The sequence below is a fragment of the Culex quinquefasciatus genome, chromosome 3, assembly GCF_015732765.1.
Source record: "Culex quinquefasciatus strain JHB chromosome 3, VPISU_Cqui_1.0_pri_paternal, whole genome shotgun sequence".
NCBI lineage: Eukaryota > Metazoa > Arthropoda > Insecta > Diptera > Culicidae > Culex > Culex quinquefasciatus.
This window is the reverse complement of record NC_051863.1, coordinates 145,128,160-145,272,338: the sequence shown is the minus strand read 5'-3', so window position 1 is coordinate 145,272,338 and position 144,179 is coordinate 145,128,160. Positions and strand designations below refer to the sequence as shown.

Sequence of the window (144,179 nt, the reverse complement as noted above, 5' to 3'; positions counted from 1 at the left end):
TTGGAATAGTTGCTTTATTTTAGTTATCAAAATAAGCAGAATTTTAGAGTATTTATTTCCAATTTGTTGTATTATGAAAATATGCAGGTTGAATGAAAAATGAAACTCTTTAATATTTTTTTCTCGAAAATTGACAAATGGTTAAATGGACATATTTTACCCTCTATTTCCTTTTAATTAAATCTCATTTGTTTTTGTTAAAAATGTTTTTTGAGAAAAAAATGTGATCTCATACATGTTTTTGTTTTACATTTGTTTCGGAAAAAATAAGTATTTTTTTCTAAAATTTCAAACTAGAGGTGGGCAAAAAAGAGTGATCTGCTCAAAGAGCCGATTTACACAAAAGAGCAAACAATCCATGGCTCACAAAAAAGAGCCGCGGTTCTTTTCAAAACTACAAAATTTGTGAATATTTTAAAAATTATGTCTTTAATGTGTTCAAAAATCTAATTCTTTGAATTTACAACAAATTATAGCAATAAAAATATTTGTTTAGGATTGAAAATTAAAGTTTATTGTTTCAATGCTTATAAATTAATGCCAAATTTGTCGAAATTGTCCAAAATGCTCTAACCCGAATAAACTATGGGTCATTCCAGGTCAACTCGGTACACTTTTGGACTCGACCTTCACCGATTTGGACCAAACTTGAAGGGAACGTTCATCTATCTATAGTTAACAGAAATCCCGAGTTTGGTGCTGATTGGACCATCCCTCTATTTTTGGCACCGCCCTCTTTTTTGAGGATTTTCTAAACATTTTTTTTTTCTTTTAATCATAATTTTGCAACTTTTTGAGCAAAAGACTTTCTAGAGGTTGCATTTAATAGAATTCGATAAAAATGAAATTTTAATCCAATGAAATGCAAAAATACTGTAGTGAATAAAATACTTCAATTATATTCTTTTTAGCGTAGAACAGTTTTAATTTAAAAAATAAGAAAAAAGAAAAAAAAAAACTTTATTCTAAACTAACAGTGAGCTGTTTAAAATTAAGCTCAAAGGGTTCAGTAAAACATACTTCAGCAGGTTTCTATATATCAACAATTTCAAAACTATAATCTATACAATCATTACCTTATAAAAACTATTTGAGTTGAAATGGTCTAGATTATATTTTCTATTTTAATTTTTTTTAATTATTTATTTATTAAATTTAATTATTTTGCCATTTTTTTTATTAATGTAATGTAATGTAAAAAATGTTATACTAGATTAAGAGTTTAGAAGAATAATTTTACATTGTTAAAACTCACTACTCACAAAATACTCAACTTGTAAGAAACAATACAAATGTTAGTAATATTTACTGGCAAAATAAAGTTGATGTCATTAAAATACATTTGATTACCACTCAACAATGTGTATAATGGCACGCCATTAGGTACCTGCAACCGGCCTCGACATCAAAAACTTTCAAAATTATACCCACGTTCTGCATTTGCGGCATGTCCGTCCCATGCCCATGACCATTTAAAATTTATCATTTTCTCCCGGAACGGTACTTGAAAATTACCTCCAAAATGAAGAAGCAAGCAAAAAAAAATCCTGTTTCAAAGTCAGGTTGTCAGGCCGCGTGGCAGCATCCAGGCTCTTATCAAGAAACGGCCTCTGTCAGAGTAGCGGCAAACTTTTGGACCGCTACCGCCCGAAGTAATTTGATGCGAACTTGAAACAACGATGGGGAGAAAAACAAAACCGGTACCGAAATGTCCCAAAATATGATCGAGCCACGCGACCGCATCTTCCACTTTGAACCAACTTTCAGAGGACATTTCACGGTTCTGAATTCCGCGGTCGTAATTACCTACCTGCGTCAGGTATAGATATTCTTATCGAAGCCAAAGGAAAACGGGTTCTCCGAAGGGACGCGGCTTCCAATTTCCGAGATATAATGGTAACTTTGGTCAACCAACACAGAGACTGGTGGCTTTCTTGCTCATAATTCCTCCACCACACATAGTCATTACGAAAAAAGGGTTTCCCATAAAAAGTATACACATTGATCTACGGGGTGCTTTCTCGGAACGGTCCTTAACCAGCCAGCCTGCAGCAGCCCCAACATCTGTCACCCCGGTCAAGTCAAGTCTTTCCCTCTTGATTGGGTGCTTCATCTTTTTTTCTGAGGGGTCAAAAAGTAGAAAAAAAAAATTTGGGGCTTTTTTGTTTGCTTCCAGTTTTTATTTTGCGGTTGCGCACACACCTTTTGCACGCTGAATAGAAATTAAGAAAAAAATAATGGACGAGAATATTTTAACCAAACCAATGAAGTGGAATCATTAAAAAGAGAATTTTTCACCGTTGGCAATTGAAGGTTTAACCCTCACGAAACAGTGGCAACATCGCCAAACAGACATATGGAGCAAGTCACGCGAGTTTGCAACATTATAAATCGCACGAATAAATGTGCCACCATACGGTGGCAGCCGGCCGGGCAAAAAATACGCATTTTTAATGATGATTGTATGCAGTTTTTGGCTCGAAAATGTTATGCTGACCGTTTTGATGGCTTCTTTTTTGTGTGTGCGGGCATTTCCCCTACATTCGTAACGATTGGCCACACTGTTTAGCGTAGGGGTTCTCAACCGTAGTGAATTATATTAATATATTTGGAATACATAATAAGTATACTTTTTTAAGATACATAAAACTGTTCTTGTTGTTAAACGATTTTGCCTTTTTGAAATAAAATTAGTTTTTTTCTTATTATGTAAAATAATCTTAATAAAAATATTGATAGTAAAAATAAATATTGATTTCGATAAATTTATAAAGTTGTTTTAAGTTCATTGTACCAACTCTCTACGAAATCGGATGATTTCGACCATTTTTATTTTTTGTATTTTTTTATTTGGCTCAAACTTTGTGGGGGCCTTCCCTATGACTAAAGAAGCTATTTTGTGTCATTGGTTCACCCATACAAGTCTCCATACAATTTTGGCTGCTGTCCATACAAAAGCGGTATGTAAATATTCAAACAGTTGCAACTTTTGAATGAATTTTCTGATCAATTGTAGGTATTGTTGAGATCTATTGAGAAAAAAATAGGTACACGGAAAAAAATTGCTGAATTTTTAATCATTTTTTTTTACTAAAACTCAAATTCCCAAAATACTTATTTTTAATTTTTGAGATTTTTTTGATATGTCTTAGGGGACACAAACCCGCAACTTTTGAGCCATAGAGAAACATGGTCAAAAAATCTGCCGCCAAGATATGAACTTTTGAAAAATTAGTGATTTTAGGAAAAATCGAAATTTCATGCAAAAACTAATTAGATATTATTTTTTAATGCAAAATTGAATTTACAATTAAAGATTTTTCGATAAAGGGCTCCGATTTCAAGATATAGCCACCAAAAGTTTGATTTTAGCGAAATATTTGCAGTTTTTCGATTTTTAAAAATAGTGACCATGATTGACCATTTCTAAAAATATGTTTTCTGAAAGGTTCAGAAAATTTGCTATAAAATTGTTGAGGAGACATTGAAGATTAGGCGTAATATTCAATGTTTAGCCCTTTAAATTGTTAGTCTTGATTTAACAATTTTCAAAATATATTTTTCGAAAAATCGGAAAATTTCACGAATGTTTTATGTTTTAACATTGAAAATCGGACCATTAGCTGCTGAGATATCGACATTAGAAAATGGTGGGTTGTTTTGGTGAGACTCAGAAAACTTCAATTTTCGTGTTTCTTTTTCTTAAAGCGGCTCTATCTCAGCAACCCGAGGTCCAATCTTCAATGTCTCTGAGACAATTTTATAGCAAAATTTTTTAAACTTAAAAAAAATGTTTTTAGAAATGGTCACTCATGGTCACTATTTTTAAAAACCGAAAAACTGCAAATATTTCGCTAAAATCAAACTTTCGATGGCTATATCTTGAAAACGGAGCCCTTTATCAAAAAATCTGTGAAGTGGTTTTTGATTGCAACTTCAATTTTGCATTGAAAAATAACGTCAAATTTGTTTTTGCATGAAAATTCGATTTTTTTCCAAAAATCACTATTTTTTCAAAAGTTCATATCTCGGTGGCAGATTTTTTGACCATGTTGAGGGGTTTTGTCCCCTGAAACAAATCAAAAAATCTCGAAAATCAAAAAAAGGGGGGAAATTGAGTTTAAGTGAAAAAAGTTGATTCAAAAATCTGATTTTTTTCCGTGTACCTATTTTTTCTCAATATTCCTCAACAATACCTACAACATTGCCGAAGACACCAAATTGATCAGAAAATTCATTCAAAAGTTACAACTGTTTGAATACTTACACACCATTTTTGTATGAACAGCAACCAAATTTGTATGGAGACTTGTATGGGTGAACCAATGACACAAAATAGCTTCTTTAGTCATAGGGAAGGCCCCCACAAAGTTTGAGCCAAATTAAAAAAAAAAAAAACAAATAAAATCCATTTCCGGGTTTGGTAGAGAATTGCTCAATATCAAAACGTTGTGCTAAGGAAATAAACCATATTCTCCTCAAGTTTCGCCCAGTAAATGCAAAACTGTATAATTATTTTTATGAAAAAAAAAAAAAAAACAAATGAGGCAACTGGATCAAAAATCAACGTTGAGTGATATAAAACACTATCATTTGATGATTTCTGCACTTATAGCTTTCGAAATCTCTTCTAACAGTATGTAAAAATAAGTTTGTACATCCCTTGGGCATTTTGTGATGAAACATGTAAATTACAAATAGGGAGAGTGGGTAATGTGAACCCCTAAGGGAATACTGTGATTTCTCAACCATTACAGCATTACTGTGGAAGAATTATGTATTCGTATTCCTTTCTGCTCGATGTTCTAAAACAACTATTATTCTACGTCATCCATGTGAAAAAAGTCTTTAAAAACCTCAACATTGTTCTAAAATAAAACTGTATCTAAAAAAAATTTAGATTCATTTCAAACAACCATGTGGGGCAATAGAGAATTTGCAGCAAAGTTAAAAGACACATGACGCCACCTATGAACAAATAGCGTAAACCTATGATTTTTGAAAAAATGTGTTTTTTCCTTCATAATCAAGATTTTTATAAAACTTATGCCGGATTCGGATGAGAAAAATTATTTCCAACAATTTGGTGTACAACTTTCCAATAATTGTTGAATATACGTTAACACATCTGTTAACAACTAAATAACTGTTTATTACATTGATATATACGGGGAAACTCATTTTTTCGTGTTCCAAAACATGTTTTTTGAAGAAAAAGTTCATAATTTTTTTCGCGCCCAAAAAATGATGTTCATTATTTTAAAGCAAAAAAATTTTCTCGTCTTTTGCAACCAGTTTCATTAAGATTGATGCAGGGAATTAGGAGAAATAAGCGATTTTGTTCTTCAATCCAGCAGACAGGAATACGATTTTTGGCAAGTAACCTCATTTTGGCGCCACCTACATTTGAAGCACAGTCGCGCTGCAAAACCTCAATATGCATCACAGCATTGGGGCAAAAAGCCTTACAACAACGGGGCCAAATGCACCACAACAATGGGGCAAAATGCACCGGGTTAAAGCCGTTTTTCACTAGTCACCACTAGATGTCACCGCTGTTTTTTTACAAAGGGGTTTCACAGCAGTGCATTTGACCTCAACCACGCTTTTTGCAGAAAATTCAATTAAAAATGCATTTTTGATGTTTTTGGACTCATCTATCTACAGAATAATGAAGATTATGTATAAAACTATAAACTTCAACACTTACAATATCAATAAAGGCTTTTTTATTGACCAAAAATTATAATGAAAGTTCAATAAACATTAGATGGAAACACAACATTTTAAAGTTTTGCAAATAACTTAAGCTGTTTTTATTCTAACGATGCTCAAAATTTTCCAGCTTGGTTTAGCAATTTTAAGCCTACAATTTCTATGATTTTTTCCCGGAAAATTCTTTTAATACCGAGAAAAGCAGGAGGTGCATTTTGCCCCGTGGTTGCATATTACCCCCTCTCCCCCTTCAATTACAAAAATCAATAAAGGTGCAAAAGAAGTTTGTTTATCTTTCAAAAATTCATTTAAATACAGTTGTTTGTTGATAAATCACCATCAATCCAGTGTCACAACTTCAAATAGCAATCCTTGATTGATAAAAAAGTAATTTGGATTGAATATAAAGTTAAATACCTCATTTCTGATTTTTTTTTTGTTCTGGTATTCAAAAACGTGGGTGTTATAGAAAACCTTTGCTCGCGGCGCATCGAAAAGCACGGATTTTATTTTCAAAAAATCGTATGTCGAATTATTGAAACCACCATTCTTTGATATGTTATGTACAATTTTTCGAGGAATCCAATAACAATATTTTTAGACATAGGCTCTTTGGTCCCAAGACCTTCAAAACAGCACATTAAATTTTCATTCGACCTTTTCAAGTGTTAGGCTAGATATTTGAAACTTCTAACTATTTTTTCTTAAAAGCCTATCTAATACCCTTTCGTTTGCGTACAACCCTAACACGACGTAGGTCAACCTAATGGCCAAACAAAAAATACGGGTCTTATTGTTTTCTCCAAGGATCCCCTAGAAAAATGTTGAGTCCGATCGGACAACTTTTTTTTTCGAATCACGCTGTTCTCGTGGGGAATTGCTGTGTATAAAATTTAATACTAAGTAATTAGTAACTTTATATTCAATCCAAATAATTATTTTAATCAGGGATGCCTATTTGGAGTTGTGACACTGGATTGATGGTGATTTGTCCACAAATAACTGTATTTATGTAAATTTTTGAAAGGTGTACACATTTTTTTACCCTTTTTTGGTTTTTGTAATAGAATTTGTTATATTACTTTTTATAGAAATCATCTTTTCATGAGCTTTTTGTATCAAAATGTTTGGCATGTGTATCTGAACACAACGTAGTACTAGGTTTTTGTCAAATTTCAAATTGTTTACATGTTTCATCACAAAATGTGCAAAGTGCCCGAGGGGTGTAAATACTTTTTTTACATACTGTATTAGCATAATTGTCTGCATGAGCATTCTCCTCTTTCTATCACTCCTTCTCTTGTCCTTGTTCACTCACACTCGTTGAAGATTCTTTTGTTTTCTCAGCAAACCGCCAAGAGCGAGAGGTCCTGTTAAACTGTCACAAGGAATTGTGTAAACACTCGATAGAGACCAGTTTGGTGAAAGTTGGGAGAAGAAATTTTTGGCAAGATTTTTGTAGTTCCTGAGAGCTGAATATTTATTTTTAATATTTTGACATTTTTAATGAATTAAAACTTTAAATACATAAAAAAAAAAAACCAGGATGATTCAGAAAATCCTAATAAATATGTAAATTTTGTTGATTTATTTTTATGTACTGATTTAACATTAACAGGGTCTATTTTCCAAAAAATAACAAAATTTTAGAAAGAAAAGCCATTGTACTGCAGTGTTATATCCCAAGCAGAACCCCTGCCCCAATAACACCCGGCTCATCAGTCGCTTTTGATTTTGTTTATTGTGGTTCATCTGTTTTTTTTTTGTCTCTTTTCATGTCCTTTTTTGTTCATTGGCCGGCCAAAAAAGGAAGATTAAAAATTTAAATGCGTTCCGCGAGTGCTGTTTGAAGAATCGGTCAAATCAGTTGCACCGGGCCTCCACCACACTGGGGCGGCAGATGGCTTTCCGGACCAATCGGCCTCATCATTGCCATCGCAACCATTAGTGATAATTAGGCGGCGATTCGATTCGGGGATTCGAGAATCATTTTTCAGAGCAACAGCAGCTGAAACGAGACTGGAATATCGAATTGGCGATGAGGTGCTCGAGTTTTTTGTTATGATCGTCGTATATTATTCGAGCGGGGAGAGCCTAAAGTCTTTTTACTCGTATAATGGGCGAGCGTGTTTAAAGGTCTATAAATTACTTTCTCCTGTCATGCAAGTGGGTAAAAGGACTGATAAGAACCTGTTTTTTGTTGTTGCTTGAACGCCTTTTGTTTTTAAAATTCACTCGACTGTTACGTACCAAGAGTAGAAGAATGTTTATGGGAATATTACAACTTGTATGTTGTTTTTAACTGAAATGGGTACTTTTTTTTCATAAATTCTACCTGATTTTTCATTTATGCACATTTTGAATATTCAAGGTTATTTTGATAGTTATTGTTTTGAATATATTTGCAATATAACTCACAGTAAAAAATGTGTGAATTTTGATGATTTGAAAAAACAAACACAATTATTTTCCAGGAACTGGTTAATTTTGAATTTCGATATTTAGTTTATAACTAATAATTAATTCTTCAACATTTGTTTTCTGTCATTTTTTCATTTGACAAAACGTCTAATGGGTGAAACGACCGTCGGCTAAACGTCACTTTCGGCAAAACAAGTTTAGGCGAAATGTCCTGCGCCCGTTTTATGGGGCTATGATAAGGTTTTAAATAATTATTTTGCAGGGGTTAATGGCTGAGTTTTTTTTAATGATATTGCATTATTTGTTTTCAAAAACTTATCCAAACAAAAGTAAAGTAGAACAAAAGTTTCTCAAAATGACCTCTCTATTGTGGGAAAAATCTAATTAACTTTTTAGGAAGCAAATGTTGTGTTTACTGGAACCTTCAGATATTGTCTTACAAAATAAATTCTGTAGAATGGATTTAAAAAAATATTATACAATAATAAAAAAGCGGTTTTGTTCAAAATTTTGAAAAAAGTGGTTTTGATGTACTAAACGCAATGAAGGAGTTAAATATATGTGGAAAATCATAAAATTTCATATTACAGAAAATAATTGAATCCACTAAAAAGATGATGTTTAATCACTCCTGGAGGTTTCATGAAGATATTACACGATTAAACTGAGTTAGAGACTATTTTAAGCTTAACATTTTGCCGTGCGCAAACCGGACAGTCAAACTTTCTGAGCGTTTTTTCTGAAAACACCGAGTTGATTTACGGGTGCCACGATATCTCGAGATAGGATGGACCAAATTTGCTAAAATTTGGGGTGAAGACTCTCAAAACATATCCCGTGCGCGTGACGAAGCACGATTTTGAAATTTTGCTTTTTAAAAAAATACAAATATACGAAAAACACAACAATATTTTTATCTTTTTTTAACAATAAGTTTTTCTTTGAAAATCGGCCTTCGTCATGCACACAGGACCGGTGTAACGAGTCTTCACCCACATTTTTAGCCGCTTTGGTCAAGGCAGTGTTAAAATATCATGGCATCCGTTTTTTGAAACTGCTAACTTCAAATAGCTATATTTCGGCATAATAAAACCAAATGTCTTCATATTTGTTTTGATAATAGATGAAAATGTATATTTTAATGCCCAGAAAACAGATTATAAATAAAATTAAGCGCGTGCTCACATCAACCTCTGACTTTTTTTTGTAATCCCTTAATTTAACCCTTTCAGGCGTGAATGTTCAGAAAATACAAGAAAAAACTAGGCTAATTTTTGGCTTATTTGATTTTTTTTTATTGCTGATTAAGCAATAAGGTTTGAATGGTTAAAATGCTTTTCTTTGTTATGGCGCTTACGTCAAATCAAAATCAAATCAAACCATCCACATTAACGACCCCCGGGTCTTTTGTGGTCTCTATTGCAATTTTCTGCTCGAACCTAGGAGTCCGAAGGCTTGAATGGGGAGAGCACCCAAACCTCTTTTTACTCCAAGGAACCTTCCACCCCAGTGTTTGAACTGACGACCTTCGGATTGTGAGACCAACCGCCGCCAGCGATTCCACCGGAGTAGGCTTGGTTTGGTGTGTTGTTTGTACTTATGGCATGGAGACGACTCCTACACCTGGAATGACTTAACGACCTAACAACCAAGGCCGGGACCGACATTTTACTTCCTCATCCGATGGAAGGATGGCGCTTACGTCACATAGTCAAAACAATGAAAACTATTGATTTTGCTTGTGAATTGATGTTATAAAACAATGCCAAAGGTTTGAAAACATAAAAATGCTGGCAGCAGCGATGGAATAATCATCATGAAAAGAAAATCATTGCACGTTTATAAAGAGAAAAATTCATCTCCTCTCTCGCACACGAAATATCGGTAAAAGAAATCTAAAAAAAATCATCATCTTGATTATTCGGCGGAACATCTCTTTCACTATTACACATACAAGTGTAACATCGCACGTCGAAAAATGACCTGTCACATTTTGTAGATGGGCAATGTGTAAAAAAAACAAAAAAAGATTTAAGTGGTGCTGACAAGGAAATTCACAAAAATCATCAGCAGATTGATTTTCTTGGAGAATTTCGGGATCGATTTTCTTTTGCGTGATTTGATGCATCTCTCTTTCGCGGGTGAAGAAATTTCGCTAGTGAAAATGATTTTTTGCGATTATTCCATCCTTGGCCGGCAGTAGCTGAAACAGTGACGTATGCGATAAAATTGAGTAAGGGGTATTCGAAAACACCCAAATAGCAAAAAAAGTTTATTGGACCATTAAAAAATTACAAATTTGATGTTTTGATTAAACGTATTTTTATGAGCTATATTGTAGAGCTTTTTTGTGGAAGTAAAATGGCTGTCTTGGCAAAGAGAAATTTATGGAAATAGTTTTGTTGAAAAAATATAAGGCTGTTACAAACATGTTTTTAAGTTTCTGTCACTCGTCCCTTCTAAATCCACTCAAAAAGTCAGGAGGCAAGGAAATATTTTGCTGAAAAAACATCCAAACTTTTATTTTTCAAGATAGTTTAAAGCTTAACTGGAAATAAACGTCTAACCAACTGAAAACAATTTGAAATGCATTTTCCTGTGTTTTAAATCATATTTAGCTTGTCTAGGATCGATCAAAATTATTTTGAAATTTTGTGAAATTCCGTTAAACAGTACTGCAAAAAGTTTTTTTTTTTGCGAAAAAAAAAGTTTCGTCAATACTTAGATATTTTTAAAACATATGATTGCAAAACAACTGGGCAGGATCAAAATGCATTTTTGAACACTTTTTTTTATTCAAATGTTAATACCACGGATTGTAATTTAAATTTTCATATTTTTTAATTGATTTCATTCTCTTCTTTCCTCCCCCTTGAAAACAAATGTTTTGCAGTGTCATCCATCTTTCTACTTACTTTGTTGATTGATTGATAGTGAAAAAGTCTAATTTCTAGCTTCGAACATTCTTATGAAATTTCCTCACGAAACTCTGCATACTGAGTCAACCATGCAGCAGTAACCGATCAAGACAACGACGCGGTGATATCGTCGTAGTCGTCTCTTTGCACCATCATCATCATTTCCCAAGATGGGGGTCGATTTGGCACTTTGACCTGGCGAAGGCTTCAACTTCGCTACCCTCGTCGTTCAACCCACTCTGGTGGCATCGCTGGAGCATTCAATTCTGCCAAAGGGACCACCGCATCGTGCATTCATATGGGAAATTGTACACGAGAAACTGCCAACTATACTGTATTTTTTTTTCTTCTGCTGATGATTCCTTCCCTTAAGTTTTGCATTTGTTCAGTTCGGGTTTTCTGCTGTGCGGCTGCCGCGTATTATTTTTTTGTTGTGCTGTTTTTCGATGAAGTTCTGGTGTGGCAATAAATTGAACCGATGGCAATAGAATTATGTACAACATCTGCACTGCATATTGCATCACCTCCATCACGATCAACGTCATATCCCCACCGAGAAATTATTGATAAAAAAATAAAAGCAAATTAAAACGAAACTGCAGAACTCAGAAAAGCAAAAAAAAAAAAAAAAACGCGCGTAGGGATAAGAAAATAAGCAGCTTGGAAACGTCTCCCTCTGACACCGAGGTCCAACCGCGACAGCTGCTTTACAGGCTGGAGAGCTTCCAGAACTGCTGGCTGCTGCTGCTGCTGTTGCTTGGGGTTGGCCGAGGAGAATGTTTTGACTGCTGGTGGTGGCCGACAAACTGCTGCTGCCTGCGCCATTGATAATGTCGGTGAGGCGAGGTTCACGTTTTTTCTTTTATTTGCGTCTTATGTTGCGAAAAGCTTCTCTAACTTTCTTATTGTGAAAATTGAATGAGCTTGAAATTTTGGACGCCGACATGTGGCGTTTTGGAGTCGTGGTTCGTGGAAGAAAGGAAATTGGATTTTCGTTCTTTGAACAAAGAAAGTTTCGGCGGAAATTTAAAGAAATGTTAATTGGCAGAGGAAAATTGCATTGTTCGACCGCAAACTATTGGAAATTTTTTATCAAGCAAGCAAGCAAGTTTTTTTTTTACAAAATTTGACACTTTACTTAGATAAAAACATAGAATAAATCAAATTTATTGTGAACGTAGTTTTGTTCCGTTTTTTATAATTTAATTTTTTGGACAATTTTTCACTATAGTTGTGGTCCGTACAGCGTGATACAGACCCATAGCATAGAATTATGCTGATTTTGCACTAAGAACAGTTCAAATTTAATTCGAGGTTACAAGGTTGAAGTGTTATTGAAACAGAATTTTAAGATATCTTCATAATCATAGGCTTTTTGAGTAGAACAATTAGTTTGGGAAATTTAGAAAAAATGCTAAAAAAATGGTTTTGGCGGCAACTATTTGTTTCATGAAGAAAGGCAATTTGTTACAAACTTTAATTAAGCTATGAACTTGTATCTACACAACAACAAATTTGTAAAAAAAGTTAGATAACTTATTTAAGCAATTATTTCATTGTGTGTTTATAAGAAACATTGAAAAGATTCTCACCAATTCACTATGGCCAAATCGCAAAATTTAGTAAATACTAAATGATTCTCAAAAAAAAATAAAGTTTTGGAGCTTTGCTGACTTTAGGAGACTGGTTACAAATGGGAAGGGGTAACTTTCAGTTTGGTTAAAAGTCAGAATGAATCACAATTAGATAGTCTTAGAAAATCTATGTTTCCAGGGACATTTTTTTATATTTATTCTCTTGTAGAAAAATGTTGGGCATGCTTATCCAATAGGGTGCCCAAAAAAAATGACCCCCTGATCCACAAGCTGAAAACAGTTTTTCGGGTTATTTTAAGCATCTGTGTAAATTTTGAGTGAAATTGGTTGAGATAAACCCATTGATACCTGAGCCCGAAGTTGGCGAAAAAAATGTTTTCTGATCAATGTGTCTTCGGCAAAATTGGATTTTTTGATATGTTTTGGGGACAAAAAAACCGAAACTTTTGAGCCATAGAGAAACATGGTCAAAAAATCTGCACCGAGTTTGATGTTTTGAAAAAAATAGTGATCTTTGGAAAAAATTGAAATTTTATGCAAAAACAAATTGGACGTAATTTTTGCCTTCCTCACCTTACTGAGGAAAGGCTATAAAACCACTCGAAAACTGAACTTCTCAATCAGACCCACCTTCATGTATACCTATCGACTCAGAATCAAATTCTGAGCAAATGTCTGTGTGTGTGGTGGGATGTTGATCAAAAAATTGTCACTCGATTATCTTGACATTGGCTGAACCGATTTTGTCCGTTTTTATAAAGTTTAGTTAAGTACTTCAAAAGTTATGCTAAAAAAAGATTTTAACAAAAGTCCGGAATTGTAAAAAGGGTGGTTTTTGTAAGAAAACCCGGCATGTTATACATTTTTTTAAAAGATCTTTCCAACGCGACCAATAAATTGAAGATCTGACAACCCTATCAAAAGTTATTAGCACTGTGTTATTTTTGTACTTTTTGGAAGCCGGATCTCAGATATCTTGATGAAAACGTTGTCCCGATATATCATGCGAGCTATCTTTGGATAGGTAATTAAAAGACCTTCCTAACGAGCGTGACTATTTTGGATAGCATCAACTTCTAAATGTGAGGAAGGCACCAACTACCTAAGGGTGGATAAAGTAACGTTTTTAATGTAAAATTGAATTTTCAATCGAAAAGAACTTCACAGATTTTTTGCTAAAGGGCTCTGTTATCAAGAAGTATCCACCGAAAGTTTGATTTTAGCTAAATGTTTGCAGTTTGAACCCTTAATAAAAAAATCTGTAAAGTTCTTTTCAATTGGAAATTCAATTTTACATTAAAAAATTACATCTAATTTGTTTGAAAATTTGAATTTTTCCAAGGATCATTAGTTTTTCAAAAAATCATAACTCGTGGGCAGATTTTTTAACCATACTTCTCTATGGCTCAGAAGTTGCGGTTTTTTGTTCCCTAAAACATTTTAAAATATCTCGTAAATCTAAAAATACATATTTTGGGAAATTGAGTTTTTGTGAAATAAATAGTTGATAAAAAAAACTTGTAAATTTTTCCCCCGTTACCTATTTTTCTCATTAGTCCTCAATAATATCTACAACTTTCTCGAAGACACCAAATTGATCAGAAAATTCACTCAAAAGTTACAGCTGTTTGAATATTTTCGTACCATTTATGTGTCGACAGCAGTCAAAAATTGTATGGAGACTTGTATGGGTGAACCAATGCCACAAAACTGCTTGTTTGGTCATAGGGAAGGCCCCCACAAAGTTTGAGCCAAATAAAAAAATACAAATAAATTTCCGGTGTTGGTAGAGAATTGCTCACAAGTTTAGTTTCCAAACAGACAATTTTCTTAAAATTTAATAGTTGAAAAATTATTTTTTGACGAATTTTTAGTTCGGGTCTGGGTTGTAGAGGGTTAACTATATTGTTTCAAATAATAGGGCACGTTGGCCTTCAAAAATTATTTTGGGAGAACAGATCTGAAAAAAGTGTCGAAAATACTTCCATAAATTCTTAGGCATTTTGTTATTTTTGTCAGAAGCATATTTAAACTATAGCGCCTGGAGCATTTTGGGGTTGTTTCTGTTATTTTTTTTCAAAAATTGTCCTTTTTATATGTTACCGTTGTCAGAATTTCTGTAGGGTCCTAAAGCCATATGAAATTTTGTATGTCCAACGGTAAAAAAAAACACGATCAAAAACAATTTCTGAGGTTCACTTTTTTCATTTTAATGCAACAAAAAATTGACAACACAATATTTTTTCGATGAATCAACTATGAATCACTTTGCCAGGACCTTTTTTGCCAAGAAGAGCCACGAAGTTAAAAAAAATGATCTTCAAATCCATTTTAAATCCTTTGCAGTCTTACAAAGGGTCATTGTACTCAGAAAAATAAACTTTATCGTTGTGAACAATAATATCAGAAATTCAGGTTCAATTTTAGGACAACATTGCCACATAAAAAAATTAGAAACACTTTTTTGTCAGTGTTTCAATAGAAATCTTTTAAGTTGACTTCGGATAATGAAATTATAATATTTTTAATTTGGTGTCTTGTTTTCAGTTGCTGAGCTCAAATATGGCCCCAAAATGCTTTAAACTGCATATATCATTTGTAATCTAAAATGGCAATAGTGGAATATTGGCTGAGCTCAAGTTGAATGTTCAAGAAAAAGATTTTAATTGGGTACTAAAGCCATATGTCAATTTTTATGTACAACGGTAAAAAAACACGATCAAAAACCATTTCTGATCACTTTTTTCACTTTAAGGTGAAGCCGTTGATCATTTTCGAAGAAAATTGATCATCACTATAAAATATTCTGTATTAAATTCAATTAAACGAATTTCCGCACCAAAAGGAATCAGCGTGTGCTGTTTGTTGCCTTCTTGAAGTCACTGAAAGAATTTTTGATCTAAATCAATTGTGCTTCAAAATTTATATAATTTTGTGGCACAGTCATTGACGTCCTAGTTGGCAATCATTAATCAATGCACAGTGTTCGGAATGGCAAAATTAAGTGGAATAAATTGATAACTCCTTAATTTGACGTCCTAGCCAAATGGTGTCTTCGGAAGAGTTGTTGTACTTGATAAGGGCTATTTTTTGAAGTTATTGACATATAAGGTGACGACCTTCCAGGGTGTCAACCAAAATCTAACTTTATTGGATGACGTTGTAGGGCTTTAATTTCTTCTGCAAAGTTGTAGAGGAGAAGATTTCATGAAAGTTTGTCGAAGACGCCAAATTTGTAGCTCTTAATCTACTCGAGATATATGCTATTTTTGCAAAAATGGTCCAAAAAAGCACTTTTTTGGTGATAACTCAAAATGTTAGCATTTTAGCGGACTACTATGTTCTGAAGAGTTGTTTATGACATAAAAATACACATCTTTGCCCAAGACATAAAAATGTTTTGAGCCTTTATTGAGAAGTTATAACAATTTTTAAGTGTTTTTGAGCCTATTTTCAAGTTGATATGTTTTCAAAATGGCGCATTTTGGCGCAAAACCAAACAATGCACCTGAAAGTACACACTTTCAACTACATTTCCTGAAAATATCTCCATGTCTATTGGTGTCTATTTTTAGATATCTTAATTTGAATTGGACGGTTTTTCATCAATTTATTTATAGTTTTTACGCGGAATCTAATTAAAAACGTGGTAATAATCGGTAAATTGAAGGGTAAATTGATCTATTTTTATTGAAAATACATTGCCTATGAAAAAATACGACAATCTTTCTAAAGTGACCAAATTCAAAAGGGAATACCTAATTTTAAATACGAAAAATTACATTATTACATTACATTATTTTTGGGTCAAACATGTTTTTATTCATTATTTTAGAATGTGTGTCATAATTTTAAGCATAAACAACATATTTTCCATAAAAATCGATCAATTTACCCTTCAATTTACCGATTATTACCACGTTTTTAATTAGATTCCGCGTAAAAACTATAAATAAATTGATGAAAAACCGTCAAATTCAAATTAAGATATCTAAAAATAGACACCGATAGACATGGAGATATTTTCAGGAAATGTAGTTGAAAGTGTGTACTTTCAGGTGCATTGTTCGGTTTTGCGCCAAAATGCGCCATTTTGAAAACATGTCAACTTGAAAATGGGCTCAAAATCACTTAAAAATTGTTATAACTTCTCAATAAAGGCCCTACAACGTCATCCAACAAAGTTAGATTTTGGTTGACACCCTGGAAGTTCGTCACCCTGTATGTCAATAACTTCAAAAGATAGCCCTTATCAAGTACAACAACTCTTCCGAAGACACCATTTGGGTAGGACGTCAAATTAAGGAGTTATCAATTTATTCCACTTAATTTTGCCATTCCGAACACTGTGCAATGACGATTTCCATAACTTCACAAGGAATGGGATAATCGTTACCAAAAGGAATCAGCATGTGTAGGGCACTATTCTAAACAACTTGTTGAAGGAATTTTGTCAAAATATTGAAAGCGACGCAAAATTTATATCTTTGAACGAAAAATCATGACAATGATGGAAGTCTTCACGTTAATGCAAAAAAAAATAATGTCAAGACAACATTTTTTCGATGGATCAACTATGGTCCCCTTGGAACGAGCTGTCAAGTAGGAACTTTTCTGTCAAGAAGGACCGCGAGGTTAATTTTTCAAAATTGATTTAAAAAACAATTTTAGTTTTATGAAGACTTTTTAGATTACCAAATTTTGGATATTTTAAAACTCAAATTGGCACATTTAAAATAAATTCTAAAAATTGCTCGGTACACTCATCCGTGTTCAAATCATCTTCAGGTTAATGTCTCAAGTAACGCTATACACCTGAGAGCAAGTTGTTCCTGTGTAGCAGCACAATATCCCACAATATTTCCTGCCCTGATAATCTCAACCAGCACGTCTGCCGGAAAGGGGGCGAAATGTGTTACTTCATTTCCGACTCCATTCTCCGAGCCCAACCTGCAGCAGCCAACGAGATTGAAAGTTGCAGATTGGCCGATTTTCGAGGCTTGGCTGCGGAAACTGGAACGCTCGCGTCGTTGCTCCGATTTTCTTGGGTGGTGCGTTCGTTTGAGGAGCATTAGCTATGTGCGGTTCGATGACAAATAAGTTCAAAGTCATCATTTTTTAACAATTTTTTAATAATTAAATGGTCATAACTTAAAATCAAAAATTACAAATTATTCAAAACCAGTCTTCAAACGAATGCACCAAGAGTGTGTGAACTCCATTGTTGTTGCCTTTTTTCCCAAGGATAAGCTCCCGCCAACCAAAAATGGAAGGAAAATGAAGCGAAAAAGTTGCACAAAAAAATCGCGCGAAAGGAGAGAACTGAATAATGCATTACCCTTAGCTACTTGCTCCTTGTGACGTCGTCGTCGTAGTCTTTGCAGCGGGAAAGGGTGTGTTTGTGATAAGGGAGGTCAGGCCAACCGTCGCGAGTCCGGGATGTTATGCTGGCAGCAGACTTGGTAGGAGTGAGCGTGGTGTTGCACGTGTAACACCTGCGCTGAATTGGCAAAAGTTTCGTTATTCTGGAGCTTTCCTCGGCGAACCCGCGCGCAAACAGGTAAACCCTTAGTGTTACCAGGTTAACTCTACTGATTAATTTATTTTCAGTTTTTTAAGAGGAGAAAATTGTGTTGTATAAAGAACTTCACATCGTTTCTTAGTTTTAGCTGTTTTTGAATAAAATTATCGCATTTAATAAAATCAAATTGGGGTCTTGTTTCACCTTTATGCTCATGAAGCCAATTTTTAAACTCTAGACTTTATTCAACATCTGGTCACCTGTTTTATAGTTAATGTATCCCATATCTTGCTCGCAACATTTTTTGCCTTCATCTTTACTCACTGATAGCAAACCGCGATTACCCAATCTAAAATGGGGTGGGGAGGATGGTTTCTCTCTTTCGAAAAGCGTGATAAAGTCATTGCGGGAACGTGAATAATGCACGTCCGTTCACGGGTCCGGCAGACACGACCTGCTAGAGCTGGGCCAACATCAACCAACGCGTCTCACCCTGACCCGGAGCAACACCCTTGTCGTCGTTCCGTTCCGTGAACTCTGACCATATTGCCTTAAAGACGGTCGACGCGGGTTGGTGGTTGCAAGATCTTAGATATTGTTTCAACGCTTTCTGGTGAGCTGGGCAGCACATCGGGATGCATAAAATAGCCACCCTCTTCGACTAGACCTTCTGCCCCCCCTTTAAATAGCCCCGTGTGTTTACAGTTGCAGGAATAATTATGCCAGGTGAAATTGGTGTGGTCCAACGGCCATTGGTTTATGGTAAAACACAATCTTCAACCTGCCCCCCTTTGTCTTTGCGCTAGAGTAAGCTCCTAGCGTATATGGATAGTATGGCGGGAAATGTAGAAAGGTAAAGTGTAAAGTTGTGGCTGATTTTAATCGCACCTCTCCATGTTACCGTGAAGCGTGGCCGTGCTTTTTTTTCGCGAGGCGATATGAATATATCACATTCGCAACACATTTTTTGAGCATTTCATTACATTTCTAAGTTGCCTTTGTGTGGTATATTAGTTAAAAATAAAAAAACCCGATTTAATATCACCAGAGGTGAAATAGAGCCTTTCTTACAAAATGATGAAACTCCGAGAAATATATTGGTGCAATTATTTTTTCAGAAACATAATGATACCATCCAGTGAGAACTTTACCTAAAGCTTCGAATCTTTTTAGGCTAAACCTCAAATGCCATTTTTTTTAAATTTAAGAAGTACATTACTTGTCGCAAGATATTTCACCGTAAACTGGGGTCAATCGGGACACATGGGGCGAATTGGGACAGCAGTTTTAACCATGTTGAAGCACATTATTTTGATTTTTCTGGTTGGTTTCGGTTAGAACAGACTCAGGCCAACAAAATGTGTACATCCATTTCCAAATTTAAAAGCTGCTGCTCTAAAAACTGCTGTCCCTATTCAGACTGTAGTCCCGATTCACCCCAGATTACGGCATTTCATTTTATTAGGTTGCTTTAACAATTACATTGGTGCAGTTGTTATCCTGAGCTGAGAGATATGGACTACCTTTCAACCAGGGATGCCAGATACACAGATTTGTCTGTGTTTCACAGACATTTGAGCTTGGTTCAGACATTTTTTGAGGTGCACAGACTTTTTAAAAACTTCATTTAATTGATATTTTGTAAAAATATAAATCGAAACTTATTTCGTTAATCTTCTAATGCTTAAAAACACAATTTTTGATGGATTTCTACGACTAAAAATTGATATATTTGAATTTTAAACAAATGCACAGACATACACAGACTTTTTTACAGACATTTTAAAAAATCATGTGGCATCCCAGCTTTCAACAGCTGATTTGTTCAAAATGGGGAGAGAGTTTACTGGTACTAAGGAAAACGAATTAGACAGAGAAGGAAAAAAAAATGCAAAAATAACCTTCGAAATGCTCGCAAGATATAATCTAATCTAATCTAATCTAACACAAACGCAGCCAGTCCGATGAAAGCATGCTGGAAAGTCTTGTGATTAGATCACGCCCCAAGCACTTTTCTTGTCAATATTAATAATTGCAATACATCCGAGATCACCCGAAAATGTAATACAAAAATTAAAGCGGCCAGCCCTACTGCGTTGTGTTTACCGCAGAGAGGATTCTGTGAACGGATCACATTCCACAGAATCTACAGGGGAGGAAGGATGCGTGGACATACCGTACCAAACGCTCCGGATCAGTTAGGTGTGGTGTGTTAGTGTAAATTTGGCAGATAATTATATTTTTAGGGGGAAGTGGAATTGGGAAAAAGAGGATTAAGGAATGGGAAAGTGAGAAAGGGGTAGGAGGGCTATTGAATTTATAGTATAATAATATAAGGGAATATAATCATCTAGCATCATCTAGCTTAAGCTCTTACCAAGAATCAGCAAAAAAAAAAAAAAAAAAATCTTCGAAAGACACAGCCACATTGTGTCCCAACCTGCAGCTCCTAAGTTCTTAGAAGCCGCCAATCCGGCCGCATCAAATCAGCCAAGATTTCCTTGTCATCAGCGCGATTGAGGCTCTATCCCAGGTCAGCGACGTCTTCCCGGACATGCAGCAATGCAACGCGAATCTCGGATATCTCCACCATCTCCACCTTGTCCACTGCCACTCACAAGTTCGTCTAGAACTAACCGATAAGAACTTGACGGAAATCCTCAGAGGATGAAAAAATGCGGAGCGAAAAATCAAACAAACCGGACGCGACCATAGCTTACTGCGATCCCTTCGAAATGCTCGCAAGATATTTAAATTTAATTAAGAAAAAAATATTGGATTGACATTATTAGAAAAAAAAATGAAGGGTACTCAGTCTTTATTGTTAGTCTATGATTAACTTAAAAAAATATGTATCGCTATTGCACTTTACATTATAAGAAAAACGAACGAAAAACACTAAAATCACTATATCTCTGGAAATACATTTTGGAAATGCTTCAAAATTTTTGCCCAAGCAGTTTATGGCGCATGTTTTCGAATGACTTTTTGTTTGAAACTGAATTCTTTTAATTTGATAGTGTTATCTGTGAAATAGTCCAAAAAATACCTCTAAAAATGGCTTTGATCACATTTACTGGTCGAAAATTGTGAATCGAAAAATAAAATGTTCGTCTTTGACCCCATGGCTACAGATCTGACTTTTAAAAATGGTGGGTTTTACGAGCGGTTTTCCAGTGATGGAAGACACAAATTTTTAAGAGCGGATACAGACATCGCTCATGTATTTCAGAAAAAGAGCTCTCAAAAATCAGACTTTGAGTACCGGGTTTCGGGCCAAAATTCAATCGAAAGAGCGCATCTAAACCTTCAATTGAGTAATAGGATTTTTTCCTGGGACGAATCCTCGCCGTGCACGATTTTTTTTAGATTTCTGAAAAAAGCGTTTTCCCAAAAGCAAACCTTAAACCTTTCTTTTGTAATAAAGGCAAAAATGATATTTTAAAATTGTATCTTATTTTCAAACAACTTATCTTCCACACTTTTTACTGTGACTGATTTTTTTAAAACTAATGGTTACTTTTATCGTTTGCCATTGTTTGTATTTTTGTGGTAAATACACCATATTTTTTAAGTCGTGTCTTGTTGGAAGATTCTCGATTCGCGCATGTTTTTCAAGTCATGACATAATATGATAATAACCATGACTTAAAAAATAGTTTAATTGAGAATTGCGACTTAATTTAAGAATTATTCTTAGATTTCATAATTTTTGAAAGTTTTCAGAATAGATCAATTGTAGGAGTTTCAAGACTTTTTTGCAACGGATCCTTTCTAGTCGGTTTCAGTGATTGTTAAGCTGTATAACATGGTTGAAAAAAATAAAGGGATGTTCTGGGTCATCTCATCTTCTTGGGTTAGGGCCGGCGCACTAAAAAAGTTGAATTTTGGAAGGTTGGAAATTTGTAGGTTGACCTCTTTTTTAATTTATTACATACAAAATGTGTAAAAATTTAGCAAATTCTGATGAAAATTCTCTAATTCTCTACCAACTCACACGAAATCGGGAAAAGTTGCCCCGACCCCTCTTCGATTTGCGTGAAACTTTGTCCAAATGGGTAACTTTTGACCCTGATCACGAATCCGAGGTTCGTTTTTTGATATCTCGTGACGGAGGGGCGGTACAACCCCTTCCATTTTTGAACATGCGAAAAAAGAGGTGTTTACAATAATTTGCAGCCTGAAACGGTGATGAGATAGAAATTTGGTGTCAAAGGGACTTTTATGTAAAATTAGACGCCCGATTTGATGGCGCACTCAGAATTCCGAAAAAAACGTATTTTTCATCGAAAAAACACTAAAAAAGATTTAAAAATTCTCCCATTTTCCGTTACTTGACTGTAACATTTTTTGGAACATGGAAATTTAATGTACTTTCGAACTGACCCAGAAGGGTCATTTTTTCATTTAGAACAAAATTTTTCATTTTAAAATTTCGTGTTTTTTCTAACTTTGCAGGGTTATTTTTAGAGTGTAACAATGTTCTACTAAGTTGTAGAACAGACAACTACAAATAATTTGATGTACAAACATAAGGGATTTGCTTAGAAACGTCACGAGTTATCGCGATTTTACGATTTTTTTTTGAAAATGTTGGTCGTCGTTGATCATGGTCCAATAAGTAATTATAATAAGTAGTAGGTGTTTTATTTTGTCTGGTTTTTGACATTTTTTACTGGAAAATTTTCGCGTTTCGATCGGTTAGAAGAGATTTTTTCTTTTTTTTACGGGTGACGAAGAACTTCGGCGAGAGTGTCATTCTGCGATGTCGCAGATAAATTCCCTTGATGATTTTGGTATCCTGCAGCTCTTCTTGGTCCAGCGAAAGCACATCACTAATTCTAGCGAACTGATCCAACAAACTGAGAAGTTTTTCACCAAACCAGGATTTCTAACGGAATCAATTAATAAACACAGCTTCTGGATGGATACAACCGCATAGACTCCAAAAATTCGATCTCGCCTTCAACTATCTTAAGGTTTCTTGACTTCAACCCCAGGTTCTCACAAGCCACACATTTTTCATTCTTGCAATAAAAAATGAACAATTTTAATGACCGGTCACAATACTCTCTATTTTTAGCAAATAGCAAATTGGTTCCACTTTGACAGTTCAAAATTGAGGCCGTTTTGCGAACCACTATTCATCACCCAGCTTAAAAGAATTACAAAAATGTTTTTTTTTGTTATTTGTGGTGCTTTGGGATTTTAATTAACTACAATGTTTAAATCCAGTGTGGTTTAAATTTGATATTAAGTGTCTCATAAATATTTTTAAATATTTATGTATTTTATGACATGACCAGAAAAGCTTAAAAAATTCTTTGAAAACGTCTAAAAAAACAGGAAGCGACAACAAATTTAATGAAACCAGTCAGTGTAAAATTTTAGATAAGTTTTGAATTTCTTGATTTACATAAAACATATTTTACAAATTGTGTTTAATGAAAAATAATTTAGTATGATATTTTTATCAAATTTAAAATCATTTGGGAGGTCCAAATCTGGGCTTTCTCGGGGCTACCCAATGAAATCAACGATTGACCCATCACTAGGATAAATTCCAAATTTGAGCTCATTCTGACAACGGGAACCCCTCTCTCTAATTGCTTGAAGATTGTATGGAAAAAAATCAAGGAAAAATCGTCAAAATAGATGGAGAAAAGCAACTGTTTAAGTTTTTTACCTATGGAGGACACCTTCATTAAATTTAAAACAACTTTCCTGAAGAAAAGTAGATAGCTTCTGAAAAGGGCCATTTGTGCACGGCCGGTTCAAAGGGGCAACATAACAGGCACACTTCCAGCACGCAAGTGCATTTATAAATTATTGTTTCTAGGTAGCCCCTTAGAGACGTCTGTACAGAAGCTTATGACTTTTCAGAAAAAAAATCTTAAAAATATGGTGTCTTGGGGAAAGTTGTTCGCACTAGTGAAATCGACCCACACAAAAATGCAAAAATTTGTATGACCGAATCTCACCCCCAGATAGCTTATGACGGTACGTCATTTGTCGTTGCACCGTCTTAAAAGTAAATGGATAGGGGAACAGCATTTAATTCCAGCGTGCCTCTTGGCAGGTCAGAACTTTAACATTCAATTAAAGCTAATTAAAACCGTTTTCAACTGAAATCGAGTGATAAATAGCTCAATAAGAACTGAGCAAGCAAGTTTTTATCAAAAGTTTTGCAAAATTAGTTGTTTAAATAGGGAAAATCAGCAAATTGGATGGAGTTAGAAGCGAGTGCTTAACCTGCCAAACATACGAGAATTTCCCCTACTAAATATTTCGAAAATTTAGAAAATTATATACCTACTGCGAAATGAAAACGAGTTCTTCGGTGATCAATAAGTATTTATCCTTGTATAGTTAAAAACGTTCAGGACACCACGCTGCGCCGAACATGTGTAGCTCTCAATTTCTGGCACCGGCAACATATCAATCGTGCATCCACCACAGCAGCACGCACGCAGCATAAAACCAAAACAACATGACTCATTCAAAATCTCTCTCGCTCTCTGCATCCGAGCATGTTTCTCAATCTCAAAAAATTAAACCTGCAAGAGAACAAGAGCGCCGACACCATGTGCCCTATACTGCCCCTGATCGCATAAATGTCCCATATGCATTTTCATCGATTTCGAGTTATTGATGCAGTTTGGTTCAAAATCGTGTGCACTTTCAAAAGAGCCTATAACATCCAGTTCATTGTTCTAGAAATCAGGAGGAAATCCAGCGAAAATTTAACACGTAGCCTTATGTATCGGACAAACTTCAAATGCGTTTTTCTCATCTTTCTGTTTTTGAATGTGAGACATTTATGCGAACATGGGCAGTATACCAGTAAAAACATCGCACGCCACACCGTTTCCTGACGCAATGTTTTGCTTTTCCTCTTTACGACAATTTTCCTCTCATCAAACTTTGAGCAACATTGAGAGAGAGTGCGCTTTTCCGCGAGAGCGCGCGAGCAAAACATCGCACCCGTATAAAAAGCTATCGGCAAGGACTCGCCAACGGTTAGTTCAGATCGGGACGTCGTGGCGCAAGGATCGCAAGCTAGTAGTTGGGTTGTCCCACCACCGTGAGGAGTTTTATTTTGGACCAAACTTTTCCAGTGAGTGCGTGCGTGAAACGACGCGAAACGCGGAAAGGTGGCAGTGCGTGAAATTCACGGATTTAACGGAAGGGGAGGCGGTCGAGGACGTTTAGACACGGTCAAGCAATTGGGACACGAACTGTCCAACGGGAGTGATGTGTTGTCCCGCTATAGGTGGTGCCGACGAGTATTTTTTGTAGAGTGGTGCGCTATTGATTTTTCGTTGAGCAGTGGGAGCCAAAGCAGCAGCAGCAGCAGCAGAGTGTGAATTAAATATTTATGAATGGAGTAACGTTATCTAACGGCACACCGCTAGAGTGAATTGAGGCCGTTGAAAAAAAGGACTCTTTGAAGAGGAGCAAAGTGAATGAGTGTGTGCGGGATTCCGCGAAAGCACAAATAAAGTTTCGGTTTGGTGTGAGTTTTGTGTGTGGGAGTGCACGGTGGAAAGGATTCGAATAATCAACTTGTGGATTTGTGCAGCACGTGTGATTCTGGGGAATGAATAGTGCACTCGCTGGCCATTTGAGCTAATCACTTATTCAAAGCGTGCCGGGAACATCCCGACTCTATCCACCCAACAGGAATATTGGATTAGAGAGCTGGTGTGATTCGACCCTTTTTGCGACAATTACGAAAGCAAATATATTGGATTGCTTGTCAGTTCGGAAAACGCACATTTTCCGGCATTCCACGTGTGTGTGTGTGTCCTTCTTGTTGGGTTCCCACTCCCCCGGGGGGAGATTCGGAATTCCGGTGCGGTAGAATCGATTATTTACTTATTTATCCCGGTCGGAAGCCACGGCAGAGCAGCAGCAGCACCGGATGCGGATATTTATTGGAATAATTGCGGCAACTTGACGTGAATTGTTATTGGTGAAAACGAAACACAGTGAGGAGGAGGAGAAAAAATCACGCGCGCAAAAATAACACAGAGCTTAAGGGGGAAAACGTGACACGCCAAGGGTACGCGTGTGTTGAAAGCACAAATCAGCGTAGGACCGCGCAGTATTTATGAACCAGAGGCGAATTTTTGGTTATAATTGAAAATTTATTGGGCTCCAGGACTCCCCTCAAACCATAAGTTACCGTTCTGCGGCCGACACGAAATCCGGAAGAGTTACGCGCGAGTTTGCTGGTTTCCCAACCAGAAAATTTCGGTTTTTCAAGAAAACAGCAAATCGATAAATCACCCAAAATGGTGTACTTATTGCCGGGGGTCGCGATTATCCTCGGATTAACATCGCTGGTGAGCTGTAGCGCCCTCGGGGTGCCACCTTCCACGGTGAACCAGCCAGTCGGTGGTGGTGAGCTGGAGGAAGCCCCGACCCCGGTCCTTTCGCTCGAGGATCAGGTGCGGCTGTTGACGAAGCAGTTGAACGCCCTCACCAACCAGCGCCGCGAGGATTACAAGAGCCTCGAGAACAACCTCAAAAAGTACGTGCGCAAGAACTCGGCCCAGCTGACGGGCGCGGAGATACGCGAGGAGCTGGACGCGCTGAGGTGAGTTTGGGGTTGGGTGAAGTGTGGGGGGTGTAGAAAGATTAACATTTGGACTTGGGGGACTAATCTGGGCCTAATTTGATTGAATCGGATCAACGGATTCGTGAAATTTGTTGGTACTGATATCATACACTAATCATTAAAGTAGGCGAATACAACCTGTACGATTCACCGGGGTTACATTGGTAGATTAAGATGGAAGTTTTTTTTTGTACATAAATCGAAAAATACGAATTAAACGGATGATATGGAATCATACTAAGCTGGTCAAAGTACATCGAAAAAAAAATTCAATATTTTTTACACATTTTTCAAAGGTTATGAATTATGATAAGGCTGGTACACATATTTTTTAAAGTTTTCGTCAACCCTTCCTCTTCTAAATCGGCTCGAAAAATCAGGGAGCAAAAAAATATTAATTGTAAATTTAATTGCAATCAACTGAATTCAAGTTAGAATGCATTCCCCTGCGTTTAGAATAATTTTTAGCAAGTTTTTGTTTTTCGTCAACTCTTACGATTTTTTGAAAACTAATGATTGCAAAACATCTAAACTAGTGTGAAATGTTTTTTAAAACACTTTCATTTTTTTGTCCCCCTCCCCTCAGTCTCGGACAGAGATTTTGAAAAGTATTTCAATCGGACTTATGGAAACATTTACAAATAAGATTATTTTAATACCCACAATGTGTCATCAATTTTTGAACAAATATTCGAATCGAAAACGAACTGAGTTGTTAGATTGTTTGAACAATTTTACACTAAGGGATCGTGCATAAGACCACGTGGGGTCTTTGAAATTAAAATTTAAATTTGACAAACAACAATATATTCAGGAATCGCAAAACAATCAATTTGGCTTGCGAACTTTCTTTACCCGCGAAAGAGAGAGGAAGCGAATCACGCAAAAGAAAATCACTCCCGAAATTCTCCAAAAAAAAAACAATCTGCTGATGATTTTTGTGAAATTCCTTGTCAGCACCACCTAATAATATTTATTTCACTTTGTTTACACACATTGCCTATCTACAAAATGTGACAGGTAATTTTTCGACGTGTGACGATACACTTGCAAGTGTTGTAGTAAAAAAGATATTCCACCGGATATTCTCGATTTCATTGGTAGGTTTTCAAACGAGCACTTGCAATGAACTCAAATTGATGAGCGATGAACTCAAATGCATGTAAAATGACACAAACAGGAATCAGGGAGTAGGAAGTAGGACGCGAATGTCAAGAAAATGAAGGAATTCGATGATAAATGGGAGAGAATTGAGCGAAAAGAGACCGGAAATGGTAATTTTTCTCTCAATTCTCTCTCGTTTTGCATAAAAGATGAACGTTTTGATCGAACGATGAATGTTTTGACCGAACGATGATCATTTTGCTTCGTACATGTTTGAAAAGATCTGAGTGAAAAGGATAATAATCAAGATGATGATTTTTTTAGATTCCTTTCACCGATCTTCCGTGCGCGAGAGAGGAGAGCATGCTCCCTTCGGATTTTTTTTTCTCTTGATGAACATCCAATGATTTTCTTTCCATGATGATTATTCCATCGCTGAATATATTTATGACTTAATCTGGTGCTTATGAGTTTTGAGCAAATCGTTTTTTTTTTAATTTCTATACTTATTATTTAAAGGTTATAAACATAGTTGTGCAAACATTGCATTGTATTTTTTTTTCTAATTACACATTTGACATAATCAATCCGATGTTCAACCTTTTAAACTGAAATTATCAAGATACTTCAAATAATTAAATACGAACTTTCAACAAAGCAATTTACAGAATGATGTAAAATTAGAATTTATTATTAATTGTTTTTAGAGTAAAATTTAGAAAAAAAATATCGTTTCTTAAAAGATCTTTTGAAAATAATTATCAATCTTCAGATCTTCAATAATTAAAAAAGCATAGATACTTTTTTCAAGGTTACTTAAGATAGCGAGAGACATAATTTTGGTAAAACAAATGCTTGCTTAAAAATCCATTTTGTTTTTGGTTTCGAATTCCCTGGGACTCAAATTAGAACAGTGTAACTGAATAACAGTTGCAATACATTTTTTGTCATTATTATTGTTATATTATCATACAAACTATCGGCTAAGATTCACAAATAATACAAATCGTTGGAAAACATGTCAGTTATAACACATTTTCCTTCAAATAAAGCAAGATGCTTGATGCTTTGCTGAAAAAAAATAACTCGGGGATTTTCATATCACATAAAAATTGAATCTATCAGATAGATCCAAATAAAAAAAATAAAAAAGATGAAATTGATTTTTATAATATTGACCCAAATTGAAAGTTTTTTATGATTTTTTCCAGCACTTGCTAACCCTATTATCATTGAAATTAAAAGAAATCATTTTATTTTTGTATAAAGCCCTAGATGAAAGGATCTCCGTTAAACTACATTTCTGGACTTTTTTTAATTAGGTCCTTATGTCAATGTACATTGGAGTAAGTGGGAAACACTCAAAATGATATGAAATGAAATTGTATGAAACACGCATTTTTTATGAGTTTTGACCTATTTGTTATACAAATTTGGGATTTTAGGTAAATCTTGGACTACTTTTAAGTATATTACCTAAACCAAAAATGATCGTTTTTCTAGCAAAAAATATAAATAAAAAGCTAATGAAGGTTGCAGATAAGACCTTAAAAAGAAAAATAATAATTATCTTATTTGAGCTCGTATTGAATTTTGTGCAAAACTTATCCCAGAAATGATGAAAGAAAAGCATTGAAGGCTGTAGGTAAGGTTTGAAAAGTTTGAAAACTTTTATTTTGCATTAGATTTTCGAAAGATTCTTCAAGCGAAACAGCTAAATTTCAATGGGATAAAAAATCTATTTTGACAGCTGTCAATTTTCTCTCCCATTCCCCAGAATTCCAATCCTCAGAATGGCCCATTCCCCAGAATGACATACCCCCCAGAATGACCCATTCCTCAGAACCTTGAAAACAACAATGATATTTTCCCATTTGGCATGATGCTAATAAGTATTAAGTTTTCCCTTCTTTGAAAAAGGACACATTTAAGGGAAAATTCACACATTAAAACTGATCCCGACGGTTCCTTCAGTATAGCGCGAAAGGTCTTTACTCTCGCCATATAGTCCTTTTCTCTCGTTTCTTTTCGAAAGGACTACCCGCATGTATTTTAACTTTGGGTGTAGCTTTTTTACCTTTTTATGGACATCTCTTTAAATTAATTTGAAATATGAATGTTTTATAACATGTATTCTCAGTTGGCCTAATGCTACTCCCTCTTAGGTGTCGCAATGTGTCAATTTTCTTTAGCTTTAAATTATATGTAGATAATTAAAAAAAAATACCAAACCCTTTAAGTGTTTCCTCTTTTCTAATCTATAAATAGAACCACTTATTCCGATAGCAATACTAATTTCCACTTGAACTACTTATCATTCTCCCCAACTTAGCAAATCACTTTCCCAAGCTACGAGCAAAGTTGTCACAGTCATCAGCGAAAAAAAAAATCCCCTCAAAAGCACTCCACTGACGTGGAATCAATTAGTGGGTTCTGCTGTCACCCTGGCCAAACAAACTCCACCACACAGTGCTGTCCACTTTCTGGTGAGGCAAAAGTCGAGCAATTTGTTCATTTGCCAAAAACAACCCTCGAAACTGTGTATGTTGGCCTAGGGGCACTATTATTGGCCAACCCACCACCCCACTTTCGCAGAGTTTCACCCCCCTAAAAAACACAATTCAAAAGCACGCTCAATTTGCAATTGTCACACACACACACTCGTTGAACCTTTCACATGGCAGAGCTTTTCCATTAATTGGCGAACAGAGGATCCCTGGCCTTCCTCAACCTCTTCCGGAACATGGACCCACTTTTTTCTGAACTTTGCTTTGGTGGCGTGACGCCGTCCTTTGTGTCCCCTCCGACTCCAACTCCGATGTTCCGATCGATAATCACCGAGACCGCAGAAAAGCGATCCGAAAATGAGCAGCAGAAGCAGCAGTTTATTTTGTTTCGGATTGTGTCCGAGCTTTTTTCCTGTACCCCAACGTTTGCTTCATTTGTTTGCCAAGGACCACCGCCGACCGCGCTGGGCTCGTTGTTGGCATTGTGTCCCTTTTTTCCGGGAAGCGGGAAAAACTGTTTATTGTGCCGAGTGGGGGAGGGGTGGTACGGGAAATTGGTAAAAATTAACAATGAAATGGCCCAGTATCGAAAAACGAACAAAACCGGTTTTTAAACTGTTTTTCCGTCGAACAATGAGCGGACACAAACGTACAAACACCAACCGCACCGCAACACAAATACACAACCGGGGTACGACAACTGTTGATTTAATTTTTTGGTTCACAAGAATCGAAAGGCTGGGTGATGTGCTGATGAAAAGCGGATTGGCGGAGGTGGGCCGGAAATGGGGGGAAAACATTTGTCCGGAACATGCACTACATCCTGCTCCGACAGCAGCTGTTGACGCAGTCATTTATTTTTATCGCCCGACCGGGAATAGTGTCTGCACTCCTGGAGCTGATCAGTAGATTTAATTTAATAAATCGAAGCGTTCCGCATTCTGTGTCTGTATATCACTGGGGCGCGCGAAAGCTTAATTGAACTCAATAAATTCATAATTTAATTTCGCTATTTGGCAGGTGATTATTGTTGCATGGCAGTTTCGAAATTTATGTGTACAATTGTCAGAGAAAAAAAAAAATAAATTTAAATGATGAAAAATCTCGGGATAGATTCTATTATGCCCTATCAGTCCTATCAGAACCTCCTTGAATTATTTCTGTGAATTGTGAAATAGATACATGGGAAGATAAGCCGTTTGATATAACACGCCGGATTATGGCAGTGTGGGAAATCAACAAGACAGAAATGCTAAGCTCATTGGTTTTAACTTGGGTAAAGATGGATGTTTAACATCGAATCATACTGCGAGGAATGAGGAATGTTGAAAGTATCTTAAGAAGTATTCCTATGAAAAATATTTTTTTAATTGGTTGCATTTAAAAACGGGCAAATTTACGCACAATATTTCAGAATTGGCTTATTTACCCAAAGGTACTTACCACAAATTGCTTGTATCTCCAGAACCAGGCAATTGTTCTGAAAAAAAAGTGCGTAGCTTTGCCCCGTATTTGGGCAAAGGTTTTCGCTTATTTTATGTGTTAAATTTATTTTTTCATCTAGTTTTTAATAGGTGTCGTTTTGTACCCTAAATAAAGATACTTTTATGATACACTGAGTTACTTGAACAAAGTAGTATCACTCTAAACAAGGCAAGAAAATGCATTTTAATATTTTTTTCATTTTTTGAATTATCGATGGCACTTCTATTTTTAGTTTTGCTTTAAAAATTAAACCGCACAAAATAGTAGTTTATGCAACAAATTGCAAAAAAGAAGATTTATTCAGCAAGAGTCGACGAGTGCTGACAAAATTAAGTATTGCAACGAGTTGCTTTCAATTTTTTAGCAATCCTGAAGTACGATTTTGAATGGATTTTATAAATATAGATCTATGTGTTCAGTTAATTCACCGTTCAAATCAAAGAAATTGAAAAAAGAAAAAACGTCAAACAGTTGTAACTTCACGAAAGAATGTGACTAATGTATTCCACAAAGGATGCAAGAAAAAAAATACTTCACAGGCCTGCCTAACTAGGGAGCCTGGAGAATAGGGTAAACAGAATATTAAAAAAAGTTTCAAAACTTTGCTCTATTTAAGTCCATTGGTTCAAATTTGAGCAACATCTGTGCACGTTACGTAATTGATACTCAAATGTAAATGAATGTTTCGAGTGAAAAATAAAAAAATGTACGTGACAACTTAGTTTTTTCCAACGATTTTCTATCCGGTACTTTGTTCTCATTTCTAAAAACGTTACTTAATCCACCTTTAGGTGGTTGGTGCCTTTATAATGTCAATACATTCAGTCAAAATAGCATCATTCCCCCTTAACATGTTTAACAAATCAACTTTATTACTAATTTCTTTTGATACGGGTTTCAGACCTCAAATCTTTCTAGCTCATCGGCAAGGTCTGATAAAAAGCCTATCCAACGATAGTTCGCATGGAAGATTCGGACACTATTTATATCACAATATCTGAGATCCGGCCTCCAAAAAGTTTTTAAATAACACTTAACTGCTAATATCATTGTTTTAGACTGGTTGGGAAGGTTTTTCATATAACTTTCTAAAAATGTTTCGTTTGTTAGCATAACTTTTGAAATACCGTAAAACGGGGTGGGACTTAAATAGGTTTGATATTTTTCCGCAAAATGAAGAGTACACATTAAATACGTACGGGATGGTTTGGAATCATACTAACCATGGTAGAAAAGTGTAAATAAAATTAAAATTTTGAAAAGATTCAAAAGTTAGTAAACTATAATAACGAAAATGATGATGAAAGGCATTATTTCAAACTTCTCGAAGCGTCATGATTTTATCAATGAACATGATATTGAATCCAAAAACGGAATGCATTTTCGGATTCTTTGTACAAATTTTCCCTGGGAGAAGGTAAAATGAGTTTGTAAATAAGAAATAATATGTGTATTTGAAACACAATTCTAAAATATCTTCAAATTTATAGACAATTTCAGCTGAACAAATTTCATGTAAAATGCGAAAACTTATGGTTCATGCTTTGAATTCAGTTTAGAATGCAATATAAATCGATAGTTTTATAAACAAAACTAGTTTTAACGAATTTAAGGAAAAATTCTGACTTTTAAACATTGTTACATAAAATTTGATTGTATTATGTTGAAAATCTTATAAACATAGTTAACTTAATAAAAACATTGAATTTTTTTTCTTAAAAATTATATCAGCAAACTTAGTGATGATACATTTGACGTAAACATTAAGTTTGAACGCCTTAAATCTGATTTTAACAAGAAAAACGTTTCTTAATCCACCATTAGGTGGGTGATGCCTTCCTCACATTTACAAAGTAATAATGAAAATAAGTTTATGAAAAAATTTATACCTGATGCAGACTTTTTCCAGAAAACATGCAGACTCTCATTTGAAGCAATATGGCAACAGGGCGTTTCGCATCTGGCGCGACTCTCGCACGTAAACAAAAAGACCCGGCCTTTTGAGGTTATGCAAAAAATCACCCTTTTTGTATCTCCAAAAATCTTTTTCTTGGCATAACATTTTAAATACTTTACTAAACAAAACGAAATTTAATAGGGTCTTAGGGGACCGCAAAACGAACAGAATAAAACGGATCCGGCCAAAACCGGTTCAGTCAGTTCTGAGATAATCGTGTGGAAAAAAAATCGAGTCTACACACATCCCCACAGACATTTGTTCAGAATTTGATTCTGAGTCGATAGGTATACGTGAAGGTATATCTAGGAGGTGTATTTAAGAAGTTCATTTTTCGAGTGATTTTATAGCCTTGCCTCAGTGAGGTGAGGAAGGCAAAACTATGACTATCAAAGGAACCCCGGAATTTAAACTAAGATTTTTTAACGTAACTTTTTTACTAATAAAAATAGTGCATGGACCAGTTGGAAAATATTCATAAAATAAATTGATATCCTACCAAAGTCACTCCGGTTTACGGTACTTAACCAAACATCATGATTTATAGATAGTGACTTAGGGGACCTCAAGACGGATCGAATGAGGCCACAACGGTAAAATTTTGTTCAGCCAGTCCGGAGATAATCGAGTGACAATTTTGCGATCAACATCCCTACATACGCACAGACATTTGCTCAAATTTGATTTTAAGTCGATATGTATACGTGAAGGTGGGTCTAGATTGGCAAATTAAGAAGTTCATTTTTCGAGTGATTTTATAGCTATTTCTCAGTAAGGTGAGGAAGGCAAAACGAAGTTCTTTTGGAAAATCTTTATTTTAGAAATATTGTTTTGATTCGATGAATTTTGAAGGGGCCACAAATATATATAAAAAAAATAAAAATAGAGATAACAAGCCGTAGTCTCAACATTTGAAAGCAAAAAGTGTTTTAAAATGCATTTTACACTAGTTCAGTTGTTTTGCAATCATTTATCTTAAAAAAATGTAAGTTTTGACGAAAACAAAAATTTCAACGAAAGAAAAACTTTTTGCTTTTGATCGAAAATTTTCAACAATTCCAAAGATTTAATCAAATTAAACATGCTAAACAAGATTCTTAATGCAAGGGAATGCATTTCAAATTTATTTCAGTTGATTGCACTTAAATTTCTATAGAAATTTTGATGTCTTAAAAAAAAAGCCTCCTGATTTTCGGCTCAACTTTGAAGGAAGGGGGGGGGGGTTTAACTTTTGACCTTCACAGATCCCCAAAATTCGATTTCAATCCTGAGATATTCAACGAAATCCAGAAAAATTCCGTCACTTTACATATGAAAGTAGTTTCAATCTTGTCACTCCCTGAAAATTGATGTAAGCTTGTTCAAGGCTTAATTTATTTCAATTACTAAAAAAATGCGGTATCACAAATCTAAAAATGTTTTCATTGAGATTGGTAATAATCATAGTTTTCCCTTGTTAATTATTGTATTGTATTGTTTCCATAAATATATACATATGATTCGATAATCCGATACATTTTGTTCGACGGGAAACGTTTGAGTTATTGCGGCAAATATTTCCCATCCAGCAAAGTGTATCGAAATGATGAATTGATATGAATATATATAATGTGACAATTCAGACATATATTTCTCTCAACGTTCGGTTCGAAAATTTTCCGCAATCAATCACAACCAGAACAGAAGATGGCTCCGATTCCCACGCCGCCACGATAACCGGAATGTCTATGCAAATAAATCAATCCAAAGAATCATGCCGGTGGAGCCCACCCTTGGTAAACAAACACACAGTAAATCTCATCAATTGCAAATGATTCAATTGGGCTCGGGTTCGGTTGATTTCGAATGTTCGTTTTCCCAAGCCTCGCCCGGAGGTGGAAGGAAAATTGAATCTGCTGTACAATTCCATTCGGCGCATGTTTCATTTATTGAATTTATTCTCCAAACAAACACACCCCCTCACACACACACACCGACATTGTGCCCAGCGAGCGCCATTGGACAATTATTCGACCACCATTCGACTCGCAAAAGTTCACCATTAGAAGCTGGATTAAGATCCTAAAATAACACGTTCCGATACGCGGTCACAACCTACCAGACCGAAAATGTTTCGCAAAAGTTCAACTCAAGGCGGTCGGTGGCTTTAAATTCCCGGCACGTACCACCCCGAGAGAGACAGAGACAGAACGAAACAAGTCTGTGTGGCCTGTACTTCCAGTGAAACCCAATATCACCGGTTCTGCTTCTGCTGGGTTGAACTCGATACCCAGCCCCGGCGGTAATGTTTCGCCGAGAAGGCGGAATTAAAAATTTCGCCAACTTTTGTCGACAAACTCCCCCGCACACAGTCAGCCCAGCAGGGGCATCTTGGGGCCCCCGGCCGGTGCCAAATTTGCCGCACCGGGCGGGAACACTTAGCTAATACACCTCGGACCGAAAACGGTTCATTTAACATCGATTTCCCGGGATGTGCACGGCGGGGGTCGTCCTGCTTTTGTGGGTGGACCGAAACATGAATGGGGTTGGAACAAAAAATGCTGCACTGTTGAAAAATTGCTCGATTTGATTTTGCAGAATCCTTAAACAGTGAAAACATTGCTCATAGCAACGCAGCACCCAACCGGGAGGAAATAGTGCACGGACTGAGAGAAAAAAGTTCATCCATTATTAAAAGTCGAGGTCAGGAATCGATCCCGTGATCTTTGTCTAATTGACTCTGTACCCTTACATAAGCCACCAAATGTTATGAACAGTTTCAAAGTATAAATAAATATCTGAGAGAACAATTCTCTTAGAATAAGTATTATTCATTTCTGGTTGACGGTTGATCAGTTCGTATTGAAGCGAAGCGAATCAGGATCCTCGCTTTATTTTTTTATTTTGTTCTTTGATGTGGAAAGAACATTCGAAATCTCACAATTCTTCGAACGGTGCCTCACGAGTCACGAAAACACCAGCTCAGGGGTTAACTTGGCAAGAGACTTAAAAACCGTGGGGGTGGTGACAAAGACAACTCTCCTAATGGTGACGAGAACGACCGGGACGACAACGACGTGACACGTGAACTTTGCCGTTGTTAGAAAGCACATGGCCCCGGTGGTTCCAGGTTGTGAGTGAGGGTGGTATTGAATGTGTGTTCGTTGAAAAACGATACCTTTTTTCCCTGTTGGAGAGAACAATGTCTTCGCAACAAAAAGGGACTCTGGACTAAATTGGTTATTTTTTCTATGTGCTTAAAAATGTTTGATTTAAAATATCGTTTGAAATGGTACCAAAGATCAAAATTTTGATATTTTTCACATAAATAAAACTTTAACTTCCACAGTGATTCGTACCCATTGTTCCGCAACTTTTCCCACTATCCATCACCCGCTTTTCCACGGTTTTCCACGTATGTCAAACACGACGACACAATGCTCTCTGCCATTCTGTCTGAAGAAACGGCCGTTGTCTTGGCAGCAAAGCGCCTTAATGTATTTATCGCGTCGAAAAAGTTAGTAACAGTCGAGCAGCAACAGGAACTGAACTAGGGGGAGGGAGTGCCACACAGGAAAAGATAAATGGAAAACTTATGACTCGTCACCTTTGCTCGTATCTGGCCCCAATAATGTTCTTTTGCCACCACCACCACCACCAGCTTGACTGACTAAGTGACTGACTGAGCTGGTGACAGGGGGCAGTGGTGTGAACATTTTTAGCTTGGGAATTTTGTTCTTCTTGAAACTTAGCAGTCGTGCCAACGTTGTTTGACACGAAATTCTGGCAACCCTGTTTCAAGTCAAGACCTCTTAAGTGATATTTATTTACTCTTTTTGAAGCAGGATCTCACTTATCTGCATAGAAACTATGTCTTGATCCATCATCCGACTTATCGTTAAGTAGGTAAGCACAACACCTTCCAAACGAGTGTAATGTTTGAAGATCTGGCAACCCTGTATCATGTTATGATCACTTGAATTGTAAATATTTGTTGAAATCAGATCTTAGTTAGACTCGCTAAAATGGTTCCATACCAAAACCCAAGAATTCTGTGCAGCTGGTTTTATTATTTTTTGTAAGTAGAGATTAAGTCATCAACCAAAGAGGTTAGACTATAACTCCTTGAAGTCATCATTAAAAAAGTTAAAATTAAGAAAATTATTCTAAAGTTTTACCCCAAATCTTCCCATCACTGTTGACAGGTACGTGGTGGGCTGACTATATGTGTGTAAAACCCGGCGGCGGCAGTGGTTGTGCAAGGTAGAAACAAGAACGAAAATGAGTTAGACACGGCACGTGAGCCTGGAACTCCGCATGGGCCGCCGATCCCATTTTCGGTAACTAAACCTGATGTCAGCCAAGGACACACACACACACACCCACACCTACCACATCAAGCGAACCTTATCGGTTCGGTGAATTTATCAAACACACACACACCCACCTTAACAGAGTTTTTCCTTTGTTTTTTCCTCCCTGCGTTTCTATTACGTATAACTTTTCCCGAGGCCTTAGCTTTTCGGATGTATGCTAAAGCCCTCGACTAAAAGCTTTCCATTGCGTGCCCGGGAGCTCTTCCCACTCCTCGCTTTAGGGAAAGGTGATGTGGAAGGTGAAAATTCATATCGATGCCACCCACCACCCCCGTCAGCCCAACATCCTCCCACTTTTTTTGCGCAATCTATCATCTTACGGCGCTAAATACGCCCCTGTCAGAGAGTGGCACACATTTCTTTTATTTTATTTTTTCGCAATTTTTGCACCTTCCCCGAAGATTGCGTGTGTATCCGCCCCCACCCCACCGGGAAATGAGGAAAAGTTTGGTGTTTGTTTAGTTCAAATTGCTCAAATTCATGGCTTAAACGTGGCGAGGAAATGTTTTTTTCGCTGTCCTCCTTCCTGGTTCCGGGGGCGATTATCACGTTTTTGGGAGTTTTGAGGATGGAAAAATTATATCGCACTTTTGGGGGCCGCACTTTGTGCGTTTTATTTCAATTTGAAACGTGGGACATAAACAAACGAAAGTGAGTTGCTGTCAAAATTTTGAATTAAAGTAATCTTCTAGTAATCTTAAGTGGGAAGTTCTGATTGATGCATTAAGCTTCTTCAACTAATTATTTTATGAAAAAACTATGGGTTGTCTTGAAGGACTTTTGCCTTACTTTTAGCAATTGTTCATTGTTAAATTTATGAAATGATTTGCAGTAGTTTAAACACTTAACACGATACTGAAACCATCAACCAGGAAAGTTGTTTCTATCTTCGTCATAATTTTTTACGCTCTCGGTCCTTATCTTGAAATAATTTGATTGATATAAACAGTCAAACATAGTTTTCATTACGTAGTTTTATTGATTCTTGCCTAGATCCTTGCACTGTAATGGCCTATCTACAATCACTTAGCTTAGAACATCTAAGTAAAGTAGTTACTTAGGAAAGTCTGCAACTTACGTTCGTCATCCACAATCAACTTAGAAAACTTGCTGGGCTGATATACGTTGCTATGCAGTTGTTTGTTTACCTTTGATATGGAAACGTCAACTTACCGTAGATTTTGAAATTTTCCAAACCAAACGTCAGTTTCTAATTTGATTACTTTTCCATTGTAGAAACTCAGATTCATTTCCATTGATTCAAATTCCTAAGCTAAGTGAAATTTTCTAAGCTAAGTGATTGTAGATAGGCCATAACTTGGATTTTGCCCGCACTTTTGACAGCAAAAATTCAAGAATCTAGGCAACCATCCGTTGTTTATTTACATTTCCAGTCGCAGTTTCCACCAAACTGAACTTTCGCACTTCAAAATTGCGAATGACAGCTGAAAACAAGCGATAAACCTCGGCTCTCTTTGATCATTTTTGAGAAAATTTTAAATTTTCCGAGCCAGTTTGACAAGTCGGAATAGTGCGATCAATAGCAATCATTTTGTGCGAAGTGCAAGTGCGCAATAAAGACACCAGAATATTTTTTTGCAAAAATCCCAGTAGACTCTGGTCAACTTTAATCAAAATCAAAGCATGCAAGAAATCTTTGGAACAAAATCGAGATATTTGCTTCAAGTCGTGAAGATGGTCAAATATATTTTTCTGAAACAGACATTTTACTAAACATTGTTTAGTTTTGTCAGACGGTCTATTGACAAAGATTGAACACAAACTCGTAAATTTTTGCGAGTGCCTCAAAACGTGACTTTTAACAAGTTTGACAAACTTATGGTTCGAAAAGTTCGTTATTGAAACATTATTTGGATTATTTGGAAAATTTTATGTAAAGAACGATTAAAATTAGTTACTAAAATACAAGTTTCAAGTATTCTTGAAAAAGATTCTAACTCAATCTTCAGATGTATAGGCATTATCAGTAGGATTAAATTCAAAATATTTTGAAAAAAAAAAGAATTCATGAGCAACTCTCTACGAAATCGGCCGATTTCGACCATTTTTATTTTTTTGTATTTTTTGATTTGACTCAAACTTTGTGGGGGCCTTCCCTATGACCAAATAAGCTATTTTGCGTCATTGGTTCACCCATAAAAGTCTCCATACAATTTTGGCTGCTGTCCATACAAAAATGGTATGTAAATATTCAAACAGCTGTAACTTTTGAGTGAATTTTCTGACCAATTTGGTGTCTTCGGCAAAGTTGTAGGTATTGTTGAGAACTTTTGAGAAAAAAACAGGTACACGGAAAAAATTTTTTGCAGATTTTTTTATCAACTTTTTTTTCACTAAAACTCAATTTCCCAAAATACGTATTTTTTGATTTTCGAGATTTTTTGATATGTTTTAGGGGACAAAAATCTGCAACTTTTGAGCCATAGAGAAACATGGTCAAAAAATCTGCCGCCGAGTTATGATTTTTTGAAAAAATAGTGATTTTGAAAAAATCTAAGTTTCATGCAAAAACAAGTTTGACATTATTTTTTAATGCAAAATTGAATTTGCAATCGAAAAGTACTTTACAGATTTTTTGATTAAGGGCTCCGTTTTCAAGATATAGCCACCGAAAGTTTGATTTTAGCGAAATATTTGCAGTTTTTCAATTTTTAAAAATAGTGACCATGAGTGACCATTTCTAAAAATATTTTTTTTGAAAAGTTCCAATCTTCAATGTCTCTTAGACAATTTTATAGCAAATTTTATGAACTTTTCAAAAACAATATTTTTAGAAATGGTCACTCATGGTCACTATTTTTAAAAATTGAAAAACTGCAAATATTTCGCTAAAATCAAACTTTCGGTGGCTATATCTTGAAAACGGAGCCCTTAATCAAAAAATCTGTAAAGTACTTTTCGATTGCAAATTCAATTTTGCATTAAAAAAATGTCAAACTTGTTTTTGCATGAAACTTCGATTTTTCAAAATCACTATTTTTCAAAATTCATAACTCGGCGGCAGATTTTTTGACCATGTTTCTCTATGGCTCAAAAGTTGCGAATTTTTGTCCCCTAAAACATATCAAAAAATCTCGAAAATCAAAAAATACGTATTTTGGAAAATTGAGTTTTAGTGAAAAAAAAATTGATAATTTTTTTTTTCCGTGTACCTATTTTTTTTCTTAAAAGTCCTCAACAATACCTACAACTTTGCCGAAGACACCAAATTGATCAGAAAATTCACTCAAAAGTTACAGCTGTTTGAATATTTACATACCATTTTTGTATGGACAGCTGCCAAAATTGTATGGAGACTTGTATGGGTGAACCAATGACACAAAATAGCATATTTGGTCATAGGGAAGGCCCCCACAAAGTTTGAGCCAAATCAAAAAATACAAATAAAATCCATTTCCGGTTTTGGTAGAGAATTGCTCTTCATGCTTAAATTTTTTTCTGTTTAAATATGTTCAACTTTAAATGGATTTGGCAAACAACTTCGAATCTTTTAATTAGTCACCTTTAAATTTTTGTGCCTTTCAATCATAGTTGATAATCTTAGTTATACAAACAATTTATTTTGAATATATATTTTTTATAAAATAAAGGGATTTTTTTTTTAAATTTAATATGTTTTATTGAATCTTTTTTAGAATAATTACATTTCGTCGCCATCGTGCTAACTTGTCGTACGTGCATTTTGGGCCAAATTGAGTTAAGAACGCCATTTTGTGCAGCTCACAATGCCTCACCTTTTGACCTTCACAGATCCCCAAAATTCGATTTCAATCCTGAGATATTCAACAAAAACCGAAAAAACTCCGAGCATTTTTGTCACTTTACATATGAGCAATTCTCTACGAAATCGGTCTTTTTTCTTCAATTTTAATTTTTGTATTTTTTAATCCGGCTGAATTTTTTTTGGTGCCTTCGGTATGCCCAAAGAAGCCATTTTGCATCATTAGTTTGTCCATATAATTTTCCATACAAATTCGGCAGCTGTCCATACAAAAATGATGTATGAAAATTCAAAAATCTGTATCTTTTGAAGGAATTTTTGATCGATTTGGTGTCTTCGGCAAAGTTGTAGGTATGGATACGGACTACACTGGAAAAAATAATACACGGTAAAAAAATTTGGTGATTTTTTATTTAACTTTTATCACTAAAACTTGATTTACAAAAAACACTATTTTTAATTTTTTTATTTTTGATATGTTTTAGAAGACATAAAATGCCAACTTTTCAGAAATTTCCAGGTTGTGCAAAAAATCACTGACCGAGTTATGAATTTTTTAATCAATACTGATTTTTTCAAAAAATCGAAATTTTGGTCGTAAAAATTTTTCAACTTCATTTTTCGATGTAAAATCAAATTTGCAATCAAAAAGTACTTTACTAAAATTTTGATAAAGTGCACCGTTTTCAAGTTATAGCCATATTTAAGTGACTTTTTTGAAAATAGTCGCAGTTTTTCATTTTTTTAGATTAGTGCACATGTTTGCCCAGTTTTGAAAAAAATATTTTTGAAAAGCTGAGAAAATTCTCTATATTTTGCTTATTCGGACTATGTTGATACGACCTTTAGTTGCTGAGATATTGCAATGCAAAGGTTTAAAAACAGGAAAATTGATGTTTTCTAAGTTTCACCCAAACAACCCACCATTTTCTATCGTCAATATCTCAGCAACTAATGGTCCGATTTTCAATGTTAATATATGAAACAATTGTGAAATTTTCCGATCTTTTCGAAAAAAATATTTTTGGAATTTTCAAATCAAGACAAACATTTTAAAAGGGCGTAATATTGAATGTTTGGCCTTTGTTTGGCGCACGTACAAGCTAGACTACCGTAAACATTTGTAATTATTACTCGGGACTCCAGCAACCAACTTCAACCAAACTTTGGGACAATGCACAGAATGGTGAGCCAAACAAAACGTGTTTGTTATTGTTTACATTGCGTGCTCTCGTTTTTGAATATTCAAGGTCAAACATTAAAACGCGTTTTTCTCGGAACGTTAAAATGTGCGACAAGATAGCACGACGACGTCGATTTGATTTACATAATAAGTGGTCAGCTGTGGCTTTTCAGCTTTATTTTGCTTTTTTTGTGATTTAAACACTGTCCATTTTCATAACTTTAAAAGTGTATGATTTATCATTTTTGTAACACTAGCTAAAATGAAGAAAAAAAAATGTTAAGAAAACATATTTAAAATAAAGGGTACCCGCTGACTTATGGAATAATTGACAGTGACTTCGTTGAAAAAAATCGTTATCAAGGATATCCCCTGGCTCGATTCTTTAGGTAAAAATAACTCTGCAAATTTTGAGACCAATCGGTTAAGGGGTTACATACATGTAGAAAATCACAAAATTTCATTATACAGAATTATATGAAATATACTAAAAAGATGATTTTCAATCACTCCTGAATGTTTCATGAAGATACTTCATGATTAAACTGAGTAAGAAACGATTTACCAACCTTTAAATTTTTTGCTGATTTACATGTATGTAACCCCTTAAGGTTTAAGGTTCAAGGGTCGCTATACTAACCATGATCGCAAAAATGTCCCATATGCATTTTCAACCTTTTTGAGTTATTGAAACATTTTGGTTCAAAATCGTGTGCTCTTTCAGAAAAGCCTACAATATCCAGTACTTTGTTCTAGAAATCAAGAGGAAATCCACTTTTTTCGCTAAAACTTAACACGTATTCTTATGTGTGGGACAAACTTCAAATGCGTTTTTCTTAACTTGCTGTTTTTGCATATGGGACATTTATGCGAACATGGGCAGTATAGACCTTAAAAGTTGGTAAAAAACATACAAAAACGTCTTCTTTAAATCGTAAATAACTTGTCAGAGTTAACTCGGATCGTCTTGAGTCAAACGCGTTCTGACCTGGAATTCCTTTGCCCTTTTGTCGCACTTCATCAATTTTCAAGGTGTGTCAAGATAGCACGACAAGACTGAAACTTCTTTCATATGAATAGTGACAACAATGCTCCGAGAGTTTTTTCAGTATTTGTTGAATATCTCAGGATTGAAATAGAATTTTGGGGATCTGTGAAGGTGAGGCATTGTGAGCAGCACAAAATGACATTCTTAACTCCATTTGGCACAAATTTTACTTGTTCGCACGACTGCGTCGAAATTATAATTGAAAAAAATATGTTTAAATCCTGTTTAGAAATGAAGTTTAGTGTAACAGTGCGCCCTTTACCCTAATAAGCTATTTTATAGCAAAATGAATTCTGAGAGGGAAAGTAGAGAGAAGAGAGCCGTACGGGAGAGCCCGACGGCGCTAGATAGGTTGATGTACGATCGAGAATGTAAATAAACTAAGTCTTCAGCCAACACCCAACTGGCTCGGTTCATCTGAACCCCCGCGTGATTTGTACTCCGCCCGATCTTCGCGAATAAACGTTCTGTGCGCGTAACAAGCCGTGTTCTTTTTCGATCCGTGACTTGAAGAACTGAGGCCATTGACCTCCCCAAGTGTGCTCTGGACGAGCAGTGAAACCCCCCAAATACAGTCCACTAATTTTGAAGGGCTCGATCCGGAACATTGGTCCTTCGAACCGGATAGAAGTGACCCGGCCCGAAGTGGAAGGACTTTTTGTGCGCGCGCGTGTGAAGTGGTCTGTTCGCGGAACAGTGGCCATCGCGATCGGACTGTGCGAGTCCGCGGCAGTTGGCGCCATCGCGCAGTTATTTGCGGCTTTGTGCTGCGTTTTTTATGCTGTTCTGCGCGTGGTGCTGACTGGAAGAAGCAGCTGGAGCGATCGTGGTCTGCTGGGAGCTGTTCAACGGCGGCTGGCGGACGGAAGCTGCTGCTGTGTGTTCGAGAGTGATCGTGTGTGTGTGCGCTGGACGTTGCCCATCTACCGGAGGTTCCAGGAGGGCCAAGCAGCGTTCCAGAGGAAGTATTGGGTTTGCATGTGGTGCATGAGGTGTGTGTGCGTTTGTGAGGTGTGTGCCATTTTGGGTTGAGTGATTGAGGATTGTCTTGAGCGTTTTTGAATAAAGAAGTTGGATTTATTTTACGCAAGAGCGTTTATTTTTGGGATTGTGGTTTGGGTTATTTTCTGCGCAAGCCCTGAATTGGTCTGTTCTCTGTCGGTCTGTCCGCTGCTGGTACTCCACCTTGGCTGTCTCTCCCCACTGTCAATCGGGTCGCGTAGAACGTGGAGTCGATCGTTTCGGTGTTCGCGGTTGCAGTGTTCCAGATTTTTGGCGGTCAACGGTGAGTGAAGGCGGTGAAGGATGGACGAGTTGAAGGATTTGCTGAAGCAGGAGCGGCAGCTGATCCTGACCATCAATGGTGTAGGAGAATTCGTGGAGGCGTACAAGAAGGCTGAGCATGAGAACCAGATCTCGATTCGGCTGGACACCCTGGAGGAGGCAATGAGGAAGTTCTTCAAGGTGCGCCGCAAGATCGAAGCCATGATCGATGACGAGGATGAGGATCAAGTTGTTGGAGAGTCGAAGGAGGCTCGGAAGAAGCGGTTGGCTGATCTGGTGGTTCAGCGTGAGATGGAGTATAACAAGGCTCTTCGTGACGTCGAAGAGAGGTACTTCGTTGTGAAGGCGAAGCTGGTCGCGCTGCGCCCGGTCAAGGTTGAGCCCACTCCTGCCGCTGACCTAAACGAATCCTGCTTCGATCGGTCGACCTCTCGCATTAAGTTGCCGGACATCAAGCTGCCCAACTTCAGCGGCGAGCTTAAGGATTGGATCCCGTTTCGCGACACCTACAAGAGCCTCATCCACTCCAACATGCAGCTGCCGGACATCGACAAATTCACATACTTGAGGTCCGCTCTGCAAGGTGAGGCACAGCTGGAGATCCTGTCGGTTGATTTCTCTGCAGAAGGCTACGACGTTGCTTGGAAAGCACTGGAGAAAAAGTACGACAACCACAAGCTCATCGTGAAGGCGTACCTGGACGCGCTCTTCGACATCGAGTCGCTGCGGAAGGAGAGCTGTGACGGTCTGTCTCACCTGATCAGTGAGTTCGAGACGAACCTGCAGATGTTGAAGAAGCTCGGTGAAGGAACGGAAGCCTGGTCGACGATCCTGGTCCACATGCTCTGCGCGCGTTTGGATCATACCACGCTGCGACTGTGGGAGTCGCACCACAACTCGAAAGCTGTACCGAAGTACGACGTGTTGATCGAGTTTCTGCGTAGTCAGTGTACGGTGCTGCAATCTATCAAGGCCAACCGGTCCAGCGAAGGAGACGGTCGGCAGAACCGCTCGAGAGTCTCGACAGCTCACACGTCCTCACAGTCACAACGGCGCTGTTTGTTTTGTGAAGAGGCATTTCACATGCCGTTCAGTTGCAGCAAGCTGAGGAACATGTCTGTGTCCCAACGAGTGGAGGAAGTGAATCGACGGCGACTGTGCCGAAATTGTTTGCATGCTGGTCATTACGCTGACGGATGTTCTCGTGGTTCCTGTTCCCGCTGCGGCGGAAGACATCACACGCTCCTGCACTACGACACGCCGGCCCCTGCTGGCGCTCGACAAGAAAGATCCTCCGTTCCTAATACGCAAGGTCAATCCCACGAAGCTGGACAACAACAACAACCCACGAGACAGCAAGACCAGACACAGAACATTTCCACCCAACCAACCACAAGTTTCTACTCCGTGATCCAATCCACTTCTCGAAACACTCACCCACCACCACCCACAGACTTTCGTAATACCACCACCCTCAATGCGGCATCCCTCCCCGCACAAAATGCACCCACACTTTTCCGCCGAGTCCTCATGTCCACGGCTGTAGTTCGCGTCGAAGACCAGTTCGGAAACTTCTCGCTCGCTCGAACACTGTTAGATTCGTGTTCCGAGTTCTGCTACATGTCTAGCAACTTTTCGAAGAAGCTGAAGTTCCGGACATCACCAGATGTACTGAGGGTACAGGGCATCGGAAACGGCTCAGCGTTGTCGCTGGAGGCCGTATGCGCGAAGGTCCAGCCACGGCTGGCTACGATCTCGATGTTCTCGAAGGAAATGCAGTTTCACGTACTAGAAAAGATCGCCAGCGATCTGCCCGTCACACCGGTTGACGTCAGCCAGATGATGCTCCCCTGTGACATCATTCTCGCTGATCCGCACTTTGGGAAACCTGGTCCCATTGACATGATCATCGGTGCTGAGTTCTTTTTCGATTTGCTGGCGGCTGGTCGTCGTAAGATCGTCGAGGACGGTCCGACGCTGCAGGAGACTTTGTTTGGATGGATAGTATCGGGGAAAGTTCCAGTGTCATCACCCTGCGTCCCATGCACGGCAACTTTCTTCAGCTCAGCAGTTGACCTGGATTCGAGTCACGTCAACAGCGCCCACTCTGTGGAGGAGTCCACCCGCAAAGAACCTTTCAAGAAGACGGAAAGAGCAGACACGCTGAACGTCCGGCACGCGAAGAAAGTCCGGCAGTTCACCGATTCAGCTGGTGTAACGGGGAAGAAGTGGGTCTCCAACTGCCCAGAGCTGCTGAAGCAGCTCCCGAAGCACCTGAAGGACGAGCGCAGCACGCTCAACACGCTGCACAGCGTCGTACACGCTGGTGCCTTTCGTCAACAGCTGTGGAGAGTCAAAAGCGATCGGGATCAACCGTCGGACGAATCGTTGCAGCAGCTGTGGAGAATTAGGATGAGTTTGACGGCGGTCGCGACGAGTAAGGTGCCGCGCTGGATTGGGTTCAGCAACGATTGCGTCGAACGCAAGATCTACGGGTCAGAGCGAGCGTACGGTGCGGATCTCTACCTCCGCTGCACTGCCGTCACGTTTCGACAGCTCATGGTCGAGGCCAAGGTGGCTCCGCTCGAGAATCAAAAGCGCAAGAAGAAGAAGGTCAACATCCCACGCTTGGCAGATCGCACAGCGTTTCACCCAGCAGTTGTAGAAGAAGAGGGAGCGAAAGGCAACGTGCGCGTTGTGTCCGTTTGCACGGCAAACGGACGCTTCGATCAACCGATCTCGAAGATCTGTTCGCTTCCCATCCGAGAAAAACTAAAATTAGCTAAAACCTCGTTTTAAGCACTCGCTGAGTGTGTCTCGACGCTGCGGCGTCACCCATTCTTGAAGTTTAAGTTGGTGTTTGTAGTCTGTATGTGTGCATGTTTGTTGTTGAAGAAAGCTCGCTGGACGCTGTCCAGTTTCGCTATTCGGTAGACACCTGTCTGTCCGAGCTCAGCGCACAAGGCGCTCACCTGGTTATGGGATTGCATGTCAAGTTATGTAGCTAATCACACCCTATCATCGGTAGCACACCCACCCACGCTACCACATCTCACTGGAGGAAGCCTAGGTTCCTGCCAGTCGGTCTCGGCTGCTCGTTCGACAGTGGGCTTGGCCAGCTCACACGCCGATCGACATCCCGACCACGAAGTTTGAAGTCACCACGCAGTACGAAGTTTGAAGTCATCCCTAACCAGCGAAGAAGAACAACGCCCCCAGGAATTCACCCATGATCTGCGGATCGAGCGCCAGAATTCACCTGGTGGGGTAAGTTGTTCCAGTTTACGCACGCTACATACACCTACTACATCAAGTTTTGTTCGAGGCACACCACCAACTCAACCACTTACACCAACGTCCGAAATCCACCTGCACGAAGCGCATCCACGTCCGCATCGACGCACACCGACGAGCAGTACACCGGCGAACGACACACCCCCAGCGTAACACCTTTATGGCCTGCGGGCCCAGCATCATCGTTACCTGGCTGGGTAAGTTGTTCCGGTTTTACATTTTTCTCCACTGCATACTACATCGCATCTCTCCCGAGGAAACCTGCAACAAAAACAACGTCAACAAGATGACATCCACAACGAAGAAGAAGAAGGAAGGCATCAACCGATGCACCTGCACCCCAACCGTGTGCACTCTGTGGTCGACAGTTTGTCCCACCCGAAGCAGAGCGTGTTCTATTGGAGCATGCGACCCACCCACACCTAAGAAGCGCAGCGCGAGGCTGCACCAGAAGTTATGCACGTTTCGCGATCGTGGCACACGGCCAGCGGTCTGGCGAACGCTGACGATCGAAGTCGAGGCTGCAACAGCAGCAACCACACCACCACGACCGCTACTCGGCGGCGACCCGCACGCGAAGGCAGCACCGAAGCAGCAGATGCCGTTCCAGGGAGCAGAGATGAAGAGTTGCAGCAGAGAATGCACCAAATGCGTCGTCGTCGTCCACGATGCACCCTACGAAGTCAGCATCAACCTGAGCAGTTTGTTTACACCAGTAGAAGTAGAATGATTGATGCTATTGAAATACTGTGAAGCGATGTTAGCCCTAAGAGAATTCGGTTTGAAATTAGTATTAGTGATAAGAAGTAGATAGTTAAGTTTTTGAAATGGTTGAAACCACTGGTTTCAAGGCGGGCGGCATGTTTAGAAATGAAGTTTAGTGTAACAGTGCGCCCTTTACCCTAATAAGCTATTTTATAGCAAAATGAATTCTGAGAGGGAAAGTAGAGAGAAGAGAGCCGTACGGGAGAGCCCGACGGCGCTAGATAGGTTGATGTACGATCGAGAATGTAAATAAACTAAGTCTTCAGCCAACACCCAACTGGCTCGGTTCATCTGAACCCCCGCGTGATTTGTACTCCGCCCGATCTTCGCGAATAAACGTTCTGTGCGCGTAACAAGCCGTGTTCTTTTTCGATCCGTGACTTGAAGAACTGAGGCCATTGACCTCCCCAAGTGTGCTCTGGACGAGCAGTGAAACCCCCCAAATACAGTCCACTAATTTTGAAGGGCTCGATCCGGAACAAATCCCATTAAACTCAAATTGGTCACGATCAATTTTCAAATATGGGTTGCATGGCCAGCTCAATGGATGAAATAATCATATGACAATGAATATATTTTAAAGAAGTCAGTTAATTTTGATGAGTTATTTTTCGATCTAATATTGACAATTATTAAACTGAACAGCTGATGGTTTTGTTAATTTCTTAAAGAAATTTTGAATTTATTGAATTCATCATGCAACACGTTACAAATGCGTTATAAATATTTTCAAGGTTTCAACAAGGATAATCTATCAAAAAAAAATTATGCCATTTCCAGTCCTTTTAACTTATTATACTTTTTTCAAACACTCTAGTAAAAGGATAAGCCTTAACAGTTCTTCCCAAAATCCAATCAATTCGAAGATTAGTAACTAGTTGTGGCACAAGTGTCATTAGCCAGAATCAGCAACACTCTCGTAGCGAATCATCCAGCACAGAAGCATATTTCCATCGCGCAGCTCTTCGCCAAATCTCGAATTGATTATCCCGGCCAATCACGATTCAGATTAGATCATTCCCAATTTGGCCACCCACTCTCTGCTTGACATTGTTATCCGAGCATTCGTTGGTGAAGGTTGTCTGAATCAACATGACTCGTCGCGTCCCGGCGCAAAACGCCGGCAATATTGCCCTACCTGCGGCTCAAGCAGGCAAAAAAGTGGGAATTTCCAAAAGGAAGGTTGAGGCCTCAACTGATGGCCAAAAACCGGGAATTTCCAAAAGGAAGGTGCTTTTGGAAGTGACATCGAACAGCAAAAAGACGAAAAAGAGCGACGGTACTGTACCGATGGATGAGGAGGAGGAGAACTCTTCATCGCACGAGGAGCAGCTTTTGAAGAACAACAAGTTTGCTGGACTGCCTGACGAGGACCAGGTAGCGGAAGCAAAGGAGAATGAAGTGAAACAGCGAAAGGAGAAACTGCCTCCTTTTTATGTGCGGCAATCAGCAGCAACGATCGACTTTCGAGCGGGGCTGGTTGAACTCATCAAGTCTGGGAAAGTCCTAGGCAACATTCGTCTGTGTCAGGACGGATTTAAGGTGCTGGTGCAATCCAGGCAGCACTATCAACTGGTCAAGGATTACTTGACCGAAAACGAGGCGGAGTACTTTACCCATGATGTCGTCATGGATAAGCCGTACAAAATCGTCGTCAGAGGTCTGTACGACATGCCAGTGGAGGAATTAGCTGCCGAGCTAAAAGTTTTGAAACTGGATGTGTTGGCCGTGCACAAAATGAGCCGACGCAACAAAGACATCAAGTACCGTGACCAGCTCTACCTGCTGCATTTGGCTAAGGGATCGACGACGCTTCCTGAGCTGAAGGCAATCCGAGCGGTTTTCAACATTATCGTGTCGTGGGAGCGATACCGACCAGTGCATCGTGACGTCACACAATGCTTCAACTGCCTGGGCTTCGGGCACGGAGGTAAGAACTGCCACCTGAAGCGTCGTTGCGCCAAATGTGGTACCGATGCGCACATCACGTCCCAGTGCATCCAAGATTCGCTGGTGAAGTGCCTCAACTGCAACGGTGAGCACTCGTCAACCGACCGAAAGTGCCCCAAGAGAGCTGAGTTCGTGAAAATTCGGCAGCAAGCATCGACGAAGAATCAGCCTCAGCGTCGTAGAACTCCTCCAGCCCTGGTGGAGCAAAATTTTCCACCTCTTCAACCGCGACGCCAGGTCCCAAACTTGGCACCGTTGCCGTTGGATCCCAGGAAGAGAGCTGAGATGAATCATCCACGGCCGGGTTCCAGCCAGGAGCCGAGACCGCCACCACCGGGCTTCAGCCAGGAGCCAAGACCAACCCAAGAACCAGCAGTTGAGGAAAATGGTAATGATCTTTACACCTCAACCGAACTCCTCAATATTTTCAAACAGATGTCCGCTGCACTGCGTGGATGCAAAACCAAGACCCAGCAGATTGAAGTGCTGACCTCGTTCGTCATCCAGTATGGATCGTAGGTCCCTCAAGCTGCTGAATTGGAACGCTTGCTCCATTAGGAGGAAGAACTTAGAGCTGGTGGATTTTCTTCGCGAGAAGGAGATCGACGTAGCTGCCATCACGGAAACTCATCTGAAGCCCGGTGAAAAAGTTTATCTGCAAAACTACAAGATCGCGACGCAGCTCGACAGGACCACCTCTGGAGGAGGAGGTGTGCTTGTCGCTGTTCATCGTGATCTCAAGCCACGCCGGCTGCCACACTTTAAGCTGGACATCATCGAGGCCGTTGGAGTGGAAATTCCCACTTCGGTTGGCCCAGTACTCTTCATTGCTGCATACTGCCCACGTCAGGTGAATGCCAGAGATGGTTCAGCAGCAAAACTGAAGGGCGATATCCAGAAGCTGACACGGCGGAGCGCAAAGTACATCATCGCTGGTGACCTCAACGCGAAGCATGAAGTTTGGGGCAACAGCAGGAGGAATCGGAACGGAGTGATTCTGCACAACGATCTGCAAAACGGATACTACAACGTTGTGAGTCCGGATCGTCCAACGAGGGTGGCTCGGTCTGGGAATCACTCAATCATCGACTTCTTCATTACCAATATGGCTGAGAACGTGGCTCATCCTGAGGTGTTTGAAGAGTTGAGTTCTGATCACTATCCGGTGGTTGTGGAGGTTGGAGCTTCCGTTACTCCGCAGCGGCAACCAACCCGGAAAGATTACCACAACGTTGACTGGCAGCAGTTTCAGCAAGTGGTAGACAGCAACATCGACTATGATCAACACCCGGAAACTTCTGCTGATATTGATCGTTCGCTGGAGGTGATCCAGCAGGCTATCAACCAAGCAGAGGCTGCCAACGTTCGGGAGGTTCCTGTTAATTTTAAGGTAACTGATATTGACGTAGATACTAAACACTTGATTAGACTTAGGAATGTTTATAGGAGACAATATCAACGGACTGGGGACTATGACAAAAGATTTCAGTTAACAATTTGAACAAAATCATACAAGACCGACTTGACAATATCAGAAATCAAGAATTTTCAAAACATGTAAGCCAGCTTGGGAATTATTCAAAACCATTTTGGAAACTTTCAAAAGTTCTTAAAAACAAACCAAAGCCTATTCCTCCTCTTATTGTTGAGGATTCTCCTTTGATTACATCCGAGGAAAAGGCAAATGCACTTGGGCTTCATTTTGTTAGTTCTCATAATCTTGGCGCTTCCATGACCAGCCGTAAAGAAACATCAGTTGCCAATAGTATTTCAACAATTAATGACTCTACCTTTGAATTTCCTGCAGATTCCCATGTTTCTGGTGAGGAAGTCAAAGTTGCAGTAAACAAATGAAAAATATGAAAGCTCCTGGCTTTGATAACATTTTAATCTGGTGTTGAAAAAACAGAGTGATCAGTTCTTTCAACATCTAGCCAATATTTTCAATAAATGTTTGCAACTTGGTTACTTCCCCACCAATTGGAAGCTGGGCAAAGTCATACCAATTTTGAAGCCTCAAAAGATCCAACATCGCCAACAAGTTATCGTCCCATTAGTCTTTTGAGTAGTCTGTCCAAACTCTTTGAGAAGGTCATCTATTCAAGGCTTTTGGATTTTACCAACGATAATAATATAATTTTGAATGAGCAGTTTGGCTTCCGAAAGGGGCATAATACTGCTCATCAGCTTACGAGAGTAACTAAAATCATCAAGCAGAACAAGCTTGAGTCTAAATCAACTGCTATGGCTTTGTTGGATGTTGAGAAGGCTTTTGACAATGTTTGGCATGATGGTTTGATACATAAACTGTATTTATACGGTTTTCCAATGTATCTTATCAAAATTATCCAGCACTATCTTTCGGAGAGATCGTTCAGGTTTTTCTGAATGGGATTGCTTCTGGATTATTCAACATTGATGCTGGGGTTCCCCAAGGAAGTATTCTTGGCCCACTTCTGTACAATATTTTTACATCTGATTTGCCTACTCTTCCTGGTAATGGTGTGTTGTCACTTTTGCTGATGACACTGCCGTTATTTATAAGGGTAAAATAACCAGATATTTAGTTGGCCGTCTTCAGAAGGGTCTTGACGTTCTTTCCGAATACTTTGGCGACTGGAAAATTCGCATAAATGCAGCCAAAACTCAAACCATCATTTTTCCACTTTCCAAATCGGCCCGATTTGTCCCAAAGGATGATGTTTTGATTAAAATGAATGATGTTTCAATACCCTGGTCAAAGGAAGTTGTATATTTAGGTCTCATACTTGACTCGAAACTATTGTTTCGACAGCATGTAGATAAAATATTGAACAAGTGCAGCATTCTCATCAGGTGTTTGTATCCTTTAATTAACAGAAAATCAAAGTTATCTTTGAAAAATAAGCTAGCAGTTTACAAACAAATAATTTACCCCGTTATTGAGTATGCAGTACCTGTTTGGGAGTGTTGCGCTAGAACTCATAAATTGAAGCTCCAGCGTGTCCAAAACAAGGTACTCAAAATGGTTTTGAATGTTCCTGGCTGGACTAGATCAAGTGAGGTTCATGAATTAGCAGAAGTAAAAATGTTGGATCAGAAGATTCAAGAAAAATGTTTGAAATTCAGGGAAAAATGTGCTATATCTGAATACCCCTTGATTCAAGGATTGGTTTAGTTTATGGTAAGATTAAGTTAGTTTTAGGTTAGGTTATGTTTTCTTAATTTTTTTCTTCATTGTACCTAGTGTTACAAAAATGATAAATCATATACTTTTAAAGTTATGAATATGAACAGTGTTTAAATCACGAAAAGCAAACTAAAGCTGAAGAGCCACAGCTGACCACTTATTATGTAAACCAAATGTAATTATTATAAGAAAGATTCAATAAAGTATATTTAATTCAAAAAAAAAAAAAATTCTCTGCTTGACGTCCGACTATGCACACACGCACTTGCCTTGATGGCCGGCCAGAACTTCATTGCCGATATGTCTATTAGCCATCCCATGTATTACGTGTCCGATGAGTGTTCCTCATGTATCCGGCCGGCGCGCGTTGACGAGGACGAGAAAATCGTTTTCATACTTTTCTCCACCCACGCACACACACACACACACATCGTTCCTTTCAACACGATGATATGGCTACATTAGCCGACGACGACGACCCTGAAAGGCGGAACGAGGCTCGAAGATCAACGTGGACCTGCTCGGCTAAAGCCTCACCGGAAAAGCCTTCTCAGTCTCACAGTTATTCAGTGGGGTGGCGGTGCTTGCTACTGTTGCTAAATGAAGTTGTCTGTTTGGCCAGCAAAGGAAAACAGAGAGTTTGTGTGTAGACACACGTACACGAGGTGCGCTCGCACACACATACACACACTTACGAGGGATGGATGGGTTTGACAGGAAGAACGCTAATTACGCACCTGGACCCGGACTTGGGACCTGACATTTACGTAGGTTAGGATCAGGCTAGGGAGCTGCATGTTCACACAAGATTATGGTTTGTTAAAGGATGCTTGTATGCTAGTTAAAACCGGCTGGTGTGGTGATGTAAAAAGGTTCAGGATGGAAACAGGTTTTCCAAGAATACTTCCGGATTTTTCAAGTAGAAAGATGCTTTACATGTTACATCAATTTTGTGTAAATCAACGTGGGTTATTCTCTGTTGCCTCACACAAAATCAAAAAAAATGTCTCAAACCCTCTCCGATTTCGGTAAAACTCTGTCTAAAACGGTATTTTTTCTGAACTTTATCTCAGACATTTTTATCATTATTCAAAATTCAGCAAACAAGATGTGTTTTATTTTTAAATGTTTTAAATTTCGAAGCCTACAAAGTTTAATGCTTCTTAAGTATAAAATACGAGATTTTTTTTAATTCATCGTACTTATAAAATCCACAATAACCCTGTTAAGAACTGAGGATATTACTCAGAAAAAAATATAAATCAGATCTCATAAACATAGTCTAAACGTATTGACTCAGAAACGAATTCTGAGCCAATTTCTTTATTCGATCACACAACTCAACATTTTTGAAGTTAATGTCAATAATGCTTCATTTTCGTCAAGGTTTGGTAGATTTGGATTCCCTGAACACTCTCCAACCGTTAGAATTTAAATTTTTATAGAAAATTACCTAAATTTAATACCTCATTTAACATACTTTTTTTTGTTTTACTTCAAGCATAATAAACATCTTACATAAATTAATTTCCACAAATTGCAGCAAATTTTATTCTAAATTATACCTCATAAACTTTGCGTGAACATATTGACTCAGAAACTCGATTACCCAACACGATTTTTTGAAGTTGATAAGCGCTTCAATTTCGTCAAGGTCTGGTATATTCCCTGAACACACTCCAACCAACCGAATTGAAATTTCAGCGGAAAATTAACCAAAATTAATGAGTTTTTTACATTCTTTATATTGATTCACTTTAAGCATGACAAACAACTCATACCTATCAATTCTAAACTTTTCCACAAATTGCAGCAAACTTGTATGGACATTGGACAATGGACATGGAATCTCAAAATAACTAATTGCATAGCGAGTGTTCACCACAACTCGTTTGCACTCTGGTTTAATTTCCTCTCATATGAAATAGTTACCTTGTTTCAAAATAAAGTCATTTGCTAGCCACAACTCTCAGCACCAACGAGCAATATGTTCTGACGACAAAGCAACGGGGAAGAGTCAAATTCTTCATTCAATCAGGCCCCACTTCATCTTCTCTGAAACACCACCAAAAAAAAGTTTGTCAGATTGTCGACGTTATATTCACCACAAAACGCCTACACTCGCTTTTTCCGGTTGCCAAAGAAAAAAAACCCACAAAAGTAGGAGGATTTTACGTATTCAGCTGACGTTTTTCACGCGCCAAACCACGGGAATGCTCGATTTGACACCTTATCGTTGTAGAATTTGGAGAATTTCTCACCGGTGCACCACGGTGGTGGTTTGGAAAAAAAATATTTTAAGGCTTTCAGCATCCAATCACCTGGATCACCTATAGGGATTCAATGACTTTTGTCTCATCTTTACCGTGATTTTGTAGATATTTGGATGCACAAATTTCATCTGAACTTAAAGAACTGAGTTTGTTCACTTGAGTCAGATTTAACGTTTTTCAAACCGAAATTCTATGGTAAATCAACAGTTACTGCCATAAATTTTCACATCGCACTGATCATACATTTTCATACATTCCGAGAAGTGTCAGAGGGTTGAAACGTGACGAAGACTACATTATTTCACCTGACAGAATCTGCTCTGTGGTGTGATTTTCCGCGAAGTGATAAATTTCAAGGACGATTACCGGTGATGCCTCGAAGGCCGTACTTAGCACACCACCGGAGTGAGATTTCCGAGGGAGGAATGTTTTGGGTTTGGTCATGGAAAGTTTATCCTCGAATCTGTGGCGTATTTCCAGCAAAGGCTAAATTTGGACTTCTTGGTATGAAACTCGAATGTCGAAATTACCTCGAACTGAAATGTTACAAGTGGAAGCAAAAAAAAAATCGATAAATCTTTTTTACACCACCCCAAAAAGAGTACTGACGAAAGGGAAGTTCCAACGAGCTTCACCGTTTCCATTCCAAAGTTCCTTTTTTCCAACACAAACCCCTCTTGAAATCGTGGCACCAAACACACGCGTCCGCTGTCCATAAAAGTCTTCCGGAGTAACGCCCTCACGACCCTTAAAATTACGCAGAAGTTTTATCTTCTTTTGCTTTCACTTTATCCATTTTCCACCCACTCGGAAACCGAACCTCTTTGGTGGGTGGTAAGAGTCGGGTGAAATTGTGCGCCTCAATGTTTCAATATTGAATTTACCTCGAGATAACGATGAGGTTACTTCCCTGGTGGTGGTGGTGGTGGTGGTGTTTCTACTTATTATTAAGTTTCCCTTTTCCTTAACCATGTCGAGTACCTTGGTATGGTGGAAATTGTTTCCAAGACCCTATGACTTAATTTTTCTTGGAAATGTGTCTCATTAGTTGGGGCTGGTTGTAAAGAAATGTAAATGAGGTTCTTTATTTTTCTTGGAATTTTGTTCGAAAACATCAATTATTTCATGATTTTGTTCTAAATTATTCGTAGAGATAATTATTAACTTTAAAAGCTTGACCGAAAAAGAAACTCAAGGTGAATTGAATATCGAAATAAAACATCGTCAGAATATCGTATAAAAAAATTACAGATGTTGAAACAATAGAAAAAAAACAAGTGGGCACTACTTCAACGATCCGACTTCTATCCAAATATTTCATCATGTTAACAATGACTTCTTTAGAGATTTATCGATACAATTATTGAATTTTAATGCATCATTTTCGAAAAAAAAACTTTTGGCAAAGGAAGCCATAGCAGACAGCATTAGAAAAGCTTTAGAATTCAATGAGACAATATTTCAGCTGTAACCGGTCCCGCAGTCAGAGGTGTCGACTGAACAAAAGTGAAGTGTGACCACTGGAAAATTAGACAATATCGTAGAACATTCCGCCATTTGCTTTTAGTGATCCGATGATATATTCAGAAACTATAAATTGACATGCCTCATTTTTCGATATGTTACGTGAAAATATCCTAAATATCCGAAAAAATACAAAAAACGGTCGAAATCGGCCGATTTAGTAGAGAATTACTTGGTATATTACAATACTTGTATCATTAAATAATAATTGTTGACAGTGTTTACGTCAGTGTTGAAAATGAGTGATACAAAAATCTATCATTTGATAATATTTGCATCAAAATATCAGAAGATATAGCGACCGTTACAATAGCTTGTGAGCTCTCTTCTTTAATCTATGGATTGTCTCTTTTCCTCATAACGAACACTCGCCAAAGATTCTTTAGTTTTCTCCAAAACCACATTAAAAGGGCGCGAGAGGGGTATCGGGAACAGGTATGCCAGATGGTTTTCTAAAAATGTCTGTGATAAAGTCTTTGTAAGTCTGTGTAATTGTCTAAAATTCAAATATCCCAAATTACAGTCATATAAATTTATCAGATATTGCGTTTTTGAGCATTTGAAGACAAGCGAAATAAGTATCGGTTGATATTTTTGCAAAACCATAACTTAATGAAGTTTTTTAAAAGTCTGAGCATCTCAAAAAATGTCTGACACAAGCTCAAATGTCTGTGAAACACAGACAAATCTGTGTATCTAGCATCCTTGATCGGGAACTGAGTCCCGATAATTTGAGAAGGAAAATGATGATGGTTTGTGACGGTTTTATGGTTGCATTCTGTTGAGAACAAATGATTATGAATGCGGGAATGAGAGGGGAAAAGGATATATCCCACGAGATTGTGTAAACATGAAGTAGATTTGAGATGAGATTTGGGGCGTGATAATTGTAGTCTCTTGTAGTCACCTAGGATTTTTGTGTTGTCTAATCAAGCGGACGCCAACATTTTGCAAATTTAATGTCCGAGTCTCATAGCCTAGTGGTAACGCTTCCACCTCGTAAGCGGTAGATCGGGGTTCAAATCCCGGCTCGGACCAATTATTGGACCTTATCCATACACTTTACGGCTAGCGACCTATGGATTTTTAACACTAAGTTGAGAAATTGGCACTGAATCCGCTTTCTAAATGTGGCCCCGATACTCTTCATGAATGCATGGGGCATGGGAAAACATCACTTTACTTTTACGTCAAATTTAAATGTACGACTCGTGTTGGAAAATCTGTATGCAACAAGTAGCAAAAAGAAGATTTTCTCAGCACGACTATTATTTTTAGCGTTAAAAGGAAGTCGTTTCTTCATTCAAGAATGACTGAAAGAGTAAGAAGTTTTATAACGAAATTGCAAAACTACTTTTTTGATCTTCTTACTTGTTAAACCAGCAGTGTTTTAAAATGGTTATCTTATCATTAAAACATATTAATTCGAATATCAGAATGCATTTACCCAACTCTCATCATAAATGTATCCACTCTGACTGTATACCCGAGCAGGGGTAAATAACTTGGGAATACCAAATTTTGGTATTACTTGGGCAAATAACAGCGACCAAAATGTGCCCTTGGTTGCCCAGTAATAGATGGTAAAATACCATGAAATCATACCAAAGTCTTGTATGTGGAAGGGCACAACAATACCAAACCATGTTATTCCAAGGGTAAAATAATACCTCAAAATAAAACCATTTCAATACCAAGTTGAGGTCTTCTGGATTTTGAACATTGCTTGAATACCAAAACTTGGTATTGCCATGGTTTTATTTTGAGGTATTCCGCGCCCTTGGAAAAGCATATTTTGGTATTTCTGTGGTCTTTCACATACATGATTTTGGTATGATTTCATGGTATTTTACCATCTATTACTGGGCAACCAAGAGCACATTATGGTCGCTGGTATTTGAACAAGTAATTCCAAAATTTGGTATTTTCATACCATTTTAGTGCAGCAGTTGCAGTTAGTGAAAAACGGAAATTATTCATATGCAACAGCAAAATCTACTCACCTGATGATTCCATGTTGTTATTAGTGATATTCTTCACCACACCGAATGCATTTGTCATTGATGAACGGCCTGTGCTTGAAGTTCTTGAAGCTTCTGAAAAATAACAAGATTGAAAAATAAGTATTATTAAAATGAAACTGAATTGAAATTCACCAAAATTCATTAATCTGTCGATTGACTCGTTTTTCAAAGTATTTGGTTATCCCGACTTAGAGATATTCAACGTTTTTGAAAAATATATTAGTGGGTATATCACACTAATTTTTAAAATCATCTTTAACATTTTTGGGTTTCAAGTCATTTTAGCGCAAAATTAATTAACTCGTAAATTTTTTTAACAAATTTCCCATAGTTTCAGAGAAAATTGATGAAACCTTTCAATATTCAAATAATATGAAAATGTGCCATCCTGACTTAAAATTTTTTCCACAATTTCAAGTCATTTCTGTAGGGGGTATATCAAAAATGTTTAAAATCAAGTTTGAAATTTCCGGTTTTGAATGAAAGCATTCGCTTTGAGACATGATTTTAGCGCAAAATTAATTATTTTGTCAAAATTGGTCAAAATTTTCCCATAGTTTCAGAGGAAATTAATAAAACACCTTAATACAAAAATAAAACCAAAATGTGCCATCCTGACTTAGAAAATTATCCACAATTTCAAGTCATTTCCATAGGGGGTATATCAAAAACGTTTAAAATCAAGTTTGAAATTTCCGGTTTTGAATGAAAGCATTCGCTTTGATACATCATTTTAGCGCAAAATTAATTGTTTTGTCAAAATTGGTCAAAATTTTCCCATAGTTTCAGAGGAAATTGATAAAAACACCTTAATACCAAAATAATACCAAAATGTGCCATCCTGACTTAGAAAATTTTCCACAATTTCAAGTCATTTCTATAGGGGGTATATCAAAAACGTTTAAAATCAAGTTTGAAATTTCCGGTTTTGAATGAAAGCATTCGCTTTGAGACATCATTATAGCGCAAAATTAATTATTTTGTCAAAATTGGTCAAAATTTTCCCATAGTTGCAGAGGAATTTGATAAAATACTGTAATACCAAAAGAATACCAAAATGTGGTGTTCGATCATTGACAAATTATGCAATTTTGCAATATCAAAACAATACCTTAAATTGGTATGATACCACATTTTGCTCTTGCATAATCCTTAAGACAAATTTTAAAGGGTCCAGGAATACCAAAATTTGGTATTGATACCAGAGAAAGGTATTATTACGCATTTCCCTTGTTATTTACCCATGCTCGGGTAGCTTCAGATGATTTCTCATTATTTTTCCTGCCTTTCACAATAAGTTTTAATTAAAAAATCATCCTGTTGACTATAGAAATGGAATGGAATTGATTATGGAAAAAAGTTGTTCGTTCGCAATGAAATTGTCGACGACAGCAGGGAGCGGGGATAGAAAAAAAATGTTCTGTCTTGTCCAATGGAAAAATAATATGCTTTTCCTCTGTCTGTCTATTTTCCTCCCCCCTCAGAGCCGATATCAAAGTGCTGCGCGAGGGCAGCTCGCCGAACAAGGACCGGCTGACGGTGCAGTGGCTGTCGCAGTCGATATCGGAAATCCGGTCCGAGCTGGCCGAGCTGCAGGAGTCGTCCAGCAACGTGTCCAAGGACGCCCAGCTGCGGAACCAACTGACGGAGGACATCACCGGGCTGCGGGCGGACTTTGCCACGCTCCGGCTGGAGCTGGAGTCGCTGCGCTCGCGGCAGGACAAAACCGAGGTGCTGGTGCGGGAACTGCGCGAGGAGGCCGTCCAGAGCGCCCAGGACATCCGCCGCAGCTGGAACCGGCTGCACGAGAAGGTAGGGGTGGGGAAAGAGGGGGGGATTGCTTTTTTAATGAGCGAACTTTGCTACACTCCTTTGGTGGGCGATACCATCGTCGGTGGAGCCCAGCAACGCTTTTCACCGAGTTCAACTCGCGGGAAATGATATCAGTTTGTCAAGATCACACCAGTGGGGGCCTTCCTGGGAAAATGTTTGTTGGATTGGAATTAAATTGAAATAGTCACTGCTGTGTCGCCGCGATGGGATGCAGGTGGTATCGCTCGGAGCTTTTTTTATCGTTGTACTCGACTTTCATAAGGAAGTGAGAACCAGAAGCTATCAGATGAACTTGGATTAAATTTGTGCTTTAAAATGTAGCTGGTGTAATACCAAAATTCAAAACAAATGAATGCACATTTTTTTAATTATTGGGGAATCATAAACTAACAAAGTCGAATGATTTTGGTAGGATTTGTACCTTTTACTTTAAAAATGTTTTACTCCAATTGCATTACCAAATTTGTTCTTTATTCCTACATCGTTTGATGATTTTATTTTTCTAGAGAAGAAACAACAAATACCAAATATTTTATAAATCTGAATCTTTAGATGTGATAAAAAAAAGTTGAAGATTGCAGGCGGGTGATTAAAAAATTTAACTCCAAATTAATATCTGGAGCTGTTTTCATCCCAAAACCCAGAATTAAATTACCTCACCCTGTAGAACATCAACCGGAGTAAACCTCTAGCATTTTTTCTCACTGTCCCATTGCAATTTCAATTGACAGAACGTTTGCATCCTCTTGAAAACTTCCTCCGGGCACAAACAGACCTCCTCGTCGCCGTCTCTCCACGATGGCAAATTTTTCAGAGGAAGAGAGTCACCAAGAGTGTGTCCCTTCGGGGCCACCAGGAAGCTTGAAGAGCAAAAAAAAAAATCTCCCTGAAAATTGAAGGAAATAAACAACTTGGGTTGGTCGGTTGGGAGAAAAAAGCGAGTTTTTTTTTCCTTTCTCTCTGGTCTGTTTTGGCCTGCTCTAATTGACTTCGGGAAAGATTTTTGAACGCTTCCTGTGTCACCCGCTCGGCTGTGTGGCCAAAGGCCTGCGGGCTCAACTTCTTCAAACTGTCTGCTCGGCGAAAAGTTTTGCCAAGATCTAGGGATGTGCCGCAGCAACTCATCACTGTCAGTTACATTGACAAGCTCTGGCTCAACTCCATGCCAGCAAGCTTGTGTACTATGACCTTAATCCTTGCGCCAGGTATTTGCCCAGCTAGGGCAACAAAGACCTGCAAATTTTTTCACAGTAAAGCATCCAAACGCGATGCACAAAGTGCATCCCTAGGCACTGTTTGGATGAGTTCTTTTGATCTTCGCTTCCAGCACCTGAGGGCAGCTCACAAAGATGTCGGATCCTTGGGATCCCCTCAGCCTCCGTTTTTGCACGTGCTCGTGTTCCTTTCGTCATCATCGTCACAGTCTGCAGCACGGACGCCTTCAGCAGTGTGTCTTCTGTCAAACGTTCTGACGACGACACGGTGACGGTGTTCTGAGGCTACGGAATTGTTCAATTTGCTGCTAGGCGGCCGGGAGGAGAGCGGACGTGGCAATTTGTGACGACGACGTCGGCGGCTGCTGCAGAACGGAAACGCACAACGGAAAAAGGCCCAGAGCGATGATCGTCATCGAACCGGGACAGGACGCCACAACTGCGCAAAACTGTCCGGAGTTAGGAACCGTTAGGTTGAGATGTTTTGGAATTACACTTATATCGTTTGTGCAAAATTATGGGAAGTAATGTTAGATTTTTGTTTTGTGTTAAATAGCCATAATTAAGGCAACCAACTCTTGCTCAGCAAAAATCTGTACACTTAGCCGATATGCATGGTTTAACAAAAAACTGTCATTTAGATAAATTTGGAATTTGTGCATTAAAATATAAAACTGTGTCGTTTTTGCAGCTAACTAATTTCACTTTGCTATCAGACTTGCACGTTTAAAAATATTCCCAAAATAAACCGTAATTGGCTGAATCAAATCATTTTCTTCAATTTGTTTTGCTAAACGTTTAAAATTTTACGAAATGTCATATTTGCTTTTAGAAACATATCGTTCTCAGTGTTTTCACAAAAACATCTTCAGAGTTTGTTTTTATTTTTGAAAAGGTCCTATAAACATGCGATACATAGCTTAAAGGATCTTTTCAAAAATAACTCTAGATTTGTTGATTCAAATTATCATAGGTTTTCACTAGCTTTAGAAAGCCTTTGGATCTTCTATTAGATAAATATGTTTTGTAAAGAACATGAAAAGAACAATTATTAATAATCAACTTTGAACTGAAGCAAACCCGGAAAACTTAGAGACCTAAATAGGTAATTAGGGTCCCTAGGAAAACTATCCAAGTCATCTCTTTAAAATCAAACAGACAGTTAAATCAAAATGTCCTACTAGCATCTAGCAATACAAAATAAATGGACCAATGTGAGTTTATAAACAAGAATTATATCCTGAATTGCAAGGTTGTTAGCGATTAAATTATCGAGGCTCGATAACGACTACAATAGTTCAATCGTTATCGTAGGTACGATAACGATAAGCTATCGTTATCGTTATTCCGATAGTTCTATCGGCGATAATCTTATCGCTGATAATGTTCGATAACTTATTTAAAAAATCTGTCTAAAGTCGACTTTTTTCAACCATATTATGTTAAATTTTCAATGCATTCATGAAGATTTTTTTTTTTAAATGTAGAAAGTTTCAAAGTTTAAATTCTCAAAATTGTTCAAAAAATATCGTATTTTTCTAAAATACTACAATTTTCAATGTTTGCAAAATGGGTACAAACAAAGCGAAATTTTTGCATGCATTTCACTTCATCAAAAAAATTTTTGAAACATTTGTAAACCGTATTTTTCGAAAATACTAAATTTTCATTAAACTCAGTATGGGTATCAAACGAAGCGAAATTTCGTATGCGTTTTTATTTTATTAGAGTTTTTTATTTGCTGAAATTTTCACAAAACATCGCATATTTTGAAAATACTAAAATTTTCATAATTTGTCATATGAGTACAAACGAAGCGAAATTGGGCATGCATTTTCACTTTATGAAAGTTTTTTTTAAATACACATATTTTTACAAAATTCCGTATTTTCCGTTAATAAATACGGAATTTTGTGATTTTTTTTTATTTATTAACAAAAAAATATTATGAAGTGGAAATGCATACAAAATTTCGCTTCATTAGATACCCATAATGCATATGAGCAATTCTCTGAGATTTCGGTCATTCGATTTTTTTTTGTATTTTTTAATCCGGCTGAAACTTTTTTGGTGCCTTCGGTATGCCCAAAGAATCGGGCCAAAAATTCAATATTACACCCATTTGAAATGTTAGTCTTGATTTAAATTTCTTGAAAATATTTTTTTCGAAAAGACCGGAAAATTTTACGAATGTTTCATGTTTTAACATTGTAAATCGGACCTATAGTTGCTGAGATATCGACATTAGAAAATGGTGGGTTGTTTGGTTGAGACTTAGAAAACATCAATTTTCCTGTTTTTTAACCTTTGCATGGTAATATCTCAGCAACTAAGGGTCGTATCAACAAAGTCCGAAAAAGCAAAATATAGAGAATTTTCTCAGCTTTTCAAAAATATTTTTTTCAATGGTGGGCAAACATTGGCACTATTTATAAAAAATGAAAAACTGCGACTATTTTCAAAAAAATTACCTAAAACTGGTTATGACTTTTTGATTGCAAATTCGATTTTACATCGAAAAATGAAGTTGAAAAATTTTTGCGACCAATATTTCGATTTTTTTTTTTAATCTGTATTGATTCAAAAAATCATAACTCGGTCAAAGATTTTTTGCCCATTCTGGAAATTTCTGAAAAGTTAGCATTTGATGTCCTCTAAAACATATCAAAAAACAAAAAAAAAAAATAAAAATAGTGTTTTTTGCAAATCAATTTTTAGTGACAAAAAGTTAAATTAAAAATCACCAAATTTTATTTTACCGTGTATCATTTTGTTTCAGTGTAGTCCATATCCATACCTACAACTTTGCCAAAGACACCAAATCGATCAAAAAAATCCTTCAAAAGATACAGATTTTTGAATTTTCACATATCATTTTTGTATGGACAGCTGCCAAATTTGTATAGAAAATTATATGGACAAACCAATGATGCAAAATGGCTTTTTTGGGCATACCGAAGGCACCAAAAAAGTTTCAGCCGGATTAAAAAATACAAAAATTAAAATTAATGAAAAAAGACCGATTCCGTAGAGAACTGCTAAAGTAATAAAAATTTGAGTATTTTCGAAAAATACAGTTTTTTTTAAACAATTTTAAGTATTTCAACTTGAAACTTACTACAATTTCTGAAAATATATTCTTAGTGAAATTTTCATTGATAATTTAACATGATATTTATGAATTATCGTCCATTATCGGCGATAAGATTATCACCGATAGAATTATCGGAATAACGACAACGTTAGATTCTCGTTATTGTCCCGAAGATAACAATAACCATTATCGTTATCGTTAGACGATAATGTTATCGACGGTAAATTAATCGATTACCATCCTTGAAAATAGCTTTATGCTCTTTTGAAATGTTAATTTTAAATTTGCAATTTTCAAAGAGATCACACAATTATATGAGTGATTTAATTTTTTTTTCATTGTTACTTGGTTTTTTCTTTGAATTTTGAACATTTAGTGCTGTTTGGGCGACAATCTTTAATTTTAATGTAGCTATATATTTTGAAGTGGCTGTATCTTAGAAATACTTAAAAATGTTTTTTTCCGTTTCTCGAAAACGATGCACTTTTCTAAAATTTATATTAGTTACTTTTTAATTACAAATCGATTTTACATAAAAAAAGGCTAAGAAAAATTGTTTGGTATAATTTTCATATTTTGTTTCCAAAATAACTGTTTGTTGTTGTACTTCTCTGCGTTTTTACCGGTCCATTTATAAAAAAATCATATTTCAAACATATTGATTTTGGAAATTCAGATTTTAGTGAAATCAATGAGTTATTTTTAAAGGTGCATCAAAGAATCAGTCAATTCTTTCTTAAGGTTAGAATTGAATTTTCGTTTGAATCAATTTTTGTGTGGACTGATGTCAGAATTGTTTGATGTTTGTATGAACGAACAATTGACCCAAGATGCATTCTTCGGTCATAGGCAATTTGACGGTACTTTATAATCTGTTAAACGTATTATTTAAAAATGAGTTCTAAAATATCCTTGCAATTTTTGTACAACTGCTTCAAAAATGCATAGTAGCAAAACTGTGATAAATAATACATTTAATATTGGTTAAAGCCACACCATTCACCAGTACAATTCAATGTTCCCTTTTGGTGGTGACTCGCCATCATTCACAGCCACGAACAAAAAGAAAAAAAAAACTGCCGAAAAAAAAGCACACCCGGCAGCGATGCGAAGGAGAAAATTTGAAAAGAAAAACCACCGGATGCCGCATAGAAAAGGGCACTTTTCTCTGCTTTTGGCAGTTGGTGATGGCTATTTTTCTCTCATGCTCTTTCGATCCAAACAAGTACGTAAGGACTCGCTTGGTGGCGGAGCACGTCTCGGCCCGGTGATGTCTCTTTTGGGACTCATATTGCTCTGGATGGTGATGCCATCACGCAAGATGTTCTTTTGACCGGCAGCAGTTGGTCGTGGCAGCCAAGTGACTAGTCGATCTTACCGAATTCAATGGATGGAAAGGGATTCCTACGCACGTAAGGATTCAGGAATGTTGTCGATGGTTTTTTTTTTATTGAATTGGCTAGTCGGAATGTATCCAGTTATACATTACTGCTTGGTTTTATTGATATTCATTCAGTGATACTGAAAATACTTAGCTATTAACTCAATTGAAAAGATAATGCGTTGAAACAATTTGTAAAATGAAACAATATTTGTGAAACCGTTTCAATAAATATGTGTAAGCTGATTAATTTTAATGAGATTCCATTTATGATAAAAGAGACATTATTGAAAAAAAAAATCAATGTATGAAAACGTCAGACTACACGTTTTCAGGGCCTTTTTGTCGCAGCATAATTTCCACTTCTCGGCTGTTGTAACTCATTTTTTGCTCCATCTCGTTTAATCAAAAAGCCGTGAATAATATGGGGAAAATGCTCTCGTTTCCGGAATTAAACCGACAAAAAAATCATTTTAATAATTTTAGTCACCCGTTATGGCACCACTGCCCCCTCCCTCCAAGTGCTCCCAGCCAGCCAGTCTCCCATAAGCCACAAAATCGGTTCATTTTCGCTCGAAAAGCTCCCGAAAGTGCTTCCTTTTTTATCGCATTCAAGCATGATAAAAATTTAATGTCCACACGACGACGGCGGCAACCCCATTATAAGCTCTCCTAAAAATTAACGATTTCACAGGACTAGTTCGAGTTTAATTAGTCATCGCTGGCCTGGCCTGCCTCTTTGTGTGCAGAGTGGGTCCGTCATTATGACCTGGCCCGTTTTGCGTCTTTCGATGACCTACCCACCCCAAAAAGAAGCCATTATTGTCCCCGGGGAAAAGCCGTCCCGGCGAGGGTCACTGGGGGTCGCAGAGAGAAAAAAAGTTCGTTTCATCCTAGAAGAAAAAAGTACAAAAAATAAAAAAGTTCCGAATAACGACCGGCGGAAGTTCTGCATGACGTGCCACGAACTGCCTTGCCCTCACCCAGCAACTCCATACGGGTACTTCCTCGTGGCAGTGCCAGCGGGAACGTTTGGTTCCTGTCCACTGGACAAGGACTGTAATTAACGTCGGGTTTGCCTCACGGAAACCGTTGAAGGGCTCTCGCTCGCTCACACTCGAACGTAAAAAAAATACATTCATCAGCCAGCAACGGTCACTCTCTTTTCTGTATTTTTGATGCAAAAACTCGCGCACCCCTTTTTTAACTTTTTAAAAATTCAGCTGAACAGGTGTTCACAGCTGCGTAAGCTTGCCCTGTTTGCCAGTGCACGTGGGACTGCCACTCTTCCCGAGCGTCGTTCACCGAGCTGGAACTGCAAGTACCTGGCTGGCATTTGCATTATTGGCAAAAGTCGTTACAGGAATGTGACGAATACCTACCAGCGTAATTGATGGTGTATCGCGTAATGATTTAATGTCGTGTTTTGGCGGGCCAACTTAATTGTTAAATGGGCAAGACCAGTAATTATAAGCTGTGTATATTGTAATCTGGGAAATTGATCAAATGAGTGAATTTCAGGAATTTAAACTTGTGCTGCCCATAAATCGTCGTTCTTGAGCTATCTTTTCACACGTGCATTTTCTGCCAAATTGCATTTCAAACGCCTTTTTGTTCAGCTCAGCGTCAGCTTTTGAGTTTCACAGATCCACAAAATTCTTTTTTGCAATTCCGTCGTGAAACTACTTACTTTTCCTGTCATTCTTGAACGACGAAATAGCCTACTTTTCTGTACCAAAAATAACAGAATCGAATAGCAACACTTTTCAAAATAAATGCTGAAAAGTTCTACTTTTCAGAACTGAAATGGGTGCTGAAAAGTTGAACTTTTCAGCACTTGTTTCGAAAAGTAACACTTTTCAACATTTTTTTTATTTAAACGATTTATTGACAAAATACATAAACATTTGACTTAAAATGTCACTCAATGGGTGTTTTTCGGATTTGCAAAAAATGTTGTATGGAACTCGTTGCAAAACTTGATTTTTTCAGCACTCTTCGTATTTATCCAACTCGGTGAACCTCGTTGGATAAATGTACGACTCGTGCTGAAAAAATCCTCTTTTTGCAACTTGTAAACTACTAGGGGAGTTTGGGGTAATATGGACAGTGGGGGTAATTTGGACACCCCTTTAAAAATCACGTTTTCTTCGGATATAAAGTGAAAACGACAATTTAAGTGATAAGGCTAGTACTAGTAATGGCCTAGGAGTATGAATAAACCAAAAAAGTTGGAATAGGTTAAGTAGATTTGGTATAATATGTAAAAGATTCCAAAGGCCGGTTGGTCCCGCCTTAAGTTCTAATATTTGAGGGTTGGGAAATAAGCTTTTGCAGGGGTTATATGGCAAAAAAGAAGTCAATTTTTGTTTAAGGGGGTTGCTTGGACGATGCCTTAGATATGTACATATAAAAATTGTGCATTTTATCCATTTTTATCATCAAAAATCGCAATTTATGATAGAATATGCTATGGGGGTAATTTGGACATGGCTTGTGGGGTAATTTGGACATACCTGAAAGTCTACCTTTCAGGCAACAAAAAAAGTAACTTTCATGGTTGGATGAGTTTTTAAAGGGATTTAGGTAAATTTAGAGGGATTTAATATGTCAAAACAATCAAAAATGAATGTGAGCAATGAGAACTTTCACAAAACCCCTATTTTTTAATTTTGATAAATTTATTCCAATATTCGAATTAATGAAAATCTGATTACTGTTCATTTGGCGTTCAACAAGACTCTAATGTTGATTGCTTTTATTTAATTTCTTTGACATTTCTAATTTCTATGCTGGTTTACAATAATATTTAAATTTGAAGGGCTACAGAATGTAAAATAAAAAAAAATGATATTTTCAGGCTAATAAATTCTATATAAAGATTGATTTATATAAACATAAACGATACCTTAATCACTAAAAACAAGTATAGTGTGCCTGATCCAGAATCAATGTTTAAATCATTTCAGTATTAATGATTAAATTATGTATACTACACTGAACTATTTGTTATCTTCCTATTGAATTATAGTTCTATCACAAAATCATTATTTAAACCTTTGATGAAATATTGTGAGCAACACTTCAAAATATAAAGCAATTACAAAACCAGGTTGAAGGATAAAAAACATGCTCAAAAAATCAAATGTTAAACTTATTCTTCAACATGTGTCCAAATTACCCCACAAAAGGTGTTCATATTACCCCACAAGGCATGTCCAAATTACCCCACAAGGCATGTCCAAATTACCCCATAGGGGTGTTCATATTACCCCCACACAAAAATGTGGGGGTAATTTGGACACCTTTTAACTTTTGCGATAAAAATGGGTTTTTCATTAAAATTTATCGAAATGAATGAAATTTTTCCATCAAATATGGTCTCTATCATCCTCTGGTGTCATCCACATTCCTTTAAAATATTCATACAGCCCGTAACAGAGCAATTTCCTTAGGGTGTCCAAATTACCCCACACTCCCCTACAGTCGACTCTCTGGCTGTCGATCTTCTCGATATCAATAATTCTCCATCTATCGATGAATTCTTCAGTCCCTTCAATCTGCATACTTCAATTATCTTCATTCCTCGATATTTTCCCTTGCTTGAAGGATCTCTTCCTCGACGGTCCCTTGGATTCTGTTTGCTTTAAAAATTTCTTCCGGTTGTCAATAATTTCACTTTCTCATGGCTTGCATAGACATTTTTCTTGGCGAAACGAAGCTTTGAAGGGTGTTTGACTTTAGTTTGTTTTTGTTTGATGGACGTTGCCATGATTCTCTCCCATAGCTGGGTATCAAGAAAAAAATATTTTCAATCGAGTCTTCATTTTGCATCGTTCTGTAAACTGATGATTCTCTTCCTCGACGGTCCCTTGGATATTGACAACCAGAGAGTCGACTGTATTTCAATCCTGAGATATTAAACAATAATCGAACCAACTCCGTGCATTGTTGACACTCTCGATATGAAATAAGTTTCAATTTTGTCATCTTGACACACAATGAAAATTGCTGCAAGTGCGACAGCTGGTCAAAAGGGTTTTAGGTCAGAACGCGTTTGACACACGTACATGTTCGAGAACTGGAAACTTTTGTAATTAAATCTCGGGACTCCGGCAACCAACATCAACCAAACTTCAGGACAATGCACAGAATGGACAGCCAAAACAAAACGCGTTTGTTATTGTTTACATTGCGTGCTCTCTTTTTTGTTAATTCAATGTCACACAATAGGACGCGTTTTTCTCGGAACGTCAAAAAGTGACATGCGACAAGATTTCACGACAACGTCGATTTGGAACATCTGAAAATTTCTTTTCAAACCCAAAAGGATTCCCAACGAGTCTCACGCAGCAAAATTGTAGTACTTTGTTTGACTTTAAACTAGACAAATTTTGATACTCATACACCCATCTAAGATTAGTTTCTGATCAAAGTCCTTTATCCGTATTTCCGTCTTGTTTCATCTTTATCCAGTAGCCAACTGTTTCCTCTCTAAAAGGAGACCAATTTCAACCAGGTTGAAGATCTTGACAATAGTTCCGTTCCCGGCAGGTACAAAGCAAAAACTGGTACATGCTGAAAAACGGGACCGTCGAACAGCTGCCACCACATTCGGCGTTAGACAGAGAACCTTTGGACAAAAGCCTTCTCCGAAGCAGCATCCAAAAAAAGAAAGGGATATTGGTAAGAAACGGAAAAAATACATCTCTTCTGTTGGCTGAGTCTGAGGTATTCCGTTGAACCGTCCTCCTTTTTTTTTTGCTTTCGGGAAGGCAGGTGATCCTTGAATAATAGAAAGCCTCGAGCCTTAATTTACTCAAAGCCGTCTCGGCCCCTCGGTCGGAGTGTCCCTTCGTGGGTGAGGCAAATTTCGAAATGGGACAGCAAATGAAGGCAGCGCCGAACAAGGAAAAAAACGAACCTTATTTTTCATCTTTCTGGTCGGGGTCCCTGCCTACAACCTGGCACACGAACTCGAACGAACCGCCTGGCAGGTGAGGTGCGGCACATGACAGCAGCTGCCGGATAGAAAAATGATGATTTTTATTAGATACAAAACACAACATTGTGACGGGACTGGGGGCCCGGCAGATGGCAGCAGCAGGTAGCGACGCTCTGATCAACCTTGAGCGACTTGTATGGATGGGTGGGCCCGGTGAACGGACGGTGCGCGACGTTTTATGTTGTGCTCATGTTAATTTCTCCTGGGTGACCTGCCTCCCTTTTTTTCTGTTAGATATTTGGAGCAAAAACGCGAGCGGATGTTTTGACATTGGACACCGGCAGATGCTTCGTTTTCAACGTTGGTTTTCGCTGGGTGACTAATTGATGCTGGAGCGAATTGTGAACTAAACTTACTCGTGAACAATTTGCTTTTGAAAATTTTAATCGGTTTGCTGGATACAGAGTACAGACGCTCTTTTGATTCTAGAACAATTGTGTTTGAAATTTTATATAAAATATTGTTCGGGATAGAAAAAGAACATTGTTTGGAGATATGTGGGAAGGAGATATATTTAACTTTAGCTTTTCAAACGAATCTGTTTAATCTTTAATATTAATCTGTGATAACAATAAAAAAATGTTTGTTTTTTGGTTTGTTAAGAGTGGCATGCAAAGCTTAAAAAACTAGCTGTTTGTAATAGTAGTTTATGCAAAAAGAGGATTTTTTCAGCACGAGTAGAACAGGTGAACCTCGTTGGATAAATACGACAAGTGCTGAAAAAATCAAGTTTTGCAACGTTTTCCATACAAATTTTTTTGCAATTTCGAAAAACAACCATTGAGTGAAATTTAAAATCGAATTTTCATGTATTTTGTCAATAAATCGTTTAAATCAAAAAAATGTTGAAAAGTGTTACTTTTCGAAACAAGTGCTGAAAAGTAGAACTTTTCAGCATTTATTTTGAAAAGTGTTGCTATTCGATTCTGTTATTTTTGGTACAGAAAAGTAGGCTATTTCGTCGTTCAAGAATGACAGGAAAAGTAAGTAGTTTCACGACGGAATTGCAAAAAGGGTATTTTCCACTAAAATTCTTTATTAAAACTTTAAAACTAAAGATGGTTATTTTGAAGACTTATAACGTCATGCATTCACTTGACTCGTTATGAAATGCAAATTTGGGTTACACGGTGTTATCTTTAATTATACTCGTTTCAAACAAACTTATATCAAATCATTTAATTAATCCATTTATTTGGTCATGTTGATTAGTAAAGCTGATTAGCAACAACAGGAAACACCAAAAAACTACCTAAAGAAAAATGTTCTGTAAATCATGAACCTATGCATCTTTCGTTAAAATATTTGTAAAAAATTAAATAATTTTGTATGATTTATTTTCTTCTTATAGGCAGTTATTTTTTCTAGCTTATGTTGGACTTTTATTTTTGATGTTGGGAGAAGAATGAAAATGATAAATTAACTGTCTTTTAATTCAAATTATTAGCAATAAAACCATTTCAACATTTTCAATAGAATTCAAAATTCATCATTCACGTTGTTGTTTATAATCAATATATTTGGACCTAATAAAAAAAATTTAAAATCTAAATGTGCTTTATTAACTTCCTTAAAGAACAGTTTTGAAGTGGTAGCCATTTAAAAGTCAATATCAATAAAAAATCATATTCTCCAGAAATGGATAAACAATCTTGAAATATATTTTTTAGAGAGCTAGGATGATTTTAAAAAGTTTGTTGCTCAGATACTTGTTGAAATCCACTATTCTTTTAGATTTATTTTTTATGTTGAAGAGCTTTATCATAACGTTACTTATGTAAGGTACAGGGAAATAACCTCGATTTTTTTATTAGACTTTTATCACTAAAAGTTGAATACCCAAAATATCAGATATCAAAGATATGATTTTTTGAAGATTTTTTTAAATGCAATTTAAATATTGAAGTGATAAACAATTAGAGACAACCAGACTGACAAGTAAATAAAAGTAATTCTGGAAACCCTTACATAATTATTTGTAAGTAACAGTGTTGCCAGTCAATCATACAAGGCTCCATGCATTTTTGGCAACTGTCAATACAAATGTGTACATGAAAAATCAAAAATATGTATCTTTTGAAGGATTTATTTAATCCTAGTGGTATTTTCGTCAAAGTTATAGATATGATGAAGGCTTTCAGAAAAAAAATTGGAGCAGGGAAAAAAATTTGCCGTTTTTTTAACAAATTGAAAAAAAAAAACAATTTCATAAATGCTATATTTAAGAATATTTGACAAAATGTTAGGGGACAAAAAACCGCAACTTTTGAGTTCAGGAAAAAAAGTATTGGTTTTGTTTCAATTTCACTTAATATTGTAACCTCAAGATTCATTTTAATTATTTTTAGTATAAAATTGCTTAAAGGTTCCGAAAAAACAGTTCATCTACTGATTTGAACTAATTTTTATTGAGATAGACGGGTCTTAATTCATGCAATAACAAATACTGTTAAAATAAAAGAAAGTGTTATGGATTCTTCTTGAAAAATCCATTTTTGGATAAGAGTTGAATAACAGTTTATGTTAACAACTGTTGTTGGTTTGTTTTTAGTCTGATATTGATTGAAAGCCAATACAACTTTGGAATAACATTTTTTGATATGGAATGATAACTCCGACTGTTATTAGGATGATCGGATTATTTGTCAAAGTAACAAAAAAATAAAAAAAAAAACAAGATTTGTTCGCAGAATAACCTTAAAATGTTTTTAGTCTGTTATAACAATAACAATCCAATAACAGAAAAAATATAACGGCGAATAACAAAACTTATTGTAAATAACATAAAATGTTATTGGCCTAGTATGTTTCAATATCAAATAATGTTATTCCCAAGTTATTTCCGTCCGCTCGGGTATTAATTTGCAAAATAATTTGCCTCCTGTCAGCATACGATACCATTCCAATGATTTGGGTATAATTTTCATAAAATAATTTAGATCTGGTATCAACTATAAATGAATTGAACTTAAGTCCATCCTGTATTAGGAACAAACAGACACTACACGTTTGGCTTTGCTTCTACATTGGTTATCTAGACACACTCTTTTGACACATTTTGTAATACACTGGGAACTCTAATGCCTAGTTCTAGATTTTAAAAAGGGCTGGCGAAGTTGAGTAAGAGTGGGATACAGCAAATTAGAAAACCTGGAGTCAGTGGCGGCTTTTTTTTATTAGATTTCCTTTATTTTAGTTGTTCTATCAGAATAAATAATTTAAACTTTGGAATACCCCTCAATTTTTTAAAGTTATAAACCATTTTAAATCCTGCCATGCCTAAGTTTAATACTACACCATGGCTTTGTGATGTAAAAATATTATTTCTTGAAAAAGAAACAACTTTGAAAGAAACACCAACTAAGTTCACAAACTCTTTTGTGGTCACCTTTCCGCAATAAGAACGTAATTAAAATTTTCCCGTCTTCTGCACCGTAATGAGAGAAAAAGGGAGTTCGTTTGCGCGCCGTGCGTGGTTTCCTCGCTCTCAGGTTGGAACAAACTTAATCCAATTTGGAACCTCCAAGGACCGAGCGTCGACGAGAGTTCTGCGCCCGGCCCGGCTATGCAGCGCAAAAGAGGTCCTGTGAGGATTTGTTCCTTTCTGAAAAAGGGATTCTATTTACCAGGTGGATTCCGGCGCGCACACATACGATGTTGGCAAAGTATACACATGTGTGTGTGTGTGTGTGGCTTTTTCGGCACAGAAAAGCTCTCTTTCATTGAGGCACCTGGCGTGCTTTCAAAAGGTGAATGTGCGGAATGTTGGCAAACGGTTGGTAGAATTATATTTGGATGATGAAAAAGTGTGTGTGTGTTTTTTTTGTTGCTTCTTTCAGTCTTACTTTCATACAATTGCCAGAATGTTTCTTTTTCGACAATTGTTTGATTTACTGAAAGGAATGAAAGCCAACCAAACTGAATTTGTAAATTGAAATGTGGATTCTGTACTTTGTGGAATTTTTCGTGAGCTCATAACTGCTGTAGAGAATAACATGTTCTTCAACAGAATTAAGTGGTTTATTTTGCGGAACACGTTATTAAACAATGAATGTGATTTCAAGCCAAGTGAATTTTTAATTCAATTTCACTGTTACATTTCAATGGTTTCAAAACTTTTTTTTATTATTCAACCAGAAACAAGGTCAACTTAAGTTGACCACTTTCCAAAACCACCAGAAAATCACCTGCATGATATTTACATGCATTTAATAACAATCCACTTTCTGGGGACCCATAACAGATTTCACGTATGCGTTTCGGGGGTCCTTTTCTTACTTCGTTTTACCTGCTCTGGATGTTTCCCTGGCAGCAATTGGCCAGCTGCTGCTCCTTTTTCAACTCAATTTAATCCAGCTTGAGGCGAACCAGGGGAATGAAAATACTGCGAGGACCGTCCAATTTGGGAATACTGTTCAAACATTTCAGAAGGACTAATTGACTGAAAAAATGTCATTGTTTACAAAAATGCATTTTTTTAAACTTTTTTAGACTAGCAGAAAATATTTCACTTAGACCCCTTTCAAACCTTTCTCGAGCACTTGTTTATCATTGTTTTCGTTGCGCTTTTCTTGCGCTCACTTTACGACCATTGTTTATCTTGGGTCCACAGAAATCGGCCAAAAAGAGGTGCAGGAAAAAAATATTCATTTAAACAGTCGCCGGGCTCTCGAGGGATTTGCGGTTTACACCTGCCGTACCTGTTTATTTTTTCGGGTTCTCTTTTGGGGCGCTCTCCACTTAGAGAGCCGATTGCTTCAATCCATTTCAACCAAGGGCTGTGTGTGTGTGTGATTGTGTGTATTTGGCCAGTTCTGAATAATGACGAACGACCACCAGGAATCGGGACGTCCACCCAGAGTTTTTTTTTAAATTTGTTTTGTACATCTTAACAAATTTATAAAAAAAGTTTTAAAAAAATATGTTTAGGCTGTAATTTGGTCCAAAAACATACATTAACATTCGCAACAAAAAAAAACTATTTAAATTATGAAAGTGTTGAGATACACGACAAAGAAAATCTCTCTCGAACTCTCAAAAGGTGGTGGTTAATTTATTTCAGGCAGCTTTAACATGTTTGTCATTCGCTGCCTAAACTCTCAAAAGAATTAACGATATTTACATGAATCTCTCTTTTATTTCCCTTACCACTACTGAAATAGTAGTTTATGCAACAAGTTGCAAAAAGAAGATTTTTTCAGCACGAGTTGTACATTTATCCAACGAGGTTTACCGAGTTGGTTAAATACGACGAGTGCTGAAAAAATCAAGTTTTGCAACGAGTTGCTTACAACATTTTTTGCAATTCCGAAAAACGCTTATTTAATGGAATTTTATGTCAAACATTCATGTGTTTAGTAAATTCATCGTTCAAAACAAAACAATATTGAAAAATGTTACTTTTCGATACCAGTGCTGAAAAGTTCAACTTTTCAGCACCCATTTCAGTGCTGAAAAGTAGAACTTTTCAGCACTGTTATTGAAAGGTATTAATTTTCCATTCTGTTATTTTTGGTAGGGAAAAGTAGGCCGTTTCGTTTCTCGAGAAGGGCAGGAAAAGTTGACAGTTTCACAGTGGAATTGCAAAAAGACCTTTTTTGCAATTCCGTCGTGAAATTACCTACTTTTCCTGTCATTCTTGAACGACCAAATAGCCTACTTTTCTGAACCAAAAATAACAGAATCGAATAGCAACACTTTTCAAAATAAATGCTGAAAAGTTTTACTTTTCAGCACTGAAATGGGTGCTGAAAAGTTGAACTTTTCAGCACTTGTTTCGAAAAGTAACACTTTTCAAAACGATTTATTGACGAAATACATGAAAATTTGACATAAAATTTCACTCAATGGGTGTTTTTCGGAATTGCAAAAAATGTTGTATGGAGCTCGTTGCAAAACTTGATTTTTTCAGCACTCTTCGTATTTATCCAACTCGGTGAACCTCGTTGGATAAATGTACGACTCGTGCTGAAAAAATCCTCTTTTTGCAACTTGTTGCATAAATTACTATTAACATTACACAGCTAAAAAAGTAGTAATCCTGCTGCGTGTAAAAAGCCTGGTCAAACAAATATTGCATTATTTTATGCAATTTTGTGTAATTTTACACCCTGAAATATAAAGCCCATCAGTATGGGAAACCTACTTGACCGAAATGTCAAGCCCATATATGCGTTTTTCTTTTCAGCTTTACATTGGTCTGATGGCCGAATGGACTAAAGCGCCAGTCCTTACTGTTGGTGCTTGGTTTGAATCCCGTCGGTTGCAACTATTTTTGTGTTTGCAAAAATTGTATATGTAGTGTGTAATATTAAGTGTTTATTTTGACGCAGGTGATGTGCATGCTTTTGCATGCGATTTTACCATCGGTTTTTTTGCTGTGTATTTACATGAATTGGTCGTCTAAGAAAGGTGACAGCACAATTTGGGGCTTTTCAATTATACCTAAGATGTGAGATTTTGAAATTTACCCATGAAAATCTTGAAATATTCATCGAGCTCTCAGTAAATGCTTTGTGAAACTCTCTTTGGGTGTACTATAACATTTCGGTGGAATCCAGCTGAATGAAGCAACCTTCCGCCTGGACACCCCAAGTCCGAGATACGAAGCCACATGCGTATTGTGTATCACTTCTCTGATTACCAGGTAGGCACACTCGTTGATTACAACAACGGCATTTCTGCTGGGTGCTGCCCGAGCCTGATAATAACTGTCTGGAGACGGCCGGTCCTTTCCTTGAAGCAGGACCAGCTGTTTGTGTATCGACCACACTTCTCCGGACTGTACGGCATCATCATCATCATCATCATCCTCAGCCGATGGAGATAGGGACGGAGTTTGCCGACAGTCAACACGACACCGGCTCAGCTCTTCGGTCAACAACGGTTAAAAGATACTTTTGCACAGAAAGGGACTGTGCTGTTTTGTTGTTTGAAATTGAAACCGTTTCTGATGAGGTGTGTGTGGAAGGATCCTGGCTACTGATTTGGGCGGACATTGGACATGGGGGACACTCAATCAAGGTTGATTGTACCCTGAACTATTTGACTAATGAATACCAAACATTTTGATTTATTTGATAACTAATTAACTACTTTATTTTCAAATAACTCGTAAACATTTTAGCATTACGCATCTCCTACATTCACCCAACCACTATCGTCACTTTCCATGTACGATACCTGTGACTGAGTTTCCGACAAGTTGCTCTCCGAGGAAAAACCATTAACCCGTCCGATCTGGTTAACCTTCCGCTGAAGACACGGAAATCCCCGAACTTGTTCTACCCCACCTGCTTCACCGTAACTCCCATCGAACGAACCGGACATGTCCGCACTATACTGTAGTAGCTCCGACAGTTCCGCGTAGGAACAGGTCATCACCGGAACCACCACGTCTTCCCCCATCCGGAGACGATCCACCAAATCTGCCAACTGCTCCGATGTCGCCGTCGTGCAGCACTTCAACCCGTTGCACTTGTACTGCCCGCAGGGACCACACCACTGGACGCTTTGTTCCAGCGCCTGGAGCAGGTCTTCGGTATCGCTGGTGTTCCGCTGCAGTAGGTCCTGCTCCCAGGCGTGGTACTCCAGCTCCTCTTCCTGATCAAGGGGCACGGTATCGTCCAGATAGTACGAACCGACCTCGGTGTAGTCGTTATCGAGGGCGTTTTCGTCCAGCGAGAGGAACGCCACGTCCGGAAAGTCCCGCGAGCGGTCCAAAAACATGGACACGGGAAGGTTGATCCGACGGACGCGGTACCACAGGCTGCGGAACCAAGGAGTTTGGCTTTGGTCCACGTTGAGTGAGCTGGCGTTGAGTGAAGAGTTCATCGTTGTGGATTGCGTTGTTGACTAGATTTGAATTTTGGCTGGATTGTGAGTATTCTGCGGTGGAAGCACCTTTTATATTTCGAAAAGGTAGAGCAATTGAAGTATTCAATACCTACAAGCTTAATATATGTGTTACGATAAAGGTAAAGGTAAAAAATAATAAGTAACAGTAAGCATTTTTTTCCAATTAGAAAGAATAAAGATGTGTTCCCAGTTTCAAGTGCTTATATATATTTTGATACCTTTGAACATAGACTTCTTAGCAATGAGCATTCATTCCACCTGAACTATGAACTATGATCACAATTTCAAAGATGACCCTGTTTAATCGAGCTGGAAACGAAACATTGTGATAGCTGCACTTACAAGCATTTCCCACACGTAAAAAAGCCCTAACTTGTTACAGTGCTCCACCCAGGTGCACTCACAATGCAAGGAATCCGGAAAATTCCGGACCATATGGTTCGGTGCATTTTCAATACAATACCCGTTCCTGCTCACTGGGCACATTATGCACATCCTGCAGGAACCACACCACACATCAGACCAGACATTTGGTATTGCAATTGCACTCTCCTCCGGATCATACATCACATTGCACTCTCTATCTCCCCGTAGTAAGTATGTACTTGAAAAAGGGGTTCGCCCCCTCCCGCAGCAGTGAGTCCGCAAGTTTGGTCCTGGTTGTGGTGGCGGTGCGCAGTAGCTTTGTCAGAAAAGCATCAGGATAACTTTCAATAGATGATGGGGCCCCGGCTATCCCCGGTTATTTCATGTTCATGACCGTCATGAACAAGAGCACACTACACACTCTCTGGGTATTATCCAACATTGCAGCATAATTTACGTTCACTGGCTGGGTTATGTATGGCCGTATGTGTGCATTAGGGTGTAATATCAAAATCGATTTTCCAGCACAGCAATTTTTCTGTTCCTTTTGGGGTCCTAAACAACTCCCCAAAGTTTGGACACGATTGGATTAGTCCTCACTTTGCGCAAAGCGATTCAATTTTCCATATAAATTTGTATGGGAAAAACCATTTTTTTGAATTTTGATAATTATAAAATCCACGTTTCAAGCTGTACTAAAACCGGATTCATATTCAAATGCTCTGGAAGGTGCTCTACAACTTTCCCGAAGAGAGTATGGTGCTAGCATGTCCCTAAGAGAAGATACAGCGTCCTCAAAACTCGTCTAAAACGTGATTTTCGAGCAAAAAACACATTTTAGACGAGTTTTTAACACGCTGTATCTTTTTTTAGGAGCAAGTTAGCACCATACTCTCTTCGGGAAAGTTGTAGAGCACCTTCTAGAGCATCCGAATATGAATCCAGTTTTAGCACAGCGTGAAACGTGGATTTTATAAATATCGAAATCCAAAAAAATGGTTTTTCCCATACAAATTTATATGGAAAATTGAATCGCTTTGCGCAAAGTGAGGACTAAACCAATCGTTCCCAAACTTTGGGGAGTTGTTTAGGACCCCAAAAGGAACTGGAAAATTGCTGTGCTCGCTAAATTTGGACAACTTTATTTTTTCCATACAACCATATTACACCCTAGTGTGCATGCATATCAACTCCCCGAAAGCAAGTTGTAAAGTGCTCGCTTGATGGATATCTAAATTTGTTCCTGGGAACGTACGCCGGACAGAGGTTCAGAAAAATTGTGTTGATTCTCTAAATAAGTTTATTGTTTATTTAAACTTAGGAAGCGTTCTTTTATTTTGTAACGCAACAAATTGTATTTTTGGACCCCATTCTCCCCCGTAACAAAATTTTTATACAAATTTCAAAAAAATGTATGTATCCCCTCCCCCCTAATCTTACCCTAACTTCGTTACGTAATAAAAGTACGCTCCCTTATGCGAAGCATCTGCAAAAAATTGATTTAACTTTAATTTTCAGATTTGTATTGTCTTCAAAAAGTATTGGAATGTTGATACCTGGTCATTTTGACATTAGATATTAGAAAAGACATATTTTGCATGCATTCTCTTAAAATTTACATCAGGATGCACTATAAATTTTATAGTGCATCCTGATGATATTTCTTCATTTCCAACTAATTACAAGATTTTTTGCCAGCTATAATAAAAATGAAATGTTTCTAAGTGTACGCATTTCGAATCATAACGTTATTTTTGATGGAAACTTTTTTGTCAAACTTAATCCAACTGGTGAGATTTTGTTTTTTTTTTTTGCCTACCAGCGACTGCACCGAGACGGAAGTTCAGAGCACACTGGAGCTCGGTACAAAACTTCAAAGTTTGGCATTTTTTTTTTAAATCGGCCCCGGCAAAAAAGATATGCGTCGCACCTCGCGACGCCCAAGACGCCATTTGATTTTGCCGGGGACGATTTTTCGAAAAATGCCAAATTTTGAAGGTCTGTACCGAGCTCCAGGGTACTCCGAACATAAATGTTATACATACCAAAAGATGCGCAAGGATCTGGCCTACACGCCAATGATGTTCGCGGCCAAAGTGCCTCAAAAAAAGGTATTTTTAGGGTGAATCGATGATTCTGGAGACACCGGACGTCGATCCAATGCGCACCTTGGGGACAGAATGGACAACCCTAATTCCTTCTGGAATGTGTTCATTGGACCATCCCCTACACACCTGTCTTTATTCCGAGTGAATCCATGTTGTCCCAAGACCTGTAGGAACGATTGAACGAAAAGCATAAAAATCCCATAGTAATTTACATGTAAACTTTAAACCGCTGGGGACAGCCCAATTCTCAACCAAATGGGCTGATATTTGGCATGAGAGTCCCTATGGGTATCCTATACTAGGGGAACCTCGGTTTGCCTGATTCTGAGAACTTTTTTGTTTGGCTGAAACACCCTAGTATATATATTGTCAGTTTAATATTATTTTGGGATAAAACTTTTTTTTTTCTTGCGCATGCCAGAGGTAAAATTCAAAAAAAAATTCTGACAACAAATCTGTCATCGTTCCCAGATGTGATATTCCTTTTTTCTAATGTTGCTGTGCTGTTGCTGTTGCTGTTGCTGTGTACTCTTGAACTTATCTTTGGAAATTTCGAGTAAATTAAAATGTAATTTCCAAGCTGGAACCCCTGACCTCATTCACTTCCCAGCTCCCCCGATGGTTACACACAAGCTTCAGTGTGTTTGTGTCTCCCGGGTGGATCCGCAAGGGGGTGGTGGGTTGAGAACATGACGAACGATGATGACGACGACGGTTGTAAGCTTCCAGCCAGCCAGCCAGCAAGTACCCAACTAAGGGTTATGACGGTGGAAATAGCAGCGGGTAGCATCCCAGAACGGACGTATTTTACGCAAAACAGCAGCATATGGTCCGTGGAGGAGCCTCCTTTGTTCCCCCTCCCCCTCTTATATTATGCTAATTCGCAACATTTGTATGCTCCGTACCGTGGTTTATAGCGTATAAATGTGCGATGCAGCAGATACATCCGCGCGGAATCACCGAGCATTCTTCAACCGCTGAACCTTGAAGTTCCGCATCCCTCTTAACTCCGGCAAAGTGGTGGTTGTAGAACTACGTGGAGAGGTACAATTCCGTGAGAAAATTGAGCAGTGCTGTCGAGGAGCAAAACCCGTGAAACTTGGAGGGCATACAACGCAAATGTGAAGCAAAAGGACGAAGAATCTGAGTAGATACGTCTGGCAATTCTGCTTCCTGAATGATTTCATCGGGATAAATGGTTCATGCTGCTTGCTGACCCCTCGGTTGTAGCGTTGTCGATTTTATTGTTTTGATCAACACTTAACCGCACGAATGGTCATCCCATCCAATCGGGTGGGAAATGGATTTCCATTTGTGCTGGATCACTAAGAGAGGGAGTGCTGAAATTCGATTCTGAACGGTGTGCTGATGGGAAGAAAAAATAAAATTTGAATCTAACTTTTTTTTCAATTCTTAAACAGTCCTTGTACGAAACACAATCAATTGATCAAATTAATTTATCGTTTATTTTTAACCATAACATTTAAAATGAATATAATCCCAGGTTCTCCAATTTTGGATTTTTTTTTTTGAAAAGGTTCAAATTTGCACTTTTTGCCTTTTGGGTGTTTTTGAAACCGCCTTGAGTCAGGGTTATTTAAAAACACCCAAAAAGCAAAAACCAAAAATTTGGTTTATTGGACCTTTAAAAAAAATTCCGAATTTTTCACCGTTACCTCCCTGTTCATTCCTTTTCCACTTCTTGCTTCAACCTCCAAAAATCGACGCCTGGCGCATCCTAAATTTATTCGCGGTCCAGTTTCCCCAGACTGCAACCCGTCCCCCGTGGTCGTTTCGCCAAACTTTTGCATTGCACCCTCTCATCACCACAGGCCGCATTGCTGTCCCGCAGGACCCCCGGCCGAGGACCACCCTACCACCGCCCTATCGAAACGTTCGATTCTTCCCCGCGCGAAGGAGCAGCAGTCTTTCCGTGCTCGTTATCCTCGTTGTTTATGGGCTTTTCATTTTTCTCACTCCTCACGTCTCACCTGCTGCAGCAGACTGCAGACTGTTCGTCCGGTCCGGTCCGGTTGGTTCTATTTATTTTCCAATCAACCGGTAAGAGGGGTTCCCACTTCTGTGTGTGTGTGTGTGTTTTTTTTTTCTTGAAAGAAGGATTTAGAGGAAGGAGCGGGGGGATTGTCTTGTTGATGGTGTTTTTGTTTGTGTGGCAAGCCACCCACCGCCACCACTACACCAAATTGAAAGCTTCTGCTTTGTTGCTTTGTCCGGTTGAAGGAAAGGACCTTTTTGCTCGGTAAAGATATATCTTTATTAAATTTGCAATATTTATTCGAGATGCTGCTTCCGGTCGGTTGGAGAGCTCGGACTCTGATTTGAGTCTAAAAAAGGGAAGAATGGCTAGGTCCTTTGTACAGGAAAGTGTTTGGATTAGGGTGGCCAAAATGTTGAAAACTTATCAAATTAATAGACCTAACCTAACCTAACCTAACCTAACCTAACCTAACCTAACCTAACCTAACCTAACCTAACCTAACCTAACCTAACCTAACCTAACCTAACCTAACCTAACCTAACCTAACCTAACCTAACCTAACCTAACCTAACCTAACCTAACCTAACCTAACCTAACCTAACCTAACCTAACCTAACCTAACCTAACCTAACCTAACCTAACCTAACCTAACCTAACCTAACCTAACCTAACCTAACCTAACCTAACCTAACCTAACCTAACCTAACCTAACCTAACCTAACCTAACCTAACCTAACCTAACCTAACCTAACCTAACCTAACCTAACCTAACCTAACCTAACCTAACCTAACCTAACCTAACCTAACCTAACCTAACCTAACCTAACCTAACCTAACCTAACCTAACCTAACCTAACCTAACCTAACCTAACCTAACCTAACCTAACCTAACCTAACCTAACCTAACCTAACCTAACCTAACCTAACCTAACCTAACCTAACCTAACCTAACCTAACCTAACCTAACCTAACCTAACCTAACCTAACCTAACCTAACCTAACCTAACCTAACCTAACCTAACCTAACCTAACCTAACCTAACCTAACCTAACCTAACCTAACCTAACCTAACCTAACCTAACCTAACCTAACCTAACCTAACCTAACCTAACCTAACCTAACCTAACCTAACCTAACCTAACCTAACCTAACCTAACCTAACCTAACCTAACATAAAATAATTTTGGGAAAAAAATCATAACCTAACCTAACCCAAACTAGTTTTCATACCAATTTTTGAACTCAATATTCAAACACTATTAAAGGAAAGAGATGGTGTCATAAATTTTGAAAATTATTTGCAAAGGTCTATTCCTGTTTTAAGTCACAATTACCTGCGATTTTTTTAAAAGTTGGTGAATTTCTATGATATCTAACATCAACCAACATTAATATTCTCAATATCATAATATCAATGGTAAAGCCAGATTTTGATTTCTTATTGAATGTAAGTTTATTATTGTAGATAACCTTTCACAACTTATTATTGCTTGTAATAGTATTTTCAACTTGAAATAACCAAAATTTCATAAATTTGGCAATCATATTTTAGAAATCGTTTTTGATTATTTGAAAAAAAAAATGCATTATCTTGTAAAAAAATGTCAGGGTATGTAAAAAACAAAAAAAAATCAAAGTGCTACCCTGTTGACCACCCCGTCCAAAGTGCAACATTTGCTTCCATGCAAATCGTCCGGGTGTGTGATTCTTAGGATGGATAAAATAGCCGTCAATATAAAGGCTAGCATCCCTTGGACCAGCCAGATTCTTCCATGCTACCGTCCAGGTCCAGGACAACCATCAAAGTTGCATGCACAGCTGGGAAGGCGAAAGACGGCGGGGAAAAATGTCCAATAAAATTGCTCGATCTGTTGCTCTGATTGGAATCACTTGAATATCTGCCCCATTACTGGAAGCATCAAAGCAAATGCACTGGAGTGTGTGTGTTTGGGTTCAAGGAACATAGAACCTTCTTCCTTTTGGTTGGGAAGGATTCTGTGCACTAGCTGTAATCATCTTTTATGATGCATGTACGTATAGAAAAACCATGCCTCACTGGGTCGAATGCAATCAAAGGTCGAACGGTATGATAACTTTGTATGATTGCTGGTAAATCTAGGTTCTCGGAGATAGTTCTATAAAGCAGATCATGTTTTTTATTCATTAACTAAAAATTTGGTAACGTTTCTTCACAATATTTCAGCTGTGAGAACATAAGTTTTTGCTTCAAAATGTTCATTTTTTAATCGTTTTTTAAGCATTTAACCTTTTCCGAGAAACGCAACCCAACCACGCAGAAATTTTCTCAAAACTCATGCACAGCTTCCACGACCACCTGCTCAACTCCCAGCCTAAAAGCTCGCTCACTCAAACAGTGAGGGTGGCTTCTGTCAGGCGCAAACAAAAAAAAACATCATTTTGCTCCAAGTTTATGAAACGGTTACACATTTACATTTTTAATTAAGTTTTCATCCTCTTTTAAATACCAGCGCTACCCACACCACGTGGAGGATAAGCTGGGAGAAAAAAAAACGCCGTGGTCAGGCCATGTATGGCCTCGGAACCGTTGATTGAATTTTTTCGTTGCTCCGCCAACTCTCCCGAGTCCTCCTCCCAGGCAGAACCTGTGGAATTTATACAAATATTTTGCCCAAGCAAATATGATTAAGTCAGGCTGAATTGAATTAAATTCGCTTGAAATCATATCTCGCCCGACTGAGTTTCAATGGGCGGAAATGATCGAATTTGATTCAAAGTGGCCATTTTCCTAGGATCGGCCAGAGGTTCTCCCAAAGGCCACACAGCTCAACAGGTACAGCAATGCAAAGATTAGTGAACTTTGAGAGTAGATTCAGACCTCCAGTTACCACTAATTAAAACTAACGAGCCCCAAAGGGTGCGGTGAGCCCTTTTGTCTTCCTCCCATAAGAGGAAAGGTCCAGCAATCAATAATCCTCAATTTGAATAACCACTAATTGGAAACAGTTCCGACATTAACGTAAAATTTAATTACCACCGATGAGCCTGCCCTCGCTTTACGGACCGGTGACTTTGGAATCTCTCACTCTTTCGAACCAAAGGAGGAAAATGTGCTCGAGTGAGTGTGACTTTTCCACAGCCTCCTAGAAGAGAGATGAAATGAGAAAGGATATCTCGTCCCACCTCACCCACCAGCCCCCCAACTAGGGATCCTATTGCCCCCACCATTAGAGCAAAATCTCGATGAATAATTTCGGAAGCGTTTTTTTTTGTCTGTGTGAGTGTGCGGTTTTTCTGCTTTTCATTTTGTGGTAGCGCTCATTATCCAAATTAAATCACAGCCTCCGGGTGAGTTTTCCGCCTACAGCTTTCGATCGTTATTTGTGTAGAGCGGAGCCCGACTAGATATTATGGGTTTTTAATGTGAACATTTGGTTAACCCCGTTTGGCAAACTGGAAACGTTTATCTTGTAAAAATAATAATAATCTATTTTTTGTGATAGAAATCCACCCATTGGTTATTTCGCTTGAACATTTACATAGTGAATGATAAATCATTAAATTAAAAAAAAATGAAATCAGCTAGGATTATAAATTTACAGATTACGATATAAAAATTTAAATTTATTAAAAATAATCATGTTGATCAAAAGAAAGAACGATAAAAACAATTAAGAATTATCATCCTAATTTTTGTTTACAAAAAATATTGCATTTCAATATTAACACCGAACCCTCTAATTTTTTTTCTCTTCAAATATTTCATCTCGGTGGAAATACCTCATCACTGGCTTATACCACACCGCATTTCAAGCAGTCGCTCAATTTCAAATTCCAGCCAAACTTTTCTCCAACTTGCTCGTCCTTTTTTTCCACCACCAGCAAACACACAACAACAGCATCCCCGGGTCCTTTTCCATGCTTCACCTGAGACCGACCATGGAGCCAGACAGGTGTGCCACCTTTCGGTTACGGTTCACTCAATCTGACTGGGGCGGACGGCTGATTTCATTATGCCAAGCGGCGACGGTGGGTGAAAAGTTTTAACGTTTAAATCCTGTTTATAGCCCCGAAGGATTCATTCCATCAGAGAAGGGGGGCTTGAAACGCTAATGAAACCGCAGCAAGTTGGTCGGGCTTTGAAGGCTCTGTGACGCCATTAAGCAGACTACTCACTCTCCGGGCGTTGAGTGCCAGAGTGTCTGTTGTTACGGAAGACCAGTAGTAGTGCCGAGAAGGACCTCCGAGATGATTTATTATTTATGGACAAGATAAGTGGTTGGTGTGGTTCGTGCTGAGGTTGGGTTTTGGCCTGAAAGCACTCCTCCAATGAAGATTCACTGTGCTGATTTAGCTCACAATGCTAATCCTATCAGGATTGTGGACGAACTTAATGCACTATGAGGGATGAGGTTTAATCATCGCTGATGCAACGTTAAAGCAACATCCTTCCACAGTTAATTAACCTAGTTCTTCTCTCGTTCTCCCATTCCCATTCCAGAACGCCAACGACCAGGTGCCCCAGACGATAGACTTTGTGGAACCGGAAGCGGATCACCGGATGCGTCACCATCGCTTTTTCCGCGAGCAGCTGCACGAACTGGAGGTCAAACAGTCGGCGATGAAGCGCCAGTTGAGTGAGATCTTCAACCACCGGATGGCGGACCGTCTGCGCAGTCTCGAAATCGAACAGCGCCGTTTAGCGAACGCCAACTTCAACATTAGCCGCCAGGTTGCGAACCTGGACAAACTGCACGGCTCGATGCTCGAGCTGCTCGAGGACGTCGAGGGCATCCAGGGCAAGTTCGAGAAGACCCTGCCCGACATCAAGCGCGAAATCTCCAAGGTGGAGTTCAACGCGGCCCAGCTGTCCTCCGAGCAGGCCCTGCTCCGCGAGGAGGGACACAACGTGGCCAAGAGCATCCAGGCGATGGCCGTTAGCGTGAGCACGCTGCAGGAGGAGCGCGAATCGGCCCGCAAGCTGGAGGAGCAGATTGCGGTGATGCGCAGCGATCTGGACAAGATCAAGTCGGCGGCCCTGCTGCACAAGGAGATGGCGCACCACAGGCTGGAAAAGGTTGGTATTTTTTTGCGATTATATTAGGTTTGTTAGGTCCATAATTGTTTAAGGAAAATTGTATTTAATTTATTTTTACGAACATGGGTACCAAAATTAATAAGGATATGATAGTTATATTATTCTGCAAGACTCTGAAATTTTTTTTTAACCAAAGTTTGTGGATATTTTGTGCTGATTTCCAAATATTTATCATAATTTGCTCCAAATAGCAACAGCGCTTTATTGAAATATTGATATTTGCATTATTGATTATGTTACTAGAAGATCCTTTCGATTTCGACAAACTTATTTGTCCCTATTTTGGGCCTAGTACCTATTATGGGTCTACCAAACTTAATTCAACGAAATTGAGCATTTCACCAAATCTGGCAGGGATCTGCCACTTGAGAATGATTCGTGCTGTCATTATCTTCATTTTGTTGGGCAAGAATAATGCATTAAATATATCACTCTTCACATTTTTCTTAGCAAATTGCTCATTAGGTCCAAAATTTTCACCACTTTTGCTTACCGCTTCTTGGCACTCAGCGTCAAGGCTTTTATCGCTCAGCACACGAATGAGAACCGTCCCCCGAATCTCATTGCAAATCTCGTTGCAAAAACAATCACAAACTGCCACCAAATCAATATAATAACTGATTAAAGTCTCTTGAAGAGAATGGCTGTATTTTTAGTCCTTTTGACACTTTTACAAATTGTGATAGTATGTGTGCGCTTTTCACAACTTACAGTCTTTCTCGCATATTACGGGCTTGTTGGTTGGCTACGCAAACATTGTTTAATTATGTTTAAAACTGGTAAAGAATGATGTAAATCATATCCATGCTAATTATGCACGTAATGCAAGTGAAATCAATCATTCTAATGTTTATCTGTGGCTTAAAACATCACAATCATTTAGCATATTTGTCGACCGAATTTGTGAGGCTGTACTGTACAAGCTGGGGTTGAACCGTACGTCAAAAAAGTTCGCCGCGTGCTTTGAGATTTCAGCCAATCAGAAGGTAGGCCGAAAATATGCACAAAGACGGTCGTATGCTAGGAGCAATATACCCAAAATAGGGGCAAAGAGTGTTTTAGTTTTTCGTGCTTTTACAGCGATATAAGGTATTTTAGTCAAAATGTTGATAATGTATGAGCTTAAGTATTATAAAACCAACTTTTTCATTTATAACAAACTAGGCTGGCAATAGCAGTCTTTGAGAATACATCAAATTAAAAGTGCGTTCTGCTTAGTAGGCCCAAAATAGGGTCAAATACCCTATCAAGCTTAACATTTTCCATAATATTCAAACTTTTTAGAACGAGTTTTCGTCATACTTTTTTGCTGCCTAAATGTATTAAGAAAAATCATGTGGAAACATCAAAATTACAAATAAATATCTTGCAAATTAAAATTACATTTGACACTTAGGCTGGTACAAATTTTATTTAATGTTTTAGCGTTTTGAAAAAAATCAATTTTTTTTTAAACATGTTAGGCCGATGCAAATATTTAAAAAAGTTCAAGGGGGGGGGGGCAAAAAAATAAAAAAATATAAAAATTTAAATAACAAGCCATAGTCTTCACATTTAAATGAAAAAAAGTGTTTTAAAATGCATTTTACACTAGTTCAGTTGTTTTGCAATTATTAGTTTTCAAAAATCTAAGATCTGACAAAAACAAAAATTTTATCGAAAAAAAAGATTTTGCATCGAAAATTTTCAAAAAATCTTAATTTTTTTTAATAAACCCAAACATGCTAAAAATGATGTATTTTAATTTGATTTCAGCTGGTTGCACTTGAATTTTCATTGAAATTTTGAAGTTTATTGTAAATTTTTTTTTTTGCCACCCGATTTTTCGGGCCAATTTTGAAGGGGGGGGGGGGGGGGGGACAAAAACTTTTAAAAATATTTGTTCCAGCCTTATTTTATATTAATTCAAAACTGGTAAAGTATGTAAAATTTCACTGGAACTTTAACTTACAAAACAAAATATACAATAGTTTACTTACTTTTTATTGAATCAAAATTAGAGAAAAAATTCGCGATTTTCAATAAGAACATTTAGACCAAATATTTTTTGATGTTCATGTTCCGCCACTCTGATCAAAGTCGAGGGAGGGGCAAAAAAAAGGTTTAACATTTTATATTACAGGGCACGGTTTCAACATTTTAATAAAAAAAAAATGTTTTAAAAAGCAATACACATCTGTGCGGTTGTTTTGGAATCATATAACTTATAAGCTTCCAAAATGACTAAGTATGGACGAAAATTTTTATCTGTGAGAAAAAAAAATCGGTAATGTACATTGGAATTCCATAAAAGTTCAAAATATTTTTAAATGAGCCCAAACATGCTAAATATGATTATCAATGCAGAATATGTAATCTAAGATTGTTTTCAGTTGGATTGGACTTGGGGCTGGGGCGACATAAACTTTGAATTTTTTTTGCAATAGCCTTATTTCTTAATATTTTGCCACGAATTTTAATTTTTAATCCATCTAAACAAATCAAAATTGAGACTTGAATTAAAATTTAACCAACTATTAAAAATTTTACAATTTTCAAACAACTAATTTGTTTGGGTTTACCAGCTCTTTTGCCGAACAAGCAGAAACTAATTAAATAATTTCCGCTCAAAACCCAACAAAAGACTGATGTCAAGGTCAGCGCGCACCCATAATAAGCCATAACTTCCGCTCATCGGGTGACAGAATATTGCTTCCGGTGTGCAACGGTCCGGTCCGCTGGCCATGCATCCAACGCTGCATCTCCCACTCTGTGGCTGTCTCCGACTCCGCGTTGCATTGTTATAATGATTTAATTATGGGAACCCCGTCCGATGCCTCGAAAAGCGTCCAGAAGTGCACTTTAGGCCGACGACTGGAATTGCTGATTCCACGCGGTTGATACCCGCCACTATTTTTGCCCCGGACTCGGTGGCTTAAACTTATTCCTGCCTGACCGATGCCGGTGGCGACCGTGGAGCTGGCCGTTGCTGCGGTTGGTTTGTGTCAATTATGCTAATTGACAGAGAGTCATGCAGAGAGATTTCCAGATGTCAAATGTCCGCTAAGAGCGGAACGCTATGACGGCAATGATGACGTTGGGAATGCTGGCCAGGTGACGGGAAATCGATACACGGGCGATGCGGGGATTTTATTCGTTCGACCTGGCTGCAACTATGACAACAATATTTCCAAACCTGGACAGGATTGGACGGAACAGTGAAATTCGTGGTGCAAATCCTAGTCGTAAATATACTTCAGTTTATGAGCGGATTTGGACTCCCGTCAATTTTCGTCGAACGGAATCGTGAGTGCAATATCGTGATATTGCTATCATAAATCACTCACATGTCCGTGAGAGGAAATTATTCATTGCGTTGACAGTTGGCCAACATTGGACAAGGTTAGATTATCCGTTGTTGGCCTCCGAAATTCATGATCAGTCTGTGTTCCAATCAACATTCGTTCAACGATTAAATTATCTACTCAATACATTTATTTTGCAAGCTTGTCTGGATTCAAAACTATTGAATTTGCATGCCTGTTGGTTGAATTTTGGATCAAACATAAAATTTCCATGGTATAGTTTTGTGCAACTTTCATCGTTTATCATTTCTAGCACAACATCGTGGTTATCAAGGTTGTGACTAATTTATTTAAATCTAAATAGATTGACGCAACTTTATTTGAAACGTGAGACTGATAATAAATAAAAAAATATATTTTTGCAATTCCGTCGTGAAACTACTTACTTTTCCAGTCATTCTTGAACGACGAAACAGCTTACTTTTATGTACCAAAAAAACAGAATCAAAAAGTAACCCTTTTTCAAAACAAATGCTGCAAAGTTCTACTTTTCAGCACTTGTTAGGAAAATTTAAACATTTCAAAATTGTTTTGATTTAAACGATTCATTGACTCAATGCATGGACATTTGTCCTATAATTCTGTTCAAACTTCAAAGGGTGTTTTCGGAATTACAAAAAACCGTTGCTCGGGAACCTCGTTGGATAAATGTACGTCTCGTGCTGAAAAAATCTTCTTTTTGCAACTTGTTGCATAAACTACTATTATTGTCACATAGAATAGAGCCATTAGGATGACAATAAAAAAAAAATCAACATCAGGGATACCCTCTGATTCGATTCCTTAGGCAAAAACAAGTATCGGTGCCAATTTTGAGCCAAATCGGTAAAGGTTAAGCGGTCGCTTTTTAAGGTTGAAGTTTATTTGAGGAATATCGAAAAAATTTATGCAGAAAAACATCGTTTCAGTATTATTATGCCAGGTGGTGCAGGTCTCGCCCAAAATTGTCCAAGTGTGAGATTCTTGTAGGAAAAATAAATTTACTACAACTCTGGCGAAGAGTGCAAAACGATCCGAGTTGATCCTGATTTTTGGTGATATTTTTAGTATTTTTTTTTTATTTACTTCCAGTGTTGCAAATGAGTGATAGAAAAGCTATCAATAGATTATCTCTGCACCAAAAATATCCGAGAGTATAGCGACCGTCACTATAGCTTGTGAGATCTCTTCTTGTGTCTCGTGATTCCCAGCGATGTCATTCTCTCACTATCACTCCTCCCCTTTTCCTCGACTATGCGCTCTCACCGCTGAGTCTCTCAATCTCTCCGAAAACTGCAATGAGAGAACGCGAGATGGCGATTAGAAGCCGACCACGCATGACGTCCCGTTAAACTGCGTCAGCGAAATTGGTTTTGTGGCGGCTTTTGTGGTACAACGCTGTTGCGGTAGGATGATCGTGGAAGCGGGAATGAGAGAGAAAAGGAAAATGTCAATCGCGAGTGGGTAAACACGAAAACGTGTTCGGCTATGTTCGGCGCTGAGAGTTTCAATGGTGAGAGAAGAGCAGTTGTATTTGAGGCATGATTATTCAGGCGGGATAATTGTAGTTGCTGAGAGCTGATATTTTGATATTTTAACAACCCTGTTTACTTCCTATATACCCTCTGTATACTTTCAAGTATATAGGCCGATTTCTTTTCATCGCATTGCTAATAACTCATCAGGATCAACTAGGATATTCTTGCACCCTTCGACAAAGTTGGACTATTTTGAGCGAGACCTGCGCCACCTGCTGCCAAAATCCTCAAACGATAGTTTTCCTTATATAAACAATAAAGAGCGACCTTAACCGATTTGGCTCAAAATTGGCACAGTTACTTATTATTGTCTAAAGAATCAAGCGCGGGAGTATCTCTTCAGATTTTTCAAAATTTTCAATTTTTCTTGTCATCCTATTGAACATTTTATCTCAAGAAAGATTCAAATTGGAATATATTTTTTCTTGTCAAGCGCACATTTGTTTGTTTTGATTGAATCACTCTTGATTTTTATAACATTTATGCAACATTTGTTTCAGCCTTTTAAATTTATGAAACTTTTTGGAATTATACAAAAATTATTTCCACTAACAACGAATTGGAGCCCCAAACGAATGGCCCATTTCCTGTGAAATATATCCACCAAGGGGCGCAAAATCAAAAAGTATTTTCCATTGAACATCGAATTGAAATACCACATACAAGGCCCATTTCCAGTGAAATGTATCCCCCTCATGGAGTACGGCAATTCCCAAAAATGCAATTGTGTGCAATTGTAATGCCTTATGTTCGCAACAATATCCAACAAATTTCAAACGAAGTGAACCACCAAAACCATGTTTGAAACGCTATCAACTGGATCGTGTGGGGACATTGATTGTTTATTCGGGAAAAATCTACTTTAATCGTTGAGGGAAATTCAGTGATGTCAACATGAATATTCCCAAAAATGTGGTGCATTTTTACCCGTTGAATCCCTATTCAGGAACTCAGTTTAAAGGAAGTGTTGAATGTTTCAGAAAATGTTTTTTTCGCAATTTAAAAAGACATTCTATTCATCAACTCTTAACATATATAAAATATAATCCCTCCTTTGAACCTCAAAGCTGGATGGTATTATTGCAAAATTTCGACAACCCGTTCAATTTTGAGCGCACATTCCCCAAATGCTTTGGACCACCATCAATTTTGAGGTTGCTGCTTGTGAAGGCCGGTCTCGGCCGCGTTGACAATGCTCCCCGGTATTTCTAATGAATTTGGCTGACCACGCCGGCGACCGCCTGGCCAATTTGTGCACGGTCATCGGAAAATGGGAACAATGTTGTGTGTTTGAGGGAAAATTGTCAACGTGTCACACTTTTATGGAAGGGTTCAAATTATTGGCTTAGACACTTTTATTTGGAAACAGGGAATATTATTATTATGAAACTTTAGGTCAACTTTTGAAACTCATAATATTTCTAGTAATTCATTCTTTTGATAGCTTCGAAAAGTACCATCAAAGTGGAAACATTGCAAACAAGTTTCAATCTTTAAACGTTCAACACAACCTTATCGCAATCGCAACGAAAGCAACCTTCAGCGATAGCACTGGCCCCCTTTTCAAATCCCCATCAGCATTGAGCTCTTCACGAGTCCCAGGGGGGTGTTGGCCCGGTGACACCATATTCTGTCAAATTCCTGGTCACAAGGTCCTTAGGAGCGGGAGGAAATGTCACATCAGGCAGGGGTGTTGTAAATCTCTGTAAATGTGATTCTGCTGTAGCCCTGGCAAAATCGCGTTTTCTCTGGCCTGACACCATCCGCCCAGGCAGGAAATATGCTATGACAGCTTGGGTGTCGTCCTTTGGGAGCCGGTTTCCCGGCTGGTGAACCCCAAACCGAGGGTCAAGTGCGGCGAGAACCACAAACGATAAGCGATGGGTGGGTCAGCTGGACGGTGGGCTCAGTTGTCACGATTCATTTGTTTTTGAAAAGTATTGTGGTCGAGTCAAATAAGTTCATCTATACCTTGTTTTGCCTTCCTCACTGAGATAAGGCTATAATCCTGCTCTAAAAATTAACTTTTTACAGAAAGCTCACAGACCCACCTTCATGTATACCTATCGACTCAGAATCGAAAACTGAACGAATGTCTGTCCGTCTGGGTGTATGTGTGTACCAATAATGTCACTCAGTTTTCTCACATTTTGGGTTTCCATGTAAAATTTTCATATAAATCCAAAATATGAATAATAATCGATTTTTGACACTTTGGCTCAATTCTGAGGACGATTCAGATTCAGTGGGCAAAATTACATGGAAAAACATATGGTTGTAACATTTTCGAATTTCGTTAGGGTGGTCCCATACACTTTTCCCTTGAAAATTAGACATATTGAAATGAAGATATCTCGAGTTTAAAGAAAAATATCTCTGGGATTTTTTAGCGTTTATTGTGCCAGATTTCCTCTTTCAAATGCAACCTGATGCTAAAAATTTGGCTTGCGCTGTCTAAATTAACTTGCCAAAAAATAAAAATGTTTGTTTTATAAAGTTCTAAAAGTACCCACAACATCACTGTTTTCTAAAACGTACAAAAAAAATGAATTTTGAAGGTTTCTTCAGATGCTTTCTCTAAATTTGATTGTAGAAGTCGTAGATAGCGAGATAAAATGTTGATGCCTTCGACAAAGATGCCGGGATTGGCACGCCCAACAACTTTCTAGAAGACAAAAAAATCCCAAAAATTTTCCCGATAAGTTAGATTTTCAAAATCACCCTAATCGTGATCCACCCTAATTTTCACCAAAGCTTCAAAACGTCACGATTTTTTTTCTGAAAATCTATTTTACATTTAATTTTACGATCTGGAGCACTGTGCACTGGCTGAACCAATTTGGTCAAACCAGTCGCATTCGACTTAGGGTCCCAAAGTTCGAGTTTCAATAAAATTTAAGTTTCGATTAGTAGTTCAAAAGCTATGTATAAAAATGATTTCGCATATATGCGGATGTTAGATAAATGACCCGAATTCGTAATGTCACCATGTTTTATATCGTTGGTATTTGAAAAGCCATGAGATGAGTCCAAAACATTGAAGATCTGGCAACCCTCTCAAGTCATGATCAGTTAAGTGATGTTTAAGTACTTTTTAGAAGCCAGATCTCACTTATCTATATTTGAACAATGTCCGGATCCAGCATCCGACCCATCGTTGGTAAGGTAATCGAAAGACTTTTCCAACGAGTCTAAAACATTGAAGATCTGGCAACCCTGTCTCATGTTATGATGTACTTTCCAAAGAATTAATACTTCAGAAGAAAATTATTTTGGGAAATTGGACGAGGTTTTCGGTAATAATATTTTCGAGACTGAATAATCAAGTCTGTCTTATAGAAATTGCCAAAAACCACAAAAAAAAGCAATTTTTCTAAACATTTTTATTTTTAAAACCGCTGTATCTTCACAAAGGTTGGACATAAACCAATCCCAAGTAACAATTTACGTTTTAATTCACTCTGGAAGAATATTTTAAGAGCCTCTGGAAAGATTCGAGCAAAAAACCGCTTTATCCTGAAAGCAGCAATAAAGAAGAGATAAAGCAGCAATAAGTGTAAAATGGACCATTTTAGGAGGTTGTCAAGAGCGTATTTCAGGAGAGTTCTAGAGCCAAACAGTATTGCTGTTGATTTTTAACGGACTCTCCAGATACTCTCAAGAGATCTCATAGAACTTATTCTAAAGCTAATTAAATTTATAGCTTTATTGAAGATCTCTTGGTAGCCGCAATAAAACATGGTTTAAACTTGTTTATTCTTGATTAGGATAAATTATATTTTATCAAGCAAATATGGGTGCAAGATTTACTTTATTAAATCCAACTATTCTTTGAAACTTTAAACGACAAATGGTTAACTTTATTCGGTGACATAAATATAATAATTATATAAATAAGTGTTTGATTATAGATTCAATCATATTGGGAAAATCCATGCCATTAAAATTTCACCAATCAATTTCTAGAGATACCTCGAAAAAATAGACACCTGAGTCATTCTGTCAGAATAACTCTAATTTTTCATAAAATTTAAGCAAACTTTTCTTGTTTAGCTGTAAACATCATCATGGCGTCCATCTAGGTCGCTATTTTTTCATTTAAACATGGCGAAATACGTTAAATCTATTTGTTCTGACTTAAAGCTATTAGAAAAACATCGTTTCTGGAGATGCTCTTGATCAAGAACAACGTTTCTTGAAAAGCTCTTGTTTAAGATTAAGCAAGGGGTTCTAGACTGAAGTGAGCTTTGACATAGTTTTAACCCAGAGTTAAATGCACAATACTGCGACCGTAGCGCATGCAAGTTTTAGCCCATTGGAGGTAGATCCAAAAAACATGTGTTGGTACATTTTCGTCATTTTCGTGAATTACGAATAACGAGTTTTCGTCAAATTTGAATGAAACTAGGATTACGTTCAGTTCACCGTTTTTATTTATTTATTACTATTTTATTTTTATTTATTTATTTATTAGAATACTTGTCACTTTTTTCACTTGATGGTTCGGAAACGCTTTCCAATGTTCAATGCCGGGAGCTCAGAAAGAAGCACAACACTTGTTTTATCACCTCACGAATCTAAATTTGACACAATTTAATCAGTAACTCACATAACAATTACGAATGCAGTATGATCTTTTTTAATTTAATAAAAGAGCTTTCCCGGCACATAAGAAACGTCCGATCTTCTTGCTGCTAAAAGTAGACTGAGTTTGACATTTGAAAGGTCAAGACAAAAAGATTTCGAATAAAGCTTTCCCTTAACAACTTGGTTTTAATACTGATTTGATGAAGTCAATATGTTCTGGGAATATCTTCTTCAAGATAACTGTAAGTACATAAAAAAGAGATTAATAAAACTTTGCGCCATGTTCTTCGAGAACATTTCAAGATTTTTTCAAGATAATTCTAGAACAGTATTTTGCTAAGCACAAAAAGACTTAATAAAAGCTTTTATAAAAGCAAGACGCTTTTTTTAAATATTTTATAAAAACTGATAAAACTTAGGAGCATTTGGATTGCTACTTGGGATGGTCAAAATGGAGACTTTTATGTAAAATTGTCTGGAGAATCGATTCCCACTATCCGTTTTTGAACATTTTTACGTTTAGACCACTTTAAAAAAAAAAACAGTTTTAGTATATGATTTCTGTATTACATTTTTTAGAGGGACATACCATCTTGAATTTCTCGTGAGTATTTTTGTAACATCTTGGACAATTTCCTCGAAAATTTTGAACGAAAACAAATCGAGACATCACCTTAAATTTTAACTTTTAAACCTCAATATTGAAGAATCTCATCGAAGTGCCGTGTTTTTTTCTTTCAATGTATTTTTTTCCAGAAAGCCCGTTCCTACAAGTTTGACTTTGACCACATTGTGATACGATGCAACGGCTTCGAGAAGCATTATTTTTTAATTGCGAAATACAAAAAAAAATAACTTACGCCCTTCTAAAATGTCAATATTGTGTACAATTGGCTCCATATACACAAAAATGGCTTATATAGGCCTAGGATAACATGTCCAAAAAGTTTCATTAAAATTATAGAGGGGCGGGTTCAAAAGTACCAGAAAAATTCCTGATTTGAGCTGGAATTGCTCCATATCCGAATCGATGAATGAATTTATTGAAAATAAAACTCAAAGTATACAAATCGTTTTTTTTTTCTTATTGTGGAGTCCGTTCACACGGGTGGGATGGGAACTGAATTGCCATAAATAAGCAATTCTCTAAGAAATCGGGCAATTTTGTGTAGTTTTTTTTATTTTTATTTTTTTTGCTTTTTAAAACTTTGTGGGGATCTTTTCTGTGACCATAGAAGCCATATTGTGTGTCAAATGTTCAATAATACACATACATTTTAAGAAAAGTGATTTTTTTAATTTTATCTTCCTCAGAAATGATCGCTTTGGGTACTATTTAAAACATAGAAAAATATTTGCAACGGCTTAACTTAGTGGCACAAGTTTTGCATTCTTCTCTATTGCTAAAAAGTGGTTGATCAACAAATTTCTTCAATAGATACATACATATTTTCAAATAATTACGTACCATAAAATTAAATTGTAAAAATATCTCTACAGCAGGTTGCACCATATAATTATAGTAAAAGCTTTTATTGAACTTTAAAGTGGTGATGAGTCAACAGGAGATGCCGGATGAAAATACATGCTTGTTCTATATGAGTCTTATAAAATGGTTAGTAAAACTGCCGTAAAGATTTTTATTTGTTTTATCCGAAACTAACCCACTATCCACATAATAGTCAGCCCAGACCATCAGTTTCTCGGAGCCACCTCTGAACTCAATCCCGACAGAGAACGTCGAGGTGGTGGCCTCAGTCGAGTTTGCCATCCCTGAGAGAGCCCTACTCCCTTGCTCTTCCCGTAGGGACACAGACAGGTGAACACAGATTCCCCGGGCCGGTCCAGATCGCTGAATTGTGTGGGGAATTGGCTTTTCAGGCTTTTTTTCCACCTTCGATGTGATGGGTCCTCCGGTGTGGTGTGGTCACCAAGAACGACGAATGAAAAATGATGGCCAGGTTGGAAAATGCCAACTGGGGAGGATAGAAAAAAAAAGTTGAGAGGACACCCCATGATGGTCAGGTTCGTGTGGCCCAGGTCGGGGTCCTTTCTGGGTTGTCCGAGCAGGGGCTCAACCCGTGAGTGTGTGCGGCTCTTCAAGAAGATACTTCATTTCAGATTCAAATCAGATGCTCGTTGCTTGAAAGGGATGAGGATTTATTTCAAACGACTCTTTGTTTCCTTTGGTAGAATGTCGTGTTTTTTTTGCTTGCTTTTTTTGGGTTTGACTAAGCCCAGGATTTAGCAGAAAATTGGATGGATGAGTTGAGTAGTGGGCATGAATCAGTTCCAATTATTTTCCCATGTCATTCTTGCTTTGGTCCTGGGGCGATAGGTTATCATCGATAGGATTCCAGTCGAACGGGTCGAATCGTTCGGTGTTCATCCATCCAACGTTGGGGCAAGCCGGTACCACTTTTACTGGAAGTTAATCATATCTGGAAAAGAATCAAGTCACGTTCAAAGGGAATACTAAATTCTTGGGATTTAAGCATTTTAGATGAAATCGGTCCTTGTGTTGCTTCTAGTTTTTCTGTGTTTGCGAAGATGTTGCTACAAAATCCTTTTTTAAAAGCAAAATAAAGTATCACCCTGCAGGTCACATTACATACTGTTTGCTCAACCAATTAGCACGTCACAAGATCAACTTCAAAGCACCCCATAACTCGGTGTGTTTGAGAGCAATGCTACAAAATGTTAGCTCCCAAGGGGGTGAAAAATACCTCATTTGCTCAAACATTTCAAACCAATCGTAGCTCAAAAAAAGGAAAGCGCAACCCACAGATGAAAACCAGCAAACACTCACTCCGTTTCCACACTTTTCCAATTTCCCTGGAAAATGGTTTTCCTCGTGTACACTCGAGTGAACACACGGCGTGGAACGTGTGAAGTCGACCTCGTCTGAAAAACCCGCTAACCCCTCTCCATGATGGGGAAAGGGGGGAGGTGCGATGCCACAAAGTGGCATGTCGTGCCAAAGTGAATTTTCCTGCTTCAAGTCCTCCTCTTGATGTCCCCCCCCCTCCTCACCCAAAAGCCACCGTTTTGTTTGGTGGAAAAGCGTATGATTTGGTGGCAAGCTGCCGCCCGAATGTGGAAAATGTCGTCCTTTTGGCGCGATCGTTCCGAGTTTGTGCCTCGGAAATTCACCCATCACAAAGGTATGTCAAAGACATGTACACACGGATGGGAACCGGTTTGAGGTTTTTCCAAATTTCCACTTTTCCGGTTCCGCTAACGTGTGCAATTGCGAAGGATGGGGTTGAAGAATTCCGTAGAAAAGTTTAAAGGCACTTCCATTTCATCTGCGGTTCGTCGCTCTCGTGCTAACTTGTCGTATGTCGATTCAGGGCAAAATTGAGTTAAGAATGCCATTTTGTGCAGCTTCAATGCCTCACCCTTTGACCTTCACAGATCCCCAAAATTCGATTTCATTCCTGAGATATTCAATAAAAACCGAAAAAATACATGCATTTTTATCACTTTTCATATGGAAGAAGTTACAATCTTGTCGTGCTATCTTGACACAGCCTGAAAATTAATGTAAGTGCGACAATTGGCCAAAGGGATTTCGGGTCAGAACGCGTTTGACAAACGTACGAGCTCGACCACCAAACGGTAGTCGCAAACGGGTTTAAAAGTTATTTTTATTTAAATTTTGGAAAGATTTTCGAAAGAAATTTACGTCACAAAGTTTAAAAATCCGTCCATACAAGGGGATATCATCATATGTTTGGCAGGTAAAGGATTTGGTCTTATTTCCAGTCAATTTGTGGTTTTTCACTATTCAGACAACTTTCCAAACAAAAAAAAAGATGATAACTTTCTTGCTTACTTCCTACACAGACACACTCATTTTTGATTTTCGGGGTCGACAGAATTCTGCCATAACAAAACAAATTATTTTTATTCGCAGAAAAATGCCATGCTTTGGAAAATCAACTGTAATTTTTGTGAATTTAACACTACAAAAATCACTCGATGAAGCTCGCCATTTTTTCTGCCGAGCGATAAGTTGTTCTGTTTTGCCGTTGCAAATATTTTTATGTCCCTCGACTCTGATCAAAGTCGAAAGGGGGGGGGGGGGCTACTTTTCCCTACCAAAAATGGGTGCTGAAAAGTTAAACTTTTCAGAACTAGTATCGAAAAGTAACATTGTTCATTTTTTTTTTTTTTGACGGTGCATTTAAAAAACAACTGTATGTTTGACATAACATTTCATTCAAGAAGCGTTTTTGAGAATTACAAAAAAATGTTGTAAGCAACTCGTTTAATTCCACGTCAGGAATTGCCGAATTTTCCCATTTTTACACATTTTCTTGGTAATAACTTAAAAAAGAAGTAATATTGAACCAACCAAATTTTCAACATTCCAAAATTTAACTTGTTTTCTGTGAAGATGACAAAAAAATATTTTCGGCAGAAAAAGAAAAAAAAATTAAGAAAGTTGATTTGGACACAAAATCTGTCCACATTTCCTGAAGAATATTACCATCAATTTTTTTGATGATTTTTTTTCAGTTAATAACATAAACTTTGAAAAAAAAATTCATCGGCTATATTGGAAAAAACGAGACTCAAATATAACTTCAAACACAATTCATAGGTGAAAAATCAAATTTGAAATCGAACATGGCTTGCACACATTTTTTTATAAGGTGCTCCATTTTCAAATCAAAGTCACAGTTTTTTGTCTTTTGGAAAACTTAACTTAATGAAGGAAAAGCGAAAATTATAAATTGTGTAAAAATCTTTTCTTTTTTTTTCTTCGTGTCATCTAATCGGTCCTCATTTGTCATCTTGCAATATCTCAGAAAATATTGGTTAAATTTTCAATGTGAAAATGAAGAAAATAAAATTTTAGTTTTATTTCTGCTCATTATATCAAAAAATAATGTTGGATTTTCAGCTTTTGGAAGAAAATAAAACACTTATTTCAGACATCAATTAGGGTTGGCACTTTATAATAAGTTCTCCCATTTCATAGGGCCCTCTCATGCCAAATATCAAGTTTACAAAGAAATTTAATTTGGAAACTAAATTTGCGTAATCACATTTCAAAATTTTGAAATGAATACTTTGATATTGGTGAAAGTGGTATCCCACCAGTGCTATCGTGGAATTCCACCAATTCACATGAAATTAACACAAATCAAAGGTTATCGCCCAGAAACAGCAAATCAAATCAATCATGCCCATTATTCGATAGAGATCACCGCTAATAACTCTAGGTTACGCGATGGCCAAGCGTTAATTACCCTCGCCGCCAAAGCGATCCAATTGAGCGATGTGCGTTAATTAATTCCCATTTTCCCCATTTCCAGCTGGAGGCGGAATCTCGCACCGATTTCAACGCCTCGTCCCGGCTGTCGGAGCTGCAGCGCACCTCCCGGCTGGTGCAACAGTTGGAGCACGTCGAGGCCGAGTACGAGACCATCATTAGCAAGCTGCCCCGCGACTGCACCCAGGTCGAGCAGATGAAGGTTCACGGCGGTGAGGGTGCGGTCGAGGGGACGGGTCAGAGTGGCGAGAGTAACCTGTACCTGATTGCCCCCGTTGGTCAGCACCATCCGCTGATGACCCAGTGCGAGAACGAGTGGACTACGATCCAGCGGCGCCAGGACGGGTCGGTTGACTTTAATCGGTCCTGGGAGGATTACGCGAACGGGTTTGGGACGCCGGCCGGGGAGTTTTGGATCGGCAATGAGGCGTTGCACCATCTTACCAACGACAACTGCTCGACGCTTCGGATTGTGATGCAGGACATTTACGACAATACCTGGTTTGCGGATTACGAGGCGTTCCGGATTGGGTCTCGGGAGGATGGCTTCCGGCTCGAGCTGGCCGGTTACAAGGGGAACGCGTCCGATGCCTTCGAGTACCAGAACCACATGCAGTTCTCCGCCATCGACGTTGACCGGGACATCTCGAACACCCACTGTGCCGGTAACTACGAGGGAGGCTGGTGGTTCTCCCACTGCCAGCATGCCAACCTGAACGGACGGTACAATCTGGGGCTTACGTGGTTCGATGCCTCCCGGAACGAGTGGATAGCGGTCAAGTCCAGCCACATGATGATTGCCCGACGAAGGTCGGACTGCCTGGCCGGGGAACACTTTGGTGCTGCCAGCAGTCAGTCGGCGGACAGTCCGGTGGGTGCGGAACCATTTTCCTCTGCCCCAACGGCGACGATATCCAAGTATGAGACCACCCTGTTGACCACATTATCGTCCGGTTCGGCCTCTCCTGCATCCTCCGAGTCGGGCTACGCCGGCGTCTAGGACTTTGATGGCTAAACGTTGGAATGTAAAATAGCCGTAGAAGAGTATGTGCTTTGATTCTTCCCTTCGGTTTGTACATTCTTACCGTGTAGAGACGAGAAAGAACTAATGATTTTATCCGCAGGAACCACACGTGAATGTATGTTTGAGAGTGTGTGTAAGTGCATGTACAGAAGTAGGGATAGCATCATATCAGAGTAACGTTAGCCATGTCTAGCCCGAACAGCGGGAGAACCCTTCCGCTTGAGGTCAGCTTACCTCGTAGGTCAGCAATTAGCAGGAACCCCCCTCTCCAAACCCACAATTTGCCGGGACCAAACCGTTGGTTCTAATTGATTCCTGTTCCTTCGACAGACTATGTTTGCAAAAACTAATCTCCTCTAAACGACACACACTCATGGATTAGTCGTCGGAAACAAACTTATGCGCAACATTAGGGGGTTGGTTGTCACCGTTCGTTTCATCCTCTAATGACGCATTACAACTGGATTGGCACACAACGTATACATATTTTAAACTGCCATCAAAACAGATTATTATGCTTCTCCTCCCCCCTAACAGAAAAGGACGTAATCTCTTCTCTTTCATCCGTCAAAGCTGGCAGAGTTTGAGCTCGTTAGCTGATATGGCCACTACTGCCAGTGGGGCTTTTGGGGACAATTGAAATCTATATTGAAAATTTGTATGAATGAAATGTTAAAGTTAAGCTTATTTTCTAATTATTTCCACATCCAACGTATTTGTGAATTTGATTTTCTTAATTTTGCCAATATATGTTTGAGCAAAATTCAGGCAAATTTTGTATTTTTCAAAGGTATGCCAATTATTATGATTTTTTGCTTGACTTTGGAATACCAAAGTTGTCCTTATTTTATGTAAAATAAGTCTTATTCAACATCAAACTATTAAACTCATAACACCTTCCAAATACCCGTCAAATTAAAAATGGTTCCAATTTGACCCCAAATACCCCACAGCATCAGAACAGGCAGCAAAAAACAAAGCCCAAGGAGGGGGTGGGAGGATTTATTTGGGTTGATTACCTTTTTATGGCTATTTTATCCTTGTTTCCAAAATTTACCGAGAAACACCCAACAAGGAGAAGGACGTTGACGATCCGACGGGCTCCGCTGTTGTTGTGCGTAGGTGCTTTTAATGGTACGACCGTCTGTTTCCTACTTCCCCCGGAATTCAGGAGGGAGCGTTGATGAAGTTGTAATTTGTGCTACTCAGCCACGACAAACGAGGGAGGCACGCACACGTATGAGGGAGAAAAACAGTGTTTGTACAATGTAATGACTCGGAAAAAAAAACATTTTATTTCTCAATTAAGCTTATTTTATATTTATGTTCTCGAGCTAGTCTTATTACAAAAATATCTCAAAATTATTTTGACAATATCAAGCCCGTTGATAACTCTAATAAACAACTAATAAAACAGTCAATAAGTCTCAATTGCTGCGCAAAGGGGAGTTTTCCAAAACTCTCCACACAGGAAATATAATGTTTTAAAATATCACAACCAATACCAAAGAACGTTACATCAGCATCAAACAGGTCGAACCAGATTTTTTTCCAGAAAAGAAACTTCGTTTATTGCTTGTGCATGTTGTGTAAAAAATTGGATATAACACATATAAGAAAATACAACTGAAGGACTGAATTATATCTTTATGTAAACCACAGGAAAAAAAATATCTGTCTGAATGGTAGTACGTGCATCCACATATCAAAAGACGTTGCATTCCAAGCTGTAAATACGAACCAATAATATAAAAACATTCTTTCAATGCAAATGACGCGATGAAACTGGTTTGAGTATACTTGACAAACTATAAGTTGGTGAAATAACAAATCAAAATGCACTAAGGATTTCGTTGAAATTGGTCATATTTAATTTAGTTTAAAAAATCTCCGGAAGAGGTTATCATTTTGAGCGTAATTTCAGTAACCTAAGTTAAGAAACGCGCCGTAGAAACTATAAAACGAAAATACATATAAAAAGCTATAAACTACTCGTAGATAGTCCGGAAGACTCTCAACTCTCAGTCATGATTTTGTAAATAGTTTTAAGTATTCCTCAGCCTGTACGTTTAGAGATATAGCAAAATCGCGAGTCAATCTGTACGAAAGGAGGAATTTAGTTGGTAACTTGAAGTGAAACAAATGAAGCGAGAATTTATCCACACAGAGATTTAGAGATTGGTTCCACAAACCGTGTTTGACGATTGAATAAGTTTTAATGAAATGATAAAATGCTGTAACAATAAATTATATTTAAATTTTATAAAAAAAATAAGCTTGTTTCGTTTTAATTGAAAGAAATTCCCTGATGTTCACATGCTTATCTCTCTTATATTCTGATATCTTATATTTGAATCAGGTCCCGGAGCAAAAAAAAGTTTAGAGGTGAGCTGTGTGTTGGGCTGCTTTGCCTCTTTTCAAATTTGTCTGATTCATTATATTTTTTTACTTAAAAACAACATATTGTTGCTTATATTACAAGGGAAATAATATTAAATGAACAAAAGAATTCAGAATTTCAACATGTCAATGAAAAAAGGCATGAAAAATTCATCGTACAGCTGGTAGCAATCTAATGATTTTTAAAATAATCTATGTAGAGGGTTATACTGGCCAATTTTTTTTTCGAAGATTTTTATTTTTTTTCGTGTTTGGGGGGTCATTTTGAGGAACATTTGTTCTACGAAAAACTTTACTTCTCTTTTTTATGTTTCTCTTGTTTTATTTTTAGTATTTTAATTTGCATTGATCTTGTTTAGTTTATCCCTCTACAGCCCAAATTTTTTTTCGAAAATATTTACTTTTCCCGTATTTAGGAGGTCATTTTGAGCAACTTTTGTTTTACGAAAAAATTTACTTCTCTTGTTTTTACGATTTTCTTGTTTCATTTTTAGTATTTTAATTTGCATTTATATTGTTTAGTTTATGTTTGTTTTTGGTAGTATTTGGCCTACTCTATCACTTAATATAATTAGGTTTCGCCTATCTAATTTTTTCATGTTTTTACAGCCACTTTTTGAATTTTTTGCATGTTTTTCACATTTTCTGCTATAGAATCGCACCATCATCATTTGAATTGCAAAAAAAAGCGTAGAGGTATAGTCTGAGACACTAAAAAAATTACTGCATACTTCTTTTTATTTAAAATATAGAAAATGTTACTGAAAAACACAGTCAAAGTTGACCCCTAAAAAAATGACATTTTTAAAAACATTGGCAAAGTCACATAAAACAAGTTAAACTTCCAACGCTGAAATTTTCTAGAATTTTAAGAGTTCTTCTTTCCAATGCTTTTTAAAGATCAAAAATCGGTTGGAAAATTATTTTTAGGTGATTTTTTAGATCGAAGCCCATCTAAAGGCGGGGTTAGGTTGTAGAGGGTTATGTTTGTTTTTCGTATTATTTGGCCAATTCTACCACCTCCTATCATTATATTTTGCCTATCTTATTTTTTCATGTTTTTTCAGCCACGTTTTCAATTTTTTGCTTGTTTTTTCCCATTTTCTGCTATGAAATGACACCATTATTATTTAAATCGCTTGAAAATTCGTAGAGGCATAGTCTGGGACACTATAAAAATAACTGCATACTTCTTTTTACCTATAATATAGGTCATGTTAGTAAAAAAAACAGCCAAAGTTAACCTCTGAAAAAGTGACATTTGGCAAAGTCACATAAAACAAGTGCAACTACCAACCCACAAACTTTCCAAAATTTTAAGATCTCTTCTTTCCAATGCTTTTTAAATATCAAAAATTTGATGAAAAATTGGTTTTTTCAATTTTTAAATCGAAGCCCGTCGAAAGACTGGGTTGGGTTGTAGAGGGTTAGCGAAAATATTTTTGTTTGCGCAAATAAAACTTTTTGTGATAAAAATCACAAAAATTCCAAATATTTTTAAACACAAGCGCAGCCAGTCCGAAGAAAGCATCCTGGAAGAACTTGGGGTTAGATTACGCCCCAAGTTCTTTCTTGTCAATATTAATTATTGCAGTACACTTGAGTAACCCCGAAGATGTATTGCATAAATTAAAGCGGCCAGGCCTACTGCGTTGCATTAATCGCAGAGACAGATTCTGTGAACGGAGCACATTTCACAGAATCTACAGGGGAGGAAGGATGCGTGGACATACCGTACCAAACGCTCCTGTTTACAGTTTCATATGTGTTTTGTATAATGTGTTAAGTGTAAAATATAGTGTGGTTATATAATCAATTAAATACAATAATGCAATATAATGATCATTTAATAAAATCCCTTCACCTATATATAATAACCACGCACCCAAGCACACAAACAGCGACACAAAAGAAATAAAAATGAGCATGCTTAAACAAGACAGCGCGTCCCCGTGGTCAGCACACTAATCACAAAAAATCCAAAAATTTTTAAATAAACTCAGACATGTGATTATAAACGCAAGGAAATGCATTTTAATTTGTTTCCACCTGACTCACTTAAAATTCCATTGAAATTTAGATTTTTTCTGAAAAAAAATATGTTTTTGCCTCCTGACTTTTCGGACCGTTTTTGAAGAGGGGGAAACAAACAATTTTAAAAATATTTGCAACTGCCTCCTAAACTGCCCTGATTGCATATTTTTCCATTATACATTTTCTTCACTTTGGAGTTAATTATACAATTGGTTCAAATTATAAACATTTTCAGAGAAAAAAAAACCGGAAGAAATCCAGTTATTAACCGAAAACTTTAATAATACTCATAAAAGCTGAAAGAGGAAGATCAACTGCGACGGATCAACTGTAGTCCTTTTGTCACACAAGATGTTTTCTGTCAAGAAAGGCAGTGACCTGAATTTTTCAAAACGAATTTAAAAACCTGTTTTAAACTTTTTCTTTATGTACAAAGTGTCATTATCATTAAGCATTAGGCAATCTTGTGCCAAAAAATGCTATCTAAATTTAATATCAGAATCAGGTGAGATAATACCAACCTTGCAAAAAATTAAATTTTGAAGAATGAGTGGAACCCAGTGGAAGTCCACATATTTTAGTCGCCGATGTTTTGATGTTTAAATCACGACAAACATTTGAAAAGGTTCAAAGACGAAAATAAATTTTAAAGCATTTCATCAAGGAAGCAATTGTTACACGCTGTTTTTCAATGAGAAAGGAACAAAAACGAGAAAAAATATCTGCAAATTTCTAATACTTCCAACAATAAATACAATGATAAGTTTCTGATCATCGAAAAATAATCTGCAAATATCGTTAGCGTCGATAAAACAACTAAACCACCATGATTCCGAGCTGTACATCTACCAGATAATTCCCGCATGATAAAATGCCATTACCCGTCGACTCCGACATTCCATCCAGGGAGATGCTCTTGCCAAAGTGATTGCCCTTTATTGAATTACGCGTCAATCCGTCCCAAAATCGAATGTACCATCAGATTGTCGGTACGTACAACAGCTATTGGAAAATCCACCAATGTGCATTTTCCCACTTTCGTACGACGAAGCCAAGACAGCCCTCTTGTTCTTCAATGAAGTGCTATGGATGGTGCGGCAGGGTTGCCGATGGATTCCTCCCACGTAAGAAAACCCCGGCCAAACTAAACTAGGTTACGGGTTGGGGCAAATAAAACCGAACCAAAATGTAATAATAAATGCCAATTTATTTCGCCACAAAAATTGCGTTATGGAGACCCCACTTCAGTGGCGTCCTTTTTTCTTTTTTAGCTTTCCCACCACCAGAGGATTACTCTGGCGGCCAGACAAATTATGGGCTAAATTTGGCGGATTAACCCGCAGCCACAGCGGAAGAGGGTGCCTCCCACGGGGTTGTCGTTTTCTGGAGCTGACGGGCGATGTATCATCTCGAGTGGCCTTGGAGGGTAAACAGCCATGGCATGTGGTGGGCCAAGGATCGGTTACTTCAAGTTATTTTCGGCATTTTTTAAAGTGGCCTCAAGAGGCCTGACCTTAAGTTTTCGGTAGGCTGCGAGTGGTCTCATCTTTTCAAACCCCTCTAAAAGTAAGCACTCGTCAAGCGGATATGGTCCCTTCCAGAGCGTTCACCATCCTCTTTAAATGACCAATTTCGCACTATATTTTTAGGTTGAGCGAATTCGTTCCAAAAAGAAAGCAGAGCAATTCTCTGAGTTTTCGGTCATTCGATTTTTTTTGTATTTTTTAATCCGGCTGAAACTTTTTTGGTGCCTTCGGTATGCCCAAAGAAGCCAATTTGCATCATTAGTTTGTCCATATAATTTTCCATACAAATTTGGCAGCTGTCCATACAAAAATGATATGTGAAAATTCAAAAATCTGTATCTTTTGAAGGAATTTTTTGATCGAGTTGGTGTCTTCGACAAAGTTGTAGGTATGGATATGGACTACACTGAAAAAAAATGATACACGGTAAAAAAATTTTGGTGATTTTTTATTTAACTTTTTGTCACTAAAACTTGATTTGCAAAAAAACACTATTTTTATTTTTTTATTTTTTGATATGTTTTAGAGGACATAAAATGCCAACTTTTCAGAAATTTCCAGAATGGGCAAAAAATCTTTGACCGAGTTATGATTTTTTGAATCAATACTGATTTTTTCAAAAAATCGAAATATCGGTCGCAAAATTTTTTCAACTTCATTTTTCGATGTAAAATCGAATTTGCAATCAAAAAGTACTTTAGTGAATTTTTGATAAAGTGCACAGTTTTCAAGTTATAGCCATTTTTAGGTAACTTTTTTGAAAATAGTCGCAGTTTTTCATTTTTTTAAAATTAGTGCCCATGTTTGCCCACATTTGAAAAAAATATTTTTGAAAAGCTGAGAAAATTCTCTATATTTTGCTTTATTGAACTTTGTTGATGCGACCCATAGTTGCTGAGATATTGCTATGCAAAGGCTAAAAAACAGGAAAATTGATGTTTTCTAAGTCTTACCCAAACAACCCATCATTTTCTAATGTCGATATCTCAGCAACTATAGGTCCGATTTACAATGTTAAAATATGAAACATTCGTGAAATTTTCCGATCTTTTCGAAAAAAATATTTTCAAAAATTTAAAATTATGACTAACATATTAAACGGGCCAAACATTCAATATTTTCTTGATTTTAAATTTTTGAAAATATTTTTTTCGAAGACTACTATATGAATGTGTTGGGTTGTCCATGGTCATCTAAGGACTCCCTGGAGTTAAGATCTACAATTCTACCACCGTAACAAGCAAGAGGTCGTCGGATTTTGACCCCGGATCATGTGCGTATAGCATCAGTGCAGGGCTGTGGAGTCGGAGTCGGAGTCGGAGCAGGAGTCGGTGGAGTCGGGTCTTTTTGGGGACCTGGAGTCGGAGTCGGAGTCGGAGTCGGAGCCGGAGTCGGCTAAATTTTATGAGCTGGAGTCGGAGTCGGAGTCAGAGCCGAAGATTTCTGATAAGCCGGAGTCGGAGTCGGAGCCGGAGTTATCTTAAATTCAACAAAAAATATGTTTTTTTTTATTGTTCAGTATTTCTTATATAACAGCTTTATTTACAAAACAACTTATGTTTTTAATTGATTTATCAGATGCCATCATGTATTTGAAGCTTTTTATTGTGATTGAAAAGCTCTAATTGTATTATTACACTATAATCACTAAATGATAACCTCTTACCCAAGTATGTAGTATCATAATTCAAAAAATAATAAAAAATATTGGTTATGTAGTCAGACTTTATTTATGTTCAAATTTGACCAAATTTCATCCAATTATTTCTGAAAAAAGTACACACAAAGTCATCTTTTACCCCGATAGCGAATGCACGGTGCTCAAAATACCGTTATTTAAAGAATATGCATTTCGAGATAAAGGTGTTTTTTGCATCATATGACTGTCAAGAATCTCTGGGCCAAGTTTCAGAAGGTTTGTTGATGTAGTTCTCGAGAATTGATTTTATGGATTTTGTTTGAAAAAAACGGAAATAACATTTTAAAATGGCTGTATCTCGAGAACTACATCAGTAAACCTTCTGAAACTTGGCCCAGAGATACTTGACAGTCATATGAAGCAAAAAACATCATTATCTCGAAATGCATATTCTTTGAAATGCTAAAATTCAAGCAAAACAATGTAAAAGGTCCTAAGTCAAAAATGTAAACAAACAGGATTATCGCTGCAAACAACGCTAACAGTCTTAAACTATCACGTCATATCGAGAAAAGCATGAAAAAGTGATTTTTATGTGAAAAAATAGCTATTTTACAAAAGGCCAAAGCCAATGATATTTTGTTTTTATTCAAAATCCTCATAGACCCTTTGCCTCTAAGGATCAATGTGGAAACCGGGTTGTTTTTGTTTTGGATTCGTGTTAGACCCAGGGACAAAAACAATGTCTTTCATAACAAACACCAGAACAAAGTATGGCCCTTTGTTTTAAATTGGTGCGAAACAACCAGCGGCCGAGACGGAACGGTGCAGCGATACCGTGGGAGGCCATGGAACACATCTACGTCGACAAGGACAACCTCATATCGGTTCGGGCAGTTGTACTCGCCCATGGCCGATAACTAGGCTTAGCTACCTTCGACCATATTATGCACATTCGCCAGCATTTCGGAAAAGCTGAATATTGGGTGAGTGGACGATGCATTTTCCATTACGTTAGTATTTGTTTTTGGATCCTGCTTTCAGATCTCAACCCCCATCAGCTGTTCCCGCTTCTTTAACTTTTTCACGAAAGAATTTGCGACAGCACACAGATCGCTTCGGCAGCAAAGACGTGTACCAGGTGAACCTTCTTCCGCAAACGACTACCCCAGGGATCAACCCAACCGACGACGTCCAGAACAAACCGGTAAAAGTATCAAGTGTTGATGACGACTGCGGAAGTGGCCAAACGAGCGGGTTGACGACGTGAGCGCCGCACGGAGCATCGATCTGGAGCAGCGGACGGTCAGTGTTCAAAACAAGAACATGCTGGCCTCAGACGACAGCTTCGCCTACGAGCAGGAAGAGGCTGTTGATTGTGAACCAATAAAGGCACCTTCCAAAGAGTATCTGCTACCGGAAGCAGCGGCGGCCAGTACAAGTCAGCACCGGCAATCACCGCCACCACACCGATCCAGACGACTGACAAACCGTTCCTAACTAACACTAACAAAAAATTATTCAAAATAAAAATTCCCCGTTAATTCTGGTCGATTCTGGCTGACTCACTCAAGACATGCTTCATTATGATTCTATCAATTTTCTAGTTTTTAAAACATACAAAAACAAAACACATCACCAAAAGTGTACAAAGATTTATTAGACAAAATTATCACTTAAAACCTTTAGATATTATGGGTGATTCTTTAAATTTTCTCCAGTTTTCTATTCCGTGTCGCTATCTCTTTCCGACGAAAACACCCATTGAATAATAATGTCCGCATTGGAAGAACAATAATCATTACACTCAAACCCCGATGGTTTGACACCAACTGTTGTCAAACGAACGGGGTCACGTTTTAGTTTGACACACCTTTTACACGGAGTTCACACACACTACCAAACGTTTGTTTTATAGTGTGCGTGAGCGCCGTGAAAAAAAGTGACAGTTCGTCACTTTTTAGTTTGACTTTGACCAACCAACGGGGTACAAACTAAAAAAGTGTCAAACGAAAAAGTGACCAACCACCGGGGGTTGAGTGTATCATTTACCCCGATTCTCGGCCAAGCCGTTCACAGAAGCCTTGATGCGTTTCCTCCAAGAAGTCATTCTGGGCGGGTTGTCCTCACTCTATGTGTGCACCAAGACGGTCAAGCAATTTCATTAATCATGACCAAAAACTCATCGAACGCGGTACTTCCCTCGGAGCTTTCATCCTTGGTTTCCAGCTGAGTCATCTTCTGGGGTCGTTCCGGCTTCAAAAATCAAAAATCACTCTGGCTGGCGGTAAACTCCATTGAACAGCTCGGCCTGCGTAGCGTAGTCCTAGATGACGATGATGCACGGATGGTTACAGTGAAACATGGCCGGATCGTCAGTCCCTCCTCGTTGACGGTGATCTTTGACTTTAGCAGCACTTCGCCGATCTGGGCTTTATTCGAGAAGCCAGAGAAGTTGGCCGAATTTTCGAACAGCTTGCCCATGCCTAGTCGGCCCAGTACGGTCTTCATGACGACGGGGCGCGGAAATGCCCTCGTTGACGACCTCGCAGAGGATGTCCGGCGACGAGATGAGGCGGGCAAGGAGTTTGTCCAGTGCATTGGATTCGGTAGTGGGTAGGAACACGAACATCGACACGCGGGACACTTCGTCCTGGCCGGTGTCAATCTCCTCGAAGAAATTGTTCTCCATGCACTCCTTGACCAGGATCTGCTTCCCGAAGAACAGCTTATCAACGGACACAAACTGAATCTTGTCCGCCTTGTTTTGCCCGAACCGCATCGCCAGAGCCTTCTTTCCCACATTGTAAGCCTGCCACACTACCGGTTTGTAAATATTTTTTTTAAAAATACGTATAAAACGAGAAAAAATTTCTTTGGTGCAAAAGACCTAACACGAAATCATAATTTGTTTTGGTTTGGCCTGCGAGGCCAAAAAACAAAAGAACAACAAAAACAAATCCGGACGTCGTGTTTGGTCGTTTGACATAGGGCCCAAATGGAAAATGAAACACGCCAATGTTTACCAAGGCGATAAAACGCAAAGGGCTTAATCGATCCCGCATGTTGTTAACTTTTTTAAGAGGCCTATGTAATTTTATCATCAATTTTACAGCAATAATGAAATGTTTTCAGAAAATTGAATACGGGGGAACATAACAATACTAGTTTTGCGTTTTTTATACGAATAATATCCATAGTCAGCCACATATGTTCAAAATAGGAATTGAAAAACTAACCGCAGACTTCATCCTCGTTTTTCTCAATGTTTTGAAAAATGACAACGGCCGTTTTACAATGTTTTGCTTGAATTGTATTGATTGTTTTGGTTTTCTTATTGAAAATTGGATGTAACATCTTAAAAGGGCTGTGTCTCGAAAACTACATCAGCGAATATTTTTATTTTTTTGCATAGAGAATGACTTAGAGATTTTAAGTTAAATCATTTTTTTAGGAAAAAATTACTAGGTACATGAAAAGATTATAAATAGTAATCACTGTTTTTGCAGATCGAAAAAGAGTCACTGGCAGTTTAACTTTTGTAACAAATAATCAACGGTAATAACAATCTTTTAAAATAATTGAAACTAACAAAATATGTCAAAAGAAGTTGCAACAAATTTTAAATAATCATTGATTGTTGATGTTGATGTTGATTTTAGGTAAATGTTGATGTTGATTTGATGTTGATGTTGATTTTAGGTTGTTGATTTTAGGTTGAACAAATCTCAGGAATTCAGTACAAAAATGAACTAATAAAAAAATGTATAGAACAAAATATAGGATTTTAATTTATTTTTCAAATATTAGAAATAAAAACCCGAATCAAAATATTATCAACTGGTACGAATTTTCTCATACTGTATGTCCCACGCCAATATTACGGAAGGTGATAATCATTACAAATCAATGTACCTTAAAAAATGAAATATTTGTGACCTAGAAAATATTTTACTTATGGATATTTGTTTTTTATTATATTTTAAGATTTTTCATATATTTTGATGGAGACGAAAGATCATTCATAAAGCTTCGTTTTAGGTGAAGATTTACGAAGTATCGTGCACCTACTTTTTAAAGTATATAAAATTTGCAAATAAAAATAAATTAAAAATGTCCAGGTTAAAATATTTTTCATGTCACAGATATTTGAAAAGCGCCCTTTCCACGAAGAAATTGTTTAGATACATTGATTTGCAATAATAATCTCCTTCTGCCATGGCGTGATGTACATGTACGTCTTAAAAAAAAAACAACAAAAAATTAAATTCGTTTAAAATTGTCAAATAAAAAACAAGGTGCCTGTCACTGTGCTTCTTACAAATGTCAGTCTGAAAGTGAGCAAATTGAATTTTAATGTTCAATAGATCATTAAGGCCAGGTTTCTTTTAGTTATTCATTCAAAAATAATAATTTAATATTTAAACTTATTAGCTTTGAAAAAAATATTTTCTAATTTGAGGTTAAGCAAATAAATCCAAATTTACTTACAAAACTGTTCTTCTCAAAATGCCTCTAAAACTGAAGATATTTTTTGATTTCTGTTTCCATAACGTATAAAACTTGTAACCTAGAAACTTTTCTTCCGTTTATTTACTTTACTATACTTTTACTTAACTTATTTTTCTTGAGAAATAAACATGATGCTTAGAGAGTATTTAAATAATCCTATTTATCAATGTTTTAAAAATAATTATAATTAATAATAATTATCTGGGTCTCGTGGCGCAGGGGTAGCGGCTTCGGCTGCCAATCCCGATGATGCTATGAGACGCGGGTTCGATTCCCGCCTTATCCACTGAGCTTCTATCGGATGGTGAAGTAAAACGTCGGTCCCGGTTTCTCCTGTCTCGTCAGAGGCGCTGGAGCAGAAATCCCACGTTAGAGGAAGGCCATGCCCCGGGGGGCGTAGTGCCAATAGTTTCGTTTCATCTAATTATAGTCAACTAACTTTTGAAACATTTAAAAATATGTGGAGTCGGAGTCGGAGTCGGAGCCAACCATTTGTTGAAAGCTGGAGTCGGAGTCGGAGTCGGAGTCGGCCAGAGTTGGTAGGCCGGAGTCGGAGTCGGAGTCGGAGCCAAACATTTGTTCAAAGCCGGAGCCGGAGTCGGAGTCGGAGTCAGCAAATCTAAGAAAGCCGGAGTCGGAGTCGGAGTCGGAGTCGTTTGAAATATGACCCGACTCCGCAGCCCTGCATCAGTGGATATGGTAGACTACTATATGAATGTGTTGGGATGTTCATGGTCATCTAAGGACTCCCTGGAGTTAAGATCTACGATTCTACAGCCGTAACAAGCAAGAGGTCGTCGGATTTTGACCCCGGATCATGTGCGTATAGCATCAGTGGATATGGTAGACTACTATATGAATGTGTAGGGATGTCCATGGTCATCCAAGGACTCCCTGGAGTAGGGATGTTCATGGTCATCCAAGGACTCCCTGGAGTTAAGATCTACGAGTCTACGGCCGTAACAAGCAAGAGGTCATCGGATTTTGACCCCGGATCATGTGCGTATAGCATCAGTGGATATGGTAGACTACTATATGAATGTGTAGGGATGTCCATGGTCTTCCAAGGACTCCCTGGAGTTAAGATTTGCGAGTCTACTACCGTAACATCAAGGTTGAAAAAAATCACTTCGAGCGAATAACGATTGCCTGAAGAAAGGCCCTCTGAGTATGCTTCGATCGTTTCTTTCCCGACTGACACTTGATCGTTGGCTGTGGCATAGACGAATAAAAATTTCAATGATTGGGTTTAGTCGTCAACTTGCTGCGATCTGATTATAATTTTCCCCATTTAACACCAGCAGTCATGGGTTGTTACAATCATCGTCTGCACTCTTGACGAATGACAGCTAGTCGTGGCAATTTGAGAATAAAGATTATTCCCAGCAGTCTTATTCGTGAGGTGTAACAGGCAGCGATTAATCGCCAAATTAATCATAGTCGTCGGATTTTCAACACTGCGTAACATACAAGAGGTCATGGTCATCCAAGGACTCCCTGGAGTTAAGATCTACGAGGCCAACCTCCTGTGGCCGAATGGTTACGGGTTTCGCCTCATAAGCGGAAAGTCATGGGTTCTTCTCAGGGTGGCAGCCTTAGGTTTAAGTTCAGAGGTAGCAGCAACCGTATGAGTATAAAACGGTTGCTTCACGTGCTCTTCAAGCATGTGATCGATCTTGGGATATTCCTTTGCGCCTCTTCCCAAAATACTTTCCTCGTGTCTTCGCATGTAAATAATGCCCAGCCGATCGGTATTGCACTGCAGTCCAGTCGCATTGTCCAGATCAGAGCAAAGGGAACACCGCAAAAGTAGCGCTGCAAAAAGACAATTGTCTTTACAAGACCCCGCGCGGCAAATAATTGCTGCTGGGAAGAGCTTGAAAAATGACACGAAAAAATTGTCACCGCGGTTCTAGCGATACATAGCGCACAAGGCGCAAGGAATGGAGTTTACAGCATCTGGATGGAACAGCACTTTTCCTCTCAATAGGAACTGTGTTATAGATCTGGAAATGCTTAATAACAGTAAAAAATGGGTAACACGATACAATAGTCCTTGTAATCAGGATTCCGTGTCTTAATACTCAAACAGAAAAAAAAAAGATCTACGAGTCTACCGCCGTAACAAGTAAGAGACCCTTGCTTGTTACGGCGGTAGACTCGTAGATCTTAACTCCAGAGAGTCCTTGGATGACCATGGACATCCCTACACATTCATATAGTCGTCTACCATATGCACTGATGCTATACGCACATGATCCGGGGTCAAAATCCGACGACCTCTTGCTTGTTACGGTGGTAGACTCGTAGATCTTAACTCCAGGGAGTCCTTGGATGACCATGGACATCCCATTACATTCATATAGTAGTCTACCATATCCACTGATGCTATACGCACATGATCCGGGGTCAAAATCCGACGACCTCTTGCTTGTTACGGCTGTAGAATCTTAGATCTTAACTCCAGGGAGTCCTTAGATGACCATGGACATCCCGAAGTACCCATAGACCTTTGAGAAACATAAAATTTCGGTAAACAAATAAATTTAAAAAATAATGTTTTTCAAATATTTTAATTTTAAACTTTTAATATTTATTTTTATAATCGTACATTAAAATGCTAGCTGTGGACCCCCCGAACTTGACAACTTTTTTATACATTTGTATTGGTTGTTTCCGTTGTGCTCAAAGGAAATGGCCATGCACCAGGCGCTTCCATATTTTTGTAGATGGCTCATATAGTTGGGAGGAGACGCATGGTTTTTTTTAAATTGTTCGATTTTTTTATTTTAAAAAATTTACCACATTCGCATCAGTCCGCGTGGACATAAAATCAAATTCTGTCGATTGCATCGGATTCGGGGATGCCTTTTCTCTGAGGAACCGATGAGATATCGTGAATCCCTTGACACAAGTTTTGTTTTGTCGAGTAGTGTAATTGATGTTACATCATTTGTAAAAAAACGTATTGAATCCTTCCCGCCAAGGGCAAAACCGAGATTTTTTCAGTTTTTGTAAACCAGGCATTACTCTGACTTGACAAAAAATGGTTATAAATTGGATTGATATGATTTTGAAACAAAAATTAATTTAATTCGATATTTTTCGAGAAATTACTGCTTGAATTTAAAAAAAGTGCCATATAATGCTTCAATGCCCAAAAAATGCATTTATATTTCATCAACTCACTCAAAAGATCATTTTCCGATTAGATATGTTTTTCGAATTATACTATATTTTATCTATTTTCTTAATTTGCCATCATATAGAATTTTGATGCAAAATATAAATCAGAACCATCACTAGAACAATTTGCAAAAAGAAAAAAAATCCCGGAAAATTGCTTTTTCAAATGAGCAATTCCAGCCCAAAACAGGAATTTTTTAGGTACTTTCTCTCGACCCTCTCCGATTTCAATGAAACTGTGCAGAACTGTTAACCTAGGCCTATAGAAGCCATTTTTGTGTATATGGAGCCAGTTACACTCGATAATGACATTTGAGAAGGGCGTAAGTGTTTTAAATATTTTTGTATTTCGTAATTTAAATATTGCTGTATCTCGAAGCCGTTGCATCGTATCAAAAAGTGGTCAAAGACAAACTTGTAGGAAATTTGAAGGGCTTTCCGAAAAAATACACTGAAAGAAAAAAGCACTCCACTTATATGAGATTTTTTGATTTTTAAGTTTGAAAGTCAAATTTAAAGGCCCACGATTTTTTTTTTCGTTCAAAATTTTGTGAAAATAGCCTAAAATGTTACAAAAAGACTCATGAAAAATGCAGGATGGAGCAACGCACCTAAAAAAATACAAAAATCATTTACTGAAACTGTTTTTTTCAAAAGTGCTCTAAACGTCAAAGTTTTCAAAAACCGAACACGTCGATTCTCCAGACAATTTTACATACAAGTCTCCATATTGACCATTGTCCTAAGTACAATCCTTGTGAAGTTACAGCGGTTTTAAAAACCGAACACGAGCAGTTTCAGTAAATGATTTTTGTACTTTTTTAGGTGAGTTGCTCCATCCTGCATTTTTCGTGAGTCTTTTTGTTACATCTTAGGCTATTTTCACAAAAATTTTGAACGAAAAAAAATCGTGGGCTCACCTTCAAATTTGACTTTTAAACTTAAAAATCATAAAATCTCATTAAAGTGGATTGCTTTCTCTTTCAAGTATTTTTTTCGGAAAGCCCGTCAAATTTCCTACAAGTTTGTCCTCGACCACTTTTTGATACGATGCAACGGCTTCGAGATACAGCAATATTTAAATTACGAAATACAAAAATATTTTAAAAAAAACGTACGCCCTTCTCAAATGTCATTATCGAGTGAAACTGGCTCCATATACACAAAAATGGCTTTTATAGGCCTAGGATAACATGTCTACAAAGATTCATTGAAATCGGAGAGGGTCGGATATAACCGATTCCCTATTTGACATGGAATTGCTCAAATGCAAATTTACATAAAAAATTAGTTTAAAAAAATTATGTATGAAATTGATTTTTGGTCCCCTAAAACATATCAACAAATCTCGGAAATAAAAAAAAAACGGATTTTGGAAAATTTAATTTTTGTAAAAAACAAGTGGATGAAAATTCAGATTTTTTCGTGTACCTATTTATTCTGAATATTCCTAACCGATACCTACAACTTTGCCGAAGACACCAAATTGATAAAAAATCCTTTAAAACTTACAGATTTTCAAACATTTACGTACCATTTTTGTTTCAACAAAGTTTTGCGAAGCCGGTATCTATTCAAGCCATTTATTTTCAAATACAACCACCATCGTTATAACCCCTAAAACATGGGTGGGTGTAAAAACCTTTGGCAAAAAATGAATCCATGTTTATTTTGCAAAACCAAGAAGGTGCTGATGGAAGCCAGAGCAAGTGGCTCGAGATGGAGCTTGAAATAATTTGATACAATTTTGTGAAGTGGGTAAAAGTTTGCGCTATCTTTACGATATTGAAAACGTCGTCTTCAGGAGCCTGATCCAGCGTTAATCCTCGATGACGAAGGAAAGTCGGGGAATTTCTCCTCCTGAAGGACAGCGTCACGTCAGCGCACGATTGCCTCGAAAATTGTTTATGACAAAAACAGTTGAAAGGTTGGCTCACCGAGTTCAACGTGATTGACACCCGCTCAGAATCTTATCGTAGTTTTGGGAATGAGGCTGTCGAGAGGACTGCTTGGGGTCAAACCCTTTTTAGATCATTTTTTTTAAATGATGATACATGTTCACTGTCCGTCAATGTCTGGTAAAGTTGGTGGATGACTGAAGGTTGGAAACTCCGGAAATTATAATTTATATTTCATTTCAGGGATAATCTTACATTGACAACAAATTTGTTTTGCGGCTGATTTACAATTTGAGTCACCACATTTTTTTGAGAATTAAGCTCGAGAATCGGATGAATCGTCAAAAATATACAGAGACATCAAACTGGAAAAGATCATCACAGAAAACACAGCAATTTTAACTTACTATTAAAAAGAAAACATTCGAAAATAGAACAGAAGAATATTATAAATCTAATCTCCCCGATTTCTTATGTTATCCAATACGTTAAACATCTCCAAGGCACTTTTCAATATATTCACACCACATTTACTGCCCTCCAAATAACCAAATTCAATTCCAAATAACCATACCATTTACCATCCCATCACAGGAAAAAGAATCCTAACTCCCACCAAACAAAACAAAATCTTGGCAGCCCCGAATACCTTCGGCCAAAGATTGTGTTTGATTATTCATGAAATCTTATCAACAGAAACGGGCCTGGCCGGAAATGAAATCGTGAAGCGATAAATTTCGAAAGGTCGATTTTCTCCCAGAATTGGCCGCCGCTTTCGGCACATTTTGGCGGAGTTTGAAGCAGCTGGTCAAGTCGGAAAACCAAACGAACCTAAAAAAGTAGTATTACGAGCGAGTAAGTTACATTGTCCTGCTGAATATTTAAAGTGGGATTTACGATTTCTACCGGCTTTTCATCTGCGAAGGGGTCGAATCTAGCAAGCTCTTTTGTTCGCCATCCAATATTGAAGAAATGGAGATGCAAATGAAGCCGTTGATACCTCGGGTCGTTTGATTGAATTTAGTCCTTTAGTGGGGCTGAGATTGTGCATATTGCAAAGGTGTAGAGGTCTTTATGTTCAATTCTCTGCTTTCTTTTTTGCGAGGCAACATCAACGCCTAGTTGAAAACTTCTCTGTTATTTTCTAAAAGTATTGATAAATAAAGTTTAAATTTTGTGAAAAATTAGTTACTTATTGTTAAATTCTGGATAAATTAAATTTAATATGTGGATCCACAACTAGTGAGCACTCTCCATGTAAAACCACCCTATGAAGCTAAACTCTCTCCAGCAGAACGTCCCCGAAATTCTTCCGACCCCTAATAAATTGATCATTCCACTGCTGCTGGCCCTCCCCAGTGGACGTCACAAACCGGGCAGGACATGACCGAACCGCCGCAGTGACTTTTCACACCCCAAATGGCAAACGCAAACGGAACTAGGGAGGGAACCCAACTGGTTAGTGGTTCTTCACACCCTGGAGCGGAAAATTGTCATCGAAACGAACATATCGCACACGGCGGTGGTCTGCAGCACCATCTGGCAGGTCAATCGAAAGGTCCTCCAGGCCATGGCCGCAGAAGGATCCAAACGGTTCGTGTTTTTTTGCGCTCTGCCACATTTTTTCCTCCAGGTTTTTTTTATTCCTGTGTGGATACACTGATTCAAATTTGTTCTGCAAAAGACGCCACAGGAGAGGATGTGTGCCGCATCGAGCGTTGGACCTTCTGCTGCTATGTGGACTTGGCTATAGCCAAATTCTGGGGGGACCATCCTTTGGCACAAGTATCGAAGATGGCTATATCACACACCACGGATATCCCTAAACTAGTTGAGCCGAGCCGAATATCAGCACTGCTGGTTGGTTGGAGCATATTCTGGTTCTGGATCGCCAAGGTTATGGATGGTTCCATAGCATGTGGTGACCGGAAGCTGGAGAAGAGTACAGTCTTCCGTTTTGTTGAATATGCATCGAAAATGGAATTATCAACCGAGCGAAAATGATTGCGGACATCGAATATGCCGGTAAATTATTGGTTTGCAAAGACGCCATAGGTTTGGATGAGCACTTTGGTGCGCTTTACAGTGACGATACAAAAAAATAAAAAAATAATATTCAATCTTGCAGTGCTATCTAAACACACCTTGAAAATTACTGTAAGTGCGACAACTGGCTAAAAGGATTTCAAGTCAGAACGCCTTTGACACACGTACATGCCCGAGTACCATAAACATTCGTAATTATGTCTAGGCACTCCGGCAACCAAATTCAACCAAACTTCGGGACAATGCACAGAATGGTCAGTCAAACAAAACGTGTTTGTTATTGTTTACATTGCGTCCTCTATTTTTTTCTGTTGTTAATTTAACGCCAAACATCAAAAGGCGTTTTTCTCTGAACGTCAAAAAGCGACGTTTGACAAGGCAAAAAATATTAGAATTGTTAAAGAACTAAAACGAATTTTCATATTGCTTGTCTGCATAAATGATATTCTTTGATAGAAATTAATATCAAAATTAAAAAAGTCTTCAGTTACACATTTTTGTACAATTTTCATTGAACTGATGAAAATATAACAATCACCAATTCCATTTGAAAAGAGCCTAAACCGAAAAAAAGTTCTCCGATCGGGCTCATAATTTCCTGGAGCTTCCTTGGCCAGAATAGTTAGACTCGTATTTTCTTGTTTGGCCATAAGGGTGACCTAAATCGTGCAATTTTCGTAATTTTTTGCAAATACCGCTTTTTGCAAAAAATCATATCTCCGCACCATTCGCAAAAGAAAGGTGCTAAGTTTGGCTATTTGAGAAAAATAGTAAGAAGTTTTGGGACCGAGATGTAGGAGTAAGCGTGGTTGCTTCTCCCCCAGTCGGCTTGGGTTCGATTCCAGACGGTCCCGGTGGCATTTTTCGAGACGAGATTTATCTGACCACGCCTTCCGTCGGACGGGGAAGTAAATGTTGGCCCCGGTCTAACCCAAACGGTTAGGTCGGTAGCTCAGTCCAGGTGTAGGAGTCGTCTCCTTGGGTCCTGCCTCGGTGGAGTCACTAGTAGGCAGTTGGACTCACAATCCAAAGGTCGTCAGTTCGAATCCCGGGATGGATGGAAGCTAAGGTGTAAAAAGAGGTTTGCAATTGCGTCAACAATCAAGCCTTCGAACACTTAGTTTCGAGTAGGAATCTCGCAATCGAGAACGCCAAGGCAATGCTGTAGAGCGAATAATTTGATTTGATTTTGAATAAGAAGTTTCAAATATCTAGCTTAACATTTGAAAAAGTCGTCAGAAAACTTAAAATGGCGTTTTGACCGTGGAGCCGGATTTATCGGATTCCTCGGAAAATTTCACATAACATATCAAAAAATTGGCGATGTCGAACCGTACGTTCCCGAGATATGATTTTTTTCAAAATACAAACTGAGTTTTTCGACGCGCCACGCGCAAAAACAGGAAAATGACGAAATCGGCAAAAAATCAACTTTTTTCACTAAAACTGCGATAACTTCAAAATTTCAGCGATGACCTATACATGTTTTGGTACCAATAGTTGCGTCCTTCAATTACGAAAATACCCAAACATGTATAGGTCATCGCTAAAATTTTATGGTTATCGCAGTTTTAATGAAAAAAGCTGTTTTTCTCATTTTTGTCATTTTCCTGCGCGTGGCACGTCGAAAAACTCAGTTTCAAAATCAAAAATCAAATTATTCGCTATACAGCTTATTTTGAAAAAAAAACATATTTCGGAAACGTACGGTTCGACATCGCCATTTTTTTATATATCATGTGAAATTTTCCTAGGAATCTGATGAAAATATTTTCAGACATAGGCTCTTTGGTCCAGACACGCCATTTTATGTTTTCATACGACTTTGTCAAATGTTAAGCTAGATTTTTGAAACTTCTTACTATTTTTCCCAAATAGCCAAACCTATCACCTTCCTTTTGCGTCTAATACAGCTAAAATCGTATGTGATGGTGCGGAGATATGATTTTTTTAAAATGACAAAAATTGCCATTTTGCTAACCACCCTAGCACGATGTAGGCCAAACAAACAAAAAATACGGGTCTCATCAAAAATTTTGAGCCCGATCGGAGAACTTCTTTTTCGGTTTAGGCTCTTTTTAAATATAATTGCTGAATATAATAATTTAAATTTTAAGTCAGGATTTAAAAATTTCAACGAAAAAGCTATTGGGTAATTCTATGCCAACTCACACAGCAGTTGCCCCGACCCCTCTTCGATTTGCGTGAAACTTTGTCCTAAGGGGTAACTTTTGTCCCTGATCACGAATCCGAGGTCCGTTTTTTGATATCTCGTGACGGAGGGGCGGTACGACTCCTTCCATTTTTGAACATGCGAAAAAAGATGTGTTTTTCAATAATTTGCTGCCTGAAACGGTGATGAGATAGAAATTTGGTGTCAAAGGGACTTTTATGTAAAATAAGACGCCCAATTTGATGGCGTACTAAAAATTCCGAAAAAAAACGTATTTTTTCATCAAAAAAACACTAAAAAAGTTTTAAAAATTCTCCCATGTTCCGTTACTTGACTGTAAAAATTTTTGGAACATGTCATTTTATGGGAAATTTAATGTACTTTTCGAATCTTTATTGATCCAGAAGGGTCATTTTTTCATTTAGAACAAAATTTTTCATTTTAAAATTTCGTGTTTTTTCTAACTTTGCAGGGTTATTTTTTAGAGTGTAACAATGTTCTACAAAGTTGTAGAACAGAAAATTACAAAAATTGATATATAGACATAAGAGGTTTGCTAATAAACATCACGAGTTATCGCGATTTTACGAAAAAAAGTTTTGAAAAAGTTGGTCGTCATCGATCATGGCCGTTCATGGTCACCCGCGACAGACACGAACGACGAAATAAAGAGAAACGCAAAAGTAACTTTTTCAAAACTTTTTTTCGTAAAATCGCGATAACTCGCGATGTTTATGAGCGAACCCCTTATGTCTATATATCAAAATTTTTGTCATTGTCTGTTCTACAACTTTGTAGAACATTGTTACACTCTAAAAAATAACCCTGAAAAGTTAGAAAAAACACGAAATTTTAAAATGAAATATTTTGTTCTAAATGAAAAAATGACCCTTCTGCGTCAATGAAGATTCGAATAGAACATTAAATTTCCCATAAAATGACATGTTCCAATAATTTTTTCAGTCAAGTAACGGAAAATGGTAGAATTTTTAAAACTTTTTTAGTGTTTTTTCGATGAAAAATACTTTTTTTCGGAATTCTGAGTACGCCATCAAATCGGGCGTCTAATTTTACATAAAAGTCCTTTTGACACCAAATTTCTATCTCATCACCGTTTCAGACTACAAATTATTGAAAATACCTCTTTTTTCGCATGTTAAAAAATGGAAGGGGTCGTACCGCCCCTCCGTCACGAGATATCAAAAAACGGACCTCGGATTCGTGATCAGGGACAAAAGTTACCCTTAAGGACAAAGTTTCACGCAAATCGAAGAGGGGTCGGGGCAACTTTTCCTGATTTCGTGTGAGTTGGTAGAGAATTACCCTATTTGCAATGCAATTTCACCAGTCCAGTTGTTCTGCTAGATAAGATTAAAAATGATTTCTTTTCTTTTTTTTTAAATTTAATTGCAACAGATTACAACCAATAAATTTTGCAGACTCATAAATGGTTCGCTCTGCCATATTTCAAGAGCTAAGAATGCTCCTTCCTTTTCACAAAGTACAGCAACTTATAAATCAAATCTTGTTTTGATCTCTCTCATTTGACGCTTCCGAAGTGAACCTTTTCACCCCTTTTTACGGAAAAATAAGATTGCTATCATTTTACGCGGGGAAAACTTTTCTTTGTTCGCTCCAAATAATGAATGTGTTTGCACTCGAAAGAGTAGCCTTTTCCAACCCCCTCCAATTCTAACTGCTATTTTATCGCTCGACTTTTTTTTTGTATGCGTCCCCTGCGGTAATTAGTTTTAAGCTACCAGCAGCTCTCACCTTGTTACAAACGTTACCTTTGCTGGCTGCCGTCGTTGACCATTTGGCCACTTTCGCTGGCGCTCGTTGTCGAAATGATTAAAGTATTTCCGCTGCCATTCTTTCGACGAAAAACGGCACACAAAAGCAACTTTTTTCTCTTCTTCTGCTACCTTTTTTGTGCGCTTTTCATTCTGTGAAAAACAAACTTCAGTAATAACATGGCGCAAAATTCATGACACAGGAAAATTTTCTCGTTAGTGGAAATGGTGTTATTTTTTTCTTTTTCTTCTTTTTTTGGGTTTACTTTTCACTCTCACAGCATCCGGGATGGGGGAGTGGGTGGTGCAAAAAGAATCTCAACCTCCGCCCCCTCAAGAGGCAGACTGAGCTGGGAAATGAAGACGTCGCCCGCTGTAATCCGAGCCCAGGCCGAGCGACAAAATTGACTCCATTTAACATATGGCTCGTTCTCGCTGGAAATTCCTCGGGAAAATTTATGCTCTCTTACGTAAGCGGGGGAAAAGTTTTTCTTTGAAGACTTCTGTTTTCTAAATTCTTAAGGTACCACACCGTATGTGACGAGAGCTGTTGTTTTCCGACTTGGCAAACAAAAAGTTTCCAGGCCTAAGTTGCAAAAAACAACTGGCTAAACTAAACATCGTTGTTATTTGTTTGCTTTGCATCGAAGACATCGAAAAGTACTTTGGATCTTTCATTTGTCTGCTATCCCATCTAATTGAGTCAATTGACTGCGACACGCAAAACTAGTCAAAACTGACACTGAACGTAAAATTTAGATCCAAGCGTACGATGGGATGTCACCGATGTCACGGATCAGGTCTCTGGTGTCATGACGAATTAATGCGATGGAATTTTGTCGTGTTGCCAGTACATTTCGCTGAAAAGTGGAAGTCCGGAATGGTCGACGACGATGACGCTGTCAACTCCACTTAGAGCTTGAGCTGATGACGGGTGCTGTAACAGCATGTCATATTTTCCAACATTTTTGAACAGACAGCACGGTTGTAACGTGTATTTTTATTTTTCACTGGAACATTAGTATTACTCTTTCAAGAACAGTTTGATGAGTAAAACGAATACTTGTTCAAATGCTAGTTCCAACCAGGGATGCCACATGGTTTTTAAAAATGCCTGTGCAAGTCTGTGCATTTATCTAAATTTCAAATACAGTGAAACCTCTTTTTACGCGGTGCGTTACGTTTTTCTAATCTCGTGGTTTCTCTGTAGACCAATTTACAACAGTCATAGAAATACATCATAAATTGCGTCTTTTAGCATTTGAAGACAAACGTAATAAGAAGTGGGTGATATTTTTAAAATAAATGAAAGTTTTTAAAAATCTGTGCACCTCAAAAAATGTCTGGCACAAGCTCAAATGTCTCACATGTGTATCTGGCATCCTTGGTTCCAGAATCAAAGTATAGGGAACATGTTAATCTTTTACTCGTAAAGAAGAACAATGTTGAAAGGAGAATGGGCAAATTTGTATGGGAGCTGGTCCAAGGATGTACACGAACGGGACCAACTTTTTTCGAAAGATCTCGCCGAGACATGAAAAAAAGTCTTCCGGACCAACTCTCTAAACCCCGGGGTTCAAAAGTTACATGCTGTTGAAGTTTGAGAATTTTGGGTAAAAATGTACAAAATCGGATTTTTGCTAATTCTAAAATCATTTATAAAATCTCCATTTTATCATGGATTTTGCTCATCTTGACTTCATTCGACGCGTATCAGCAAAAACTATGAGTTCTAATATGTCTTAGCATGATTGAAACATGATTTTTCTTGTTTTTATACGTTTGAACCGTTTGTACAAGAGGCATCCCATAGAAAAAGTCGAAACTTCAAGGTATTGAAACCGGATCCGACCCAGACTGCTTCAGTGAGTATGGAAGGCTTCAGTGCAATGTTGTAACAACTTATTGAGATGGTCTGAGTCATCCGAGAACTCCTTGGAGTTAAGACCGGCGAGTCTACCGCCGTAACAAGCAAGATGTCGGCGGTTTTTGACCACTGATCATACCCGCATGGCTTCAGTGAGTATGGTAGACTACTATGCTGATGTGTTGGAGTATCCTGGGTTCTCCTAGGACTCCCTGGAGTTAAGATCTGTGGGTCTACTACCGTAACAAGCAATATGTCGACCGGTTTTGACAACGGAACATACCCGCATAGCTTCAGAGAGTGTGGTAGACTGCTTTGCTAATATGTTAGGATGTCCTGGGTCATCCAAGGACTCCCTGGAATTAAGATATTTGGGTCACTGTAACAAGAAAAAGGTCGACAATTTTTAACCGCGCATCATAACCGCAAAGATTCAGTGAGTATGGCAGACTGTATTGCTGTTATGTTGGGATGTTCTGGACCATTCCAGGGAGTCCTTGTAACAGCCTACAGATCATAACTCCAGGGAGTCCTACGATGACCAAAGACATCCCAACACATTAACAAAGCAGTCTACCATACTGACTGAAGCTATGCGGGTATATTCCGGGGTCAAAAACCGCCGACATCTTGCTTGTTACGGCGGTAGACTCACCGGTCTTAACTCCAAGGAGTTCTCGGATGACTCAGACCATCCCAATAAGTTGTTACAACATTGCACTGAAGCCTTCCATACTCACTGAAGCAGTTTGGGTCGGATCCGTTTTCAAAACCTTGAAGTTTCGACTTGTTTCTATGGGATGCCTCTTGCACAAACGGTTCAAACGGATAAAAAAAGTGAAATCATGTTTCAATCATGCTAAGATATATCAGAATTCATAGTTTTTGCTGATACGCGTCGAATGAAGTCAAGAAAATCGAAATCTATAATGAAACAGAGATTTTATAAATGATTTTAGAAATAGCAAAAATCCGATTTTTTTTGTATATTTTTACTCAAAATGCTCAAACATCAACAGCATGTAACTTTTGAACCCCGGGGTTTAGAGAGTTGGTCCAGAAGACTTTTTTTCATGTCTCGGCGAGATCTTTCGAAAAAAGTTGGTCCCGTTCGTGTACATCCTTGGACCAAATTCGCCCATTCTCCTTTGTATGGAAAATTAAAGAAAAAAAAAACAATTTCGTAGAGAATTGTTTTAGTACTTATCAATTCCAAACACGCACATTTTTTTAACTCCGTTCCACCAGCGTGCCTTCCGAGCAACGATGCTTAGAAGGGCTCTCAAAAAGAAATGCATTTCAACTAACTTCGACGCATTAAAAAAGATAAAGCGTTCTCAAAACTTGTCTAAAACGCATTTTTTACTCTAGAATCAAGTTTTAAACCAGTTTAAAGGGGCAGGCTAGCACCATACTCTCTTCGGGAGCACCTTCCAGAGCATCCGAATATGAATCCGGTTTTAGAACAGCGTGAAACGTAAATTTTTATAAATTTTAAAATACGAAAAACAAGTTTTTCCCATAAAAATTCCCATACAAAATTGAATCGCTCTGCGCAAAGTGAGGATTAAACCAATCGTTCCCAAACTTTGGAGAGTTGTTTAAAGTATGTAAGTTTTTTTCCCATGACCCATAAAGAGTAGTAGGGGGCCGCATTTACAAAGCGGATCCTGTGGCTTTTTCTTAACTTAATTTTAACATGTTTTGGTTGGTGTTGAGGTGTCCCTAAGGTGTCATGGTAAGGTCCAGCTTGTAATAATACACTACCCTCCCTTTACTAAGCAATCGAATCCAGAAGGGGGAAGATCACCAGTTATGTTGGGGAGTTGTTTAGGACCCCAAAATGAACTGACCAATTCCTGTGCTCACTAAATGTGGACAACTTTTTGTCCATACAACCACATTACACCCACCCAGATTCAGACTATGCTCCTTGCTAGTGTTTGTTGCCAATTCTGGCCCATAACCATATTTTGTGACGATAACCGAAACCAAACTTCAACAACAGGGTTGCGATAATAAATATCGTCTATAAATATTTTTCAAACTCCACTCCAGCATTGGTGGTGGCGGCAGGATTTGAACCATTTTCCATTGCACAAAACATGGTTTCACTAGATATTTTATTCACCGATATTTTTGTTGAGCAAAAAATAACTTCAACTGGTGTCGCCACAATATACCTCTATGAAGTTGGAACGTGTCCAAAAACATCCATCAACCCTCGACAAGAGAGTTCCGCTCGGGTTGTTGATTCACAAAAATATTCCCGCGATAACCTCGAATGACTTTAATATTTCATTCTCGGTACTGCCGGCATTCCGGTAGCAAAAAAAAAAAAGGTGCGGCCACCGTCGATGAAACATTTCCAGGAGCTGTTCCGACAACGTCAGAAGTGCTTTCATGCCAAAATGCTGGATGCGCTCAGGCGAGAAAATTGAATCCCAACCGGATTTATCTTCCGACATTTATCTATCGCGCACAGATTCTTTCGGTTTTTTGATCCGTATTAATGGGAATCGATTTGGGTGAGCCAGCCAGCCAGCCACGTGCCCTCGCAGAGCGACGGGGATAAGAAATCGGGTCCGGAGATTGGCCTGAATTATTCATCGCTTTGCGAATGGGTGATTTCTAATGAAGGTGGAATTTTTAAGTTGATTTTCAACCGATTTGCAGCGAGTGGAAAAAAAAGTTGCACTATTAACGACGGAATCACGCGATTTAAATTATATCCTTTCGATAGCATGTGTTTTATTCTTCGCTTTCCTAGAACAAAGTTTATTTCTATATAAAGAAATTCTATTTTAAAATGTTCGAAATCCAATGTTATCCGAATTTTTCAAATATGATTGTCTTTTTTTTATATTTATTTCAGAAATGTAATTTTCTAATTAAAAACATATGTGTCAGCAAAAAACTTCTCTTGCAATTTTGTGGAAAAAAAGTTATGTTTTAGGTAGCATCAATTTCATGCAATAGGTCGGTGGGTCTTCTTGAATACATATCTGAGCATTAAATTTCATTCCTTTGAACATACTGTGACAGTGACATTGGGTCTGACGGGTGAGATTGGATCAAAGTGTTTTTTTTACGAATTTTATCATTTTTTAGGTACTTCTCAATCGAACTAAATTCTTTTAAAAGGGTTGTGTAGGAAACATCTTAACATGACTTAGCTGGAAAAAATCTCGTTCCTAGAACAAATCCTGTCATATTGCCAGCTGTCTAAAGTTGAGATACGTTTTTGGTCAAAATTAACCTCTCGAAAAAACAACTTCCTAACATTTTGGTTGGAATTGCTCGAAAAGTATCCAAATGTTTGAAATCTCTAGTTCAAACATATTAGCATGTCAATATAATTCCCTCGAACAAGTAACACTGTTGGATGACTTGTTTTTACCATAGCTTTGTATTTGAGCATTTTTTAAAGTTTCATTTGACCCAATGTCAATTTTCATAAGATTAAATTTCCACCATATTTTGGGAAAATGTTAGTAAACTATCTAAGAACATTTCTACGTTAAAAGACTTACGATGTCATTTAAATTATTTTTGATACTAGGAAATCAATCACACAGCAGTTGGCCGGACTCTTCGATTTGCGGGAAATTTTGTCCTACGAGTTTACTAGAAGCGTTTTTTTTCGGAATTTGTGTACGCCAATCGATCGTCCAATTTTGCCATTTCAGACTGAAAATGATAGAAAAACACGTATTTTTCGATTATTCAAAAATGGAAGAGGTCGTACCGCCCCTCCGTAATGAGATATCGAAAAATTAAGCTCGGTTTCGTGATCAGGGACATAAATTACCCCTTCAGATAAAGTTTCACGCATCGCCTTTTTTTTCTAATTTCGTAAGTGTTGGCGTAGAATTATTCATAATTTTTCATTCACTTTGCATTTCTTTCTGGGCTATTTTTTTTCAATCTCAGCTTGAGAAAAATTCAATGTCAAAAATGAATAAAATCAACAGTTTTAGTAGCTAAGTTTATGAGATAAAAATGTATTTTTTAGTCTTGATTACATGCATTAAACGGTGTAATCATACATCCTTTCACGAACATATTTATATGACTGCCAAAGAAACGGATGTGTTCAAAATGGAGATAGATGACCCAAAGTGAACGAAAAGTACCCATAAATATCGCAAAATGGCTTTTATGCACATGCATACTTTATGAATCACCACCATTAAGGGGGCCCATTTCGGCAGCGATGAAGTGTGAAAACTCGACTGTTCCGGGGGGAAATAAATTATGCTTCGCTGGGTGCATTACACAGTAACTGCAGTTTGCTGCCAGTTTGAAAAAAGTTTTAAATGCACCGCTTTCAAAACTCTGTAATGCTGTCGAAGTCGAATTTGCGCTGCAACCAATCACAATCAGTTGCAGAGTGTTTTTTTTTTCGAGTTTCCTGCAACGACAGCAAAAATTATCAATCAAACCAAAAACAAAACCTGCAGAGACACTCAAATTGCAACTTTTCCTTCAGGCGCGTGGAGCGAAACTTTATCCTTGCTCACGTAATTGATTTTTTGCCTTCCGTTGATGTTCTGGAAAGCACTTACTATTGAGCAAATCCACCCACTTTAACGAAACAATTTGATTTTACCTTTAACTATTGACAAATGTAAATACGTTGCATAAAAGATTAAAAAATAACCTTTGAAAACTTTATTATATGTGATACATTGAAGCTAAACCATTAAAAATTTCTTCTTTTTCCGTGGAATTACGCCAATTTGATGATTATTATGCAGCAGGCAGAGTCCGAGCGAAGAATTGTACTCTTCCTACCCAATACGAAATGGAACACGAAACAAAGAATGATAAAACTTTTCGCTCGCATTATCCTGATGAGATGAAGATGAGGATGCTGCTTTGCATTTTTGCTGAATTTCAATGCTTTTTGCCTTCGCAAAATTTCGAGAGCGGCAGCATGGTCAAAGCAGGATGGGGACGAGGATTTTTTGTTTTTTTTTCTTTTCTGCACTTTTGGTACTTTTGTCTGCGTTAAAATATTAATGCAAAGTAGTTGGTAGTTTCTTTCTTTGCTGATAATGAATGGAACACAAAGTGAAAACTTTCACCAATTTATGGTGATTACGATGATTTGTTCCACTTGATGATTGAGTTATAACACAGGACAAATTATCTGGAGATAAAAAAACAATCGCAATCCAAAGGGCTTCAACTCGAACCCTGGGGTGGAAGGTTCCTTGGCGTAAAAAGAAGTTTAGGTGCTATCCCCATTCAAGTCCTGAGACTCCTAGTTTCGAGCAGAAACTTGAAATAGAGACCACAAAATATCGGGGGGTCATTCTCAAATCTCTGTACATCTTCAAATTCCCAGACGCTTCGAAACGCAAATGTGTGCTTTCACACATCTTGGTGCAAAATGGTTGATGTGCACCGTTACGTAGATTTTATCAGGGCTGCGGAGTCGGGTCATGTTTTAGACGACTCCGACTCCGACTCCGACTCCGGCTTTCTGAGTTAAGCCGACTCCGACTCCGACTCCGGCTCCGGCTTTCAGCTTCATACGACTCCGACTCTAACTCCGACTCCAGCCTGCCAACTCTAGCCGACTCCGACTCCGACTCCGACTCCAGCTTTTAACAAATTGTTGACTCCGACTCCGACTCCAACACTAACTCAGTATTAAGAATATCTAAAAAAATGTTTAGATAAAATCTCCATTCCTCTAACTATCCCCCACCTATAAGATATTTTGAAAGTTATTTTGCAACTTTCCTTCAGTAGACATAGTCGATTTTTTAAGCACCTGCAAACTCTGTTCACAACTTAGAATTAATCAGCTGTTCATAGGTAGTCCTCATCTCAGCTTAAAATAACTTCACACAAGTAATGCTTTAACAACGAAATAAATGAAATGAAAAGTATTAATAACATCACTCACATGTTCCGCTCACACATGCGCATACGTTGAAGTTTTTTTTTTTGCAAAATGATAGTACAAAATGATTTTGCAGAATCAGAGTTTTTCAAGAAGCAAAATTGGATTCTGTTTTTAGGAATAATTGTAATTATTATTTGATTAACCCCAAATTTACATTACTTTTTATTAAAAGTTGGTAAACAAGTTAAACAAATATGTAATTGTTATTTTTTCAAAAAAATGGGTTACCTAGCCTTCATAATTGATTTGACATATAAAATCATTTTGCTTACATTTAGGCTGTAATTTTTAAGTCACAAAGTAACTATCAAAGTCACCCTTGTATTAAAATAAACAGTTTTCGTAACTATATTGCAAAGCTCAACTGAATTTATTTGAAAATACATGCATGGACATTTTGTGTAAACTTTAAGGAAATCGATAAATTTAATATATTCGATTATTATTTCAAAATTAGTTGCAACTTATTTTTGATATTTTTTGTCAGTTTCAAATATTTACAACACGACCCATTGTTTTTTTAATTTATATGCAAAATGAGCATGTTGAGTTCCAATCTATTACATGGCACTCGCTCCTAACTCCATCCAATTTGCTGATTTTCACAATTTATACAACTAATTTTGCAAAACTGTTGATAGAAACTTGTTTGCTCTCATCTTATTGAGCTATTTATCACTCGATTTCAGTTGAAAACGCTTTTATGAGCTGTAATTGAACATCAATGTGCTGATATGGCAACATTAGAGGAATTAGATGCTGTTCCCCTAATAGTTGATAATTTGATAGTCAATTTTATCAATGTTTAAAAAACGTTATCATTTTAGTTACTGATAGCGATCCTTTGTTTTTGTGAAATTTTGTGAAATTTGAATTGAAAGAATACACAATTACAAGCAAAAGGAGGGAGTCAAGCATCAACTGAATATTAAAAAAAAAGTGCACGACCAAAATTTTTTATTATTCTATGAGTTATAAAACTACAAACATGAGTAAAAGAGGGAAAATTAATCATTTACTGATCATATTGAAATATGTTATTTCAATATGATCAGTCAGAGCTATCCAATCAAATTAAAATTGCTTCAAAAAAAAATGACATCTGATAAATCTCTTGAACCAACACATAAATTAATTGAAAAAAAAAATCATTACGCGGTTTAAAAAAAACAAGTATTTGCATGAATACAAAAACTGAACAGTAAAAAAAAATATATTGAATTTAAGATAACTCGGACTCGAGCTCCGACTCCGGGCTTATCAGAAACTTTTGACTCCGGCTCCGACTCCGACTCCAGCTAAAAAAAATTAGCCAACTCCGACTCCGACTCCGACTCCAGCTATTCGAGATTTGACGACTCCGACTCCGACTCCGACTCCGACTCCGACTCCAGGTCCCCAAAAAGACCCGACTCCACCGACTCCGGCTCCGACTCCGACTCCGACTCCACAGCCCTGGATTTTATAATGGTTTTATCAAAGGAGTTGGCTTTTGAAATTTTTGGAGCAAAATAAATTCAATTCTCAAAGGAACTTGGCTTGGCCTGACCAGAACGCTAAATTAAATTTCGTACATTTAATAACCTTTATTCATTGAATGTCACCATCTGGCTCAGCATGCCACTTTCGAAATTGATCAAATTCCTTGTGGTAACATACTCCAGCTAATAATTTCCTGCTAATTAGGAATTCCAAAAGAGATACGATCAGAGACACACACTCTAGTGAAAATGACAAAAGGCAGAAATATAACATCCAAAACCACACATACACTCACACTATGGTTGGGCATCGGAAACCAACCGGAAAACCTTACACTGTTAATCATACCCACACACACACACACAGTCAGCTCCAGCTCCTCCCTTCCCTATAGAAGGAGAACTCATATGTTATTGCAAATGTGTCTTAGAAGGATGGGTTAGAGATCACGTGCCTCAACCCCACGTCCCCCCACCACGATGGTCCCAAGAGGATACTCACGATGGTCTTCATGCCTCTTCCTGTGCTCAAGTGTTTGTGGCTGTGTGTCCGACACATGCTTTCTAATTTTCGACCGCAGCGCTAATAGCTATAATTTGTTATATCTGTCTGCGAGCCTTTTGGTACGTTTCAGCGACCACAAACAGCAGCAGAGCAGTTATACCCCAGCCACTTCCGTTACGCCGGGAAATTCCCCCCTTACTCCATGATGGTCTGAGTCGGAAAATTCCAGCGGATGAACTCAATATGGCCAGGAACGGGGCCGGAGCAGCAGCCGACACCGCCACAAAATTGAATTACTTCCGCTACACTATTTTTCACACCCAGCTGACTTAATGGATGAAAATAAATGTGGCCCGTTAAGTGTGGGAGTGTGAGTGCGAATAAGTAGGTGGGACAGAGGGTAGTCTCTGTTGAGAAAAACAACACTTGCACTGTATTTATATGAGGGTGTGTGCTGGTTGACGTGCTAGCCCGGGCGTCTGGACTCAAGTGGTGATAATTAAATATTAAGCAGGCGAAAATTTACCAAGTCATATAAACACATTACATCGATTGGCGGCGTTCGATTCCCGCTTTATCCTCCTGGCCTTCTATCGGATGGGGAAGAAAAACTTCGGTCCATTTGCGTAAAAGAGGTTTTGGGTGACTCACCACACATAACCTTCGGACGCCTAGAAATGAGCAGAAAGTTGCAACAGAGCCCACAAAAGATCCGGGGGTCGTTAAAGTGGATTGCTTTGCTTTTGAGCTTGATTGGTCGAAGCTGGAACTTCGTTTTTTTAAATTGTAAATGAAATTTAATGCGTAAAAATCCTTTTGCTTTTTTAGGCATTTATACATTATAAGTGATTATGGAGCAGTCGTGGTCCCATCTGCTCCCAACGGCAAAGTTAACCCTCTGCAACTTAATCCCACCTCGGGTTCGATCTGAAAAATCGCCAAAAATCTATTTTTGAAGCATTGGAAATAAGAACTCTGAAAATTTAAGAAAAAATTAGGGTTGCAGGTTTGACTTGTTTTGTGTGACTTGGCCAAAGTTTTAAAATATGTCATTTTTTAGGAGTCAACTTTGGCTGTGTTTTTTACAAACATTTCCTATATTTTCGGAACCGTGGTGTAGGGGTAAGCGTGGTTGCCTCTCACCCAGTCGGCTTGGGTTCGATCCCAGACGGTCCCGGTGGCATTTTCCGAGACGAGATTTGTCTGACCACGCCTTCCGTGCGATGGGGAAGTAAATGCTGCCCCCGGTCTAACCTAGAGGGCTAGGTCGTTAGCTCAATCCAGGTGTAGGAGTCGTCTCCCTGGGTCCTGCCTCAGTGGAGTCGCTGGTAGGAAGTTGGACTAACAATCCAAAGGACGTCAGTTCGAATCCCAGGGTGGATGGTAGCTAAGGTGTAAAAAGAGGTTTGCAATTGCCTCAACAATCGAGCCTTCGGACACTTAGTTTCGAGTAGGAATCTCGCAATCGAGAACCAAGGCAATACTGTAGAGCGAATAATTTGTTTTTTTTTTCCCTATATTTTAAGTTAAATGAAGCATGCTGTAATTTTGTAATGTCCCAGCCAGACTATGTCTTGCGCATTTTTTTAAAACTTAAATGATTTTTTTTTTCATAAAATTATTTTTATTGTGTCCTTTTTGGTACTGGGACCTGGTTAGGACCGAGTCGGCTTTTGTAATTACATTTTTCTTAAAGCTAAGAGTAATTACAGAGGATCATGTGTGTAAATGTTAGTGGGAGGGAAGCCGATTACCCACGGCCTACTCGGGGTTAGTAGGGAAGGGATTGATGTTAAAGACAAGGCGTGGGAAATAAAAACTTAAATGATAATGGTGCCACTTTATAGCAGAAAAAAGAAAAACAAGCAAAAAATTGAAAAAAATTACTGTAAAAACATGAAAAATGTAATGATATAAGGTAATACAATAGGCCAAATACTACCAAAAACAAACATATGCAAAACAAGCGCAAATTAAAATACTAAAAATAATAAAAGAAAAACATAAAACAAGAGAAGTAAAGTATTTTGAAGAACAAAAATTACTCAAAAAGAACAAGGGAAAAATAAAAAAAAATCAAAATTAAAATTTGGGCAGTAGCGTGTTAAGGAAAAAATAATATTTGAAACACCAAACATAAACGAAAAAACAAAGTCGCTCGAGCCGGGGTTCGATCCACCGTCCTTTGGTTTGGTAAGCAAAAATGCTTACTAATAGGCCATCGCTGCTTGGTAAGCTAAGACTGAAATAAGAAATACTGTTTCAAACAAATAAACGTGTGTTGGGTCTTTGTCCATTTGACAAGGGTCCGAAAGTTTTAAATAACGTTTCGTCCAATTGGTGCAAAGTTGCTTAGGGTGGGTTTTGTCGGTTTAGCTGAAGTACGGCTAGCCTGCATAGAAATTTGTCACCAAAGCTCGGCAGGGGCTCATGCATAAACCACGTGGCCATCTTCGGGGGGACATACAAAATGTTGAAATTTAATCAAGAGGAAAAGGGTTGAAAATTTAAAATCAAAAAGCCACATGATTATTATTAACATTATGATTATTTTTAACTGCAGTGGCGTGTAAGTCAGATCCTTGCTCAAATTTTAATATTTTGGAGCTCTGTGCATGCCTCAGAGATCGTCATTTTTTTTAAGTCTGGCTCAGCTAAAAACATGTGTGTCACTTTTCGGGACGCCTCCTACGCCATTTTTTTTAACACTACAAATGACGGAATTTTCACTCCTATGTGCTAAAAACTTCAATCCTATAAATACAAAAATGTGGGCAAATACCTACAGTATGTAAAAAAAGTATTTACACCCCTCGGGCACTATGCACATTTTGTGATGAAACATGTAAACAATTTAATGTTGACATAAACCTAGTACTACGTTTTGTTCAGAAACTCATGCCGAACATTTTGCTGTAAAAAGCTCATGAAAAGATGTTTTCTATAAAAGTTATATAACAAATACTAATAAATAAATAAGGTGCAAAAAAGTTTGTACACCTTTCGAAAAATTAACATGAATAAAGTTATTTGTTGACAAATCACCATAAATCCAGTCTCCCAACTCCAAATAGGCATCCTTGACTGATTAAAAATATAATTTGGATTGAATATAAAGTTTACTAATTACTTAGTATAAAATTTTACATAACTCTTGAAATTCTATATAAAACTTATCTAAACTTAATTTTGCAAACTTTAAATTTAACTAAATGTCAATATATTACCATAGAATTGATAAATAAACATTCTGGAGTGGGTATAACACCGTTCTGGGTTCTTTGTATCGCTAGAATAGATTTTCGTTGGAATTTCGTACCAACCGGAATTACGTCGTCGGAAAATCCGCCGGCATCGAACCGGTCCACAATTCACAAGTTAACCTATGTGGCATCGGAAAGGGCATAAAATTTCCGATCTTTTGATACCCATACATCTAGGTTTTCTATAAAACCCACGTTTTTAAATACCTGGGCAAAAAGTAAGTTTGATCCACGAGAACAAAAATTACGAAATTCCATACATTTTTGGCAGATTGCTCAAACGAAACCATAACAACGTTTTTGCCTAGGTGTTTAAAAACGTGGGTTTTATAGAAAACCTAGATGTCTGGGTATCAAAAGATCGGAAATTTTATGTCCTTTAGATGCCACATAGGTTGACTTGTTAATTGTGGACCGGTTCGATGGCGGATTTTCCGACGACGTAATTCCGGGTTGGTACGAAATTCCAACGAAAAATCTATTCTAGCGATACAAAGACCCCAGAACGGTGTTATACCCACTCCAGAATGTTTATTTATCAATTCTATGGTAATATATTGACATTTAGTTAAATTTAAAGTTTGCAAAATTAAGTTTAGATAAGTTTTATATAGAATTTCAAGAGTTATGTAAACTTTTAAACTAAGTAATTAGTAAACTTTATATTCAATCCAAATTATATTTTTAATCAGTCAGGATGCCTATTTGGAGTTGGGAGACTGGGTTTATGGTGATTTGTCAACAAATAACATTATTTATGTTAATTTTTCGAAAGGTGTACAAACTTTTTTGCACCTTATTTATTTTGTATTAGTATTTGTTATATAACTTTTATAGAAAACATCTTTTCATGAGCTTTTGCAGCAAAATGTTCAGCATGAGTTTCTGAACAGAACTTTGTACTAGGTTTATGTCAACATTAAATTGTTTACATGTTTCATCACAAAATGTATAGTGCCCGAGGGTGTAAATACTTTTACATACTGTAGCCTACACCAAAGATGTGGATCAACGACAAGCTTCCGTTATGTTCATTCTAACTATTATTTAAGATTTGGGCTATGTTCGTTTACAGAAACAAGCCCTGAATTCCCGCAAAAAAGTTATTTTTGTTACACTCCAGTTTTTATATTTCCATTGATTTTTTATGGTCGATGTGAATTCGACGTACCCAAACAGACACGTGACGTATCCAAACGCCCTGCAAAACTTGGCAGTGTTGGCAAGCACAAAACATACGTTGCCAGATTGCTTTAGCAAAGTCTGGCCAGTCTCCCTATTCAGGGTCTCTACTACTTATGCCATAGCTCAAATGATGACATTTTTTGTTATAAAAAACATATCCAAAAACAACACCCAAAATTCAGAGTCGAGATAATCGTTCTCTCAAAATTTATTGAGGGCTCAGTGCCAAAATCGATAGAATAATGGTACCAACTCACACCATCATAACAAATGAGTTCATTCGTTAGTTGAATCAATAAATCTCCAACAAGTGTCACACATCGACTTCTGACTTCTCCTTGGTCACCAAGCTGTGGTGGCCGAGGCAGCTAAGTCATAGGATTGGTTTATCAAAGGTCTCTGGTTCGATTCCCGTTGTCGACACTTTTGGTTTTTTGTTTGACGGATGAACTTTTTTTTTGCAAATGAACCTCGAGAGAATAGTTCTATCGCCCATCTCGAGCTGTATTCTCTGCGTCCGTGAATGGTACCACTATTCTCTCGACTCGAGACCATCATTCTCTCGGACTAGCGCTGCCAGTTTTGGGTGAAGAGTATATTCAAA

At 37.8% G+C, this 144,179-nt stretch overlaps 1 protein-coding gene and 1 long non-coding RNA gene across 2 annotated transcripts; both read left to right on the top strand.

Annotated features, from left to right (window-relative positions):
• Positions 1–25,200: 25,200 nt before the first annotated feature.
• LOC6045820 (protein scabrous) lies at positions 25,201–108,419 on the top strand. The gene is made up of 4 exons (XM_038261760.1): positions 25,201–26,772; positions 61,942–62,269; positions 89,795–90,370; positions 105,167–108,419. Exons 1-4 carry the CDS (start codon positions 26,468–26,470, stop codon positions 106,121–106,123), a joined length of 2,166 nt encoding a protein of 721 aa, XP_038117688.1. The 5' UTR covers positions 25,201–26,467; the 3' UTR covers positions 106,124–108,419.
• A 6,013-nt stretch (positions 108,420–114,432) lies between these two features.
• LOC119769905 lies at positions 114,433–115,319 on the top strand. The gene is made up of 2 exons (XR_005278574.1): positions 114,433–114,732; positions 114,791–115,319. It is a non-coding gene; the product is annotated as an uncharacterized LOC119769905 (long non-coding RNA).
• Positions 115,320–144,179: the final 28,860 nt, after the last annotated feature.

What these genes read in the sequence shown, in the direction of transcription:
- LOC6045820 (XM_038261760.1), top strand. Translation starts at nt 26,468, where the DNA reads ATGGTGTACTTATTGCCGGGGGTCGCGATTATCCTCGGATTAACATCG. An exon ending in GGAACCGGCTGCACGAGAAG is followed by an intron (nt 62,270 to 89,794) that starts GTAGGGGTGGGG and finishes TTCCCATTCCAG; the next exon opens with AACGCCAACGACCAGGTGCC. An exon ending in CGCACCACAGGCTGGAAAAG is followed by an intron (nt 90,371 to 105,166) that starts GTTGGTATTTTT and finishes CCCCATTTCCAG; the next exon opens with CTGGAGGCGGAATCTCGCAC.